Genomic DNA, 121,896 nt, shown 5'->3' with positions numbered 1-121,896 from the left:
CTTTGCCTTTTTTTTTTACTATTTTGAAAAACATTTTTGAATAGTTCAACTAGCCAATCTACATTGACACGTTGTGAGCTTGTAGACTGGCCATTTTAACTATTCAAAAATGTTTTGCAAAATAGTAAAAAAAAAAAAGGCAAAGAAGTTTAGGGATAAGGGGTTTAGCGGTGACGAAAATAGAGCCCTTAATCTTGCTTCTCAGGAATATTGGTTTCACAGACACAAAAGTTCACTCAGCATTGCAGAGCATTCAAACTTTTATCATCTTATTTTATATACCTGGGTTTGTAGAGAAAGATTACAAAATAATGTCCACAATATCCTTGGAGAGTGGACATTGTAACAAATTGGCACAGTACACCATCAATTCAAATGGTAAGATAATACATCAGAATGGCAATATGGAAACCATGAAGAATACTCATGGAAACAAAAAAACAAAAACAAATTAAATCACAAGAACACAAAATTAACTACAAAAGCATATAGTTGCTATTTTTCCCTTTTACAATCTACACAGCAAATACTGTCCCTTGTGATTTCCTTTCATATTATTCCCTTCTGGTTGGCCGATACAAATGGGATCATAAAAGAAGCAGCAAGAGTTTTTCCTCTAAAATACAACAGACAAATACAATATTAAAATAATGGGAGATTCCTTTAACTCAGCATGAATCAAGAGCTGCCCCTCAGTGACCTGTAAAGGATGAACGACATGGTAGACTCTTAAAATACAACAATAATACTCATCGCATAGTAACAAAGTGCTTCACACAAAAGAAAACATTTATATTACAGTTGGAGGCCATTGATATTGTCCTTTTCTTTTTGCTGAGGTTTGCGTGATCTGCGCAAAAGGACAGTTAACCCATTTTGGGCGGGAACCCCTTTTGGTGTTTTAAACATTGTTATAATTTAGCTATTGAAAAATAGCAGATCTACAAGCTCATAGCGCGCCACCGAGTGGCGCGCTACGAGCTTGTAGGTCTGCTATTTTTGAAAAATCGTGAAAATATTTATTTCAGAAAACTGGAGGATTTAGAAGGATTTAAAAAGAAATTGAGGTCAGGCCTAAATGGGTCAAATGATAAGGGACAATATCGGTGGCACCCAACTGTACCTGTATTGGAATGAATAAATGAAAATTGAATGTGTTTGATTGTATATTGAACAAAAAGTAGTACCTTTGGAAGACCGCTGCTAAACCATTTCATACTGGTTGTTGGTTATGTACCGCGACAAGCAGCAAGCCAAGAATATTCCAATGAGCTGTGAAATGAAATGAAATGAAATGATTACTATATTTACCCAGGGTATCTGGGCTAAGCTCAAGAACTTGTTTCCAGCCAGGCCCTGCTCATAGAACATTTCATCGTAGTGGTTCAATGCCTTGTTCAAGGGCACTTCAGCGGTGGTAATTTTAACGTGTCGGACCGCTGATTCGAACTGGCGACCTTCCGGTATCAAGACCGCTCATCAATCCGTTCGGTGCACAGTAAAAAGAATGGCCAACGATGACTTCCACAAACAATTTGATCACGAGACAAAAATGATTCTTCACCGATTAAAAAAAACACAATAAGCACTAATAAATGGAGCATATGTTTTAGGACAAATTATGCAAAGAACGACATGTAGGCAACTAAACTATAAGTATTATACCTGGAAGAACGCAATTCCAAAGGAAATCCCTGCAATGATTCCAAGGTTGGCCTCCATCACTGTTGTCACGAGTGACATGCAACCCTAAACATAATAGAAAGATAAAGATCATGCTTAGATCATTGTTGAACAAAAGTGCCATTAACTTTCACTTTCCCAATACACAAATAACTTAGAATTCATTTTCACAGGTGAGAAGAGAAGAAGTTCGCACACCGGTCTTGAGCTCCAAGCTTTTTATTTGAAGAAGAGGAAACAATGTTTCGACCCCTTCGTCAAGAATTCATTCCTCAAGACCGGTGTGCGAACTTCTTCTCTTCTCACCTGTATGTATTTTTGTTCAACACCCGTAGAATCTTTTGAGATGTGCGTGCTCTTCCTGCTGGATCCTATTTTCAATTAATTTCCACAAGCAATGTTAATCCATTGAGACCTGGAACGCATCCATGTCACGTTAGTGTTTAACCACATTAACCATTAACCCATTTTGGGGCGGGAACCCCTTTTGGTGTTTTAAACATTGTTATAATTTAGCTATTGAAAAATAGCAGATCTACAAGCTCATAGCGCGCCACCGAGTGGCGCGCTATGAACTTGTAGGTCTGCTATTTTTTAAAAATCGTTAAAATGTGCCTCAAATCTTTCCGAAAATTGTCATGATTTAGAAAACTTTTTTTTTTAAATTTCGACGTCAGGCCTGAATGGGTTAAATCCACACAAACCAAGCGTCCACCAATGACCTCACCGTATTGAAGACTTCTTGCCCAGCCTTACTCCGGTCTTTAAGGGTCTCTTCCGAGCACTTAAAGGAGTCTATGCAGCAACTAACAGGGATTCCCTTCTCTTTGAAGTATTCCGTGTGAAACCAGTCAGTGAAATTTGTCTCCCCGCAGCAATGGAGCTAAACAGTGCAGACACACAAATTAAAAACAGTCAATTTAATATAAATATATACAGAGGTTCTCAAACATATTTGGCTCAGGTCACCCCTGTAACCAACGTTTTCATCCATGGCACCCCTGAATTACATTACTTTATAGCACATTTTGCCATATTAACGGTATGTAAATCCTTCCCTCAAAGATACAGTATGTCACGAGTAAAAGTGGAGAGAATATGTTGTTTCCTTTAGGACAGACTGAAAATTACTTTTGTACTTGTCCTATTCTAGGGGGAACATTCACCAAAAATAGCCGATCTACAAGCTTACAGTCACAACGTGACGCGTTGTGAGCTTGTAGATTGACTATTTCTAGTGAAGAAACTTGGTGTACTGTAGGCTGAAAAAGAACGGCGTTTAGATCAGTCCATTTGACTAAGTATAGAGGGTCTAAATACGGTTAAACTGAAGTGACATTGATAAATTCCAACGTAAGTGACCTTGCATCAAGACACCATAGGGTTCCCAATTCCCAATTTGAGAAGCCCTGATATACAGTATTAGTATACTGTATCTTCATGCTTCTTGGGCTATTTTGGAAATTAGCTGATCAAACTATTTAATACTGCTGAATAAGTTCTATTCTAACTCAAGCCCTGCATCTGTTTACACACAGGAAGAGGAACAAACAGACTAAAATCATATAAAGAAGAGTGCTCCCACTTACAGTCCTCTGAATGGTGTCAACCGCATTACTTCGGCTGTCGGTGGCATTATATTTCTCCACAGCGTCTGTATAGGCACCCTTTAAAATGGCCTTGATCTGACCAATCCAAAAGAAATTGTGTTATATTTTGCAACACTTAATGTTTTGACATGTTGCTGTAAATTCTGTGTTCTACGTCATAATATTAATCTCACCTCATGTCTAAAGAGGAAGCCCGAGATTCCGGCCACAAGCTCAGCTAGGAACACCAAGGTCAGGAACATAGCATACTGAAGGAACAAACAAAAAGGTGAGATTATATACAAAGGGCAGGTCTGAAGGGTACTTGGGAATACAGACTTTTGCACTGACCAGTTTAAGCATCCAGGGGCTTCCTCTGCATGTCGCAAAGCAGCCGAACAATCCGAAAATAACGATGGTGGCTCCGGTCCCAATCAGAACATATGGTGCATTGGTAGTCTTGTCAGAAGAAGCCAGGGTGAAATAGGCCTCCAGGCTCACCTTCCCCCACACACCAACTGCTAGCAGGATCATTCCTGTGACCTGAAAGAGGTTTTGAGGGGTAGAGTGGTTTTTAGACGCAAGCATATTATTTAAGGCTCAAAACGCGGCCACTAAATAACATACCTACCAACCGCATCCATAATTTCCCCTGACGTCAAAAACAGCAGCAGAGAAGCTCTTAAGTCTTTGGGGTGTTGGAGCGTGTGTAAACTAGTGCCCATATGAATATATGCATGCATGTTGCTGGAAATTTTTGTACCCTGCCTTGCATTTTATTAAAATAATGCACCACTTGACAATAAAACATTTTGAAAGTATATGTTATAGTAGGCCTACATTGTGAGAAACCAGTACAAGTGAGAAAAGGGCTGGGGCAAAAATGCATCCTTGGGGATCGGCGGGCCCGGTCTCTCTCCCCTTCGCCCCTCTCGGTTTTTTCTCACTTGTACTGGTTTCCCGTGTAACCTACGCATTGTATGTTTAGTATATCTGTCTGCGGGTCTGTACAGCATGCACCAAACCTCTGTGTGATTGGGAGGTGTGTGGGCACCGGCATCCCTGAGATTGGCCAACCCGACCTGTTGGCTTAACCGATTGGCTGAGCAATTTGTTTGTTATGTTGCATTGGCTTCCCCGATTGCATATAACGTTACAACAATTACCACGAGTGCAAGGACAGAATGTGAGGGAGACAGGGAGTCATTATTTTATTTTCATAGGGATCCCTAAAAGACCACCAACCTTTCTGCATGCAAGATGAACCAAGTGTCTCGAATCCATTTCACATATACATGACAGTACAGAGAGGGACAAGTAAAGAGTCGCCCTGCTCTCTGACATGAACCAACAAACTCCCTGGACACAGGAAATACCTGGCATGACTCAAACATTACTTACTACGGTAACTACACCTTTGAAATGTAGCCCTCAAGCTGTTACTGGTCAGATTCCTGTCAGCTAGATCCAGGGTGGCTGATAAAAATGTGATAGACAGATAGCAGAATACTGAAATGGCTAGGCTAATGATTAACACCAGATAAAGCTTAGAATAACAGAAATAATATGGATATTTCCCTTTACAGTCAAGTACCATCATGTGACAAGGCAGAGGCAAATAGTAAAAAGGTGCTCCTGGGATCAATCGGGATAACACATCGATATAGAGCAAAGAGTAGATTCGAGCACACTTAATGTTAAAAGGAGGACAACTTTATTGAACCAATCATGTGACAGTTCTCATTTTTACCGGTACCGTACAATAGTACATAATACTCACACGAGTATGTGACTATAAGCACGTGATATTACTAGGCATTTGGAGATGATAAAATAGCATTTGGGACAAACTGAAATAAATATCAATCTGCAGGCTGGAATACCGTCTACTAACTATACTATACTTTAACTATACTCTGGTCTCTACCACAATGTAATGAACCGAGTTACATTAACTTGGACACTCCATCTCCTTTCTCCTACATGCTCCTCCCTCTCTGTATTGTATAATAAATGTGCTATATGTGAAATGGATTCAAAAGACTTGAAAGGGTGGCAGTCTTTAGGGCCCCTTGTTCTTTTGTACATACAGTGTTTGTATTTGTTGATGGCATGTATTATGTTAATTTTCTATGCTATGTTTAGCGGTAATGTCTTAGTGTACATGTGCGGTTTACATTTCTGACTAATAAAGTATTCAATCACTCAAAGACAGATTATGTGAAGCACCAGCGGAGGTTGATCCGTGTTAAAATCACAATTCCAGCAGTGACTGGGTCTTTTAGAACTTAGAGAAACAGGTATAAAAGTAATACAACAGTTCACACACGCCAACATTGTTTTTATTAAGCATTTTGTTGATAGAACAACAGTTTGTTCATTGAACTAAGTTACTTGATGTCATGTCACTTATGTAAACGCTGTCATGACAGTCATTCACACTGCAGTGCAATGCAGGCACTTTGACTTGTAGGCTGGCATGATATTGCCTTTACCAAATATACAGGCATTCAAAACCACAATTAAACATACCAGTAAATTACATTACATTTTCAAGCAATTCACAGGTATTATTAAGAAGTTTAAGGCCAATGAGACTGTAGTTATTTGCCAATATTCTTGATATGGGCGCAGTAGAAAAGTTGGCTCAAGATTGAAAGATTAACCAAGGAAAATGTCATGGCTCCTCCTGACCCTAGAAGACCCAAAGGGGACACAACAAATCCATACTGTAGTCTGGACTTTGACCAAGTGCATGGAATGCACAGTCCTTCTGGGAGAATGTACTTTGGACAAATGAAAGAGTTTGGGGGTAAATACCAACCAACCAACTCTATGTTCACACAAGGCAACAGCTTTCAAAGAAAATAACACCATGCCTACACTGAAACATAGCTCTGGTCCAAAGCCTTACTGCTCTTCCTGCATATAGAGCCAGAGCTAATTGAAACATAGAGGCTACGTTATGTTTTGGGATGGCTATCAAGGTAATTTGTAATGATGTATAGCCCAGAATGCTGTGTCTGAATCACAAGTCATGGCTCTTACAGCAGCAGCATGAAACATGCATCAAAATCAACCAAGAACAGATGAAAGAAAGCATCTGTACCACACTGAATATTTGTGTAAAGAGATGAAAGTTGCAGTTGGAAGGCAGCACCCAAAACTGAGAAAACTGCTTGCTGAAGAATATTGTTGTGGGCAGTTCATTTGTTTTATTATAAATGTGTCAAGTTGAAAAAGTAAAGTTCCTATTCAATGTTAAATGAAGAACACTTGTCAGTTTCAACTTCATTTTGACTGGTGTAAGGGTGTTTAAATGGTCTGACTCTAAGTCAAGGATACGTCAATATTTTCAACCACGTTATAGACCAATGATGCAATAACAGCCACATCAGCTCTACTTTGATTTGAGGCAAATTGGTGTCATGCATTCGTTTTCCATGACATGCATTGTGCAGCAGAGATTTTATTTAAACACACAACCCACCACGGTAAACAAAACAAACACGAACCCCCAGGCAGGGCTATATAGTTGCATTAACACGGCTGCTTCTTTCTCTCAACGCTCCTCCTCGCACAAGTCATTAGTCTGATAAGAGCGTTAGCTCATCCAACCGAGAGCAATAAATGGACAGATAAAAGCATCGACCTTTAAGCGAAAAAGAAAAGAAAAGAAAACCCCCCCATAAATGGCTGTTTTAGTCACTAGCCATTCGGTTCTGTAAGTCGTAGCTTACGTGTTGCATTGCGCCCCCACCACCGCTAGAAACGATGACAAAATGCAACAGCATCAGCACAGTTTAACACTCTTTTTGTTGTCAATAATGTCATGAAACCCAATTCGAATCCACAGTGATTAGTATAAATAACAGTGTTTCTCTCCCCCCGGCGTAAAAAAAACAACAACCTTCGTTTACTTTGAACGAGGGACATTTGTGCCTCTTTTTTACAGAATGTACACATGATACACTCCATCTCACAATGGGTTGACCAGTTGGCATCCATCGGCGCCCATTGTTACCTCTTTAGCTTGTTGCCTTGTGTGACTGACTGTGTCACCCCCCTCATCTCCCCTAATATGATGTGTCCCTCAGTCCCTGGCCGCAACAACTTACCCAAAATATGAGACTGTAGGAGATCAAAAAGGTCTTGAGACATGTAATCACGGGCTTCGTCTGAAGCCGCCTGGATGGCGGAGACATCCTGGCTTTTTTTATGTTGTTAAAATGAAGAGAAGAGAGAAACTTCAATCTATGCGACCTGGATGACCGTCTGTGTCGAAGAGGAAAAAACTTTGGGCAATAAATCCAAGGCAAGGAGAGAGAGAGTCTGGGGGAAGTGTCGTCACCAACCTACATCACTTTCCTGAGGGAAGGGAACCGCTTTGGGGGGGACGGTGTTGTTCGAAAATAGCCGATCTACAAGCTCACAACGCGTCGCATCGTGACGCGTTGTGAGCTTGCAGATCTGTTATTTCCGATGGACGACACCGTCGTATGGCGAAGTATACGATGGATGGTGTCGCTGATCTTTTTTTTGGCAAGGATGGTTGGATTGAATAGATTTATTTTGGACTGTCCGGCGGGGAGAGAAAAGAAAATCTTTAGTTGCAACAGATGAGATGAACACAATGTTCTGTTAATGAATGCCCTAATGCCCTCCTGGTATCTAGGAAGTATTATCCATCCAGACTTTAGACTTTATAATAAAACAATAACATTTAGATTAGGCCCACATGCGTCTTACAGTAGCCTACTACTGTCTTCTGAAAACAATCTGCACATCTGTGTCTAATACACTATCACGTTAGTATTATTTAATTTGTTGCACGACCAAAGGCGTTTGTACAAGTTCGTGCTGTTTGGAGGAGTGGAGGTCTGGAGGATGCCTAGGAGCTTGATAAATATCTAATTATAGGCTACTTATCTTCATGGAAATATGGGAGGCAGCAGAGCGGCCAACTAGTTTTCTTTAAGAAGTCCCACAGCGCCACCAAGCGGATTTGTGATTTCTTGACTTTTGCGAAGTCGAAAGAAGGATCATCATTTGGGTAGAAAACTGCGAAGACACTGGTCTGACTAGAAGAGACTTCGCAGTTCGCACAGACTATTATTAGGCTAAATAAAATACTAGTAATTTGTCAACTCAGGTCTGGATTAACATACTGTATTTCATCTCGGAGTCTGGCTTCTGCGCAGTAGAAGTAGAACACAATTTGAAATCTACCAAATTAAGCCATTATTACTCTGTCTCTGGTGTGTGCTTGAAGACTTTATACGTTTTTCAATGTCACCCAACTGGATTGCTGTATTAATTTTATATTTCACAGGTGAGTTTACTGGGTCTTGACAACGACGGTAAGAAAAGCCTGTCTCTCTTCACTTCACTCATGTTATTGCAAATTGCATTTTATTGTACAGTACAGTAGTACAAATAAAGCTGCTACTTTTGTTTAGGCTACTGTACTAGCCTGGTAGAGGGAGAGAGTCCTGAAATGGCGATGTTTTTATCTGAATTCTGATTCTGGGAATTCTGAATTCCCTGTGCGCGCAGAGGAAATACCAGCTGCAGTGTATTAGACACAGATGTGCAGATTGTTTTCAGAAGACAGTAGTACTGTAAGACACAATGGAGCAGTCATCGATTTAGGACTGAAGAGCCTACTTGTTGGATATCCACAACAACCTTTAACTTGATAATGTCACTGATTTTTGTTTTTGATTATTAGTTTTATTTGTAGGTGGGACCATATTATAGCCTATACAAAATAGCCCACATTATTCTTAAACATGGATAAAACCTAAGCCAAATCAAAATATAGACAGTAGCACTGAGGAAAAGCAAAGTTGGAGGTAGCAGTTACTACAATCTTGAGGTTCTCTCTGGGAGTAACCAGGAGAATATAGGATCAGGAATGAGTAGATCTGAGGGACAGTGCATATTTTAGATGTTTTGGAGATAAAGCCAGAGAGGGCAGACTGGGATGGTTTGGAGTCTTTGACATGTACAGAGGAGGGATAGTGAGGTTGTAACTGCCAGCTTAGAGGAAGACCAAAGAGGAGATTTATAGTGAAAGGGACATGAAGCTATAGTTGGTGTGAAAGAAGAGAACTTAGGCAGAGGACAGGGTGAGATGGTGTGTGTGTGTGTGTGTGTGTGTGTTTGTGTGTGTGTGTGTGTGTGTGTGTGTGTGTGTGTGTGTGTGTGTGTGTGTGTGTGTGTGTTTAAAAGGTGATTCTCCAAATTTGAACATGCATGTCCTTAGATCCCCTTAGATCTTTGTATAATTACAGCGCAACACACAGATCACTGCTACTTAATTGGTGACTTGCTGTGGCAGAGCCATCATTTGTGAGTGACGTGACCTTCTTAGATCCAACCAAATGCATCCGTCCAGATAAGGTGTCCGCAGGATTTAATGCTTGTTTTACTCACATTTATTGTCAGGTTGTCTTCTGCCCTTGAATGATTCACTCTCATCAGCAATGACATTTGAAACCTTCTCTAAGATAAATGAAACCAGACATGTTAGTCAGCAGTTACGGTAATTGCGGAGTTGTAAAGTACAACCGACCCCCCCACCCATCTCCCTGCATGTACGTGTCTTCCTGGTTGCATCAGTCCTGAGAGTAGTGGGATTAGTGCCCTGGTTTTACTGATACACGATGTGTCAGAGTCTAGACTAGTCTTCGGCCCCTTCAACAAGACTACGTCAGTATAGTCTACTACACCCCGAGTGTTCTTTTAACTCTGAAAGTGTAAAATGTAATAAATTAGCACTAAGGATTTTACTGTGTGTGTGTGTGTGTGTGTGTGTGTGTGTGTGTGTGTGTGTGTGTGTGTGTGTGTGTGTGTGTGTGTGTGTGTGTGTGTGTGTGTGTGTGTGTGTGTGTGTGTGTGTGTGTGTAATGGAAAAAGGGGTAGCCACTATTACTTATTCAGCATGTTTGTATTGAAGTACAAGTTCATTCTTGTCTGGGTTTTATCTGGCAAAGCACATTTTCATTCATATCACATTACATTTCTTTGAAATCAGAAAGAACGGGGCTGTTGATCTTCATGCAGTGCATAAGAAAGTCATAAGAAAAAGCTGATGAGGTGAAATACTAAAATCACTGGAACATTCCGGAACATTTTCCAAAGGGGGCACTCGCTGACTGTTGAATGTGTTCACACTGACACACTGACATAATTTCACACTGACTTTATTTGGGTGTTAAAGTTAGTGTAGCAGCCCTTTACAAAAGATCTGATTTGAAGTGGGTTACATGAAGGTTTAAGGACTGGAAAGTCTCAGGCTTCTTGGCACTCATCTCTACATGCAGTCATTGCAGATCTTCAAGGGAGACGGATCGCGTGCATGAACCACAAATGCTGAGGAGGAATGATGGTGGTCGGGGAGACTCACTGTACGGAAAGTTCGTTTCAGCTAGTGCAGATTTTATAGGGCTCTTGTTTTTTTACCATTTTTACTTGGGAACTTGTTAAGGAATACATTTAAAGTGTCAAATTAAGACATAATGGTCTGTCACATTCACCACATGCTTCCAACTATTAGGATGGGTGATGTTTGCACCAAAACGGATTAATTTAAGCCTACTTTATTACATTGGTGTGTCCTTTCTTTTAAACTGTAGCTCCTATGCTATGTCTATACGTATGCATAGTGATGAGTATGCTTTAAAACCCATAGTCCTGGGGAGCTCGCTGTGGGCTTGCAGTCTGCTTCACAGATTACATATCCAGGTGTCTGGCGTGGATTGGAAAGCTAAGGGACCTGAATTAAGTTTGTGGAAATTACCTTATATGGGGAAGGGGTAAATCATTTGCATCAATGCTAGACTATAACCGTTCCAGCAAAAAGAAAGAATGTATTTCATTTTTTAAATTCATTAACGTCTGTTTGTTTCAGGTATTTCTGGGACCATACATAGCAGCTACAATGAGTTGGAACCAGAAGAGGAGGACTACACTCCTAGACTGGACTACAATAGTAAGAGAGGACACCTTAAAAGCATATGCCTGCGGCTGCGGGGATGAGGAGCACCTTCACAGGCTCATCATCCACTGGCACAAGACTGAGCGCGACTTGGTCAGTCATTGGTGCCGGCGCACAAGTAAAAAATAAGAAAAAGGCTGCACACTCGTAGCCATGATGCTGTATATTTATTGACAAGAATCCAACGTTTCGACCTAGGAGGTCTTCTTCAGGGAATGATGCCGGTATAGCCATCAGTTTGAAATTGCCTACCTAACCTACTGAAGATGTCATTGGTAGGCAGATTTCGGAACTGTCCTCACAGCTCACCCTCAAGACGCAGAACAACTAGACAGAAAATTGTAATAGGCCTATTAGTGTGCACCAATTATATGAAGATAAGGTTAACATGGTTTAAGTGCTCTTTTAATGTAGTGAGGTTCAGCCAACATTGACTCAATTATTTAGATACGTTTGGTCATTTGTTTTAAGCATCTTTTGTCATGATCATGGCCTCTACCCCTGCTGTGTATCCTTCCCCTGTTATTTATGCCCTTTGTGTCCTGTTGTGACTTTTTTTTAACCTTCTCATTCTTATTAAAAGTTCATACAAATGCTGGGCCATGGCTCAATGGTCCAGACACCGTGGCTGGTAATCCAGTCTGGCAGTGTGCCGCGGGTTCGACTCCCGATCCCGAAGGCCTTTACTGCATGTCTTCCCCCCCATCTCTCTCCCCATTTCCTGTCAGCCTACTGTTTGTCCCTCCATAAAAAAATATAAAATAAAGGCGAAAGCCACAAAAAAACATTAAAAAAAAGTTCATACAAATACAAGCCAGCCATAACCTAGCCTCTATTCCATACTGAATTCCCACCCCTACATCATTCTGGACACAAGTTTGGTCATTTCTTAATGACAAAAATGTAAACATGCAAAATCAAAAATCAAATAAAGCCAAGCCCAAAGCTGTGAATAAACAATGACACATATTGTGCCGGGATGGTCCTTTTAAGCTACTGAACCATTTATTTTCAATGTACTGTAATATGAGGGTTCAAGCAGGTTAATATAATGACGTGTGTGTGTTGTTGTGCTCTGGTTTTACACAGACCCAAATTGGTGTCATTCTCCCAATATGCCCAATGGGGAGGTGACCTGCTTCTCCCCGCGAGGAGGAAACTACCGCAGCACGCTGGGCACCCGTTGTGAGCTGACCTGTGACCGTGGATACAGACTGCTGGGGAAGAGCTCCATCCAGTGTCTGGCCAACCGCCGCTGGTCCGGCACGGCTCACTGCCGAAGTAAGTGGAAGCCGTAGGTACACGCAATCATTTGTCCTCTATTTTCTGTTTTTTTTTTTTTTTACATTTGTGACGAAATGCTACAAAATTGTTTTAATCTCTACTCGTTAAATATTTTGTCCACGTAGTGTAAAGTAACAAGTACATTTACTCAAGTACGGTACTTGTATTTTTTTAGGTATTTATTTTTTTACTTTACTTGAGTATTTCCAATTTTCAGTACTTTCACTTCAAACCCACTACATCTCAGAGGCAAATATTGTACTTTTACTCCACTATAAGTATTTGAAAACTTTATTACTAGGTACTTTGTAGATTTTGATTATTATCACCACATTAACATTAACCATTAACCACTTCACCAGGGCTTTTCAACAGGTGGTCCGTGGACCACTGGATGTCCGTGGAAGTATTGCAAGTGGTCCCTGACCATTCATTTAGTAATGTAGGATTTGTTGATTTAAAAAAATTGCTTTCCACTAGTTGAGAAACAGTGAACTGAATGACCTGGTGACCTATGATAACCGTCCATGTAGTCATTTATATACTGACAAGTTGGAGTTCAGGAAATTCAACAGAAAAAGGGAGTTGGAATCTCAAGAGGGGGAAGTGCACCGTATTGCCTAGTAGATTCATTATTACCGGTATTAGGAAAGTATTAGTAGTCATTAGTCAATGGACCATTGGTTGAGAAACAGAGGGATGTATACATGATGCAAAAGCACTATTATACAACAGGTCGTTTCAAGGAAGCAATCTGATTTATCTTAGTTTTTTTGGGTAACTGTTGTATAATTGCAATATTACACGAGAGGGTGTTCTTTATCGTCATTAATGCACTTCTGCGATACCTTTCGGAGTTCCTACGGCACCGCAGGCGTGCATTAACGACGATAAATAACACCCTAGTCTGGTGTAATATTGCTTAAATCTTAGCCCATATCGCCGCCCAACACAACAGTGGTCCCCAGGTTCAGGGTGGTGGTCCCTCGTTCACAATCAGTTGAAAACCCCTCCTAATATACTGTACGTTTCGGCCATTTGAAAATAGCCGATCTTACAAGCTCGCAAATCGCGACGCATTGTGATACCAACATTTTGATACCAACACTTTTACTTTTACCCAAGTACATTTTGAATTCCGGACTTTTACTTGTAACAGAGTATTTCTATTTGCAGTATTGATGCTTTTACTTTTATTTTTTTATTTTTTTATTCTTTATTTACCCAGGGAAGTAGCTGAGCACAGGTGCTCATTTTCAGCAACGCCCTGCACATAGAAACACACACACAGACAGACACACACACGCAAACACACACATTAAAACCTGGGAGCTGACCAGTACAACCACAGTCTTATACTGTTGGCCACTAAGCAGCTCCAGGGGGAGCAGTTGGGGGTTCAGTGCCTTGCTCAAGGGCACTTCAGCGGTGTTGGGTGAGTGATGACAATCACTTCCCCACCCAGATTTTTCCTTACTTAAGTAAAAAATGTGAGTACTTTTTTCCACCACTGCTCTTGTCTCGTTTCTTCAGAGGTGCGTTGCCGTGTGCTGCCCCTGATCTCCCATGGCAGGTACACCTGTACTCAAGGCTTTGTGGCAGACTCCAGGTGTGACTTCTCCTGTGCCCCTGGATACCGCTTTGAAGGGGTACACTCACGCACCTGTCTGGTTGATGGCTCATGGAATGGGGTTGAACCGGTTTGTTCAGGTACACGTCAAGCTTTGGATCAGGGGTTCCCAAACTTTTCCATGACAAGGACCACATTACAGTCATTTAGCAGACGCTTTTATCCAAAGCGACTTACAATAAGTGTATTCAACATAGGTAGGGAACAAAAACTACTAATCACCAGAAGTCTTTAGTGCATTTTCTGCAAAAACAAGCAACCAAGAGTATACCTAGCGCTAAGGTAAAAGTGCAATATATCAGCTACCTATTTCCTTAAACAGATGAGACAAAATAGCTAAATCAAATGAGCATGAGCTAAAACAATTAAGTGTATCGACTAAACAAGATCCAATAAACAATACAACAATAGAAAACAAGCGTTCGTACAACTAGTTAACAACAAGTAGGTCAGGCAGAGAGGAAGGGTAGTGTTTCCTGAAGAGGTGGGTTTTCAACCTGCGGCGAAAAATGGGCAGTGACTCTGCTGTCCTAACATCAGTGGGAAGTTCATTCCACCACTGTGGGGCCAGAACAGAAAATAGTCGTGACCGTGTGGATCGGCCAGAAGGACCCTTGAGTGACGAGGCAATCAGTCGCCCCGAGGTGGCAGACCACCAAATAGCCATTCCCTTATATTGTAAAATAACAAGAAAAGAGACATAAAAAAAGAAAATCACACTCGTGTGAAGTGAGAGGCGCTCTTACATCACATTCCGTGCTCAGCCAATCAAATCATCACAAATGTCATTACGGCCAGTCACATTTGGCGTATTCACTTTTCTGCCCTCACTTTTTATCCTCAATATGTATGTATACTTTGCTCAGGCAATCAAATCATCGCTCGAGGGGCTGGCGCCACTCAAAAATAGACAATCTACATTCAAGCTCACAACGCATTACATTTTAAATTGATTAAAATGAATGTATTAATTACTACTACTAATATTTTATTTAAAAAAATATTATTGTGCAAGTTGGAAATGTACCCACCCAGTTAGTACCCGTTGTACCCGTCTGTCTGTGTCCCCTATATGCCCATACAGAGATTTCTGTATCTGTCTGTCTGTGTGCCTCTTATGTCCATATATGGAGTACTGTGTCAGGCGCAGTCAAATATGGAGTTTAGGTCAGTTTGTCAGGACAGAAAACAGCTACTCGAGCGCTGGTCATGCAGTGCTGTATTGTACAGTAGTGACAACTAAAGTCTCTGTAATGTTTATATTGTACTATTACTAAAAAACGATCTAAAATAAAGCTGGTAAGATTTTCATTTTCTTCTCTTTTTCCAATATTGACCCCGAAGCATCCCCCACTTTGAAAAGATGTGCTCAAGGCTCACGGATAACCCCCCCCCCCCCCCCCCCCCCCTAAAAACAAACAAACATCTTGTTCAAAATCTAAAGTAAAGTCTTTGAATTGATTTCCCATCAGCTATAAAATACCACTGTCAACTCGACCGTTTACGTTTATGCTCCATCGAGGAACAAGATTCAATCCCTCTGCAGCTTTCTGCGCCCCAGGCATGCTGTCTCCCGCCCACACAAATAAAACAAACATTTTCATCTTGCAGCTCTTGTCTTTCACATATTTCCTGCCCCTCTGTTCTCTGGACTGGCTCCAGCTCCACGGGGGATTATCTCCCAGACCACAAATTCCCCTCTCCATAAAAAGGAATGGATGCAATTACCCCACAGGCCAACAGTGGGTGGTAATACACAACTCATGGCATTAACAGTACTTTCTTGAATATATAAGTTTAATAGAGGGTATGCGCGTGACATCATCATCAAACCCGGAAGTTATGTAGGAATGCCTACTGAGTGGCAAAAAACTACTTTCTGGCCTTGACAACCCATGCATCCAAACAGAAAAGTCCTATCTGATTGCATTAAACAACATTAAACAATGTTAAACTCACTTTGCATGTTGCTTTGCCACTCGATTTGCCACTCGATGTGCCATTCACTTTAAGCATGCGCATACCCTCTATAGCGACCCCAGGTGGCATTTACTCTGAAATCGTACATTTTTGTCCGTCAGTCAGTCACTCAAAATCCCCATACATGGTGCCCAGGTCTCGTGACATCAGCAGGGATGGAGATCCCTGAGGTCATAGTAAATGCGAACTCTACATCTGACCTCAAAACCTTAGATCTCCATATATGGATATATGTCAGAACCTGTTCTAGAGTTCTCAACAGGCCCACCAGTCCATTCAAACTCTAGACGGGCCTGCCCCAAAGTTACTAGTGCAGCCGCGCCCGGCAGCCGGTGAAAAAAACGAGTTCTCAACAGGCCCGAAAATGCCCTAACTGGGTCCTCATCAAACCCTGTACGCTCAAGAGAATGTCCCCGCTACCACCATTAGATCTCCATATATGGAGCTGACCTGTTCTGACACTCCATATGTTGATCTGACCTCATCAAACCCTGTACACTCCCCATGCCAAAGCGCCAGCGCTCGCCCAGCAGTCTGCCGTCAACCAGGCGGATGCGTGCACGCAACCTTTTTGGGGCGAGGTCGCTTCTCGCCCCCCAGGCGTCTTACTGGTACGTATATATGGTTGCAAATGTATTTATTTACCAGTAGATTTTCTTGTCTTTCCAGACTACGATCCACCAAAGATCAGGTGTCCTCTGTCCCGAGTCAAGGTCGCTGAACCTGGGAAACTAACTGCCAGGGTGACCTGGGAACCGCCTGTTGCCACGGATACAGCTGATAAATCACTTGAGTATGTCACTTCTTTCGTTTCCCCTCGCTCTCCTCTGTACTTCACATGGGGTGAAACATCTGTCTTTTCGTTTCTTAAGTGTGATACTCGTAGACCAGCAGCCAGGCACTGACTTTAACGAGGGAGCAAACATTGTCCGCTACAAAGTATATGACCAAGCCAGGAACAGGGCTGCCTGCAAGTTCATCGTCCGCGTTGAAGGTAAGCAAGGCACAAAAAAATGCTTCATACGTTTGAAAATCTTAAAACCTATGTGATGAATACAATCTGCTATTGACAAAGTTGCACTGTTACTTCCAGTGAGAAGGTGTCATGAACTCAAAGCACCTATGCACGGCTACGTGACCTGTGACTCTGATGGGAACAACTACGGCGCGGTGTGCGAGTACCACTGCGATGGGGGATTTGAGAGGAAGGGCATGTCTAGCAGAGTGTGCCAGTCGAACCGCAACTGGAGTGGAGACCCTGCTCAATGCGTTTGTAAGTATTGTCAATTATACCACAGGTCGTTTCGAGGAAGCAATCTGATTGGTTGAAACGGCCTTCTAGCCGTGGGTTAAACCAGCACCATTCACCACCTAATCAAAACAAAGAATTCAGCTGCTCTGTTTTCCCAGAGCGCTAGCAAACTCGGTGGCTAGGCTAGCTAGTTTCTTGGGACATTTGTGGTCGTAGTGACTACATCTGTCATTAAAAATATATATTTTTTCAGCGATTTTCTTAGTTTTAAGGGTAACTGTTGTATAATTGCAATATTACACTCAAGGGTGTGGTTTAACGTGATTATTGCCACTTCAGTGATGCTTGCGGAACTCGACTTCGTCTCGTTCCTGACCGCATCACTGTCGTGGCAATAATCACGTTAACCCACACCCTTGAGTGTAATATTGCTTAATTCATTTTTTTGTGCCGGGAGACAAGTCCAGGTGTACTGTGGGAGTTTTGTGACAACCACACACACAATATCGTTGCTGTCAGGAGGAAACCACCTAACTCCTTTTTTGAGGTTTTTGATTTTTGTTTTTGCATACGTCAATGCTATTGAACACCCTTTACATCTGTGTGTTGGTTAAAACAATATTGAACCAATGAAACTGTCTGCTAAAACGGCCAACTCCACCACCTCTCATGCAAATCATTGACAATATATAAAGTCACACCACCAACTTTGATGAGGCAGTAGTGCTTTGTTTTTCAAAATATAAGGTTTATAATTTATATATATAATGTTTACATTTACAATGACAGTACTTTGTGCACACTGTATGCCTTGAGATTTCGACTTGCCCATTGGTGTGCCTTGGGGCAAAAAAAAGTTAGAAAACCACTGAATAATGTCAGTTATTAAGATGCAATGCATCAGTGATGGTGTGTTGTGTTTTCTTACACTAAGTGCAGTATAGCTGTTCTATGGAAAACCTTACTGTAGTTTCTTGTATGTGCAGCAATGCAATTTAAGACCGATGTGAAGACGGCCTCTGCGCTACTGGATCAGTTCTATGAAAAGAGGAGACTGTTGATTGTATCAGCACCCGACATAACTGACCCAGATTACAAGATGCAGAACATTATGATACAGGTGAGGAAAACACATCCAATATAATCTTGCTATGACATATTTGGCACGCTAACAAACCCCCCCCCCCCCAAAAAAAACATTGTTTAATTTTTGCATCCTGTTTAGAAATTAGACTGTGGCTTAGATCTGAGACACGTGACAGTGATTGAACTCCTCGACTCGCCGCCTCGGGAGCACGGTCGCATCAAAGACAAAAAGCTCGACTCTGAAGTCATCGATGGCCTGAGGTAACGGGTGGCTGGCAACCTGAACCACTCGAGGGTTCACTCTCAAGATACAGTAATGTAGCTCATTAAGTTTAACCAAATAAGCTGATAACTATATTTTGTGTTTGTGGTGTAGACAAATCTTCAGAATCTCGAGATCCTACTTCAGCATGGTGCTGCTGGACAAGCGCGGAATTGACCGAGAGAGATTCATGACCGTCGCGAGCTCAGATGAGCTCTTTTCATACGTTGACAACTCCCTGTTGGACGAAGAGGAGCGAGGAAGACTGGAGCTCCACAGAGACTTCTGTGGAACTCACACTGACACTGACACTGACACGGACACGGACGACTACACCGACTAGTCAGCTAACACTGACTACAAGAACACATTGATCAGCACCATTAAGTGATTGACAAGGATGGCGAGAGTACAGATAAAATACATTTAGGGCTGGCAACCGGGTGCTCACAGGAGATTAAAATGGTCTTAAAAGTGTATTGGAGGTTGCTTCTAGGATCAGCAGGAATGTAGACTTAAAGAGAGGAAGAGGAGATCTGAGCACTCCACAAAAAATGTGGAGGTGAGGAACTTGAGGAAGTAGAACTGTTATGTTAACGCCCTGATGAAGACCTTTTTTAGGTCGAGGTTGAAACATGTTGGCATTTTTATAGAATAAAATGAGCATTTACGTCCTCCACATTTTTTTTGAGTGCTCGGATATCCTCTTACTTTTGAAATCATCATGATATATTTGACCAAATACCTCTATGGATATTGTTACGATAATATCAAACTAATAAAAAAATATATATAGCAAGTGAGTGTGAGCCTGGGAGTATAAAATAGGGCTCAAGTCATTCAAACCAGGAAAAGACGACATTTATGACAAAACCCCAAGATATTGATATTCCATTGATGTTACGTGAAGTTTAGAACTAAAGAATAATGCTGTTCATGCATTGTTTGAATTATATTGATTGATTGAAATATTTATTAACAGTTTGCAGAATTACAGTACATTTCAAGCACAAACTCAATACAAAGACTGTTAACTGTGAGTGGACGACCCAATTAAGCATTACACTTGTTTACAAGAGGGTCCACCATGTTCAATTCATCAAAACATTTAGAGACGTACAAATAGACACTTCTATATAGCCAAAGAACAGAACAGGAATTCATCATAATGGAGGTAAAAAGGGAAAAGAAACAGTGAGGGAAAAGGGGGGGGGGGGGGGATTCCGATTTTACGGGGGCCAGTTTCGAATTGCAGCCGTCCGTAGGTGCCCTTTGAGAGCGGTTTTGAAGGAGTCAAGGGATTCGCATGTCTTAATGACTGTTGGTAGGGCGTTATACGTTCATATATCGTTCATTGCTGGTTACATGTACAGTACATTGATTCACCAGCAGTGGACACTCATAGTCCACATTGCTAGGGAAAATACAAGAAAAATATAGCTTTATCTTTCAATGAACAGTAAGTTTTAGGACTGGAATTGGAGGTAAAATGATGAAATGGTTGTGGAGCCAAGACCAAATGACCTTACTGCAGAGGACACACATTCTGGTAGAGAGCGAGTGTTTGGAACCAACTGATTTGTACAGTACATGGTTAAAAACAGATGCAGACATTTTCCTTTTTGTTTTTATTAGAGAATATTTAAATCCAACATTTAGATAATTTCCGATGGACACTCTAGTAATTACAAATTTAATTTGATACAAAATATAGATTTTGTGCAACTACTATAAAAGACAAGTTAACATATAAATGTATGAAGCTTGCAGTATAATGAATTACCATGGACCACGATATTACTACATGGACTGAGCTATGCTCTGTTTAACACCAGCAGTTTAACATTTTCAGTATAATGATCAGTTTTCCAAGTAGGAAATCATAATGCGACATTACACCATTTATTGTTGAATGCAGTGGGATTTCTGAATTGCAAAAATATAAATAGTTACTTGAAACCAACCCTACAGTGAGTGCATCAAGGCACTTGGAATAAAATAAAGCAAGAGCTTATGGCACATATTCAACAGTGACAAGAAAACAATGAATTCCCGCAAAACAATTGGTACTGCTTTGTGAAGAGACCCACAAATGGCACATGTCAGCCATGTTGTTCTGACATCATCTCGTGTGAATATGGCAATGTCATTTTAAGACTTTAAATATTTGTGTAATAATACATAGAGGCATATGTGTCATGGGCTTTAGTGTTCAGCTGGCAAATAAGCCATCTGTTAGCGTACAGTAAATAACATTGTTTGTTCAGACAAGCCGATTGGGCTGCTGGTCAGCTTGGCTTGGCAAATTAATTTAAGTCAATCTCACAAATTGCCCTCTTGTCAGCATGTCCCCCATCTCAGTGTCCAAACACCTCCTTTGAGTTCCAGTTTGGAGTTTATAGTTAGTGTCCTCATTTGGCCTGGGTCTTCCCCATAGAGGAGCGCAGCGGAAGAGTGCCCTCTGCCCACGAGTCGGGGTACTGCATCATCTTCTGCCAGAGACCAATTTCTTCTCCGACCGAGTCCATTTCCACTTCTTCCTTCCCAGTTGTCAGAGTGCCTGCACAGGCAAAAAAAAAATAGCACAGTGAATACATGTGTACACTCAGCAGAGTAAAAAAAAAAAGATATAATAATCCTGGAAACCTCTTTGAATGGGGCTTTACTGTGATGGAAATTCATAACCGGCTTCTCTGACAAAACATTATTATATATGGACATGGATAATACCATATTACATTTTCCTCTTAAGGGGTCTAAGAATAAAGCTTAATGTTTTCCTGTGTATGGCTAAAGGTCGTGAATAGATGTCATTTATCGATGCTGAACCTGGTATGGTCCTTTACCCCATTTTTGGCGGGAACCCCTTTTGGTGGTAGCATTATGTTATGCTTTAGCTATTGAAAAATAGCAGATCTACAAGCTCGAGCTTGTAGGTCTGCTATTTTTGAAAAATCGAAGAACGACTGACATAGAAACATAGCTTTCTCAGAAAACTGTCAGGATGTAGAAGACATTTTTTAGAATCTGATCTCGGGTCAAAATGGGTTTAAGCCCTGAACAAGCAGGACAAATGCATTCAGGTTCAAAAAGGAAATGCGTACCAGTGCCAGTGCTGAGGCGAACCCCTCCCAGAAAGTCATTAGTAGACAGTGGCTCTCTGTCCCACACGGTCAACTCCAGACACATGTCTCGAAGCTGCTCCAGGCTCAGCTCCTTGTATACAAACGTGTGGTCATAATGAGGATTCAGACTCTTCTTCACCAATGGGGTCTTCTTCTTTGTGATCTTGGCCTTCGCTGGTAATAAGTATCTGTGGCGGCAGGACAAATTAGTTGTTTAGCCATCAGAGTGAAAATTGCCTGGCCATAGTAATAATAATAATAATGAATTGCATTTTTATAGCGCTTTTCCAAGTGCTCAAAGCGCTTTACAATGGTTCATCCATTCATACATTGGGAGGTGAAGCGGCGAACAGTCAACGCCAGCGTCCTCACTTCCCACATTCACACACCAATGGTGGCAAGCTCACACCGACCAACTCATTGGAGGCAATGTAGGGTTCAGTGTCTTGCCCAAGGACACTTCGACATGTGGGCAGGCGGAGCCGGGATTCGAACCGCCGACCCAGGGATCATTGGACGACCTGCTCTACCTCCTGAGCCACAGCCGCCCACAATCCTATGAGGACTATATGATGATGCATCTTTTTAAAATATTGCTGCAAGGTTAATATTAACGGGATCATACAAAGCCGATTTGAAAACTGGAACCACTGGGTACTTGAATCTGTATTGACTTTTACTTATCGTTGCTGTCGGGCAGAAACCTATCGCATCTCCATTTTTCAGTTTATTTAATCATACAAGTGTCACACAAATTAAGTGAAAATAACAGATCTACAAGTTCAAAATGGCTCACAATGCAAGTTTGTGAGCTTGTATTGGCTATTTTCCCTATTTTAAATCTTTAAAAAAAAAGAAAAAGTTTTGAACATAACATTTCTGTCCGAAAGCAGCGTTATAAAACAAATTGATATGTTATATGGGCGCATGGTTTGGCACTAAGCACTAACCCTTTCACGAAGGAATCTGACGTGCCCCCAGTTTTCATTGCCGTCAGACTCTTTGCCTCTTTAATCCAGACGTGCAGCTCTCCTCCTCCTCCTTCAGCCTTTTCCTTTTTGCCTAGAGGAAGACACTCGCATTAAAACACAGGTTAGAGCTGACGTGCGTGTCCTGCTGCTCTTGTACAAGCAGTACCTTACCTTTGCTTTTGTCATCTGTTGGTTTTTTGGGTGTGATGTACTTCAAGGAGATTACCAGCTCGCCTCTGTACGGCGCAAAGATGGACGCCTGGGCAGGAACTCCCTGTATGTAAGAGAACCATGTTACTACAAGTAAGACGCGTGAGCGCGGGAAGCGAACGCAGCTGTTGTGGCAGTCTGACACACACACACACACACACACACACACAAACACACAGAGCTTTTTTCCCTTTTTTTTGTTAATATATATATATATATTTTTTTCTTTTACTTTTTTTAAGTTTTTTTCTAAGTTTTTTTTTTGCGTGCGTGTCTGCGTGCGATGCACGTGCGTGCATGTGTGTTTTTGTGTGTGATACAGCTGCGCCCTCTGGTGGCGGGCGGGTGGTGTTACAGCGTGACACACAGACAGACATGTTCTGCTGGGTCTCATAGTAAAGGCTCACTGGCAACTAGACTGGAACTCACCTATGCTTTTTATGGCATAGGCAGCTCCCGGCAGGATCCGCCAGGGGGAAACTAGGCACAGCTGCATGACATGAGACTAATTAATTAGAGCGACAGAGCGGGAGAGAGAGGAGTGTGCGTGTGCGTCAATTTAACAAAAGGTGCAGACGATCAGAAGTCAGCAGAGAGTGAGCGCCGTTTGCGCAATTGAAGTGGACTCGGCCCCAGACTTTTTTTTCCTCCCTGGAAATAAAAACGTCTGGGTTTCCGAGGCTATGTTACTTACTACTAGATTAGAGCAGATCTGAAAGCTCTAAATCAGCTATTTTCAGCAAAGATATTTGTTGTAGAGGGGTACAGACAGAGCCAACTCAGGTCAAGTTTACTAAGTAGAGAGAAAAGTACTGCCGTAAGCAGACAACCCGCAGCACTCCAGGTTCAAACAAAATCCTTCTAGGTGCAAGGCTCGAAGATATAAGTTGAGGTGAAAGAAAATGCCAGCACTCATTGCATGTCCTTCTACATGATTTTATTTACCTCTGAGACTGAAAACATACGCGTTTCGGCCTGTATGGCCTTCCTCAGCGTTTGACAAGTTTACTAAGAGAAATACTATAGAGAGTGATTTAGTTAAAAGCCCTCTCCGTGACATACCTTGGCCATGAGTGGAACACATTGCTCCTGAGGAGAGTCCAGGTCGTGGCAGTCCAGGGCGACCTCCACCTCACCCAGGAAGGCGTTGCGGCCGATGCGACTGTGGTGCCACACCGACAGCAAAATGGAGCGGGTCTGCAGCTGTGAACGACTGATGGCGTACTGGAAGAGGACAAGGGAGTTGTAGTGTCTCAGGTGATTATTGTCTAAATCGGTATTTCTCAAATGGGGCGTACATGTATCCCTAGGGGTACGCGAAGCCACTACAGGTGTTAACCCATTTTGACCTGAGATCAGATTCTAAAAATGATTCTATGTTTCCATGTCAGTCGTTCTTCTATTTTTCAAAAATAGCAGACCTACAAGCTCGTAGATGAGCTTGTAGATCTGCTATTTTTCAATAGCTAAAGCATAACACAATGCTAACACCAAAAGGGGTTCCCGCCCAAAATGGGTTAATGAGAAATTGAAAAATGGAGGAATGTAATTGTACGGTTCAATTTAATGATAAAACATTAGCAAACTTTGTGTCAACCTCCTGCTCTAGAAAGTGTTACAACAACACCTGATTAGCACAGCCGTTATTAAATGGAAAGCAATAGTTATTTGAATATTGACATAAAAACTGGACTTTTCACTCCATTTCTTACTTTGTAATGTTATATAAACGATATAAAGAGCTCATCAAAAACCAGGAGGCTATTAATTTCTTTTGCCTTCGGCCGCTGTATTAAAGTTGCTGGTATACATGTGTAGGACAAACAAGACGGCAATGAAATCAATATTGGTTTGCCGTCTACAATGTCAACATCAATCCTAAATGTCTGTGTAGGTGGAGTCATTATCTAGACGAGACATGGAGTGGGATCAGTAATGAAGGAGTACTGTCATTAAGTCCACAGCCTCTGGCCGGCACACTTTTCTGGGGGCGAACATTAGTCGGAAATAGCCGATCTACAAGCTAGATCGTCTGGCGATTTGTTGTAGAGGGGAGGCCCCTGTGGGACCCAAATCAATGAAGTATACACTGTAAGATGTGTGTAACCACCTTCAATGTCTCTTTGAAGATTGGGTTCACCGTGTGCCTCTTGGTACTGGTTTTCTTTTTGCTTTGCCGGGTCTTCTCTGGGAGAAGGTAGCATTTGACGTATCTGAAAAACAAAAAAAGCGGGGGGGAAAAGGGGTGTTTACCGTTAAATTGTCCCAATACATTTTCTTTGTAATTGGTGCAGAAAACCCAACCTTCATTTCTCTGCATTTCTCAAATAAAAATGGGATTGAAAAAATGTCTGTTGACTTTCAATTTCCTGTGGAACTCAAGTAATCACCTCTAGGAAGTAATTATGTAAACACAGCATCCCCCGTTATCTAAGCTGATCAAAGTCAAGTCAGGGGTGTGTATGGAGTCAACAAAGATTTCTTGGAGTCACGTTGTTTTGAGTCAACACTGCTGCAGCCTTTAGTTTGAAGGGTTGAAATGACAGACATTGGACCAGCTGTACAGAAAATAGATGTGGGAATGAAATGCCGTAACTTTGAATAACCTCATTTAACATCAGTACTGAACTAGAAAAAGTGCCCTTCTGGGCACAGGTCTCCACCAGGAGTGTGTGTGTGTGTGTGTGTGTGTGTGTGTGTGTGTGTGTGTGTGTGTGTGTGTGTGAGACACGGCTTGGCCTGTTGTAGCGCCACCATGAGGCTGATTTGAAAACTGGCATTTCCTAGTGGGAATATGCATGCACAGTTTCACCGCAATCGGACGCTGCGTTGAGTAGTTGTGGCGATTTGTACAAAACGGGTACAAAGCGGGCTACTCCTGAAAAGTTTAGAAGCCAATCGTAGGCAATGAAGGTGGATTATGAGAAATCAAACAAACCCGTCTTGATCACATGACTATGGAGAGCATGTGTACCGATTTGTGTGAAATTTGGATAACATCTGAAGGAGTAATATTAGAAAATGTGTTTTACATGTCGGCCTCCTGGTGGTGCTATAAATAGCAGATGTGAAAAATTCCAGGCAAAGGTTTTTCCTTGGCCTCTAGGGAGTTGGCATACAAAGTTATCCACAAATCCGTGCAGTTGGAGGTAAAAACACTTTTCGGCCAGTTATAGCGCCACCATGAGGCTGAGTTGAAAATGTTCACATGGCATTTCTTCCTCGGCCTAGTGGGAATGTGCGTGCGCAATTTCACGGAAATCACACGATGTGTTCATGATTTGCAGCATTTTGTTTGAAACTGAGCACTCCTGCGAACTTTGGAAGCCAATCTTAGCCAATCAGGATGGAGTCTGAGAAATCTGAAAGACCCGTTTCGTTGAATGGCTCTAGAGAGACTGTGTACCAATTTGCGTGATGTTTGGACAAAATCTGTAGGTGTACTGTCCAAAAACTTGTTTTGCACAAAGCGGCCTCCTGGTGGCGCTATAACAGGCCGTTCTGGAAATTTTGGGGCAGAGGTTCATTGTTGGCATCACAGACGGACGGACGGACACACGGACGGACGGACACACGGACGGACGGACGGACGGAGTGCAAAACATACTCTCTCCCCATGCCTTCGGCCTGGTGGAGACAACAATGTTATGGATACGAAGAGAAGGCTATTGAACACGCAGGGTTTCCACTTTCCACTATTCTGCAAATTACACTTTTCGCTGTGCTTTGGTCGATCCCCACAGTTGTAACCTGGCTCAGTGGAGTGCTAGCTAGTGTCTACTTACGGGTTGGAGAGTTTCCGAGAGGAGTCCCCGTAGGCCAGCCGGTGACACTCCTTGATGTAGACATTGAAGCTCTGGGTATGTTCATCATAGCTGAGAGAAAAGGTGAGGTCCCCAGTCACACACTCTACACTGTCATAGTCCCCGTTCTCACTGTAGATACTCGTCATACTGCTCGACGTTGTCTGGAGAAACATGAAAGACCTGGGATGAGATACTGTTGAATCATTCTTGGTTACTGTAAACTGCACATATACACATCAATTGTAAAAAAAAAAGTAAACCAAATCATGTAACCACTTAAAAACTACTTTGTAAATGGTAAATGGTAAATGGTGCATTTATATAGCACCTTTATCCAAGGCGCTTTACATAGATTGTGCATTACATTCACCCATTCACACACACATTCATACACCGATTGCGGCGGAAGCCATGCAAGGTACCAACCAGCACATCGGGAGCAATTTTGTAAACTTGACCGGTTCGGCGGTTCTGTACTTGGTCCACCTAGAGAAACAGACAATGTCACATTAACTTCACGTCACACCACATCCTGTGTGGTGATGCAATAAATGACAAGCTGTAAACACCACTGTCGTTTAAGCATAAATGATATGATTGAACACTGAACAGCAATGCTGTGATCACACAAAACGCCGCCGACAAGGCAGACAAGACATTTTCAAGGAAGACGGGGACACGAAGCTACAAGCCGATGCCCGACTGCGACACTGCGCAAAAAAAAAAAAAGAGTTGAGCTGGCTTCACCATTTTAGTTTTTGTTTCACCATTTCCACTCCCCTATTCTCCCCACTATTCAAATTCACAGTTCCTGATGCTACAGTTGGAAGCCATCGATATTGTCCTTTTCTTTTTGCTGAGGTTTGCGTGATCTGCGCAAAAGGACAGTTAAACCATTTTGGGCGGGAACCCCTTTTGGTGTTTTAAACATAGTTATAATTTAGCTATTGAAAAATAGCAGATCTACAAGCTCATAGCGCGCCACCGAGTGGCGCGCTACGAGCTTGTAGGTCTGCTATTTTTGAAAAATCGTGAAAATATTTATTTCAGAAAACTGGAGGATTTAGAAGGATTTTTTTAAATTTTGAGGTCAGGCCTAAATGGGTCAAAGGATAAGGGACAATATCGGTGGCACCCAACTGTACCAATGTTACCCCATTCATTTACGCAGTGTGGCTTGAGCAACACTTTAACCCATTTAGACCTGAGAGCAGATTCTACACAATGTCTTCTAAATCATGACAGTTTAGGCCTGACGTCGAAATTTAAAAAAGTATTTTTAAAATGTATTTTTTTCTGAAAAACCTCATGTTTCTATATCAGTGGTTCTCAAACTATTTCATGTCGACGACCCCCAAAAATGATATGTATTTGGCCACCGACCCCCATCTGAAAATATGTTGTTCCAGGGACCCCCCCCCCGTCCCCCGTCCCGTCCCAGAAGCAAAGATTTGAGTTAAAAACTGAAACTCTGAAAGAATATATATTCAAAGATTTGTGCCACATTTTCACGATTTTTCTAAAAAATAGCAGATCTACAAGCTCATAGCGCGGCACCGAGTGCCGCGCTATGAGCTTGTAGATCTGCTATTTTTCAATAGCTAAAGCATAACATAATGCTTTAAACACCAAAAGGGGTTCCCGCCCCGAGAATGGGTTAATGGCGATCTGGCAGCAATGCTTGGTTGTTTCGTTAGTGTCTGCACGCAGCATTAGGAGAAAGATCAATAACAGTTACTTTTACCTTTGAACTGGCCAGACTGGAGGTACTCGAGTTCACCGTCTTTCTATGAAACTTGTTGACCAAGTTATCAATATCCTCATCTTCCTCCTGTAGTATTACAATAGACAATTATTAAGTTATATACACACACAACAGCATCTTTCCCCGTCAACCTCCTCTCCTTGTTGGTTGGACTAATGGAGGATGTATTGATCAAATAAGACAAGATAACCACGATTAGAAATTGTGAAGGAGGAAAAAGTGAGGTTAAAGATTTACCTGCAAATCAAGGAATGGCACAGAATGGCTCCTGTTGCCCATAGATCCCTCTGTGAAACAGGGAGAAACAATTTGATAAAGTTTGGCTGCCCCTTGTCCATTACTTGAGTAGAAACAATTCATAGACAGGATACCACTGATGTGGTTGACTGTACGACATTTTATTTCAGATGTTTTCCATTTTTAAAATTACTATTTTATTCTATAGTATGCGGTGTCATGTTTAATCTACAACAATTTATAATCTGTTCTCAATAAAAACCTATTTGACAAAAAAAAAAAAAAACATAATAAAGTAGCCCAGATAACAGAGCTCAATCTGACACCAGAATTCTCCAATGGGGGGGGGAAGAGATACAGGACGCTTACCTGGAGGCTTTGGACCATGTCTGATACTCTTCTTGAAAAGTTTATGGATTTCCATGCCACTTTCCTCAAAACTCGAACTGACCTGTTTAGCCTCCGAGTCCTACAGTGAGAGTGAAATTATGTTACAGTCAGCCTGTAACTTCAGGTACAGATCGACTGTGAAGCTAATCTGTTATAGAATGAGCTACAGTATACATATATATATTATACGTGTAGTAGCCAGGTCTCTCACAGTGTTTGCTAAAGAGTCGTCGCTGTGAATACTGACTCTATCGGGTTTGATGGTGGTGGTCAGACTGGAAGCGGTGGATCCAGCTGGACTTGATCGACCCACAGCCTTCTCCTCCCTGGAAGATGATAGCAACTTAAATGATGTCAAACTGTTTAGCATGTACAGTAGCGCCATTACCTTTGTACCTCTGCATGATCATTTACCTCGGTAGGTCAGGCGTCACACGACCAGACTCCGTCTCCGCTTTAGCACTGCACAGACTGGCCTTTTCCGCCGACTCCGTGTCGCTGCGTTGTTGCGGGTCCTTCGACTCCACGTGCTCCTTCTCAGTGTAAGACTCCCTCGACGCAACGGACCCAGAAGCCTCGCTTGGTGAGTGACTGTCAAGGAGAATGTGTCAGCACTGGTTGGAGATTTCATAAATCCACAAATCAAAACATCAGTGTAGGATATATTTGAGGAATTGAATGACAAAATCCATGCGATTCATCACCTCTTGTGCATCGTCTGATCTTTCTGTCTGGGTCGAGGCACGGGGGCAGGTTGGCTGGGATTCAACTCAACTAACAGCAATTCACCCATTGTTTCCCTCTTCTTCACTATATGACAGGACAAATATTTAACTTAACCCATTTTGACCTGAGATCAGATTCTAAAAATGTCTTCTAAATCCTGACAGTTTTCTGAAAAAGCTATGTTTCTATGTCAGTCGTTCTTTGATTTTTCAAAAATAGCAGACGTACAAGCTCGTAGCGCGCCACTCGGTGGCGCGCTATGAGCTTGTAGATCTGCTATTTTTCAATAGCTAAAGCATAACAATGCTAACACCAAAAGGGGTTCCTGCCCAAAATGGGTACATCGTCATAAGATGAATAACAGAAAATAGCTGATTTAAAATGTGTTGTGAACTTGTAGACCAACTTGTAGATTGGCCACTTGTTATTTTATATTACATTGGGGGAAATTTGGAATATATTCACCTGTAATGACTAAACAACGACACCAGGTTTAAAGCAGTTAAATCACAAGCGAGCCGCCTACTCGCAGAATGTTTTTTTTTTCCTTTTCTCTCTTTGTACTATTTCCTCATTCCGTTTATTTTATAACAACATTCCAATGACCCAGACATTCCTTTCGGGCCCGGGCAGAGCTTCCTTGTTCAAAACAGTGTATTATGCCCACTTCCTCGTTCTGCACTCGGTATATACTCACATGGCGGTCTCTTTTTCAGGGAGCCGCTCGCCAGGTCGTGTCCAGGAGTAGTGACGAAACGGTTGACCCTTTGGTCATAGAACCAGTCCTGCACCAGTGTGCATTTCTTTATATTCCTATAAAAACAAAATCATTTACTTCCTTATTGCAATGAAGGTTCTTACATGGATATAGGATTTGCAAAGTGATGATGAAGGTCTCGCAGTCGACCAGAGAAAGAACCAGCCACTGGAGATCTCTGCCTACCGATGTTTTGATTGATTGATTGAAAAATGTATTAACAGTTTGCAGAATTACAGTACATTTCAAGCACAAACTCAATACAAAGGCTGTTAACTGTGAGTGGACGACCCAATTAAGCATTACACTTGTTTCCAATAGGGTCCACCATGTTCAAATCATCAAAAACATTTAGAGACGTACAAATAGACACTTCTATATACTATGGTGACATTACGAATTCAATGTAGGGGCTACGACAGCAGAGAAAACCTCTGCTAACAAACAAACCTACGCCCGCGGCCCACTACTTTTGGAAACCAATCCAGATATCATCCCAATATAACGGACTGCCCCAATGTCGTTGTATTTGTCACTCAAGGACGAGTCAGTAGTTCTCTTTACTGGTGGCTTATTAGACTTCTTCATACCAACAAACCAACGGTCGTAAACCAACGTCAAACTATAAAACAGAACGATCAGAAAAACCATGAACTTTTAAAGGACCTATAACATAAAATTCAACTTTTTCAATTTCTTTTGTGTTTTTGGGGCTCCCATATGTGTTTTCTATCCCCACAAATAACCAATTTTGAGCTTTCATAACATATAGGTGCTTTAATGGAAATTGCTCCCAGGAACAGCTCAAGGCCTAGTTCACACCTACACAACAAATGTTCGGTCCGTGTGTGATGCCTGATTGCTTTTTGATTGCTGCTCCAATTCATTTTCAATGGGAGTCACATGGTTTGACCAAACATTTTTGTTTGATGAGGGGGGAGCAATCAGCCATCAGCGATCAAACACAAATGTTTGATCAAACCATGTGACTCCCATTGGAAAAGCATTGTGGTGGCCCAAAAAAACAAAAAAACGACCAAACATTGCTTGATTGGTGTTTGGTACGTGTGAATGAGGCCCAACTGATTTTGTCCTCATCGTGATGTCATCAATGTCACCCTACTTTGTATAATTCCTCCTCTTCTTCAGTCCCAAATTTGCATTTGCACTTTGTTTACAATGTCCGCCATTGTTGATTTTCCATGCTGGCATGGAATGGAAACAAGCCTGGTTGTATCTAGCATCAGTATTATAATGACTCAAATATTAAATAATCTGCATATCAGCACCCCCACCACCTCAGGACATTGTGGTATTGCAGCTAAAACTGCTTTCAAAGTCCAGAAAGAAATGACAAGGACTGATTATATCAGAGCTCAAACCATTAGAAATAAGTTTGAGGGACATAAGACAATATGATATGAAATATTAAAAAACTGTTTTAAAATGCATGTTATTTCTGCTTTAACACATATGAAACACATGAGAAAACGGGAGGCATCCTTTGGTTAGACATAGCATTGGTTAGACATAAGGTGAGGGGTGCGTTAAGAGGACCGGATTAAGGTTGGTGGTTAGGTTTAGGTGTGCTGCCCCGTGGGAGGTTAGGTTTCTTTGTTGTAGAAGAGTCTGGGCAATTAAGGTTTAGTCTTACTAGAAGTACTAAAAGTTTCTCAATCTTATATTTATATTTAGTCTGGCTTAATCTAGTTACCTCTGAGGTAGGTTTCTGGAGGTCCATGATTAAAGTGTGATTACCTTTGAGGGGATTAAGTCCACCCATCAAGCCCATTAGTGTCAACCTCAGACCATCAGATCATGGTCTGATTTCGAATCTAAATGGCTTTGTGTTTCTGCTATTGTCCTGGCTCTGCTCTAATTAGGAGCAATTTAGAGGTTTAGCATTTAATGGTTTGTTTACTACCCTGTTTCCTGTAATGGATGGGTATTGTTTAAGCCTTGTGGAAATTAAATTAAATTACATTTTAAAATCCACTGCTTCTCTGCATATCTTCTTTCCCCCTCTGTCCAGGTTTGATTAGATTAGTTAGGGTGAGGGTTTGACATAGGTTGTAGGACTAGCGACTGGTCTAACCAATGACTAGTCTAAACTAAGTACTGCACCCGAGAAAACAAATACACAATTGTAAATGGATATTACCGTACCTCACTGGCAGCATAGTGCAGTGACGAGAATGCGTGCAGTGTATACGGTTGCCCAAAGAACACAATAAACTGTAACAAAAATAATCCATCAATTAAACTCATATTGAAAACACAACATAAACCAAACACATAACTTGTGTTGACTTGCCATTGAGGCGACATACCTACCTTGCCAGCGACACCACACCGCTTACAAACATCCCTCTCACGGAGGTGCAAACACGCTCTGGGCTAGTGAGCTTCTACCAGGACACGACCATATATGGTGATCCACCGGAAATCACCTGAACGAGCTACTTCCGTTATCAAATACATGGGGAAACCGAGTTCAAGTGAAATACATTAAAGACTACAAAATGTGACCATAAACCGACATTGTATGGCAGGCACAGGATTGGTTTCGTAAAGTATTATTTTTAAATCTCCAAATTGTTTCCACCGAATTTTTAGCCTCTACATTGAATTTAGATGGTCAATAGATGTATCGGTAGGTGAAATCTCTAGTTGTCTGGCTAAATGAGACTATGGTCAGTCAAGGCAGAAGTAATATCTCTTACGACTCTTTGGCACACACACAGCACAGCCAGGATCCACGGGGGGCTGGGGGGGGCTGGGGTGTTTGGCAGTTCCGGCACACGCAGTGTTTACATGCCCTACATTGGCGAGAGGTGAGAGTCAGGCGACTCAGAGCCTCCTGGCAGCGGCGACAGGTTCGTTGACTGTACCTTCCACTTCCGCGCTTGGCCCCCTTCCTCTTGATGTCCAGCATCTCTTCCTTCAGCTTCCTGTAGCAAGAAAGACTTAAAAACTCATTTGCAAAACACAGAATACCCTTCAATGTTTTTATTACTAGCCTGAGGAGGCAAATGTTAAGGATGACAAGGGTCTTAGTTTTAGCATGCAGACAACAGCCGTGTGATTCTAGAAAGCTCATAATGAGGTAGACGTGTAAGTACCAGACTGCTAAAGACAAGTGCTAAGTAAGTAGACTTAAAGTCAGACAATCATCTTTACTTCACACTAGCAAAACTAAAAAGTTTGCTTTGGACGAATGAATCTGTTCTTTAATGGAGGAGGCATTCTTCTTGTGTGCAGAACACCTCACAGCAGCAGTAGCCTACTGGAGCCATAGCCTACTGCTGTTAAGTGTGCATGCTTACAGCAGTAAACCTAGACCACTGGGTACTTGGTGCGTCTTGGAAAGTCTGGTGATGCGAGGTTGATTAGGTGCGTCTTCTCTTGAATCTAGGGGGACGCGTTCTAGCGTGCACGGACATGCACCGTTCCGTTCCGTCCCTGCACGTCAAGAACTTACTGGTACCACGCCGGCGTGGTACTGCGTTCTACGAGCATGACACCACTGGTGCTAAGTAGCTAGAACAAGAGCCATGACCCTTGCATACGTTTAGATGCCACCTTTGTGACTTTAAGGGCAGTCCCAGTCAAAGTAGTGCTTGTTTCAGTTTCAGTCTCTAGAGATGATAATGGTTTTAGGATGCTTCACTTCCGCTCCCAAGTTAATGTAGCCGGTTCAACGTCTCACTGGACACTGCTGGTGAGAACATGCAGTCGTGCACAATAAATAAAGCGTGTGTGCAGACAGACACGTTCTGTGTGTTACTATTATGTCAGTCATATGAAGTCATTATGTCAGGTGGATACAAAGATTGTTCTTCTTACTTTCTCACTTCTTCTACACGCTGCTCTTCAGCCTGCCTGAGCCCCTCATCCCTGCGCAGGACCTCCAGGATCACCTCACGCTCGCCGTCAGTCAGGAAGGCCAGGCCAAACATGTCTGCAGCCTGGGGCATCGTCACTTCACAGGTCCTGTGCACAGGCTAACCAGCCCAATCCAGGGGCTGTGAAAGAGGGGAAACAAATACTGACTTGACACTTGACACCACCCACACACATAGCTCCTTACGGAGCTATGTGTGTGGGTGGCTGGGTGGCTGGGTGCGTCTGAGCACGAAAACAGCACGGTTGTTTTTCACCACCTGTGCGCAACCTAACACACACACAAACACACACGCACATATTAACTGTATATATGGTGATTTCGGGTGTGCCAGTACAGTACAGTAGAGGGTACAGTAGAGGGACCTCCACACGGTGTCATTTCTCAACCGTTTCGGACGCGGGGTGGCTCGGGCCGGCACCCTGGGTGCGTTCCTGTGGGTCTGGACCTCCCCCCCCACACACACATGGAGTTGCACCACTCACTTCACACGGGTGTGATTTTTACTAGAAGTCAAAGGTGAATTATTTTTTCGTTGCAGATCTTTAGAAAGTGAATATTGACGAATGGAAGCCACAGCACCTTGATTGAACATCCTTAAGTACGTTCAATCCTGTTAGTCACAGGATTGAACGTCTTAGCTACTGCAGTACTGTCTGTGGAGTTGGGTACAGACTACAAGATGGATAGAGACAGGGTTCTGATAAAAGGACTGGTAGTGATCTCTACCTCTAAGGCAGGGGTGCCCACACTTTTTTGACTTGATATGAGAGCTACTTTCACAATGACCAGCTCAACAAGATCTACTCACCCAAAAAAAAGTATTATCCCATTGCTGAAAACAGCAGCACTGGCGTTACATACTATAAGACAAACACACTTGGAATGGGAAATAGAGAGAGGAAAATGGAAGTTATTTGTATATGACTTTGTATTTGTATTGCATTTGTATTGTGTGTTTGAGCTGACAGGCTCTTTTAATCAATCAGTCACCTTAATTCAAGTAGTTTTTTTTAATGATATATTTTGGGACATGTCATGTGGTCTACCTGCAAAGCCTTTGTGATCTACTGGTAGATTGCGATCTACCTTCTGGGCACCCCTGCTCTAAGGGATACACTGCCTGCACACACACCTGCCTTCCATAACACTCACAGGATGACCAGACACACAGGTCAACAGTCTAGGCACCTGCCTGCCCTGAGGCAACACTTTACACTGAGGGCAGATTGTTAAGTCAACTCACTTGGCATACAATGATATCGAATGCCATAGTATTGACACAATTTACAAGCATTAGTTTTTTGAGTGGAGCAACCACTCCCTTACGGAGCTGTGTGTGTGGCTGGGTGGGTGGCTGGCTGGCTGGGTGGGCCCAGTGGTGTGGGCACACAAAGTGTTAATTGCTTAACAATGAACAGCTGAGTACCAGGAATGTGTGTGTGTGTGTGTGTGTGTGTGTGTGTGTGTGTGTGTGTCTCTCCCTCTCTCTCTCCCTCTCATAGCAGAAAAAAATAAATCGTTCTCGTGAAACTATAAAGAAAAGTGTGTGTGAGGTGGGTCCTCCCTCTCTCTCTCCCCCCGAGTCTCTCTCAGACAATTGAACTCTCACATGGCAAGTGTCTGGAAGCATCATGAAGTAAAGTATTTGTGTGATGTTTTGAGCTGAGCCTTTTCTGTTGGGTTATTATTGTTGTATGAGTGAATATGTGTGAGCGCGGGTCCGCAACTGGTTCTGGCCCACATCAAGTGACCTTTTGACCAATGCGGCCCTCACCCCAAAATGGGTTCGACAGGCCTGGTATATATGGTGATTTCGGGTGTACCAGTTCAGTACAGTGACAGTACAGTACAGTAGAGGGTACAGTAGTGGGACCCTGTGTGTTCCTGTGGGTCAGTACAGTGACAGTACAGTACAGGGTACAGTAGTGGGACCCCCACACGGTAACTGTCATTTCTCAACCGTTTCGGAATCGGGCCGGCACCCTGGGTGCGTTCCTGTGGGTCTGGAACTCTCCCCCCCCCCCCCCCCCCCCCACACACGGAGTTGCACCACTCACTTCACACAGGTGTGATTTTTCCAAAATAAGTAATGTGTTCCCCAAATTTAAAATCCAAATATTTCATACCCACCACCAGTCAGTCATGCGACCATCAAAAGACCATGAGAATTAAGTCACCAGGTTGGGCTTTAGTTAGAGCGATATTTCCAGTACACCGTGTCATATGATAAGAGGAAGTATGGCATGAGAACATACATAAGTACATAACATGGGCCATTTTTTTCCCTTCTTCTTAAAATCAATACATCACAAGATTCAAGTCTCCCAGCAACCAAGCTGTCTGAGACTTAAACCCCCCACAGGGAGCCTCGGCCAGGGTGAAAGGTTAACTTGTGGAGAGAGAGTGGGAACAGGACAGGCTAAAACAACAAGGGCTCAACCTATCCTACAGTTTCTGGCTCCCACCCTTTAAGGATACAGAGGGCCGGGTGGAGCTCAGCTGCTTAATCCTGATATGGAGGTTGTCATTGGCCATGTTCCTATCTGAACGTCACGCTCCAGTTGAAGCGACAAGTTAAACAAAGTGTCTGAGAAGACGAAGTAGAGGCGAAAAGTTGAGTTTTCAGATGTGTGCCGATTGTCTTACCTACCTACAGTACACACACGTCACACACACACACAATCACAAAAATAAGGAAACTTTTTCCTCATTGTTTGAATGCCTTTAGGCCACCCAGGCTGGCTCAAGCACACAGTAAAATACCAGTAAAGCAACTTCCAGGGAATTAACCTTGCATGCATGCGTCATTAAAAGATGACAGTGAGGACATTGCACTAACTAGAATAATCTTTAGGGGGGGGGGGGGGAGGCATGACATGGGGTTAGGAGGATATCAAGCTACCTACCTACACTATAATTTAGTGTCTCAAATTGCACCAACTAATTTCCTCTTCACCAAAGTAGTAGACATACTGTGTACATAGCTCTAATGCGTCCATAGCATTAGAGCTATGGATGGACCAGAGCTAATTGTCTTTGTACACTGTATGCTAGCCCCTCTCGGCACCCCCCGGTGAGCTCTTTTGAACCCACCCTCAAAAGAGCTCACCCGGGGTCCCAAGAGGGGCTAACTGTATGCACACATACTAATTTCTAGTTTACTTCTTCTGATTCTAATTAATTTAAACAATAATTATTAATAATTAAAACAAAGCAATACATACGTCTGTTGTTGACAGATACAGTAGATAGATATATGGAATACATGAAAATGTATGGAATATCACAGCCATTCAAGGGCTAGGATTATCAGTGTAGGGCATAATAATAACTGTTAACTGATCATTCACGTGCAATTAAGTCGTGCAAATCGATTTTCAGTGAACAAACGTGCACTAAATAATGCAGTTGTGCAGACTTGTGAAACGAATGTTTTGGCGTGAGAAAATATTGAAAAATGACAGCCTACTCTACTGTGTACATCATGATCATGAACACATACACACCTGTTGTTCAAAGTTGTCGTCTCTCCCGGGGACAGGACTTTCTTCTCGCGCTGCGGATGATCAGAAGACAATTTCGCAGATGTATAGAACAACCGTGTTCAGAATGATAAAGTACTTTCAATTCATACAGACTTTAGACTTTGGTGTGGTCGTCGTAAATAGATCCATTTAATTTTAATTTACCTCCCTCTGCGGCGACAGTTGTCTCGTACAGCCCTACAGACTACACTGTACACTGCGCTCCCCTCCGTTTGGAGGAAGCTTCCAAGTACCCGGAAGATAAGGAAGGAAAGTTTGTGGTCTACCTCCTCAGCATTTTCCATGACAGGTGTATTTATTTCCTCTTGTCTTGGCTCGGTTGTTTGCCTCCCTCGCCGTCTATGTGGAAAATGCGGGCCATTATTGAAATCCTGCAACACTTGTAGATTTCTGAAGAGACTCCCCCCCTCGCCCGAGTCAAAATTATACTTGGTAAGTAAGTTAGGAAATTGGGCGTTTGTTTGGTTTGCTGCAAAAGCACGTCATCGCCTCCCATGGCTACTGGTGGTTCTGATGTGATAACATCAGCGTGGGCCGTGGCCCTAATAAAAAAAAGTGTGATGAAAGTTATGAAACCAAAAAATGGCAGACAAAATTGGAACTATTAAAAGTCTGGAAGTAGATCTGGTCCATGCCTTCATTAATGAAGGCATCTAATGAATCATGCATTTAGAGCTATGGACCAGAGCTAGCCTGAAGGAACACTATACATTTTAATTTGATAAATGGGTTCTCTGTTAGTTCTCTCTCTCCTGAGAGGACATTGTTGAGCGACCTGCATTTATTTTCAGAGACCAGTGACTGTTTACACTAGTACACAAGACACTATAACAGTACAAATTGTTGTCTAACTTTTTAACAAAAAGCGTTTTGTTGTAACCCATACCACAGATGACATAATATGGTGAATTCCTTTTCCATTCTACTACAGTATGTTCTGAAAATGAGGAGGAGGCTGATTAGATGAAAGATTTTGTTTATCTTTACAACAATATAAATATTGCTAGTTGAGTGTTGACACTTTAATTAAAATTCAGGCACCTATTCATATTTACACAGATATTTGACAGCATCTGATATATATGTATGTTTGCCCAGCACTGCTGCAAACTCTACATTAAGAATTATTCATCGGCATCATTCTTTTCTCTTTAAGCGGAAAAATGTATAAACTTGCAAAAAGGTTTAACATGACTAATTTAATTTAATTTAGAATAATAAATATATAATATAAAAGGTTTGCCATGTGTGTGGACTCCCTTTTTGTCATGTATTGCCCTAGAGTGCATGACAATGGCTTAAATGATTTGTTACAGCTGGCCATTGCTAGGTTACAGTACAACTAAGGGGGGGGGGGGGGGGGGGGGCTGCTCAGTGCTGATATCAGTAGATATGATGGAATAATGTCTCCCCTAGGGCAAGTGCTACGGTGCCGTGTCATAAGGTCAGAAGGTTCATTGTTCCGAAATTACTATCCCTATCTCTAACCCTAACCTAAACATAGCCGCAAGCACGGGAGCAGTGCATGTTCGCCAACCTTAATGCATGTTCAGACTAACGGGACTTCGGATCTTGCGGTAGCACCTGCCCTAGCCTCAACGACCTTGCAAGCGTATATGCAAAGGCTAAAATGATGTCATTTAGATAGCATATTATGTAGACAAGTATACACTTCTCTATAGAATGCTATGTCACATAGCATTCTATAGAGAAGTGTATACTTTTCATTGTAAAGATATTCTAACGAATGTTAGGTTCTTGGCTTACTTATGATCCTTGATGACTATACTTCTATGTATTTGATGTATTACACTGATTACCGTGTGCTCTTTCTTACTGTAAGGCACGATTCATACTCCTATTTTAGAGCCGAATAAAAGTCGGTTCGGCTCTGTAGAGCCTACAATGTGACGTCATTTGAGGTTCGGGGGGGGCGGGTACCGTCCTAAATTTCTGACGAGCCGAAATCATTTCGGCACTACAGCGCCGAAACAGCGGTAAAATAGGAGTATATGAATTGGCCCGTCGCTCTGGACGAGCGTCTATTAAATGCCTTAAATTGTATATAGAACATAGAGTGGCATTTTGAAGGTGAGACAGTATGTGTTGAGCACCAATCTGGGAACCCGTTGGCCAAAAACATTTAGTTTCCCTTTGAATTTGCCTCTGGGGGGCATCGCCAATTCCCCGCGTAGAGACCGGATGTCGGCCCGTTCACTCTCCCTCGGCCCTCCTATTCCGTTGGTGCTCCTGTGTTTTCATTCCTAACACAACAACGTTGTAACAGGAGTTGCCGACAGATTCAGCTGCAGAGATCTGAATCATGTCTTCGGAGAGTAGTTAAAAATGAAACAATAAAGTGCCTTAAAGGACTCTGTGAGTGCTGGTATTCTCCTTCTTCGGAGATTAGTTGAGCACACATGAGTTGTGAGTTGCCATTTCCAACATTCAGTCTAAAAGTTCACAATGAGTTGTGAGTGACTTTGTAGATCGACCATTTTTGTTACTCTTGTGCACTGCAAAGTATAAAACGGGGGATATACACAGCTTTCGTCTGACCGCAACAACATAGAACTTAAAACCATTATTGGAATGTATTACTCGTCATTGATAGAGTCAGTTCATCTTTTAGAGTGGCCTGCACTCCAGGTCCAGCACCACATGGTGAATGTGAGGTGCATAAGACTTAACATGCTCTACATGTTGGATACTTGTTGTCCACCGTCCGCGAGTCATGTCTTTGAATAGAGAGGCAATGCGATTCGCTGTGTCGTCAGCCCAGACTTGCCAAACCTCTCTGTGGGTCTTCTTCACAGAAGCTGCTTGGGTTGGTTCACTGGTAGCTGCAATGACTGCTGGGCTGTGTGCTGGTGTGGTAACATTCTGGTGAATGTGTAAAACACCCCCAGTCTTCCTCTTCAGCAGTCGACAGGCAACGGGCCAGCCCTCCTCGGAGCTTGGTATTAGTCCAAGGTTTACTCTGTCTGCAACATCACATAGCTGGAGCTGAGAAACGTCAATCAGATCGGTGGTTATTATGGTTTCGAGTTGCCCCAAGACATTTTAGTAATATATACTGTAGTTTGCCCGAGGTACATAAATGTAACCACTTTCAACTTCTAAGTCTTCTAAGTCTGTTAATGTTCACTGTATTATTGATTTATTTTAGATTTGTGTGTGTGTGTGTGTGTGTGTGTGTGTGTGTGTGTGTGTGTGTGTGTGTGTGTGTGTGTGTGTGTGTGTGTGTGTGTGTGTGTGTGTGTGTGTGTGTGTGTGTGTGTGTGTGTGTGTGTGTGTGTGTGTGTGTGTTTTTTTCTTCAGTATTATTTTAGATTTAGATTGTTTTAGATTATGGATTCCCCTCCCCAGTCAACTGAGTCTCTACAAAGGAATACTCCACAGTTCTTCTAATGTATGTCTTTATTGTTTATTGGTAGAATGAATGATCACTGCATGGTGCTAACTAAGTCTGTTAATGTTCACTGTATTATTGAAGCAGGAAGTGGAAAGGTTGTCGGCGTGGGTGGCACAATCATGCAGACATCAAACCTACAGCCACGTTCCACTCTCTGCAATGTCTGTCTGTGAGAACCAAGATTTCACAGTGAATTCTGGTTATTGTTGTAGGACCAGACAACAAAGCGCCATGTTCCAAAACATTCTGTTTACTAATCAGGTATTCATGTATTCAAAACGTCACAAACACAGTGGAGCATTCCTGTAACTACATACTGTCAACCAGGCATCCCTATTATTGGGCTGCATGTCATTGTAGGAAAACATTTTTTCAAATGTCAGATCTACAAGATCACAACACAACGATCCAACATGCGACACCAGCATAGAATCATAGTATAAAATAGGCAATGATTAATGATTTGATTAAGTGAGGGAGGTTGTAGTCATTGTAATGATGAGTAGGGCTCCGCACGCGCACACTCGTACACTGCCAGTGCCAATACAATTTATGAGTGGCGCAACCACTCCAAGGAACAGCAATGTTTAGAGTACCAGTAGGGGCAAAAGTGGCGCTGTTGTGCCAGAAACAGAGAGAGAGAGATAGTGTTGCACTGTTGCCTGCTAAATACAGAGAGAGAGAGAGAGAGAGAGGCAGGGGGAGAGAGGAGTTGCACCACTCAGTTCACACGGGTGTGAACTGAGGTGTGAAGACCAACGTTTCGGACAGACTAAGCTGCCTTCTTCAGCTTGAGGAAGAGTGAAGTAGTCCCACACAGGAAACCTGCATGCACAGCTTATACACTTTCAAAGTTTAATGCAATCTTTTGGTCATAGACATTCATCACAAGCTGCAGCAATGTGCGGGACTCTTTGTTTTACACACCTGCTGTAAACTAATTTCTTCAGGTGTGAAGTTTCTTTATTCATTATTCATCATTAATTATAGTTAATGATTAATGCTATGAAATGTAAAAATCCTTACTTGTCGGTTGTCTCCATAGTGAACGGTACAGCGATTTGATACCCTGTTTCCCTCAAGGTTTTTCTTCAGTGCTATCACTGCATCAAGATTCCATTCACAAGCATGAATGTGGCTAGCTCCTGCATGCACCAAATATGGGAGAGTAAAGTATCCAATACCTAAGACAAAACAAAGTTAGTATTAGATTTAAAGGGATTTTAAAGTAAAATATGTGATTCCTCTTGGGATATATGTAGTGTACAGTATGTATAAGTGGATGAAAGCATAGAAACTAGTTTCAGTTAGGAATGTACGATATTCAACTTTTGTCCGATTTCTTTTGGTACCTTTTGAGTGGTGTAAACCACTCCTACAACTGGCTTTGTTAGTTTGTCTGTCTGTCTGTTCGTACCAAAAAATGAGCATGGTTGCTATGGTCACCCAGTTCACACGGGTGTGATTTCATTACGTCAGACATTACATCAGACCACAGCTGATCATTCTATATAAGACCTTACACCACTCAGTTCACACGGCTGTGATTTTTTAAATACAATCCAGATAATTTAAGATGGAATCACAGTTTCCGGGTTGTAAAATATATTGTATTTATTTATGGATGATGGTTCTGCATGTACGTTTTTCCTACCTGCATATAGATCCACCACGGTCTCCCCCCTGCAGTCAAAAGCAGCTACCCGGAGCTTCTCTGTGATATTTCCCGCAGAGAACATGGATTTGGTAACGTCAAACTCATACCTGAAGTAATAATAGGACTTGTAATAGATGCAACATGGCGGGACAAGGTATGACATAAAAATACATCTGCTGATTGCTTAGGCCTGCATGTTTCACCTTATTCCATTGTCTATATGTGTCGCCCAGCTGTGTTTTCCTAAGAGCATGGTCACTATAGGCGTTCGAAACCCATCCCTGGAGATTTGGCTCATCTGTGCCAGGCGCTTTGCACCCAGCCCCTCGGCGACGGCTGGCCACAGCTCCTGACCTAGTGCAGTATAAGTATAATATATTGTAACTGTGATTACTTGGCACTGCCTCTTGATGAAAAGCAAAAGTGTTTGATTGATTGAAATATTTATTAACAGTTTGCAGAATTACAGTACATTTCAAGCACAAACTCAATACAAAGGCTGTTAACTGTGAGTGGACGACCCAATTAAGCATTACACTTGTTTACAAGAGGGTCCACCATGTTCAATTCATCAAAACATTTAGAGACGTACAAATAGACACTTCTATATAGACAAAGAACAGAACAGGAATTCATCATAATGGAGGTAAAAAGGGAAAAGAAACATATACAGTGAGGGAAAAAGGGGGGGAAACCGAATTTAAGGCTGTTACCCATTTTCTTCCACACTGGCCGCGAGAAAAGGTTGTCTGCCATTATTACCAAGTCTCCATGACGTTGGTAGCTGTGAGGAATGTCCCCTTTCAGATCGTCTGACCAGCTCTCTCCATACGATTCCAACAGATCTTGCAGGACGTTTATTAGTTTGCCTGTTGTCCTTCCCCTCTCCCTCTTTGATCTGGGCATTGCCTGTTTCAGAAGCGAGACAAAATGGAGTGAAATGCACTGCATTCTTAAAAAAACAAACAAACAAACAAACAAACAAACAATTCACCCATTGATGATAGTGGAATGTACTATGTTCTAGCCCCCATTACCTGACTCCAAACTATTTCACAGATGCCATTGGAAGCCACTTGGTTTTTGCTTTGCAGATCCAGTTTTGATAGACAGGAAAGTAAGATGGGCAAGGCCACTCTGCCATCATAGTTTTTCTGTAGACAGAATCGCAGGTCTAGAACTCCTTGGGACTGCAAATCTTTCCTATAAAATAGTAGTAATAATAAACATTAAAAATAAAATTATTTGATCAAAGGTTTACCAATCAATATGTGCACATAAACTGTCTTAAACAAACCAGCGCTTTGGAGCCCTATATATTGCTGTGATTTTATTATACATTTTCATGTATTCCATATACACGCATTACAATTTAACAAACAAACACAAATTTAAACAAAATTATTTGATCAAAGGTTTACCAATCAACTGTCTGAATGCATAATATATCACATAAAACTCTTAAACAAAGCGCTTTCGTAGTCATATAGAGAATGGCTGTGCCTGTGATATTACATTTTGTGTCTTTCCTATGAATTGAATATGAAGGACCCAAATCGAAACAAGCCAGAGCTTGAACTGTACTTTTCCTGTCCTTTTTACTGCAAACCGTTAATAAACAAAGTATTTTCAATGAATCAAAATTCCATATACATGCACACGTTACATTGATTGATCAGTGCAAAAAAAATCACACCCGTGTGAACTGAGTGGTGCGAATCCACCCCCCCCCCCCCCCCCTCTCTGTCTCTCTGTCTCTCTCTCTCATTAGCAGGCAACATACAGCACTATCTCTCTCTCTCCGTTTCTGGCACAACAGCGCCACTTTTGGTACTCATTGGTACTGGTCACAAACACACAAACATAGTTGAACACGGACATTGCTGTTGATGATGATGACAGGTGTCATCATCATCATTAATTACACCACACCAACCCCCCCCCCCCCCCCCCCCAAAAAAAAAATACTATAGCCTCATACAAAAAGAAACAAGTGACAACCAGGTCGCAGTAATTAATGAATGGGTGTAGAAAACTGAGCGCTACAACTTTTAATGCCGCCGCGATGAGTCGCCGACGCAGGAGGGCATATATGAGTGATGTTATGGCTGTGAGCCTGATGTGTATAGAAATGTATGTATGTAGGCCTAATATCACAGCTTTCGTAGCCTTGGATGATCATGCAGGACGGCCATCTGTCATATGATATTATGTCAGTATCAGGGCTAGCGCTTTCGTTGCTATTACAGTATAGCAAATGTAGTTAATTTAGAAAACGGTGGACCCCTCTTGTAAACAAGTGCAATGCTTTATGGTGTCGTCCACTCACGGTTAACAGTTTTTGTATTGAGTTGTGCTTGAAATGTACTGTAATTCTGCAAAACTCTTCTATAAATACTTCAATCAATCAATCAATCAATTAATCAAACGGCTTACCTCATTTTCTGTGCATGGCATTGCGGTACACGAACGCACGGGACGTGTTCCATTTCAACGGCGCCCGAATACAACATTGACAAAAACAAAAGTAATCGTGAAAAAATGATATCAGGAAGAAGAAGAAGAATACATGTAACATAATAACATGTTGCCTGTCGGACTATTATTAAGACGGGACCATTTGAATTGGAAAACTTTATTGTAACAAAACAGACCATAGAAACAGACAAGTAATGATTGACTGTAGTGGGTCGGTGATAGCAAATAAGAATATCAAATAAAGATGCACTTTAAGTGCAAAACATGTGAATATCATAATATGACATCACTCTTAAATGATGATACTATTTATATCGCAAGCTCACGGTCAGTCAGCCACTCTGTTGATGAAGGCATCAACACGTACCAATAGGTGGAGACAAAGAGCCAAAAGCTTACATTTCTTCCAGTCACCACAAACTTGTTATAACCATGGTTATTACAACATATTATAATATTATAACTAAAGCTTAATAATGGCATGTTGCATAATAAAAAACAGCTAAACCATGTTTTGTTTCTATGATGGGAGCAATTCCTTCTTCAAAGCACTGATCTCTGAATTAAAAAGATTAGATATTGAAGAAATTACATTCTCATTCCTATGGCTGGTATGTTACTAATAATCTTTATGAGTGACCTTTGTGTATGCTAATTGCATCTTTGATAAATGTATACATGCAATACATCAGAACATACGATATTTGCATATACTAATGGAGTAAAAACAATGATTCTAATACTCAAAGGGCATGATGAAGGCACGCTGCCCCCACTGTCCAACATTGTGATAACCACGAGATTCGGAGCCAGGACAGCATTTTAAGATTCTAGTACTTTGAAATATTACTCATCAAGCTTCTCCTCACAGCTTTTATTATTTGATGTATTTATATTTCAGGTTGTCCGGAGATAAAACTATATTTCAACCACCTATTCCCATCCACTCCACATGAACGTGCACATTATCAAATATTACTTTCACCTGCAAGTTCGTGGTTCAGCTGAGGATATGCCTGACAACAAGCCCTTAATCACTCATCTGCAGCTGATGGTGAGTGATGTGTGTTATCTTGTATCTATAATACGTTACACAGCCTCCAGTACATTAGTGAAAAAGGACATCTATTATCCTCTCTGGGTCATTTATGTAATGTTACTGTAGTGTACACATCATCAATTTAGTCCACACTTAAAGCGGCACAATTTAGTCCACACTTAAAGCTGCACAATTTAGTCCACACTTAAAGCTGCACAATTTAGTCCACACTTACAGCGGCACAATTTAGTCCACACTTAAAGCGGCACAATTTAGTCCACACTTAAAGCGGCACAATTTAGTCCACACTTAAAGCGGCACAATTTAGTCCACACTTAAAGCGGCACAATTTAGTCCACACTTAAAGCGGCACAATTTAGTCCACACTTAAAGCGGCACAATTTAGTCCACACTTAAAGCGGCACAATTTAGTCCACACTTAAAGCGGCACAATTTAGTCCACACTTAAAAACTATATGTAACCCTTTGAACCAGTGTTGTTTTTGGCAGCAAACTTCTATTTTAGTTTTAGTCAGTCTCTTGAACAGTTTTCACTTCGTTTTATAGTCACATTTTAGTCTAGTCTAGTTTTAGTCGACTAAATGTCATAAGATTTTAGTCGACTAAATCTACAGGCGATTTAGTCGACTAAAATGTGTTTTGGCGGGCCTTGATGCCGTCGTAATGGCTGATTTTGCGACGCGTTGTGAGCTTGTAGATCTGCTATTTTCAGCATGCAACCAAGTGTAAAATGACTTGTCTTTTACTTCTACTGGATCTCTTGTCCTAGTTTTCATTAATAGTTTCCATGTAGTTTTCGTCAGTGAAAAAAGGTAGTCGACGGACATTTTTCGTCTTGGTTTTAGTCGACGAAAACAACACTCCTTAGAACGGTGCTAACCGCTCCAACGTGTGGCTTTGTGTCTTATTATCTTATCACACGGGCAGATTGCAAAAAATACAAAGATGCAAAGCTACACAGCTACACAACTTATTTGTAGCTTTGTATATTTGTGTCTGAACTCTGAAGTTGAAACCAGCTCAACATTTTTGTAGCCTTTGCAGCAGCTACAAACATTGGATGCATCTTTGTATCTTCATGTCGCTGGCGTCCATTGACATTTGACAATGAATGGTATAGACTATCTTTGTATGTGGCTTACATTATCATTAGAGGTTAGCCTCATGATAAATGGCACCACTCACTTCACATTGATCTTTTTAAATTGGTATCCTGAAAAGTATCATTTGTATTTAATTTCAAACGTATTTTAGTTATACTCATGCATGTTTTAAATGTTTCGCGCAGACGAAATGAAAGCCTGGGTATCGAGGCTATACTCATGTTAACTTTATGAACTTAAATACAAATACATTGGACATAAAAAGACAATACAATTGTAATACTAGTCATTAAACTACTAATATAGACTGGAGTAATTAAAGCGGGTAATGTTTGCATGTTTGGAATTGGAACAGCTGAAATCACTAAAATATCATTATTCCGATATTAACCTGCTGGCCGCATTAAGTGGGGGCCGCATGTGGCCCCCGGGCTGCCAATTGCCCATGTATGGTCTAATATATTGGAACTCCTACACACAAATACAGTATAGGCTAATATGGCCTACAAATATTTCTGCTTCATTGAAGTGTACAGTTGAGCTGTCCCTGGACATGGTTTACACAAAACACACACACACACACACACTCACACACACACACACACACACACGCACACACACACACACACACACACACACACACACAGTCACACACACACACACACACACACACACACACACACACACACACACACACACACACTATTAAACTATTATTGATGTGGTGTCCGTGAGGTCAGATCTAGGTGATGATGATCCTGTCTTCTCCGTCTCTCTTGAGTGTGCAGGGTTTGATGAGGTCAGATCAACATATGGAATGAATTCTGTATTGGCCATATATGGAGCGTGTCACGAGGCGTGACGGACGCGAGATGCAGGTTTTCATAGTAAACTGCGACCTATGGTCGCAATCAAACAGTATATACATTATATATGCAACCGGTGTCCATACTCTGGGACAATGCATGTCGGGAACGATGCAAGTTGGGAATGCATGCCCCACCTGGATATGCAATACCAGTTGTACACTGTTGTCAGAGTAGGTCCTACTTACTGTATACCCGTTGTCGGAGTACCCTACTCTGGAATGAGTATATGCAGTAATACGCTAGCCTGGAATCCAGACTGATTCGCTACGTTCGTCCTTTTCTCACTTTGCTATACTCTTTTGCTATAATCTTTTCTGCATCTCGGTTAGGAAAAGACCCGCCCTCGCCTGTCTCTGATTGGTCTATTCTTCTACATTCTCTAATTGTGTAGACTTCTTGTAAATGAGGTATGCAGATGTTTAACAATAATTTAACTCTTGGGAGCGTAACATGAAACGTGAAACGTGAGGATCCATTTGGTTACCAACTCCATCATGTACAGTTGGGTGCCACCGATATTGTCCCTTATCATTTGACCCATTTAGGCCTGACCTCAAAATTTTAAAAAATCTTCTAAATCCTCCAGTTTTCTGAAATAAATATTTTCACGATTTTTCAAAAATAGCAGACCTACAAGCTTGTAGCGCGCCACTCGGTGGCGCGCTATGAGCTTGTAGATCTGCTATTTTTCAATAGCTAAATTATAACATAATGTTTAAAACACCAAAAGGGGTTCCCGCCCAAAATGGGTTAACTGTCCTTTTGCGCAGATCACGCAAACCTCAGCAAAAAGAAAAGGACAATATCGATGGCCTCCAACTGTAGCTGGGGGCGACCTGGATCCTCCTGACCACTGGTGGTCACTGGTCAGTCCCCGGACCACTGGTTGAAAACCACTGTAGTCGGTAGCAGCACGGTTGTCATACATTATCATCATGATAAAAGGCCCCGCTCACTTCAAATGGGTGTGATTTTTGAGCGTTGCTAGCCACTCCAACGCGTGTGTGGGCCCCATGACGTCATGTGGCGGCCAAGTCTATGGACTTTTTTCCAAACGTTTTATTATTCTGTATAAACTTTTCAGGCCAAGTCGATGGCAAAATTACTATGACTTGAATTTTGTGGCTTTGTGTGTGCCCTGACCCCCCCCACCCCCCCACCCCTGTGATGTCATGTGGCATGCCATGAAGTCAATGGCAAACATTTTATTCCGTATATAATGTTTTAAAGTGGTGCAACCACTTCATTACGGAGCTTTGTGTGTCTCTGGCTGGCTGCCTGCATGGCTGGGTCTGTCCCTGGCTGCCTGTGTGTGTCCGTCCGAGCACGAAAATAGCATTTGGTTGGTTTTCAAAACCAAGTGTCACTTGGTTAACACACACATACATATTAACTGTATATATGATGATTTCAGGTGTGACAGTACAGTACAGTACAGTACAGTACAGTACAGTACAGTACAGTACAGTACAGTACAGTACAGTACAGTACAGTACAGTACAGTACAGTACAGTACAGTACAGTACAGTACAGTAGAGGGGACCCCCACACGGTGTCATTTCTCAACCGTTTCAGACGCAGGGCGGCTTGCCGGACGCGGCCGGGCCCCCTGGACGCGTTTCTGGGGGTCTGGATGTTCCGGGGACCCCCACATGGAGTTGCACCACTTACTTCACACAGGTGTGATTTTAGACCCCTGTGCTGGTTTGTCCGAACACACATTTGGTTTTGTGAATTGAAAAAGATGACTAGCTAAATCTGTGAAGGTCCACCCGGAGATGTTAAAGCATGTGGCTTTAATTTGTGATAATATTTTTTGAATATTTGGTCCCAGCATTTGGTGGAATGAAAATAATGATGCAGATAATTCAATACATCAGAATTTACAATCATGTATGTGCATTATATTACGAATGTGTTACACATTATGCGTTATGCACTTTAAAAACAATAATAATATATATATTTTAAGAAAAGTTGTTATTCTATGAATGTGGTTTACATTTGTTTTCCTTTGTTCTTTTTTATTTTACCTGTTCTGCCCCTTTAAGATTAGACAGTTCAATCTAGGCGTGTTTCCTGCTACCATTGACTAAACCAGGCAAGCTTGCGTCCTGCGGGAAAGCACAGCAAAATACACCTTATCATACGGCCAACGACTATTTTGATTTGCTTGTTCCGTCGGATCGAGGAATTATTTTCGTTATTTTCATAAAGAATTAGGCTTATTCGCCGTCTTCCAGTATATCGCATTCCCTTGTAATTTATTGGAACATGAAACATTGCGTCTGTTTTGATCATTTATGATTTATTATCGAGATGATATGAATGTCAAACTGGCCAAGGTCCAGCCTTCAAATGCAGGAACCACGAATGGATATTTTCTTTCTCTCGTCGTCAAAAACATCTGCCGCAAGCATTTGGATAAATTCCAATCAACAATTTACAATATTCAATGGACAGCATGGAATCAAGGTTGTCAGCTTTAACAGGCATGGGAGCTGGATGTCGGAATGAGCTGGTGCATTAAGAAGATAATCACAATATGGATGAAATGTGAAGCTATGACTGCGACGCTATACGTTGATAAAGACGCTTTACATTCGTGCGCCGAGGCACACTTATATTCAGGCTATTATTGAACCTGTCATGTGTGTTTGGATTGTGTGACATTCTTATTCAGCGCAGTGTTTCTTAGTCTATCCCAGGCTGTGCGACCACAACATCTTCATCGATTTATTGGCTGAATCATAATTATTTTAGATCATCCATGCCACGGACTGATTAATAACCCCACCATGCACCGGAATGGACAAGGCTGACACTTGATCATTTTGTTATATAGGCTATAAAAGCAAATGAATCCTGTCTTTTAGCAAAAGGACACCTATACTGGCCCAAACTCCGAACGAAAGAATATCACCATGTCGGCGGTGATGATAATAAAGCGCAAGGTGCGAAAATGGGAAAAGCTCCCGGGGAAAAACACTTTCTGCTGCGATGGACGAGTGATGATGGCCCGGCAGAAGGGCGTCTTCTATCTGACCATGTTTCTCATCGTCGGCACTTGCTCGCTCTTCTTTGCATTTGAGTAAGTGGCAGTCAAGACTCATACATTCATTGCCTTACATCTCTGGTCGTTGATGGCAATATATTGGCCATAATATAGCTGTCAAAATAGTAGGCTATAGCCAGTATGACCCGCACACGCTCTGCTATATACTACGGGGCCTGTAGCGCGTCTTCGTTCAGTATAGACTACTATATATTGTTGTTTATTATGATACTTTAATACATTCATACAGGCACATTTTCTCAGACACTCAAACTGGAGCCCAATATAATGTCCCTGCTCAGTATTAGTAATAGGCCCATGGACAGTCTCAGATTGCGGTCTGTGTCTCTACTCTTAGCTCCTATAGGGACAGCAGGGATTTACTATTGACTACTGTAGTGTTTAATATTTAATGGGCTCTGAGTGAAAGGGCCTCTTGTTGTCTCAGCATTTCTCCTAACTCTCAGCCCACTAGCACAACCCAATGGATCCATTAGCAGCTGCTCCTCATTTGCAGCATGTGTTCCCGTCCCGACTCCTCTTTATAGAGCTTTGTCTTAAGAGAACGCTTGTTTTTATTTATTTATCAAGCACACTTAATCCTGCTTCATAAATATAATCCTCAAAAACATCAATATCTACAGTTGATGTCAATATATACAGTTGTCTTATCAATTTCTATGCAAACGGTACTACCCCATGACTCCACCCACCCCATCCCTCTTCCTCTCTCTGTCCTCCTCCTCTTCCTTTCTCACAATCTACAATCCCAGAAATCAGACACAACAGTCATGTTGAATTGAACACGATGAATTGAACATGGTGGACCCTCTTGTAAACAAGTGTAATGCTTAATTGGGTCGTCCACTCACAGTTAACAGTCTTTGTATTGAGTTTGTGCTTGCAATGTACTGTCAGTCAGTCTGCAAACTGTTAATAAATATTTCAATCAATCAATCAATCAATCAATGTCGCTGTAACCGTATTTTGAGTGTAGGTGGGCCACAGGACCGCTATATACCAGCCCCGAAATTGAACGAACAAGCTAGTCGCTGCACCTGCATTAGCCAAGCCCATGCTGCATGTCATCCCTGTCACTCTGTCTGTAGTGTACTCTATAGTCTATGCTGGCACTGTGCTCTCCTCTTTAGCCTGTACAGAAGGAGCTGTTGTCCAGCTTGGGCGAGACCCGATAGCAAGCGCCGGCCAGAGCTCTGGGGGAGGCCTTGCGGTGGCTTTCGGCTGGTGGCTTGATAGCACAATATACGTTTATATTACAGCCCAGAATGATCTCCCCAGGGGGAATAGATGTTAACATGGAGATTGAGCCAGAGAGAGGGAGGAAGGGATCAGGGTGGAGGGGTGGGGTGGGGTAATCCTAAACTCAACCATTACAGGGCAATTTGAGACATTATCTGATTTGAAACCCCCTGCGTGACAGAGTGTGGCCAACATATACTCTACGAAAAGGCTCCCGAGTTTTGGATGCATCTGCCATCTGGATGCGTTTAATGCTGACATCTGATATAATAAAAGCTGTATACCAGCTGTACCAGATCAATAAGATTATACTGTAAATGTATTGTGTTAAATAGGCATAGGCCTTTTGGCAAATGAGCAGGAGAATATTACATATTCATTTACATTATTATTATTTTTCACGCTCTTAGAACTGGCACATTATTTTTGTATTATAGTTGTATTAAAGGAGCATTCAGTGATTTGGGTGATTTGGAAAAAAACCCGGTCCACCCGGTAACAAGATGTGCACATGCACACGCTCTACAGTGAGGAAGTACAACAGACCGACAGCACGTGCACCAATGCCCGCCCCACTCGATCATGATTGGAGGAAGGCCCCTCTCATCCTGATTGGATGAAGGCTTTGCCACCCAAAGCCCAAACCGAAACTAGGGTTTTTTGACCCCAGGGGCTCACTGGGGACAGGGAGAAACTCCTTATATGGTCAGCACACTTTATAGTAGGGAGGATTATCCAAAAAATAAGAAAAAATAAGTGATATTTGAATTAAGTGAAATCACTGAATATGCCTTTAAACAAACCCCTAAGTTTTGATGTGTGACTGTCATCATCATCATTTGGGCATATGTAATCATGATGGGCATATGTAACCATTATTATTTGAATGTGTGGTCCAAACAATCATTGTTTTTGAAGATAAATACTGAAGATACCATAATAAGCATGTTTTCAAACATTTTCTAAATTTCTCAGCATTTTTCAAAAAAAAGTCCCTTTATTAAAAGAGTACCACTATTGTGACTGTTACAGCCATGATCCCTGGATGAGAACCAACCTCTTGCCTTTATTTGAGCCGCTATAGTCTTTCCAAAGTGATTCCGAGTCAATTTGTTTGAGACTGTGCAAAGCACTGATGATGCGTTCTTATCTCATCATCATCTGAGCTCCACCACACGCACCCTGTAGCACCACTAGCTCTCTGTGAATGTGAGGATTCATTGCTTTGGTGTTGGGCTTCGGGGTGAGCCCGTAACGCGCTGGGGCACAGATGGAAGAACAGTGAGACCAGTGTCCGTCAGCGTAGTCTGGAGCACTTCCAACAACAGCCAAGCAGACGTCTCATTCTTTATCGCCGGGCATCAGCAGCCCATGTCGAGAGGCGGCACTATGCAAGAACTAGCGCTAAAATTGCGGAAATGAGCAACAAATACACAATCGGACGGAAAGCCAAACAAATGGGCGTGTGGGCTGGTGTACCCACCAGCCTGTCTTCTTACTTGCTCAGCAGATTTAACCCATTTTGACCTGAGATCAGATTCTAAAAATGTCTTCTACATCCTGACAGTTTTCTGAAAAAGCTATGTTTATATGTCAGTGGTTCTTCGATTTTTCAAAAATAGCAGACCTACAAGCTCATAGCGCGGCGCTTTTTTTTCTTCATTGGATTTCACATATTTTCATTACACTGCCTGTCACTGTATTGTTATGTGCTGTAAACACAAGCTTTCCTCTGATGGAAAGAATTGGCTTGATTATCCCATGGCTCATGTAATGTTCTGCAATTCATGTCCCCCTTTAGCTTATTAGACACATACTAGTATACAACACATACATGGTGTGTCTCTCTATGTTTGTGTGTGGACATTTATATCGATCATAGATATCGTCTGGGATTTTACATAATCTTATAGGGTAATATCGTGGATTCGTGCCTTATCGCCACATCATTATCATCACACAATATCGATATCAAGGTATTTGGTTAAAAAAATACACTGAGTGTGGTAAATGGTAAATGGTGCATTTATATAGCGCCTTTATCCAAGGCGCTTTACAGATTGTGCATTACATTCACCCATTCACACACACATTCATACACTGATGGCGGCAGAAACCATGCAAGGCACCAACCAGCACATCAGGAGCAATTAGGGGTTCAGTGTCTTGCTCAAGGACACTTCGACACTAACTCTGGGGGAGCCCGGGATCGAACTGGCAACCTTGCGGTTACCATCCAGTCACTCTACCCCTGAGACACCGCCGCGTGTGCATGCGTGCGTGCAGTAGTTAGCGTTCATGAAACTTAGCATATACAGGCGTGTCACCTCAGACCTGGGATGAGGAGCCATGCCGGCAATGAAGGCGTACGCATGTAGTGAGGAGGACTGCGCGTTTTGTCTGTGCGTTGTCGTATGCATGTGTTCACGAGGGACACACGTGTGTGTGTGCTTTATTATATTATCGTGTCATAAGGTGGAGGACATTGTGGGCTCCATTTTCGTCACCGCTAAACCCCTTATCCCTAAACTTCTTTGCCTTTTTTTTACTATTTTGCAAAACATTTTTGAATAGTTAAAATGGCCAGTCTACAAGCTCACAACGTGTCAATGTAGAGGCTAGCTGAACTATTCAAAAATGTTTTTCAAAATAGTATTATTACTATTTACTATTATTACTATTTTGAAAAACATTTTTGAATAGTTCAGCTAGCCTCTACATTGACACGTTGTGAGCTTGTAGACTGGCCATTTTAGCTATTCAAAAATGTTTTGCAAAATAGTAAAAAAAGGCAAAGAAGTTTAGGGATAAGGGGTTTAGCGGTGACCAAAATGGAGCCCTGTGTCCTGCGTTGCTGATGGAGTGCCCCAGTGGTGTGGGGGTGTAAGGAGGGGAGGTTGCAGTGCTGACCAATGCAGAGCGTCTGTGGCCTGCAGGGGAAATCTGGTAACAGAGATCCGAGTTCCCACAGCCACCTCCACGCCACCGGACCCTGCCTCCCAGTCAGCCCAGTCAAAGAGAGACTCCTGGGCTGACTGCAGCTTATACCAGCCAGCCAGGGACCTGTGATTTATGCCCAGACAGTACATGCTCCATTTACAATAACCATGATATATACTGTCTTTGTTCTCCGAGATCTGCCCTGGTTCGAGGGTGTTGTTTTTTTTATTGTTGCTGAGCCGGTGAGGAAGAGATGCTCTTATACCCATATCCTGTGCCCTGCAGGACGGTATACGGGGAGCGATTTCTACACGGTCAATTCTGGGGTGTTCACAACCCATTTTGACCTGAGATCAGATTCTAAAAATGTCTTCTACATCCTGACAGTTTCTATGTCAAAAATAGCAGACCTACAAGCTCGTAGCGCGCCACTCGGTGGCGCGCTATGAGCTTGTAGATCTGCTATTTTTCAATAGCTAAAGCATAACATAATGCTAACACCAAAAGGGGTTCCCGCCCAAAATGGGTTAAACCAGTTGATGAACCCGTGCATATTACATACCCTACCTACCTATTCTGGGGCATTCATACTAGGCGAGTATTCGGCGAAAATAAGCAGACGGTTCTGTGAAAATAGCGATGTGACACAATGACCTTGTAGATCTGCTATTTTCTGAAAGAAGGAGGTGGCCAAGTATAGACGAGGGACTGCAGTCAACATAGTATACGATGGACTCACAACGATGGTGTTGCACTCACTGCATATCTAGTTTATATCTTTCTTTTTTTTTTAGGACGGGGCATAAGGTTTCGCACTCTGCTCAGTTTGTAGATAATTGTGGTACTGGGGTGTGTTATGCATATATTGATTTTTCCATAAGCGCATTGATGTGGCCTCTGTGGCCGCATTGATGTTCCCTCTAGCCTGCCAGGCCACATGGTGTTGTGTTTCATGCGCCTGAAATCAAATCATTCTCATCAGATTCACTATTATTTCTCATTCTGCCCTTGTATTTATAGCAGTTCAGCTGCTGTTTCAGGCTCATGATGTAACCACCAGACCTTTAATCCCAGCTGCTTGATGATTCCAGTATTTCATGGCACAGACAAGTGTTGCATAATCAAGATGTAGGATTTAAAGGTAACAGATTGTAGCCATGGAGTTTATATACTAGTGTACATCCATTCAGAAATGCACTCACGATCCGGATTAGGGTATTGTAGAGGTAAAATGTTGTATATCTCTGACCAGATTTGTAGCTAAACTGTGCTCATACTCTAGCTCAGGGCTGGGCAACTTTGACGATGGAGAGGGCCACTATATTTCCACACTCACTCCCTAGGGCCATATATTACTGTCGTAGCAAAAATATCTACAAGCTCGACGCGTTTTGAGCTTGTAGATCGGCTTTTTTTGCTATATTCGAATTTAAATCTTAGCTTTTTGCTATTTTTGAATTGGAATCCTGAAAATGAACATTTTTATGTCATTTCAAATGCTTTTAATTATACTTGTGTTGAAGCATTGAGCTACTAATTTAGACTGAAGTAATTAAAGCGGGTCATGTTTGCATGTCGTAGAATTGTAACAGCTGAAATCAATATTATATCAGTTTTCTGACATTAACCTGAGGGCCACATTAACCCGGTCGATGCCAAATTTTGCACACACACTCCCTGGATGCCAACGATGAACCTCTGCCCCAATTTCCAGAACGGCCTGTTATAGCGCCACCAGGAGGCCGCTTTGTGCAAAACACGTTTTTGGACAGTACACCTACAGATTTTGTCCAAACATCACGCAAATTGGTACACAGTCTCTCTAGAGCCATTCAACGAAACGGGTCTTTCAGATTTCTCAGACTCCATCCTGATTGGCTAAGATTGGCTTCCAAAGTTTGCAGGAGTGCTCAGTTTCAAACAAAATGCTGCAAATCATGAACACATCGTGTGATTTCCGTGAAATTGTGCACGCACATTCCCACTAGGCAGAGGAAGAAATGCCACATGAACATTTTCAACTCAGCCTCATGGTGGCGCTATAACTGGCCGAAAAGTGTTTTTACCTCTAACTGCACGGATCTGTGGATAACTTTGTATGCCAACTCCCTAGAGGCCAAGGAAAAACCTTTGCCTGGAATTTTTCACATCTGCTCTTTATAGCGCCACCAGGAGGCCGACATATGTAAAACACATTTTCTAATATTACTCCTTCAGATTTTATCCAAATTTCACGCAAATTGGTACACATGCTCTTCATAGTCATGTGATGAAGACGGGTTTGTTTGATTTCTCATAATCCACCTTCATTGGCTACGATTGGCTTCTAAACTTTTCAGGAGTAGCCCGCTTTGTACCCGTTTTGTACAAATCGCCACAACTACTCAACTCAGCGTCCGATTGTGGTGAAACTGTGCATGCATATTCCCACTAGGCTTTGGAAGAAATGCCACTTGACAGTTTTCAAATCAGCCTCATGGTGGCGCTACAACAGGCCAAGCCGCGTCACACACACACACACACACACACACACACACACGTTTATATTGCTCCTAAACATTTTGCCAAACATCACACACACACTCCTATCCTCCTGGTGGAGACCTCTGCCCAGAAGGGCACTTTTTCTAGTTAATTTATATTTTGATTCCAAAATCTCCAATGGCTTGAATTTAAAAAGGTTGGTTGAGCATGACATGCTCAACACGTGTCAGAGTCAGGATTTGCTCAGGAATTAGCCTACATCCTACTTTGACCCGATCTTGGACTTATAGTCACACTACCATTGTTGAGATCATTTGAATTCAGCAAGAGTCTTTCAGAAGCATCCTATATCCATCCAAGCTTGTACCATGCTGTGTTGAAAGGGAAATCCCACTGATCAAAGTGTAGATTAGAAGTTCCCTAGTGGCCGTCTTGGAACAGTAAGCTTCCCGGGTTCAAACCCTGGATATTCCTGGATTTGCATCAAAGTGTCCTAGAAAGACCCTGAACCCTTAACTGCTCCAGATGAGGGTGGTAGTACCTTGCATGGTTGCTTGCCTTAACCCATTTTGACCTGAGATCAGATTCTAAAAATGTCTTCTACATCCTGACAGTTTTCTGAAAAGGCTATGTCGTTCTTCGATTTTTCAAAAAATAGCAGACGCTACGAGCTTGTAGATCTGCTATTTTTCAATAGCTAAAGCATAACATAATGCTAACACCAAAAGGGGTTCCCGCCCAAAATGGGTTTTAATGTCGGTGTGTGAATGTGAAGCTTAGCTAATGCAAGCGCTTTGGATAAGGTGCTATGGAAATGCAGAGCTTTTACTGAGAATCCCCACCTCTACCCCAGAGGCTAGACGGTTTGCGGTGAACTTTACACCCCCACATAATTTACCTAAATGTGCCATGGCAGAGACGGCGACGGTGACTTTGCATAATAGCAACAGTGGCGGTCATCTTATCTCTTCTGTTTATTCAAAGAATACATAAGGTTGCATTTTAGTTAGGACTTGGCCTCATGTTGGCATTGGCATATGACGGAAGTCCACTGTCTATTGTATAATGATTTTACAGCGGTTGCTGTGGCAGTCCATTTATAGTCTCAGCTAAATATAGCTCACAGCCTTCTTTATTTGCATGGCAAGGTCAGAGAAAAGAGGGGAAGAATGAAGTAAAGAATGCCGTAGAAATGTACGCATGGCCTGGGCTGGCTTAGCGGTCCAGGCACCTTGGCTGGTAATCCAGCATGTGTCGCGCGTTCGAGTCCCGATCCCGACGAACTTTGCTGTGTGTCTTTAAATTCTCCCCCATCTCTCTCCCCGTTTCCTGTCTACCTACTGTACTGTACATCTATCAATAATAAGGCAAAAAAAAATTACACCATAGTTTCACACAGGTGACACAAGATAAATCATTTCCTTGAGGGTTGATTGATAGCCAGATCAATCAACAAAAACTCAAAATAAATTGCAAGTTCCCCACACAGCTAACTGTGTGGGGGAGCTTGCAATATATTTTGAGTTTTCGGTACGGCTGTGGTGACACCCACAGTGTCACTACCACCCTGCTCTCAGTCACTGGCGTGGAGGGAAACGGCCATGTCCAGGAAGGATGTGGGAGTCCTCCTGATGGGAAGCGATGATGGAGTGTGCTCTGAATGCTTACCAGTCATCAGGACTGCAATTACACATCGCAAAACGACCAGACTGAGGGCCAAGCCCAAGTCCCATCCGCCCCGCCCCCTCTCTCTGTCTGAATTGACTGGCTGTCCGACCTCTGCTGTCTCTATGCTAACAAATGGAACAAGCATTCTTTGATCTGAAGCAGGTGGAGGTTTCTATCGATTTAATCTGTGCTGACATTTTCCCCCCCCGTCGGTGTGAAAAAGTATCCATTGGAAAAAAAACTAATCGGACCCGTCCGGCAGGTGTAGTGAGCCATTGTGCGCTGCTTAGGTATGCTGACTTATCTGGCTCGTCTAGATACTGTACTAGGAATAGCTGGACTTCATTTCCTCCTGTATTGTACAGGCAGGCGGCCTTTTTGTCTCCATTAAGGTCCCCGCAAACACTGGACGTGTTTTCGGATTTTTAGCTGCGTTTTTCCGTCGGTTTTCCGAAAAACTCGTCCAGTGTGCAACCTCCTTCAGGCCTTCGGCTGACAATGGTGGTCTGTACCAAGCTGTGCACACACTCCTGACGACGAACCTCTGCCCCAAATTCTCCACAACGCCCTGTTATAGCGCCACCATGAGTCCGGGTTTTGCAAAACGCATTTCTTTATATTACTCGTGCACATTTTATCCATACATCACGCAAATCTCCATACTCCAATGTGATCAACACAAATCTGTCAGTTTTTCCCATATTCCATCCCGATTAGCTAAGATTGCCTTCCAAAGTTTGCAGAATTGGTCCATTTTGAACATAGCGTGCGATTTCCGTGAAATCATGCACGCACATTCCCACTAGGCAGAGGAAGAAATGACACTTGGTGTCGCTATAACAGTCCAATTCATGTTTTCACCTATAACTGCACCGATCTGTGTACAACTTTGTATGCACACTACTAAACATTATGAATAACACGTGTTCTATATTTACTTTTTATTGCCCTGTTATACAACCACCAGACGACAGATTATTGCAAAAAAAAAAAAAAATGTTTATATTACTCCTACACATTTTGTCCAAACATCACAAACGCTATATCCTGGTGGAGAGCAAGGTTAATTAAATAAGGTTAGGAAGCGAAGACCGTACGGTGGACTCCATGTTGCTCCCTGGAAGGAAAGAACCTCCACGCAATGGGCTATATGCAGCCAACACTTCCGCGTTCAGCTCTAGACCGCGGCCATGTTTCCATCAGAGTTTGGAAGCACTTGTTTTCAGTAAAGCAATGTCCTGCTGCCTCTTGCATTATGTGCTAATTCAAAACAGGTGGTACACAGGGCAGTTGAGTGATATCTAACGAGCACTTTCAAACTCCAGCACTTAGAAAAAGAATCACCTGCAAGGACACAAAGTAGCTCATAACATGTATACAGTGGATCTTTTATGAAACTAACACTTTGAGGATAGAAAGAGAATAATTCAAGCTTTCCGTACAGCTGCAATGTTGGTGAGTTTGACGTTGTTTAATACAATCAGATAGGACTTTTCTGTTTGGATGAATGGGCTGCCAATGGAAGTCGCACCTAGGTAGCACCTTGCCATTAACTTGTATGGTAAGATGGCTGCACTCTGCATATGGAGAATTGCGCATGTTTCTTTCCTTCCAGGGAGCAACATGGAGTCCACCGTATGGTCTTCGCTTCCTGTCCTCTTTTAATAGTCCTTGGTTGGAGAGAGGAGACCTGTGCCCGGCCCTCGAGGGGCACTTTTTTCTAGTTTTCCCCTCTGTCTCTACTCTCCCAGTCCTTTCCACATTTCCTCTGAGCTGTATGTAACTATGTCTATGTATTGTAAGCAGGAAACGCCATCCAAACAAGAGAGAGAACAGAGAGAACATTGCAAAACCAAACTAGACAGTTAAATTCTTTCTTTCTTTCTTTCTTTCTTTCTTTCTTTCTTTCTTTCTTTCTTTCCCTCTTTCTTTCTTTCTTTCTTTCTTGCTGAATGTTATGTACATTTATCTTCCAATCTGCATTTCGACAACATTTTGACTTCACATAACGTTATTTATTTATATGGTCAGACACAATAGATATCACACAGCTTAGTGTATTCTGATGCTGATATCATCTGTGCATGTATGACATGTGATACCCAGTTACGTACTGTACAACAGGACATAGTACGATCAATACCTGTAGCACTATTTAGCATTGCATGAACCCATTTTGACCTGAGGACGATTTGACAAATGTCTTCTAAAAATCCTGACAGTTTTCTGAAAAACCCTATGTTTCTATGTCAGTCATTCTCAAACATTTTCATGTCAAGGACCCGCAAAAATATCTGTAATTGGCCGCCGACCCCCATCTGAAAATATGTTGTTCCAGGGACCCCCCAGAAGCTGTGTGTGTGTGTGTGTGTGTGTGTGTGTGTGTGTGTGTGTGTGTGTGTGTGTGTGTGTGTGTGTGTGTGTGTGTGTGTGTGTGTGTGTGTGTGTGTGTGTGTGTGTGTGTGTGTGTGTGTGTGTGTGTGTGTGTGTGCGCGTGTGTGGCTGTGCAGTTTATCTATTAATAACTGCATGCACAAGGCTCCAGTCTGTTGCCGTTCTTTGTGCTGCTGCAGCATGCATCTGCCGCCATTGACGAAAACTAGGCCTTTTGTGATGTTGGCTGTAGGACCTATTGCCTAATCGCAATTATTTTAGATAATCGCAATTATTTTTTCCATCATCATCATAAATCATTTCCATGTTGAAAAATGTTCACATATTTTCAAACATTTAAAAAAAATGTGGGAATAGTCGATCTACAAGCTGAAAACGCATGAGAATGTGGCGCGTTTTGAGCTTGTAGATCGGCTATTTCCACTATTCATGTTTTTAGTGGTATTAGTAGTATAGAGTTATTCAATTTTCAATTCAGCTTTATTAGCAGACTCAGGTCCATAGGGATACATACACGGGGTTAACATACAAGAGATACAACAGGCAATAAAAAAATCATAAAAGAATGTAAAACAAATACATAACTTACATAACTTAACCCACAGGCAGAACATACAGGCATTTTAGCCAGTGTACCCTTAATCCTTAATCTGGATGTATAACGTGAACAGCTCACTGAGGGGTTTGAAAGCGCTACAATAGATAGATACTTTATTTGTCCTTTCGGAAATTTGTTTTGTGCACAGCAGTCATCAGGATATACATAAAACATATGTAAACTAGAAAAAGTGCCCTTCCGGGCACAGGTCTCCACCAGGAGGATAGGAGTGTGTGTGATGTTTGGCAAAATGTTTAGGAGATTTTTTTTTTCCTTCATTTTGTTGAGGAAATGCAGAGCCAGATCACTCATAGCATCTCTGAGGATAGAATTCTGGATGAGCAGGACATATGCAGCATTTTGTACAAAACGGGCCACTCCTGAAAACTTTGGAAGGCAATCTTAGCCAATCAGAGTACAATCTGAGAAATCCAACAGACTCGTCTTGATCACATGACTACAGAGATCATGTGTACCGATTTGAGGCATTTTGTTCCAAAAATGTGTTTTGCAAAAATCAACCTGTTGGTGGCGCTATAACAGGCCAATGTGAAAAGGGTGGGATATATTCCTCAGCCTAGTAAGAAAATGTGTGAAAGATTTCACGTAAATTGCATGCTGCGTTCATGATTTGAGGCTATTGTTCAAAACGGGGCAATCTTGCAAACTGTGAAAGCCAATTATAGGCAATTAGGATGGAATATGAAATATCAGACAGATCCGACTTGAGCACATGACCATAGAGATACTGTGTAACGATTTGTGAGATTTTTGGACAGAATCTGGAGGAGTAATATCAAAAAATGTGTTTTACAAAAGTCGGCCTCCTGGTGGCGCTATAAAAGGCAGATGCGGAAAAGGCAGGTAAAAGGTTTGTCCTTGGCCTCTAGGGAGTGTGCATGCAACGTTTCTGCTGCCGCAGTTTCTCTGAGAAGCGATGTTTCGCCTCCTTCACCGCTTTGGCAAAGCTGTACTTGGCTTGCCTGAACAGAGCCACGTCTCCGTTGCGCCTGGCCACCTCCTTCTCCGTCCTTAGCCTCCTGAGTTGGGCTGAGAACCAGGGCTTGTCATTGTTGTAAACCATCCTGGAGCGGAGTGGGACACACACCTCCTCACCGAAGCTGATGAATGATGTCACAGTGTCTGTGTATTCATCCAGGTTGTTTCCAGCCTCAGGCCCCGCCCACTTGACAAAGTCCTGGTCACAGCCAGCGCTCTCCAGCCAGGCACGGAGTCGCTCACATGCGTCACTGGACCAAACTCTGTAACTCCGCACTACAGGTTTGGAGATTTTTAATCTCTGCCTGTAGTGAGGGATAAGATGGATGAGATGGTGGTCACCTTTGCCCAGCGCAGCACGGGGGACAGAGTGGTAAGCCTGCTTGATGGTACAGTAGCAGTGATCCAGAATGTTCACTCCCCGAGTTGGGCACGTGACCTGCTGCCTGTATTTGGGGAGAGCCCGACTCAAATGAGCCTGGTTGAAGTCCCCCAAAACTACAGCAAAACTGTCCGGGTAATTACGCTCCGCCCCCGACAGCTGTTCTGCTAGTGTGTCTACTGCTGCTGTGACGTCAGCATCCGGAGGAATGTAAACACACACGAGGATGAACGCATTAAACTCACGTGGGGAATAGAATGGACGACAGAGGATGAAGAGAGATTCGAGTGCAGTAGAACAGTGTTGATGAATCACTGTCACATCAGAACACCAGCGATTGTTCACAAAAAACATTAATCCGCCTCCACGCGACTTGCCAACCGCCTCGAAGTCTCTGTCAGCTCGAAACGCGGAAAAGCCCTCCAGCTGAACAGCCTCGTCTGGGACTGCCGGCGTTAGATGGGTCTCTACTAACGCGAAGACAGCCGTGGAGTGAAAGTCATTATTCCTTGAGACCAACAACCGGAGTTCATCCATTTTATTGGGTAGAGAGTTCACGTTTCCAAGGAATATACCTGGGAGTGGTGGACGCGATCCTCTCCGGCGTAGACGAGCCAGGCAACCTCCTCTTCTTCCCCGTTGCCTTCTAGTCCAACGCACGGCACTAGCGAAGAACGCCGTCCCTCGCACCAGGATATCCAATATATCCGTGGATCGGGTGAGTAATGTCGGTAAAATGCCCGGTGGGGTTGAACACCCAATGTGCAGAAGTACTTCTTTTGTGTAAGAAGTTAAACAAGACACGTAAACAGCACAGGACAGACAAAACACAGCACACGCCAACACCACAGCAGCCCTAGACGGCGCCATCTTGACAGCTGTCAGAGTCGGTGTAGTTTTAGGTAGAAAATGTGAAAAGCTGCCTCATGGTGGCGCTACAACAGGCCGTTCTGGAAAATGTGGGGCAGAGGTTCATCGTTGGCATCCAGGGAGTGTGTGTGCAAAGTTTGGCATCGACCGGGTTAACGGTGCCGGAGATTAGCTGTTCACAGACGGACGGAAGGACGGAAGGACGGACGGAAGGACGGACACACGGACGGAGTGCCAAACATACTCTCTCCCCATGCCTTCGGCCTGGTGGAGACAACAAACAGATCACACATAGACAATGAAGAAACAATGATACTGTTTGTTGACACATCCAGCCTTTTCATAAACTTTTTTGTCATATCTGCCCTGTGCACCCTGCCACCCTTTGTTTACGAAGCCTAAAAAGGCCAAAAAGATTTTATTTGAGCGACAATTAGCATTGAGCTAACGTGTTAGGTTTCTGGTCTAGAGGGGCGGGTCGCGGCAGAGATTTGCGCACGCCCTGATTGGATCTCACCGATCTGTCAGGCCCCTCCCCTCCCCCCCCTAGTGCAGCGCTGCTACGTCACATCATTTGGAGCGACGCCCACCCGGAAGGGTTTGACTCCCACTTTCAGAGCAGAGCGGCCAATGCAAGGGGCCAGTGATGCTATTCAACGTTGAAGCTCTCCTCCCTAGTGGTAGGAGGAGGGACTACAGGCGGACCCGTGGATTCATGACCGGGAAACCCCGTGCATCTGGGCTTTAACATTGAGCGCTCGGTTGCACTTCCGCATTTGACCACCAAAATTTGGTGGTCAAATGCGGAAGTAGACGTTCTGAGACGGTACTTCCGGCAGTCTTCCGGGTGCTTCAAAACGCCACTGAGCAACTTCCACTGACATGAATAGCTGGGGGGGCGGAGCTTCGCGCCAGTTCAGTCTCTATCCTTTTATATACTCTATGGGCCAATGCCGTTCGTTCCTCCAGGCTTTACTTTTTTTGCGCCGACGAAAATGAAAGCCTGGTGCCGAGGCTAAGCGACAATTAACCGCCAAGTAAAAAACTCAACAGCCCTAGGCTGTAGCTGGACTGATAGTGATTGTATAGTGTTGATAATAATACTGTGTCTGGGCGCTCGCCCACCAAGAATGTTGTGTATTCACCACCATGACTCCAGCGTAAACCCAGAACAGGTCAGATCACGGAGCATAATGTGTGACAAGAGGTTGGTTCATGACCTCATGCAGAGTACAGTACACCACTACGGCTTGTGTATCATATTGTTTCTCCTGTCCACCAGCTGCACAACATGCTGCCCTGCAGTGGCGTGCACAGACATTTAGAGGGGCAGGGTGCTCAAGGAAAAAAAAGGGCACCTTGTGCAGCGCGTGGAACCGGCCGGTTGCCTAAATAGTGTGAGGTTTATAGATTCTGGGGAATAAATAATATATTAGAAGCTTTTTTATTAAGAATTGATCAATGTCACCATGGTCCACATACTGTACAGTGTTTTTTTCAAAAGGGCACATTGCCAAAGGGGCAGGGGGTGCTCTAGCACCCCCTAGTGTCTATCTGTGCACGCCACTGCTGCCCTGTTTTGTTTTGACAATAACTAGAAAGCATAAAGTCCAGTCTTTCATTGATTGTTTAACAACCCATTTAGGCCTGGAGAAAAAAAAAAGTCTTCTGAAAGAATATATATTCAAAGATTTGTGGCGCATTTTCACAATTTTTCAAAAATAGCAGACCTACAAGCTCGTAGCGCGCCACTCGGTGGCGCGCTATGAGCTTGTAGATCTGCTATTTTTCAATAGCTTAAGTATTACATAATGCTTAGTTAAAAAGTTCCCGCCCAGAATGGGTTAAAAGGGAGGGCTTTTTGTTGTGGCCGTTATCTCTTCAGTGGAGTTTCTGTGGCGCGGAAAATAATATAGTCATTTATAAATAAATGTGTTTAAATCCAGATGATCAGCCGAGTATTTGTTTCAGAGTGGAATTAGTCCAGGTCACAAGACATGATTGCTTGTTTCCCATAATTTACAGCTCAAAGCAGAGGTAATTGTTTTACTAATCGCGCCTAGATATTGGATATGGCCTTGTTTATTGCTTACTGAAAGGTAGAGCAATTTTCCTCGAATGAATTTGTCACAGTGAGATAAACGTCCAGCCTTTATTACTGGATTTATTAAACCATGCAGACCTGAGATCAGATTCTAAAAATTCCTTCTAAATCAGTAGCTTTTTTATAATTCAAAATTCAACACTTTTTCAATTTAAAAAAAATCTTCTAAATCCTCCAGTTTTCTGAAATAAATATTTTCACGATTTTTCAAAAATAGCAGACCTACAAGCTCGTAGCGCGCCACTCGGTGGCGCGCTATGAGCTTGTAGATTTGCTATTTTTCAATAGCTAAAGCATAACATAATGCTAACACCAAAAGGGGTTCCCGCCCAAAATGGGTTAAAGTGAGCCTGTGAGCTTTTATATTACACTATTACACTAAAAAAATCTAAAATGACACGGGTGCTTTCCTGGTTTTAATGGGTGTTAAGCTATAATGTGGTTTTTTTCTTTCCCTCCTCCCCTCTACAGATGCCCGTACCTGGCTATCCATCTGTCCCCCACCATCCCATTCTTCGCAGCTGTGCTCTTCCTCTTCGTCATGGCCATGCTGCTGAGAACCAGCTTCAGTGACCCCGGGGTGCTTCCACGGGCCCTGCCAGAGGAAGCCACCTTCATCGAGATGGAGATTGGTAAGCTAAAGTGATTTGTTTTTTGTTTTTTATCCCACGATTTTGTAACCCATTTTTCACCCCTGTGTCAATTATCTAATGTGATCCTGGGCTCTACACACCCTCCGCCAACCTGGGGAGAGCAACGGACTTGAACTCATGCTTCCTTCATGCCTGAGTGTCCAAGTTGCTCCTTTTCACCTGATAGGGGGGAGTTTCCCTGGTTGGACGTAGCGTGTGGAAGGAACACGTTATTCCAACCAGTTCCTTTCCCCTCCATCAGGCGCCCCGGCTGGCCAGGGGGAGGCAAGAGATTTGTTTTTAATTATACTACTTACAAAATTATATTTAACCCATTTCGGGTGGGAACCCCTTTTGGTGTTTAAATAAATAGGGGCATTCCACTCATTTTCAACATTTTACTATGTCATTAATATACCTTAGAGCTGTTGTGTTGAAATAATAAAAAAGTCCCCCCATTCTGTGTTTCCTAGAACTAGAGGTCTGAAAAAAATGATTATAATTATTACAGTTCTGGGAAACACAGAATGGACTTTTTTATTATTTCCACACAACAGCTCTAAGGTATATTAATGACATAGTAAAATGTTGAAAATGGGTGGTTTTCCCCTTAAGCATTATGTTATACTTTAGCTATTGAAAAATAGCAGATCTACAAGCTCATAGCGCGCCACCGAGTGGCGCGCTACGAGCTTGTAGGTCTGCTATTTTTGAAAAATCATAAAAGAATGCGGCACAAATCTTTGAATATATATTCTTTCAGAGCGAACGTTTTTTTTATTTATTTTGATGTTATTGATGTTATTGATTTTTGGTGGCTAGAACAGTGGGGAGAGAGACGGGAAGAGCTACAGTTGGAGGCCATCGATATTGTCCTTTTCTTTTTGCTGAGGTTTGCGTGATCTGCGCAAAACCCCTTTTGGTGTTTTAAACATTATGTTATAATTTAGCTATTGAAAAATAGCAGATCTACAAGCTCATAGCGCGGCACCGAGTGGCGCGCTACGAGCTTGTAGGTTTGCTATTTTTGAAAAATCGTGAAAATATTTATTTCAGAAAACTGGAGGATTTAGAAGGATTTATTTTAAAATGTTGAGGTCAGGCCTAAATGGGTCAAATGATAAGGGACAATATCGGTGGCACCCAACTGTAGCAGGTTCTTTGTTGACTCTGGGGCTTTGCGACAAGAATCAAATCAAACTGGTTTCAATGGAAAACAGGTAAGCCTTCACCCAAGTATTTCCAGTCATTCTAATTCTACTCGCATTTATTATTTTATATTTGACTGATTTGAAAGGTAACACTGTAATGCCAACAACCACCAATCCTTCAGCTTCATCTCTAAATCAAACATCACTTGACGGAGATAAATGGTTATTGCGGTTTGTGTGCCTGTTTGTATCTTATCTGTATCTTCCAGTCTTCCAGCGAGCTGAAACATTTTGGTCTACCTCTAAGGCTGAGCAAAGCAACGGGGAAGTAGCAGTCCTTTTGGTTTATTCATGTTTGTGTTGCTTAAGCTTGGGGCTGTTCATCCTAGATGCTCTGATGAGACTAGTCCCCGTTTGCTTTTAAAGTCTTACCCATCTCTCTCTCACGCGCACACACGCACATGCAAACACACACACACGCACATACACACACACACACACACACACACACACACACACACACACACACACACACACACACACACACACACACACACACACACACACACACACACACACACACACACACACACACACACACACACACACACACACACACACACACAGAGAGGATATTGTGTTTTCCTAATAAATGCTCTTGTTGTGTCATTGGCAACAGGCCATAGGTTGTAGTAATGACGATAAACCTGGATACTAACAGGATCAACAAAGAACAACATGTTTTGTTATATGCTCGTATTTAATGGATTTGTTTTAAGACCACTTCCTGGGCTGTCCAGACTCTGCGTAGTAGCACTCTGAAGGGATGAGCCGGTCTGCAGTGTCTCTGCCACATCCTCGCCCGCCTCTCCCCTCCTCCCCCTCCCCCCCCCCCTGCCTTATCCCATTTTGGGCGGGAACCCCTTTTGGTGTTAGCATTATGTTATGCTTTAGCTATTGAAAAATAGCAGATCTACAAGCTCATAGCGCGCCACCGAGTGGCGCGCTACGAGCTTGTAGGTCTGCTATTTTTGAAAAATGGAAGAACGACTGACATAGAAACATAGCTTTTTCAGAAAACTGTCAGGATGTAGAAGACATTTTTTAGAATCTGATCTCGGGTCAAAATGGGTTATCCCAGCCTTCTCGCTGTGAGCGACTGCTCGTCTTTGTGTAGCACTGTGTCCTTCAAGCCGTCGCATGCCCTCTCTCTCTCGTCCCAGGCAACGGGGCCAGTTGCGGGCAACAGCTGGTCACAGGTTTTTCCAGAGGCATCCAGGCAGAGGATGGCTGTAAAAAAATAAGGCAATCACATGATTCCTAGAACCCAGTGTCCCTATTATACTCTGGGGCAAACATTCACAGAAAATAGCATTGTAAGTGTTGTGAACTTGTACAGTAGATCAGGCTATTGTCGGCGAAGACATTTGGTGTAGAGGGGAAGAAAAAGAAGGAGTGGACCAAGCCCTGTGGGACCCTGGGTAACTAAGGTATAAGGTTTAAAATGGTTAACTAATAACTCACTGGATATGGCTTTTCGAGGGGGGGGGGGGGGGAGGGGGGGTTGTTGCTATTGCACCGTTTTTAGTGGGCACGTGCAATTTTAGTGGGTGAGTGCAATTGCTTTATTGCACTATAGCATATAGGAATTGAATGCCACAGACGAAAAACAGTCTAAGTCCACACTATTGATCCATAATGTATAATCCATTATCTTATCTATCATTACATGTATAATGTAATGATAGATAAGGGTTCAGGACAACGAGGCCTTTTGGTGGAGGGGTCAGAATGAAATTTGGACTTAGACTGTTTTTCGTCTGTGGTACTCAATTGTGTAGCCTTTTATGTAGTGTTTAGGTGTCATTTATTTATTATGCCATGACCAGGACCTCAGTTATAAAGCAAATTATGCAATGCCTCTCAATCAGTGGAAACCACACGCACCTGCTGCACACGCGTGGCGCACAGATTGAGTTTTGTTTATGTTGCGCAGTACCCCGTGTCCCTTATCCTTCGTTAACATAATGGTGAACCACAGACTAGACGGTATAGCCTTCAAATATCCCTCAGTTGGTAACCTACTTCCGGTCTCATGCCATTCTTGGCATCCATTTCACACACCTGCCAGTAAGCCTTGGGCTTGGTCAGGTTCAGGCAAAGGTTCAGGTTACTTTATGATTTGGTTTGTGGCGGACAAAGCATCCAACTTGAGAGACATCGTACAGTACAACACAGAAAATAGTCTTAAAATGAAAAATAAATGAATCGAGTACATAATAAATAAGGTAATGCAGGAAATACAACAGATAAAACAAGCGTTTATTTCTGGTACATCTGAGTGATTGCTGCCGGAACAAAGCTATTTTTATATACTGCTTTGTTCCACACCTTGGGACTCTCTGTCTTCCGAGACGCGAAGCATTCATCACACTAATCACAAACAGCTGTGTGAAGCAAATGCTCTGCAGCAGCTAAAAAGACAATGAATTTATTTCAATGCCTCCCATCCCTCACTGAGATCTGTTACACGTCGCGTAAATATGCTTGGTAATAGCTAAGTGCCCCGTTGCTAAAACAGTATTGTGTGTAGGTGTGCTCACAGAAAGAAACCGGGCGGTCTCTTTGTGGCAGGCATGGTTGTTGTTGAGACTAGCACAGGCATGTGTTTATAAAGCCTCGCCCGCCATGGTGCTCTGTCACTTCAGCCAGTTAAGAGGCTATACCTCCAGGGGAAGGGATGCTAATATGAGGAGAGGCATGATCCTCTTGGAATACATAATGGCATCGGCAGAGCAGACCGTCCTCGTTAACCAAGGGAGTGGCCTCATTCCCTGTGCGAGTGGTGACTTATTCATTTATTCTCCAAGTCTTTTGTCCCGAAAGCCACTTATTTTGATATTCCGCGCAATTATATTACCCAATATCTCTCCTGTCCTGGATTCCGTACAATCTGATAGCCGTTTTCACTGTTTTGCAGATATAGTGATCTGCCCATTTCAAGCAGTCTTGTGTTGATTTGACTGTTTTTACACCCATACTGACGGAGAGAAAAGATCTTTGCGCAAATAGTACAGAAATCATATCGTTTTGTGTGATTTGATATACACCGACATAAGGGGATACCTTCTTGCATCAGGGGTCTAGCTCAATCTTATCGTCCGCCGAGCGTTGACAGACCATCATGAATAACAGGTCGTCTTGTATGGGACTTTTTTGACTGAGTGAATGTTGTCATTCACTGACATTCTCAAGGTTCAACTCGCCTGATTTATGTGTTGGTGCTTTTAAAGTCCTTCATCTTCCTTCCTCCTCCAGTCGCCTCAATTGTACCTTTTCACACTGCAGGTAGTTATTATAGGTAGGTGTTATGCTAGGCGAGACCTAGCCTGTAGCATGCACTGATGGTAACTGGAATTTGGCAGAAGGAGGAAGTCATGTTGAGGCTTTACACATCTGCTTACATTATCTGTGCATGAAACGTGTGCTGCGATTGGGTGATTGAGGGTCGCGCTCTATGCGCAACGGCCAATCAGCTGCCCAATAATGGTTCTCAGGTCTGGTCTGGTGTTTGTCCTCTCTTTTTGAGTGGTGCAACCACTCCAAGGAACAGCAATGTCCGTCCGTCCTCACCTATGTGACTATGAGTACCAGTAGGGGCAAAAGTGGCGCTGTTGTGCCAGAAACAGAGAGAGAGAGATAGTGTTGCACTGTTGCCTGCTAATTACCCAGAGAGAGAGAGAGAGAGAGAGAGAGAGAGAGAGAGAGAGAGAGAGAGAGAGAGAGAGAGAGAGAGAGAGAGAGAGAGAGAGAGAGAGAGAGAGAGAGAGAGAGAGAGAGAGAGAGAGAGAGAGAGAGAGAGAGAGAGAGAGAGAGAGAGAGAGGGGAGTTGCACCACTCAGTTCACACGGGTGTGATTTCTTTCTCAGTGTATGGATTTTGGCCAGGCAGAAATGGATTTGGACAGGCCTGTCCTCGCCTTATTGTAGATACGCCACTGCCTCTAAATGAGGTTGTGACCAGGCTTTTCTCCTCTTGAGACGAGAACAGGCTGGGAACAAGGCTACTGTATATCAGTGTGCAATTTGTGCATACCGTAGACCTGATCAATACTGTTGTGTCTGACTGTAGACTGATTTATACTATGGTTTTCGTAGCCGAATATGGCTGACCTATAGAGCGTCACAGTCCCATGGCCCAGGAAATGAATCCCAATGCATTTTTCCCATAGACATTTCAAAAAGTATTTATTTAAAGACTGACGGTTACGCCGCGGACAAAGCCAACTCGAGTCGTGACAACTCATGACAACACAAACAATATTTTGGACCAAACAAACAATTACAAAGAAGAAAAACAACAAAAAAGGTGTTGTAACCTGCCGTTTTTTTCTTCTTTCTAATTATTTGTTCGGTCCAAAAAATTGTGTTTGTTGTCATGATTTGTCACGACTCGAGTTGGCTTTGTCCGCGGTGTAAACGTCTTTAAATAAATACTTTCTGAAATGTCTATGAGGAAAATGAACGGAGAATCATTTCCTGGGCCATGGTAGGGGGCGGGACTGCGACGCTCTATACAAGCTCACAATGTTACAGTTGTAACGCACCGTGAGCTTGTAGATTGTATAAATATAGGGCGTATATATGCGTGGCAAGACATCCTACACCTACATGAACTGAAGTAGGGCATTAAGCAACTAGTCGACTAGTTTACTAGTCAACAAGGTCGACTAGTTTACTAGTCGACTAGTAAATCCACTAGTCGACCTTGTTGGTACTAGTTGACTAGTTGATAAGAAAAAATAATCACACCCGTGTGAACTGAGTGGTGCAACTACACATTTATTGTTATAGTTAGTGATATCTGTGATGTCAGTGACGTCACATACTAACCATAGCAACCATGCTCGTTTTTTTGGTTGCTAACCATAGCAACCATGCTCGTTTTTTTGGTACGAACAAACACGGGTACATTTAAAAACTGTGTACATTGGTGACTATAACTAATCTACCTGATCTTGAAGCCTACAAAATCGGGAAAAAATAAAAATAAACTTTTTTTTTCTTTTTTTTGAGTGGTACAAACCACTCCAACAACTGGCTTTGTACCCGTGTACCCGTGTTTGTTCGTACCAAAAAAACGAGCATGGTTGCTATGGTTAGCAACCAAAAAAACGAGCATGGTTGCTATGGTTAGTATGTGACGTCACTGACATCACAGATATCAGTAACTATAAATGTGTAGTTGCACCACTTTTTATTTTTCCCCGATTTTGTAGGCCTCAAGATCAGGTAGATTATAGTTATAGTCACCCATTGGTGACTATACAGTTTTTAAATGTACAAATATTTATATTTATTTTTGAGTGGTGTAAACCACTCCTACAACTGGTTGAGTGGTGTAAACCACTCCTACAACTGGCTTTTGTGTGCATAAAAAAATGACCATGGTTGCTATGTTCAAAATAATTTCTGACGTAATTAAATCACACCCGGGTGAACTGGATGACCGTAGCAACCGTGGTCATTTTCTCTGCGCAAAAAAAGCCAGTTGTGAAATCACATCCAGGTGTGATACATACATTTATCAAAATATGTTAAGTAAAAAAAGCTATCATTTTTGATAAATGTATGTATCACACCTGGATGTGATTTCACAACTGGCTTTTTTTGCGCAGAGAAAATGACCACGGTTGCTACGGTCATCCAGTTCACCCGGGTGTGATTTAATTACGTCAGAAATTATTTTGAACATAGCAACCATGGTCATTTTTTTATGCACACAAAAGCCAGTTGTAGGAGTGGTTTACACCACTCAAAAATGATAGCTTTTTTTACTTAACATATTTTGTGTGATTTCATTACGTCAGACATTACGTCAGACCACAGCTGATCATGCTATATAAAACCTTACACCACTCAGTTCACACGGGTGTGATTTTTTACATAATAGGTAGTTAAACAACTAGTCGACTAGTAAACTAGGCAACTAGTCAACTAGTAAAAATGACTAGAAGTGAATGCCCTGGACTGAAGCATTGTGTTGTGTTGTGTTTTCCACAGAGGCTGCCAACGGGAACGTCCCGGCGGGGCAGCGACCCCCTCCTCGAATCCGCAACGTCCAGATCAACAACCAGATAGTCAAGCTCAAGTACTGCTACACCTGCAAGATCTTCAGGCCTCCCCGCGCGTCTCACTGCAGCATCTGTGACAACTGCGTCGGTGAGAAACGCTCACTTGTCACTATTGCCTTCTCAGCTGACAGATAAAAAGGTTTATTATATAACTCTGTGAATTGGTTTCATTTCATGTTTTTTTGGAAACGGATAGGGGCATCATTAACCCATTCTGGGCGGGAACCCCTGTTGGTGTTAGCATTATGCTTTAGCTATTGGAAAATAGCAGATCTACAAGCTCATAGCGCGCCACCGAGTGGCGCGCTACGAGCTTGTAGGTCTGCTATTTTTGAAAAATCGTTTAAATGTGGCGCAAATCATTGAATATATATTTCAGAGCGAACACTTTTAACTAAAATATTTGCTTCTTGGGGGGGTCCCTGGAACTACATATTTTGAGATGGGGGTCCGTGGCCCAATGGAGATAATTCTGGGGGTCCTTGACATGAAAAAGGTTGAGCACCACTGACATAGAAACATGGGTTTTTCAGAAAAATGGATTTAGAAGCCTTTTTTTTTAATCGACCTCAGTCCAAAATGGGTTAATGAAAAGGGTAAGGCCCGAGTTATACTCCTTGCACAGCTGGGGAAGTTTATTTTGTGCGAAATATGTTATTTCGAACTGTTGTTTGTGTCTGTATGAATGAGGCATCAACTACTACATGAATAGTTTTGATGCCCTGCGGCGTGTATAGACCTTTTGTTGTGTGTGTGGGTGTCACACCTTTATACATGGTGCGTGACACTGGTGTGCAACTATAAATCGGTCCTAACTTTTTCCGAGAGCCGGGGGGAATGGTAAAGAGCGGGCATATCGACGCAATGATGACTGCTTCTTTGCTGGAGTCTGACCTCATTCTGGTCTCTGTAATGATTTGTCACTGTATGTGCGACTGTGCGTGTGCGCGCGTGCATGGTGGAGCCTGGTCATCTTAGTCTTGGAGAACTGGTCATTTGGCTGCTGGTGATTGAGGAATGCCTTTGAAGGCAGCGTAGCGTCAGAGCTGATATGAGAAGAACAGGCGAAGCACAGTGAGGGAATGTATATGCACCGTCACTGTGAACACTGGGCTATCTGTGTGAAGTCCACCTGCACACACACGCACACACGCACTCACACACGTGTGCGGGTGCGTGCATGCACACAGAGAGAGCACGATCCAGCGGCCTGTTGTAGCTCCCCCCGCTTACTGTAAATATTTGCCTTGTTGACATTCCAATCGTTTGAAACGCATTAATCCTGCCTTGCCTATTTTTTGGCATGTCGTCGGTTATAGTCAAAGATTTTCGTCCGTGGCCAAATACAAAAAGTAAGTCCAAATACATATAATTTTGGGGGTCCTGGACATGATAAAGTTTGAGAACCACTGATATAAGCAAACAAAGAAGGTAGGAGCGCACACCAATAGTGGGGAGGTGCTGACCACGGGAGACAAATATCCACTGATATAGCAACATTTTTAGAATCGGCCTCCGGTCTTAACCCATTTTGGGCGGGAACCCCTTTTGGTGTTAGCATTATGTTATGCTTTAGCTATTGAAAAATAGCAGATCTACAAGCTCATAGCACGCCACTGAGTGGCGTGCTATGAGCTTGTAGGTCTGCTATTTTTCAATAGCACAAAATAAACTTCCCCAGCAGTGCAAGGACCTCAAGTATAACTCGGGCCTTACCCTTTTCATTAACCCATTTTGGACTGAGGTCGATTAAAAAAAAAGGCTTCTAAATCCTAACATTTTTCTGTTTCTATGTCAGTGGTGCTCAACCTTTTTCATGTCAAGGACCCCCAGAATTATCTCCATTGGGCCACGGACCCCCATCTCAAAATATGTAGTTCCAGGGACCCCCCAAGAAGCAAATATTTTAGTTAAAAATGTTCGCTCTGAGCCACCGAGTGGCGCGCTACGAGCTTGTAGGTCTGCTATTTTTGTAAAAATCGTGAAAATATTTATTTCAGAAAACTGGAGGATTTAGAAGATTCTTTTAAATTTCGAGGTCAGGCCTAAATGGGATGAAGAGGGATGTAGAGGAGGGAGTAATAAACTGAGCGGAACTGTAATGTTATTATTTTATTTGTATTATTTTTTTAATCTATTCTTAAATTGCAGGACATTGTTCTGTACATGTGGGACGTTGGAACAAAACATTTCGGGACTGTGCTGCGAAATGTGGCCACGTTTTGTCACCTTTGTGCCTCCCAATTTGTTTGTGTCCCGTGATGTTTATGTTGTCGTGAAACCTCATCCCGGATGTCCAGTGTTGTCGGCCGCACACACACACACACACACACACACACACACACACAGGGAAAAACGTGTAAAGCAAGATGTTTCACCTCTGCCGGGCCGCCTGACCCTGGTCCGCTATCGTCTGGCACTGCTCCAAATGGAGGTTCCAGGCATGGAGAGACGTCTCTTCCTATATTTAGACTTCAGGAATAGGAAAATGGCTCTGATTACAGTTGGAGGCCATCGATATTGTCCTTTTCTTTTTGCTGAGGTTTGCGTGATCTGCGCAAAAGGACAGTTAACCCATTTTGGGCGGGAACCCCTTTTGGTGTTTTAAACATTATGTTATAATTTAGCTATTGAAAAATAGCAGATCTACAAGCTCATAGCGCGCCACCGAGTGGCGCGCTACGAGCTTGTAGGTCTGCTATTTTTGAAAAATCGTGAAAATATTTATTTCAGAAAACTGGAGGATTTAGAAGGATTCTTTTAAATTTTGAGGTCAGGCCTAAATGGGTCAAATGATAAGGGACAATATCGGTGGCACCCAACTGTACCTGCACTGTGTCTTTGAGAAAGAGGGGGGAGAAAAAAATGACCAAAGTTCAAGACAGCGTATTTTCTATTTCCTTGGTCGAAGCTGCAGTATGTGGTGTAGTGCTGCAGTCTTGGGTGGGGTTTTTGGACGGATTATTTCCAGGTTTCAGCAGCTTGCTTGTTGAGACTGCTTTTAAAAGCTCTAATGTGTTGCTGTAGGATGGGCTGTGTGACCGCTGGGTAGGCAATGTCCACTCACTGACTCCACTTGTGTTTGTATTGACCATTCTGAACGGGAACCCCTTTTGGTGTTTTTAAGCATTATGTTATACTTTAGCTATTGAAAAATAGCAGATCTACAAGCTCATAGGACTGCTATTTTAGAAAAATTGTGAAAATGTGGCACAAATCTTTGAATGTGTATATATGAATGTGTATATATATTCTTTCAGAGCGAACGTTTTAACTCAAATCTTTGCTTCTGGGGGGTCCCTGGAACAAATATTTTCAGATGGGGGTCGGTGGCCAATTTCATATATTTTCTGGGGTCCATGACATGAAATATTGAGCACCACTGATAAAGAAACATAGGTATTTCAGAAAACTGTCAGCATTTAGAAGACATTTCTTTTTTCCCGACGTCAGGCCTAAATGGGTAGGAACATTATGCCTATTTTCAACATCATCTCATAATGGGACCTCACAAAATGCTCACTGTGGCACCGGGTTATGCTGTATCTGTAGTGACCACTACACACTCAGTCTGTGTCTCAGAGGTGGACTGTGGATGGTTTGAAAATGTGCCTACCGATGACCTATTCGGTGGTCATTTGAATTTCAAATTAAAAATTGTATTAACGCAGGAACAATGGCTTCCATTTCAGCATGCTTAACCCATTTAGGCCTGACCTCAACATTTAAAAAAAATCTTCTAAATCCTCCAGTTTTCTGAAATAAATATTTTCACGATTTTTCAAAAATAGCAGACCTACAAGCTCGTAGCGCGCCACTCGGTGGCGCGCTATGAGCTTGTAGATCTGCTATTTTTCAATAGCTAAATTATAACATAATGTTTAAAAAAACCAAAAGGGGTTCCCGCCCAAACTGGGTTAAGCTTCCAGGAATAGAATAGTAGTTTCTACTAGCTTGGAATCCAAGCCAACCTCTGAAATGCAGAGTGAACGGTGCCATCTTGTAATGAGCATCAGTGAGGACAATATTATTTGAAGGTACATTCATTTTAAAATGAAACACTGATATACTATACTAGAAAAGGAACACTTCCTTTTCTATATTTTATGATGACAAAAATAGCCTAATCCGCAAGCTCACATTGCATCGTGATTGTCTATTTGAGCTATTTTTGAACATTAGGCTACTGGTCTTATAATTACTTTTTTGTATCCTTTATTTACCCAGGGTAGTAGCTGAGCACAAGTGCTCATTTTCAGCAACGCCCTGCACATAGAAACACACACACACATTAAAACCTGGGAGCTGACCAGTACAACCACAGTCTTATACTGTTGGCCACTAAGCAGCCACTAAGGAGCAGTTGGGGGTTCAGTGCCTTGCTCAAGGGCACTTCAGCGGTGTTGGGTGAGTGATGACAATCACTTCCCCACCCAGATTTTTCCTGCCCGTCCGGGGAATCGAACCGGCAACCTTTCGGCAACAAGGGCGCTCCTCTAACCCTTAGGCCACCGCTGCCCAAAATACTGTAGGTACAGTTGGGTGCCACCGATATTGTCCCTTATCATTTGACCCATTTAGGCCTGACCTCAAATTTTAAAAAAATCCTTCTAAATCCTCCAGTTTTCTGAAATAAATATTTTCACGATTTTTCAAAAAATAGCAGACCTACAAGCTCGTAGCGTGCCACTTGGTGGCGCGCTATGAGCTTGTAGATCTGCTATTTTTCAATAGCTAAATTATAACATAATGTTTAAAACACCAAAAGGGGTTCCCGCCCAAAATGGGTTAACTGTCCTTTTGCGCAGATCACGCAAACCTCAGCAAAAAGAAAAGGACAATATCGATGGCCTCCAACTGTATGCCAGGTTGAAAGTAGCTAAAACACCTGCTCTCATTTGTCATCCTCCAGACCGTTTTGATCACCACTGTCCCTGGGTGGGCAACTGTGTGGGGAAGAGGAACTACCGGTACTTCTACCTGTTCACCCTGTCGCTCTCCCTGCTCACTATCTACATCTTCACCTTCAACATAGTCCACGTAGTCATGCGTAAGTATCCAGGGGTGTGTGTGTGTGTGTGTGTGTGTGTGTGTGTTGTTGCAAAACCCTGAGTTGAAAATGGTCAAGCTGGTCCAATCACATATACGGCCACGATCCTTAATGTTTCATTCTAGTTGGTCTGTTTCAGCAAACCGACATTCACTCTTTTACAGTTCATGCTAAAACGCCTCTCGCTGCTACCTGGCGTCAGTGATCAAACTCTCCCTAACCTCTACCAGCGTACTCCTCCAGTGTCATTTAGGCTTTTGCTACCTTTTTCCCGTGTTCATGTCTTCATCTTCAATCTGAAAAAGAACTAGGCATTCGTTTCGGTGTGCTGCGCAATGTCTAGGAGAGGAGTGTGACACGCTGATTGCTTGATTGCTAACAGAATGTGACAAAACGGGAAGGGGCAGTTTGTGTGACACACACAGAGACAAACTAATTCTACCCCCCCAACCACGTACCGCCTCCCACACACACACACACACACACACACACACACACACACACACACACACACACACACACACACACACACACACACACACACACACACACACACAGCTTGGCCCAAGGCGTTTCCTAGAAAACGCGTAACTCGCCATCTGACATCGCATTCCTCTCCCTCTCATCATCGCACGACTTTGCTTCGGTATTCTCTTGCATGTTAGACGGCGGGATCACAGAGCGATGGGGCACCAGGGGAATACGTTACATTTTACAGTCAGGATTATCATCATCGCCTCCTGAGCGTACGATCTTCATATGAGGGCCGCACCGCTCTTTGAACGTCATGCTAAAGAGAATAACAAGGAGAATATCCATGTGTGTGTGTGTGTGTGTGTGTGTGTGCGTGTGCATGCGGTGAGATTGCAGAGCTTCTATCTTTTGAACTCCATCTTTTGAACTCCTCTGTGTGTGTACTTCTTCACAGGTTCAGTGGATTCTGGCTTCTTGAACACTTTGAAGGATACACCTGGAACATATCCTTTTCCAACACGCTGACCTCTGCACGTTACAAAAAACGCCAGCTGCCATGCATGCATGCGTGCGTGTATGCATGCGTGCGTGTATGCATGCGTGTGTGCATGCTATTTTTACCCTGCTCTTGGGGACAAAAATAATGTAAAAAGTAAATCCCAAAGACATTAACAAAGACCTTCACACCACTACTTATACTACTATGACACCACAAGTGAAACGATATCGTCCCCCGTTTCATGCTTTGGTTCATTCTCCTTTTAGCTTTCTCTCAAAATGTCAGCTCAAGGGTACGTTTAGGAGGGCTTTGACTGCCCGCATCTAGGCCACCCCCTGTTCTCAAATGATTAGACCTTTCCTTCTTAGATTTTGTGGTCCCACCTGGCTTATGATTATATGAAATCGGTGTGTGTGAGTGTGCTATATAGCTGTTAAAACCCATTTTGGGCGGGAACCCCTTTTGAGGTTTTAAACATTGTTATAATTTAGCTATTGAAAAATAGCAGATCTACAAGCTCATAGCGCGCCACCGAGTGGCGCGCTACGAGCTTGTAGGTCTGCTATTTTTGAAAAATCGTGAAAATATTTATTTCAGAAAACTGGAGGATTTAGAAGATTTTTTTTTAAATTTCGAGGTCGGGCCTAAATGAGTTAAGCCCTATTATATACTTTGTTGTTTGAAGGAATACAGAAAATAGACAAAACTCACATCACAACACATTTCACTGTGAGGTGTCGTGAACTTGTAGGTTGAGTTTTCACTATTTAAAAAAAATAAAATTAAAACAAAAAACGGTAAAACAAAAAAATATGTTTGGGATGGGGGAAAAAAAAACTCTGCCTATAATGACGCGGCCGAAATAGGGACGCCAGGTTGAAAGTGGTTAATCAGTAATTACGGAGTCGGGCAGAACGCAACATGTTGCTGCAGGTTTTCTTAACTCTTTAGCTCACTGTGCTGGAGGTGCTGGTGTGCTTCTTCACGCTGTGGTCTGTGGTGGGTCTGACCGGCTTCCACACGTACCTGATCTCTCTCAACCAGACCACCAATGAAGATGTGAGTATACACGGTCCCAAACCTTTGCCCCCTCAAATACAAGTGCATTCCAACGTCACCATGTCCATATAGTCGCAATCGTGCAATGATGATGATAATGCAGTGTGATTATGTATAGTGCGGGTTATGTAACGACACACACACACACACACACACACACACACACACACACACACATACACAACCCTACACACAGCTTTTACAGCAAGTGTGTGCGCGTGTGTGCGCGCGATCAGCCAGTGTGGACTTCACGTGGTTGGAAAGATAAACACACACCCTGGCCCTGTTGCAAACACTCCAAAGTTCTAAGTTCCACTCAACTGTTTCCTTGACAACTGCCCTGGCTTGGTCAGAATAGAAATGCTCCCGGACTCCTGGTGAATGCTTATAAAATTAAAAGCAAAGGCTGTTCTCAAGGGATTTGATTGATGCGTCTTTACGCATTTTCTCTAGACTTGCCGTTACGTAAACACAGTATTTCCGTTAGTTCTGTCGAACATAACGCGGCTCAATTTATCAGGGAGATCTTTTTTTGCAGATGTTTTTGTCTCATTCCTAAGCCACCAATGTGATCTCCGGTAGGAGACTCGATGCAGATTCTTTGAGTCTCCTACCACCGGTCATCAAGTTATTGGCTTAGGAATGCGACAAAATAAAAGAAAACAATCTCCATGATTTCAAGGCTCCATGGGGCGTGTAATCGATAGGAAAAAAAACCCCGGTGGGTGGTTGGAATTAATTGTAGTAGAAGTTAGAAATGTGGGCTTTAGAACAAATTGGGCTGGCAGAAGATGCTTGTCAACTCAGTGAATCCACCGAGTTCTCAGTTGGATATAATAGGCCTATCTCACAGCCCGCTTTCCACGCCCACTTCTGGTAAATAGTGGTGTCTTTAACATTAGCATTTACACGTTTTTTTCTCTGGAGAATCTAAGTACATTTTCTAATGTAAAAATGTGACAGACCAATATTATTATGAAGCAAACAAGATGGTAAATCAGCTCGAACAGATAGAACAAACCTTACCTTGAGAAAACAAAAGTTGTAGACTTCTTAAATTACCTCTGTTAACATGTAGAGTCTATGGAGTGACGTCACGCTATCACCACTAGCCCCGAAAGGGGGCGTATTAAGGGGGGGCGGGGAAATTCTGTGAGATAGGCTTATTAAGCTTTCCCAGGGTGGCTCTGTGGGAGAAGATAAGGTCTACACGGTGAGGGATTGGACATGCATGCTGGACAAGAAATGAAAAAGAAAAGAACAACAATGTTCTATCAAACAACAATGCCATGCACGCACGCACGCACGCACGCGCACACACACACACGGCTTGATGGAAAGCAGATGACAGTTGGATAAACTGACTGCGGGAGTAATTCTTGTTATCTTTGTATATATACCGATGTAATGGCATACATAGATCTTCTGAGTCTGTTGCTAGCTCACATTTTGACTGCAGAGGCAAGAAGAACAGCACAAGCACAGCAGTGGTCGTGGGAGGCTCTCTAGACGCTCCGTTGAAAGCTTCGGAGCGCTCCCTCATACTTTTACTGTAATGATTAATTTAACATTCCTTTTTCTCCCCATACTCCTCGGGGCCGGCAGCATGCTGCTTGGTTTTTTTTGAATATTTTCACGATTTTTCAAAAATAGCAGACCTACAAGCTCGTAGCGCGCCACTCGGTGGCGCGCTATGAGCTTGTAGATCTGCTATTTTTCAATAGCTAAATTATAACAATGTTTAAAACACCATACTCCTCGGGGCCGGCATGCTGCTTGTTTTTTTTTAACCTGTAATAAGACGAACGCGAATGCAGCAACAACAACAACAACAACGCCTCTGTTGGTTAGTTAGTTAGAAACAATAGCTGTCAGCCTGGCTCTGTCTAGATCTGTGATTGGGGGCCTAATAATAAGCATGTCCATTCCTGCAGGGGGGCAGTGGGCAAGCTGCCAGGCATTGCTGGTCTGGCAGTAAAAAAGGAGAGCAGAGCAGTAATGCTGGCGCGAGAGAGAGAGAGAAGAGAGAGAGAGAGAGAGAGAGAGAGAGAGAGGGAAAGTGGAGAGCAGAGAGAGAGAGAGAGGGAGAGAGGGAGAGAGAGAGAGAGAGAGAGAGAGAGGGAAAGTGGAGAGCAGCAAAGAGAATGTAGTCACGGTGATGAGGGACAGAGAGAGAGAGAGAGAGAGGGAAAGAGAGAGAGAGGGAAAGAGAGAGAGAGAGAGAGAGAGAGAGAGAGAGAGGGAGGGAGAGAGAGAGAGGGAGGGAAAGTGGAGAGCAGCAAAGAGAATGTAGTCACGGTGATGAGGGACAGAGAGAGAGAGAGAGAGAAGGAAAGAGAGAGAGAGAGAGGGAAGGAAAGAGAGAGAGAGAAGGAAAGAGAGAGAGAGAGAGAGAGAGAGAGAGAGGGAAAGAGAGAGAGAGAGAGAGAGAGAGAGAGGGAAAGAGAGAGAGAGAGAGAGAGAGAGAGAGGGAAAGAGAGAGAGAGAGAGAGGGAAAGAGAGAGAGAGAGAGAGAGAGAAAGAGAGGGAAAGAGAGAGAGAGAGAGAGAGAGAGAAAGAGAGGGAAAGAGAGAGAGAGAGGGAAAGAGCGAGAAAGAGAGGGAAAGTGGAGAGCAGCAAAGAGAATGTAGTCGCGGTGATTAGGGACAGAGAGAGAGAGAAAGAGAGAGAGAGGGCACCTTGAACTATGGCTGGTACAGTATCTAGGTCTGGGGGCCATAACCACATCACCGCCATACTGTGGGGTCTATAGTTCGCCATTCGTCATTGTTTAGTGTAGTGATTATGACATAATAATAATAACTAGTAAGACACCCTGATGGCGAGAAGCAACCTCGCCTTAACCCATTTTGGCCTGACATCGAAAACAAAAAAAAGTCTTCTAAATCCTGACAGTTTTCTGAAATACCTATGTTTTTATATCAGTGGTGCTCAATATTTCAAGTGTCTTGAGTGTACAGGGTTTGATAAGGTCTGGCCATATATGGAGCGTGTTTGAGTGTACAGTGTTTGATGAGGTCAGATCAACATATGGAATGTCAGAAACAGGTCAGCTCCATATATGGAGATCTAAGGGTGGCAGCGGGGGCAGTGTTTTCTTTTAATTCTATTTTTTTGTAACCCATTTTTCGGGGGCAGTGTTTTGAGTGTACAGGGTTTGATGAGGGCCCGGGTAGGGCCGGGCCTTAATGTTCGGGCCTGTTGTGAACTCTAGTTTTCGCCGGCACGGCTGCACTAATAACTTTGGGGCGGGCCCGTCTAGAGTTTGAATGGACAGGTATCAGTCAAAAGGGAGACATCGAAGTGGAAGGACGGGTGGGGTTAGATCAACATATGGAATGTCAGAACAGGTCAGCTCCAGGGTTCAGGGTTTGAGATCAGATGTAAAGTTGCTGGCCGGCTCCATATATGCAGATCTAGGTGATGATCCAGTCTTCTCCATGTTTTCATATATGGTGACGGCCATATACAGTATGTCACGAGGCGTGACGGACTGACAACCATATATGGAGGCGGCCATGATGCATGATGTTCTGACCTAACTGACGGCCGGGTTTTGCAAGTTTTCATAGTAAAATAATAAATAATAATAAAAATAATAATACATTTTATTTCTAAAGCACATTAAAAATGCATTTTTTTGCGAATCCCAGAGTGGTACAGGGTTTAACAGCATTGCATAAAATCTTCATATAGGCAACAAACAATTACATGATGGGACCCAACTAGGCTAAACTAAAAGGGTCAAGTTAAAAACATGGCAAAGACTGGGCAAAGACAAAAAAGAAAAAGGCCCAAGACATCTATTCTAGACTGCTTGTGTGCCATGTGCCATGTGACTTTAACTTGTAACAGGGGAGGGGTTCGGGCAGCTCTTTAAAATCAACGATGATCGCTTAGCATCCCGGACATCTGATAGTGCTGCACAGTCCAAAGCTAGTACCGGATGTTATTGTTCCTTAAACCGGAAGTGACATCGCCAGATTCGCTCTATTTGGTCAAAATCGGCATAATGGTGACGTTACCGCCACCATCAGGACTGGGTATAATACTATAGGATTGCCGTGTGAGAATGAGATGTAGTGTGTATATCACAGATTTTTCTATTGGCATTAAAATGACGAATTAAACATATGAATAGTGCAGGCAGAAGGCACTGTTAATTAGGTTGGCCATAAGCCAGTTAAGAGTACATCTACAAGCTCCTTTTCGATCTTGTAGACCGGCAGTCATCGAAAAAATACGATGGCTTGTATTTCAAAACAAACGGTCACGCAACTCCCGCCGGTCCTTCTCGACACATGCTGAACAAATCCGCATTTGTATAGCGTGCGTGTGCGCACACTTACCAAAACCATGCGTCCACGTCCATAATAGACTAAATAACTAACCAAAAACTATTTTGTTAAAGGACCACTTCACCAAATGGCCTTGATCACGCCTCCAGGTCTTAAGTTAAGTAATAAGACCTGGTACTTAAGACACGCATAATACTGCCCTCACTGCGGTACCTAAAAGTCCATACCACCCGAGGCCTATACTGGTACAGTACAGTACAGTACAGTACAGTACAGTACAGTACAGTACAGTACAGTACAGTACAGTACAGTACAGTATGTGCTCTCCGAGGGCTGAGCTGTGCCTGTTCCCAATATACAGTACATACACATGAACTGATCATATTTACTATATGGAGAGATGTTGACCTACTACTGTAGGGGTTTCATTATTATTATTAGATTTTCCTTTGTGTGGTCCAGTTCTGAAATCCCCCAACCCTGTATCGGCTACCGTGACTTGGCGACACGTACACATTTTCGAAAGGGTTATTCATGTAGGAATGTGTAGGAATCTTTTACACGGTTTCTTTGAATTGTTATTCACTGAATTAATAAAGTGACTCCCTGGTTGTCATGCGTTCTCACCCACATACTATTAACCCATTTTGGGCGGTAACCCTTTTTGGTGTTTCAAGCATTCTGTTATACTTTAGCTATTGAAACATAGCAGATCTACAAGCTCATAGCGCGCCACCGAGTGGCGCGCTATGAACTTGTAGGTCTGCTATTTTTGAAAAATCGTAAAAAATGCGGCACAAATCTTTGAATAGGTATATATTCTTTCAGAGCGAACGTTTTTTTTTATTTCGACGTCAGGCCTAAACGGGTTAATCCTAAACCAGGAATCATCACAGCCTTTTTTTGTAGGTCAAGCACGTGCCTGTGAGGCATAACATCTCAAATTGGTGCTTTGCTTTTGAATAACGTATAAGCATATATACTGTAGCCGCGTGTAAGGGAATTCTCCCAGAAGACGTGGCAGGCAATCTGCTGTGTTCAGCAAGATTGTACTCCGGTGCTTGAGGGTGTTCAATATCTTTTTTAATGGGTTGGCTTTGAAAAAACGGGTGGTAGTTTGGAATGGTTAGACTCTGTGTGGATGGTTAGTTTTAATTTGTATTTCATTTGTACTTTATGTTAATCATTTTCAGTTATTTTTGTATTTGGTTTTAAAGCGTGATTGCTGGTTTAGTCTTTTATTTTGTGAAAAGCCTATGTTTTAGTTTATTTTGTATTAGTTTTATTGTTGTAATAGGCTAATATTCAAAACTGATACTGATAAAGTGACAAGGTGGAAACTAAGTAAAAAAAAAATTCTATGATTTAAATTTTGTGAGCAGTTTTGGTTAGTTATCTTTTTGTTTTTGTTTTTTTAAGCCTCATTTCTATTTTTATTTCAGATAACAAAAATGATTACATTTTTGTTTTCCATAATAATTTGAGTTATTGGGTCATAGTTAACTAACAGTAACCCTGGTATGGATCAATAATATAATGGACCTCTGTTTTGTGTTCTGTGTTGGTTAGATCAAAGGCTCATGGTCGGGTAAGAACAGAGTTCAGAACCCTTACAGCCACAAGAACTTCATGAAAAACTGCTGTGAGGTGCTGTGTGGGCCTGCATACCCCAGGTAAGTGTCACTCTAGTGTCTAGACGAGTGAGTCTCTAGAGTCTCTCAGTGCAGTGACATTCTGTGATTATTTGCAATAATCATATTAAAAATGTATAATTTTCGGCCAAATACAAGGAGACTTGGCGGTAACAGGGGGTGCACGGCCAATACAATTTGGGGACTGCTGCTCTAGACCAGTGGTTCTAAAACTTTCATTTTAAAGACACCCATAACTCTATGTCTGTCGGTATGTCTGTCCCATTACAGTGAATAACTAGAAAAAGTGCCCTTCTGGGCACAGGTCTCCACCAGGAGGATAGGACTGTGTGTGATGTTTGGCAAAATGTTTAGGAGTGTGTGTGTGTGTGTGTGTGTGTGTGTGTGTGTGTGTGTGTGTGTGTGTGTGTGTGTGTGTGTGTGTGTGTGTGTGTGTGTGTGTGTGTGTGTGTGTGTGTGTGTGTGTGTGTGTGTGTGTGTGTGTGTGTGTGTGTGTGTGTGTGTGAGACGCGGCCTGTTGTAGCGCCACCATGAGGCTGATTTGAAAACTGTCAAGTGGCATTTCTTCCTCAACCTAGTAGTGTCTAGTAGTGGGAATAGGCATGCACAGTTTCACCGCAATCGGACGCTGCGTTGAGGAGTTGTGGCGATTTGTACCAAACGGGCTACTCCTGAAAACTTTAGAAGCCAATCGTAGCCAATCAGGATGGATAATTATGAGAAATCAAACAAATCACATGATCACATAACTATGGAGAGCATGTGTACCGATTTGCGTGAAATTTGGATAAAATCTGAAGGAGTAATATTAGAAAATGTGTTTTACATATGTCGGCCTCCTGGTGGCGCTATAAAGAGCAGAAGTGAAAAATTCCAGGCAAAGGTTTTTCCTTGGCCTCTAGGGAGTGTGCATACATGGTTTTACACAGATCGGTGCAGTTATAGGTAAAACACAAATCGACCAGTTATAGCGCCACCATGAGGCTGAGTTGAAAATATTCAAGTGGCATTTCTTCCTCGACCTAGTGGGAATGTGCGTGCAAAATTTCACGGAAATCACACCATGTGTTCATGATTTGCAGCATTTTGTTTGAAACGGAGTACTCCTGCGAACTTTGGAAGCCAATTTTAGCCAATCAGGATGGAGTGTGAAAAATCTGAAAGACCGGTTTCGTTGAATGGCTCTAGAGAGACTGTGTACCAATTTGCGTAATGTTTGGGCAAAATCTGTAGGTGTACTGTCAAAACATTTGTTTTGCACAAAGCGGCCTCCTGGTGGCGCTATAACAGGCCAATGTGAAAACTTTGGGGCAGAGGTTCAGCTCTGGCATTCAGGGAGTGTGTGTGTGCAGAGTATGGCTGCGATCAAGCCAACGGTGCCAGAGATTAGCTGTTCACAGACGGACACACGGACGGACACACGGACGGACGGACGGACGGACGGACGGACGGACGGACGGACACACGGACGGACGGACGGAGTGCAAAACATACTCTCTCCCCATGCCTTCGGCCTGGTGGAGACAATAATGACAATAATATATTTAAAGTTAGTTGTGTTAATTATTAGTGATGGGAGATTAATCGGCAAACACATCGGTATCGGACGATTTTAGTTGTTTTTAGATTAATCGGCATCGGTTCGATTAATCAATCAGACCCATTAATTAATCGGTCCGATTAATCGGTCTGTCTTTACTGATCTACAAGCTCACAATATTAAATATAAAGGTATTAAAGTTAAATCTGACTTGCCTAAGCCTGCAGTGCAGACACCCTGTTACATGTATTTTTCAAAATGGACAAAATTATTCTAATTTTTCAATACAGAATGAGATCATATCGATATCGGCCAAAATGTCTCATCGGCACATCCCTATTTCTGTGTATTACAAATGATACAACGTAACGGGTGATTCAGTATTTGAATTCAAACAATTTAAGGCAGTTATCTGAACACCTGAACGGCTGTATCTACTGCCATGGCCACAGTATGTCTCAGTGTGTTTTGACTGCTGCTAGCGTCCCTCAATCCTCTGCCACTCCCCCCGAGGCTCCATCTTTCTCCTCCGTCCTTCTATGGTGAACAATAGAGAACAGAGTGTGTTCTGTGACTGAGAGCCTTGTCTTACTCACCAGTGTCTTGGACAGAAGAGGACTGATGAACGAGGAGTCGCCTGTTCCCGCAGCCGACACCGCTCCCTCCTCCTCCTCCGACAGTAGTAACGCAGTGCCACAGACCACCACGGTGAGCCAACTGGAACACAGAACACACACACACACACACACACACACACACACACACACACACACACACACAGTCACACGCACATAGGGCTGTCACCATTACACATTTTAGTCGACGATGAATTGTTTGCGCAAATAATTGCGACTAACGATTTAGTTGTGTTTTTTGGCATTGAACATTGTGAACACATGAATGCAAATTATATTATTTCTGTTTGGCCGTTGGGCTTCGTAATCACAAATTGCACAGGACAGATATATGACAAATATCTTAAATATACAAATAAATTACTGATTACTGATTTAATAATTTTATACTTGAAAACATGAAAATAGTAGAAATAGAAGCATGTTGTAAGCGTGCAGATCTCCTATTTCTGCTGTTTTTGGAAAATGTAACATTTCAACATGTAAACGATCATGACAATTATGCGATTATCTCATAATTGTGATTAGGCGATTATGTAATGCTTTTGACAGGCCTACACACACACACACACACACACACACACACACACACACACACACACACACACACACACACACACACACACACACACACACACACACACACACACACACACACACACACACACACACACACACACACACACACACACACACACACCACACTGTCATATTTGTGTGTCTGGCACTAAAATTGTTCCAGCCTGCCAGGCAGGCACTGACTATTGTGCAGTGAGCAGCAGGCCTGAAGCAGAGTCTAATCCAATTATAGAGAGCAGCAGGGAGAAGGAGCATAGGAGGTGTGTGAGAACTTTCCATATTCCATTTCTTTTAATAATCCACCTTGTGATGCACTGACATGGAGCCACTCGGTGCATCTCATTGGACCGGCAGACGGCAGCGATTAGATCTATCTTTTGGGTCCAATACCTGTGAATTGGTCATGAATCATAACCACGCTATGCCCACATTTTCGTGCTTCAAGATGGTAAATGGTGCATTTATATAGCGCCTTTATCCAAGGCACTTTACATAGATTGAGCATTACATTTACAATTTTACAATTTAGGCATTTAGCAGACGCTCTTAATCCAGAGCGATTTACATTAAGCAATAACAAAAAAGCATGGCATACATCACATATATAAAAAGTAGTTATCATGAAACATGCGTAAGCTAAGAACGTAACAGTGGGGTATCTATGTAAACTATACATACTATACTATATTATATATAATACATTTGTACTATAAAGTGCAATTCTAGTGCTGTCTACGTAACATGCTATAAGTCTGTTTAAAATACTATCTAAGTCTACATAATGTGCTATCTAAGGGGCTACGCTAGGGCAAGTGCTACGGGCCATGGTGGAGTCTGAAGCGGTGGGTTTTCAGACTACGGCGGAAGATTGGGAGTGAGGCTGCAGTTCTGATTGTGATGGGAAGTGCATTCACCCATTCATACACCAATGGCGGCGGAAACCATGCAAGGCACCAACCAGCCCATCAGGAGCAATTTGGGGTTCAGAGTCTTGCTCAAGGACACTTCGACACTAACTCTGGGGGAGCCCGGGTTCGAACTGGCAACCTTGCGGTTACCGTCCGGCCACTCTACCCCTGAGCCACCGCCGCCCGATGAATTTTATAGTTTGTATAGATGAATTGTATAGTTTTTCTATCCCCAACGAACAGACACCGGAACATTATTTGGACCTTTCAAAAAAACAATGGGTTCAGAAAGATTGCATGGGTATATAGAAGGATACACTATATTCACCAGCTACAGTTAGAATGGTCTTGTTGGTCAGGGGAAGATTCGATCATTAAAAAGGTGGAGAAAAAGAAAGAAACATTGAATTATGCTAAACTGCTCCAGATTTTCCCTTTTTAACCCATTTTGGGGCGGGAACCCCTTTTGGTGTTAGCATTATGTTATGCTTTAGCTATCGGAAAATAGCAGATCTACAAGCTCATAGCGCGCCACCGAGTGGCGCGCTATGAGCTTGTAGGTCTGCTATTTTTGAAGAAATCGGGTCAAAATGGGTTAAAGTAAATAAACACTCCATAGCATACACACACCTCCTGTAGAGTCCCCCCCCTCCCCCCACACACACTCACAATGGAGGAAGTCTGGAGCTGGGGCAAAACAAACAAACAAACTGTTTAGCCATTTTATTAGTCTTCCCGCCATTGATTGATTGATTGAAGAATTTATTAACAGTTTGCAGAATTACAGTACATTTCAAGCACAAACTCAATACAAAGGCTGTTAACTGTGAGTGGACGACCCAATTAAGCATTACACTTGTTTCCAACAGGGTCCACCATGTTCAAATCATCAAAACATTTAGAGACGTACAAATAGACACTTCTATAGACAGAACAGGAATTCATCAAAAAGGAGGTAAAAAGGGGAAAGAAATATATACAGTGAGGGGAAAAAAGGGGGGGGCGGGGGGGGGATTCAGATTTTACGGGGGCCAGTTTCGAATTGCAGCCATCCGTAGGTGCCCTTTGAGAGCGGTTTTGAAGGAGTCAAGGGATTCGCATGTCTTAATGACAGTTGGTAGGGCGTTCCACATTTTGGTGGCATAGGAGCGAAAAGAATTTAGTCCCTTGTTTGTGCCGAATCTGGGTTGTACATGGTTCGTTGCACTCCCTCTGGTGTTGTGGGTGTGGACTTCGTTAACATTAAGGAAGTATCTAGACAGGTACATGGGTATCTTGGTGGTGTATCGAATCTTGTGGACCAGACCCATTGCAAGTTGCTGTACTCTGTCGTCGACCCTAAGCCATTCCAGCCTGTCGAAGTGGGCAGGGGTGAGGTGGGTTCGGGGGGTTAGATCAAGTAGGAGCCTGACCAGTTTGTTTTGGGAAGTCTGGAGCCTGGTTTTAAGGGCCTTTGAGGTGCTGTGGTACCAGGAGGTGCATGCATAGTCAAAGAAACCCTGTACAAGGGCTCCTGTTAAGGTCTTCAAGGTGTTTTTGTTGACCAGTGAGGAGATCCTGTAGATCTCCTCTTGTTTTGATTGAGAAAGCCTCTCATCTCACCACTGATTCAGAGCCTATATGACAAACTATGCACCTGCTGGTTATGTCAGTCCTCACCTCGTAGGCCTTGAGTGACTACTGGCTTAACGACATGATATGGTACAGGTGCGCAACAGCACCGACGGTTTTGTTTTGTAGAAAAACTCTACTCTCTCTACACAAAGTGAAAACGGTGTTTATTAGAGCAGGGGTTCTCAACCCGTGGGTCGCGACCCCTCGGGGGGTCGCCAAATTATTTTGGGGGGTCCCCAAATTATTTAAAAAAAAAAAAAGATTTTTTTTTAAATTTTATTTTCACGATTTTTCAAAAATAGCAGACCTACAAGCTCATAGCGCGCCACTCGGTGGCGCGCTATGAGCTTGTAGATCTGCTATTTTTCAATAGCTAAATTATAACAATGCTTAAAACACCAAAAGGGGTTCCCGCCCAAAATGGTTTAAGGTTATTGTAGCAGTCAATTTATATTGGGGGTCGGGCGGGGCGGGGGTCCCGAGACATTGCCAAAGCATTTCCGGGGGTCCCCGGCCAAAAACGTTGAGAACCCCTGTATTAGAGGAAGATCATAGCATAAAAGCAACCAAGTGGTAACGGAGCTGTAGCCCCGCCCGGCCTAAGCCTCACGCCTCGCCCTGTGTCTTCTCTGCGTCTGTTCTCCTACCTATAACTTCTACGTCTCCCCCAGATAAGAGTCCCTTTTTAACCAGGGTTGGTCATGCCTCTTTTGCTGTGATAAAATAGCATTATGTGGGGGCACAGTTGGTAGTGCTGTCGCCTCACAGCTAGAAGGTCCTGGGTTCAATTCCCGCTCGGGATGCTGTGGGTGCTGGCGGCGTGTTTCCTCCTCCATCAGTGCCCATACCCGAGTTGGCGAAAGGGCCTTTCTGTGTGGAGTTTGCATGTTCTCCCCGTGTCCCCTAGGGTAGGTAGTAGGTACCCTCACAAAAAACATGCAGTAATCCTGGTCTCTAAACTGCCTCCCCCTGGCCAGCCGGGGCGCCTGATGGAGGGGAAAGGAACTGGTTGGAATAACGTGTTCCTTCCACGCGCTATGTCCAACCAGGGAAACTCCCCCCTGTCGGGTGTAAAGGAGCAACTTGGACACTCAGGCATGAAGGAAGCATGAGTTCAAGTCCGTTGCTCTCCCCATGTCCCCCATATATGGGGACTAGGTTGGCGGAGGGTGTGTAGAGCCCAGGATCACATTAGATAATTGACACAGGGGTGAAAAATGTGTTACAAAATCGTGGGATAAAGAATTATATAAAAAATAAATAGCATTATGTGATTGTCAGGCGTTTTAATTCAGGGACCTAGTAGGTATACACCATTAGTTGGTCTACAACATTCTCTAATCAGCTGTGCAAATCAAAGGAGAGACGTATTGGAACAAGCATCTGTTTGACCCACAGGACAGGATGAGATAACATCCATAATTGCCCCTCAATATCCTTTCCCTATAGGTTAGACGATCATTATGTTTCACATAGATTCACAGATAGTAGAGTCCAATTCTCTTATATGTGTTCGTATTCTACGTGTAGTCACACAGTCTAAATAATGACACTTTTTTGTTCAAATAAGTGTTAAATAGCTCTGTATTCTGATAGTACTCATTGCTATGAAGTGTTTGTTCAGTACCGGGGGGGGGGGGGGGGGGTGTCACTGTCTCTCCGGCTCTTTAGTAAACAGAAAATGTATTTTCAGGCCGGGATACCAATTGTATCCAATCAGGAGAGAGAACTCACGCAGGATACAGGATAAATAAGTGAGTTTGGAACTGACGACAAAAGAAATGAGCAGACACATTTTTAAACTGGAACACGATAAAATTGAAACTCATAGACTGTATGGGTGCTGATTGGCTGAAATTTGTCCACCCACCTGAACATGTATTCTGTTGATTAATCCATTTTGGACTGATGTCGATTTAAAAACAAGGCTTCTAAATCCTAATAGTTTTCTGAAAAACTATGTCAGTTGTGCTCAACCTTTTTCATGTCAAGGACTCCCAGAATTATCTCTATTGGGCCACGGACCCCCATCTCAAAATATATTGTTGTTCCAGGGACCCCCCAGAAGCAAATAGTTTAGTTAAAAATGTTCACTCTGAAATATATATTAAAAGATTTGCACCACATTTGCACGACTTTTCAAAAATAGCAGACCTACAAGTTCATAGCGCGGCACTGGGTGCAGCGCTATGAGCTTGTAGATCTGCTATTTTTCAATAGCTAAATTATAACATAATGTTTAAAACACCAAAAGGGGTTTCCGCCTAAAATGGGTTAAAGAGCTGGAGAGACAGGAATACCCCTGTTACTGAACGAACAAACAAAACAAAATGTAATTCTTGTTAAAAAACAAGTGCTGGTGCTTTCAGTGATGTCGGCCCATTGCAAAGCAGACATTATATCCCTTGCCATACAACAAAGACAGTTGTAAAAGCCATGTCACTTTAGTGTGCGTTCAGAATATAACCTAAACGTTTCTTTCTGTGTTTGCCTCTCTTTTCAGCGTTCACGAGTCCTCTGCCTACAGAAATCCACAGCCCCGCTCATCCCCAACGAGCACCCCCCCGACGATGCCAAGCCTAGCATCGCGTCCTCGACAGAGAAGATCCCCTCCCCCGAGGAGGAGGAGGAGGAGAAGAGGCCACCCACGTCTAAAGTCCCGCCCCTGGCCTCACCCGAGACTGACGCAGAAACGTCCATTGCCAAGGCGTAGCCGCATGCCTGCGTGAGTCCCTCGTGGGCTCGTCTGGCTCCCCAGCACCCCCACCACCCCCCTGCCTGCATTGTCAGGAAGTGGAACATGAATCATCAATGTCCAGTTATTGCGTGAGGAGACTCGGTTATTTGTCGAAACTCTTGCCCTACATTCCACTGTACCATTGTGGAGATACCGCATCCTCCTTTCTCTTCCCCTTTTTCTTCCAAACCCGTGGATGCGGGCGGCATCGTGTAATTGACACTAAACCCCTCTGTGGGGGATGGGGGGGTGTAATCTAATAGAAACTCGGATGCTTCCTCTGTCCGTTGAACATTGCATGGAAAAATATGGGGCGTGGGAGACGAAACGAAACGAAAAAACCCTCCCCGAGTATAGTGGACATCCCTACAGGCTGCCCATGCAGGGCCCGTTCTGTTGATGCTACTCTGTCTTTATTTAATATAGCTGTAAAGACCTTTATTGTGGGGGGAAAAAAAAGAATCATCCAAATCCTCCTCCAAATATACTCCCAGGATTGGACGTGACAAACGGAAGACGGAATTTCTTCCGGACATCTGTAAATCTCCTATCATTCATTCGATCAGTTTTGGGTTTTCTCCAGCACACGCCCCTATGCAATTCATACGCGGCTGGTTAAGGATCATATGTGTATCGGTAATAGCTACATAAGAAGATAACATGCAAACCATCTTCTGATGACGAGTGCGATCTCAGCGGATCTCTACCTGGTAATCTGATATTTGCTGCGTTATGCTGTGGTACATTTGCATCCGTTGGTTAATTCGAATCAAGCTACCGTCCTTCCTTTTTTTTAATACTGTCAATTATGCAGAGCGGCATCAGTTTTCTGAGTCGGTGGAAATTATTTCAGACACTGTTCGCAGGGTACCTCCAAGGGTACCTCCAGGGTACCTCCAAGGGTACCTCCAAGGGTACCTCCAATACAGTTCTGTGTCTATAGTCCTGGAGACCCAATTGGAGTTTGAAACGGTCTTGACGCGTAACATAACGTGGGTCCTGGAGGAGGCCTATATTCTTCCACTATAGCGGATTTCCCCAGGAAGTGCTGTTGTGCTGAATTTCGCTGTTTTACAATGAAATACTGAATGGATGGTCATATACATATTATCCATGTTGTTGAGAATTTTCATTACTTTAAAATTGCTGTTGGCCAACTTTCTGAGAATACTGAGGAAAAAAAGTCCTTTTTCTATAAGTGCAGTTGATCAACAGCCCCTAGCATAATTGGTGAAATTATTATTAGTGAAAATAATAATGCTTTTAATACGGGCAGTCCATTGGGCAGCACCTTCCCAAACTAGGTGTCCTCAAAATGTAAATGCCATCATTGATGATCTTGAGCAGTTGATCAGAAACAGAATTTGTATATTCTCTGTGTGGAGGTTGACACTTTAAAAGTAAGATTTAATGTGGACATTAGGCAACTGCACACAAAACAACAATGTATAATATATTCAGAATTTCATTTTAACCCATTTTGGGCGGGAACCCCTTTTGGTGTTTTAAACATTATGTTATAATTTAGCTATTGAAAAATAGCAGATCTACAAGCTCATAGCGCGCCACTCGGTGGCGCGCTACGAGCTTGTAGGTCTGCTATTTTTGAAAAATCGTGAAAATATTTATTTCAGAAAACTGGAGGATTTAGAAGATTTTTTTAAAATTTTGAGGTCAGGCCTAAATGGGATAAAACGGTGGAATTCAGGACCCAAATATTGTCTCCAGGGCTATTCTGTGTCTAGAGGAAGATGCTTTCGCCAGTGTCCAAGAGTGCGTGCGAGGGAAGGCCTGATTGCTCTTGATAGCAGACACCTGGAACAGTGCCTTATCGTTAACAGTTGCGCTATCAAATGCAGCAAAGGTCAACCACAGAATACGCCCCGTTCTAAACACACCATCTTCTGAACACAATTACATTACCCATGTAATGTCACTTTTTATACACTACGGGAAGCGGAAAAGAAGAAGAAGGAAAGAAAAAAAAGAGAACGAAGCCATTGCTCAATTGTACATACTGTAGTTTATGTTTGGGGTAGATAGTTAAAACCTCCCATTGGACTGATAAAGGATGTTGACAAACCGGTTGTGAGACGGTGTGTGTGGCCAGTGTTAATTCTGCCTGTAAGCTCAAACACAATACTATAATGTAAGTCAAACCACTGCTCTAGCTACAGTAGGGTCTGAGCTATTTGTTCCTATAATCCTTCCTCTTACAGTTGCCCTTTAACCCATCCAGACGTCACCAACCCACTGATTTCTAAGTGGAATTGTATTTATCTGTTCTCCCTTTCTTTTCTATATGTGCCTGTTATTTTTTGCAATGACAGGTATTTCAAATCCATGGCATAGGTAGTTGTTAGTACCTAAGGCAGTGGTTCTCAAACGTTTTCCAGGGAGCCCCATATAAGATTTGTGTTAAGTGGGCGGGAACCCCTTTTGGTGTTAGCATTATGTTATGCTTTAGCTATTGAAAAATAGCAGATCTACAAGCTCGTAGCGCGCCACCGAGTGCCGCGCTACGAGCTTGTAGGTCTGCTATTTTTGAAAAATCGAAAAACCACTGACATAGAAACATAGCTTTTTCAGAAAACTGTCAGGATGTAGAAGACATTTTTAGAATCTGATCTCAGGTCAAAATGGGTTAATGTTTCTAAAATATTACAAACTTTTTTTGGGGGGGGGAATCAGTGATTCTGATGCTGGGAACCCCCTCAAGGACACCCGGGGGGGGGGGTCCCCTCCCCTGACCCCACTTTGAGAACCACTGATCTAAGAGGTGTCTGTGGGTGGACTCATTATCACGCAGAAGAGTTTAGACGCATCAGAAAAGTATCTCTCCTTCTTTTCACACAGCTGTGCTTCCAGATCAAACGGAGTGCAGGATTCATTCAAGCTTGTGCTGCTTTCAGGTCACATCCAACTCAAAGGGACAGGATTCGCAAAGGAAAAGAGAGACGGCCAAGACATTTGTTGTTGATTCGATGCTAGCCATTAGAGAGTTTGTGTTTTTTGTCATTGTGTTGTATGCAAGAGAGTATATGTTTGTGCATTAAACGTAGAAATAGATTCTAGTATAACAACCGCTTCACTATTGATTAGACTCTGATACTTGCCCAAGACGTGTCTTGCTTTCATTGTAATGTTGGTCGTTAAAATTATCTCCATAACTACTGTATAATAGGAAATTATATGATCTAGCGACCTAATTCTAAAACGGAATGATACAAATGCAAAGTTCAGTTGCTGGGTGACACAGTAGCTTTATAATTATTTTTATAATTTGAGTGAATCACTCAAAAACATGTCCGACTGATACACATTTCCTTTGTTTATTTTCACACAGTGGAAAGAAGAATATCATCTTTCCTATGAAAGAGACTTTAATTTGGCTGACAGTGTTGTGTCTGGGAAGTGTAACTGTTCAACATTTGCATGAATAGGAATGTTTTATTTTCCGCTTTTGCCCTGCACCGTTTCATGATCTAAAGTCCCAAGCCAAGGTCCATAAAGTTGGATTTGTTGAGTTTGCCTTCTGCAAAGTAAAGTATATGACGACAGCCTACTTCAGTCTACTTCCTCACTCATATGTTGCTGTCGCAGATGAACTGGAATGCACGCACAAAGTGTTTGTAAAAGATGGGGTGTTCATTTTGGAATCCTGTGTATGGTGATTCTAACAGTAAAATGTTTGTGGGACTATTGGACGGTAGATATTACCTGTCAATTCAGTTTACAGTTCAGTAAGATGACTGTATTGTTGTCATGTTGAGCTCAAGGAAACTCCACATTTGCGTAAAGGGATAGTTCACAATTTCTTAACTTAAGTTGTATGAATTAATTTACTTTTAACCCTAACCCTATGCCCCACCCCCACAAAATGACCGGAACTACATAATATTTCACCAAAACCAGAGCAGAACTCCCACCACGGGACTCGGGCAATCAATTAATACAGTTGCAACCACTATATTAATGGCAAGTATTTCATACAACTTAAGTTAAAGAATTCTGAACTATCCCTTTAACATTTGTATGTTGATTTCTATGTTAAAACATGTTTGGGGCAGATCTGAATGCCCTGTTCAGTCTATTATGTTGCATCATTCAGTATACAGTTACAGTACTATTACCATTGATGGAATTCAACTTATTTATGTTAACTTTGTTTAGTAATAACACTGTGAATTACATGTATTTCATTCAGATTCCCTCACTTCTTTTTACATGATCGATGTGTCTGTTAAATAAATAATGTCTTATTATTATTGCCTCCACCAGTGTGGTGTGTGTGTGTGTGTGTGTGTGTGTGTGTGTGTGTGTGTGTGTGTGTGTGTGTGTGTGCGTGCGCGCACGTGCTCTGTCTGGCACTGTTGGCCCGATCGACATTGGCTTCCAACGTTTGCAGGAGTGCTCCATTTTGAACGAAATGCCTCAAGTCATGAACACAGTGTGATTTCCGTGACATTTGGTATGCACATTCCCACGAATACCAAACGACTCCCCCCTTTACCAACTCGCCACGGGCGTACAGCCGGCCTGGTATTCCTGAAGTAACCTATGAATTATCCTAGGTTTGAATCCCGGTCCTGGAAATGTGTCAAGGCCCTAACTGCTCTTCTGTGTGAAGCGAAGTGAAGCGGACAAACTGAGTTTTCCCTGCGCAGCACTACTTTTCGGGGTGTCAATAGTCAATGGCAGATTTGGGCTGAAAATGAATCTTATATGTTTCAATGTTTTAGAAATATAGTGCTTTTAAATTTGAGAAATTCAGACTAGGGGTCAATGGCAGAAGTCACTTTCACCTAGAAGCTCCATTCACACTTTTTATAATTCAGCTTACTGTGGGCACACATGCTGGAACTTTTTACTTTGAAATGTTTTGTAGTTTCTGAGTTATTTAACTTAAACGCCCAATGCATTCTCAATGGCAATAGCACAAACTTTGGCATGCTACTAGTCCTACATACTTACACCTAGAAACCCCATTCAAACCTAGGTTCATCTTACGTGGACAATGAGCCCCATTATAAATTTCTCAAATTTGAAAGCACTATATTTCTAAAACTATGAAACATTTCAAAGATTCCTTTTCAGGCAAACATGTCCACCGTAAGATGAACCTAAATAGGTTGGAATGGGGTTTCTAAGTGTAAGTATGTAGGACTAATAGCATGCCAAAGTTTGTGCTATTGCCATTGAGAATGCATTGGGCGTTTAAGTTAAATAACTCAGAAACTACAAAACATTTCAAAGTAAAAAGTTCCAGCATGTGTGCCCACAGTAAGCTGAATTATAAAAAGTGTGAATGGAGCTTCTAGGTGAAAGTGATTTTTGACGTGCCATAGAGCTGCCATTGAGCCCCATTATAGATTTCTCAAATTTGAAAGCACGATATTTCTAAAACTATGAAACATTTCAAAGATTCCTTTTCAGGCAAACATGTCCACCGTAAGATGAACCTAAATAGGTTGGAATGGGGTTTCTAGGTGTAAGTATGTAGGACTAATAGCATGCCAAAGTTTGTGCTATTGCCATTGAGAATGCATTGGGCGTTTAAGTTAAATAACTCAGAAACTACAAAACATTTCAAAGTAAAAAGTTCCAGCATGTGTGCCCACAGTAAGCTGAATTATAAAAAGTGTGAATGGAGCTTCTAGGTGAAAGTGATTTTTGACGTGCCATAGAGCTGCCATTGAGCCCCATTATAGATTTCTCAAATTTGAAAGCACTATATTTCTAAAACTATGAAACATTTCAAAGATTCCTTTTCAGGCAAACATGTCCACCGTAAGATGAACCTAAATAGGTTGGAATGGGGTTTCTAGGTGTAAGTATGTAGGACTAATAGCATGCCAAAGTTTGTGCTATTGCCATTGAGAATGCATTGGGCGTTTAAGTTAAATAACTCAGAAACTACAAAACATTTCAAAGTAAAACGTTCCAGCATGTGTGCCCACAGTAAGCTGAATTATAAAAAGTGTGAATGGAGCTTCTAGGTGAAAGTGATTTTTGACGTGCCATAGAGCTGCCATTGATCCCCATTATAGATTTCTCAAATTTGAAAGCACTATATTTCTAAAACTATGAAACATTTCAAAGATTCCTTTTCAGGCAAACATGTCCACCGTAAGATGAACCTAAATAGGTTTGAATGGGGTTACTATGTGTAAGTATGTAGGACTAATAACATGCCAAAGTTTGTGCTATTGCCATTGAGAATGCATTGGGCGTTTAAGTTAAATAACTCAGAAACTACAAAACATTTAAAAGTAAAAAGTTCCAGCATGTGTGCCCACAGTAAGCTGAATTATAAAAAGTGTGAATGGAGCTTCTAGGTGAAAGTGATTTTTGACGTGCCATAGAGCTGCCATTGAGCCCCATTATAGATTTCTCAAATTTGAAAGCACGATATTTCTAAAACTATGAAACATTTCAAAGATTCCTTTTCAGGCAAACATGTCCACCGTAAGATGAACCTAAATAGGTTGGAATGGGGTTTCTAGGTGTAAGTATGTAGGACTAATAGCATGCCAAAGTTTGTGCTATTGCCATTGAGAATGCATTGGGCGTTTAAGTTAAATAACTCAGAAACTACAAAACATTTCAAAGTAAAAAGTTCCAGCATGTGTGCCCACAGTAAGCTGAATTATAAAAAGTGTGAATGGAGCTTCTAGATGAAAGTGATTTTTGACATGCCATAGAGCTGCCATTGAGCCCCATTATAGATTTCTCAAATTTGAAAGCACTATATTTCTAAAACTATGAAACATTTCAAAGATTCCTTTTCAGGCAAACATGTCCACCGTAAGATGAACCTAAATAGGTTGGAATGGGGTTTCTAGGTGTAAGTATGTAGGACTAATAGCATGCCAAAGTTTGTGCTATTGCCATTGAGAATGCATTGGGCGTTTAAGTTAAATAACTCAGAAACTACAAAACATTTCAAAGTAAAAAGTTCCAGCATGTGTGCCCACAGTAAGCTGAATTATAAAAAGTGTGAATGGAGCTTCTAGGTGAAAGTGATTTTTGACATGCCATAGAGCTGCCATTGAGCCCCATTATAGATTTCTCAAATTTGAAAGCACTATATTTCTAAAACTATGAAACATTTCAAAGATTCCTTTTCAGGCAAACATGTCCACCGTAAGATGAACCTAAATAGGTTGGAATGGGGTTTCTAGGTGTAAGTATGTAGGACTAATAGCATGCCAAAGTTTGTGCTATTGCCATTGAGAATGCATTGGGAGTTTAAGTTAAATAACTCAGAAACTACAAAACATTTCAAAGTAAAAAGTTCCAGCATGTGTGCCCACAGTAAGCTGAATTATAAAAAGTGTGAATGGAGCTTCTAGGTGAAAGTGATTTTTGACGTGCCATAGAGCTGCCATTGAGCCCCATTATAGATTTCTCAAATTTGAAAGCTCTATATTTCTAAAACTATGAAACATTTCAAAGATTCCTTTTCAGGCAAACATGTCCACCGTAAGATGAACCTAAATAGGTTGGAATGGGGTTTCTAGGTGTAAGTATGTAGGACTAATAGCATGCCAAAGTTTGTGCTATTGCCATTGAGAATGCATTGGGCGTTTAAGTTAAATAACTCAGAAACTACAAAACATTTCAAAGTAAAAAGTTCCAGCATGTGTGCCCACAGTAAGCTGAATTATAAAAAGTGTGAATGGAGCTTCTAGGTGAAAGTGATTTTTGACGTGCCATAGAGCTGCCATTGAGCCCCATTATAGATTTCTCAAATTTGAAAGCACTATATTTCTAAAACTATGAAACATTTCAAAGATTCCTTTTCAGGCAAACATGTCCACCGTAAGATGAACCTAAATAGGTTGGAATGGGGTTTCTAGGTGTAAGTATGTAGGACTAATAGCATGCCAAAGTTTGTGCTATTGCCATTGAGAATGCATTGGGCGTTTAAGTTAAATAACTCAGAAACTACAAAACATTTCAAAGTAAAAAGTTCCAGCATGTGTGCCCACAGTAAGCTGAATTATAAAAAGTGTGAATGGAGCTTCTAGGTGAAAGTGATTTTTGACGTGCCATAGAGCTGCCATTGAGCCCCATTATAGATTTCTCAAATTTGAAAGCTCTATATTTCTAAAACTATGAAACATTTCAAAGATTCCTTTTCAGGCAAACATGTCCACCGTAAGATGAACCTAAATAGGTTGGAATGGGGTTTCTAGGTGTAAGTATGTAGGACTAATAGCATGCCAAAGTTTGTGCTATTGCCATTGAGAATGCATTGGGCGTTTAAGTTAAATAACTCAGAAACTACAAAACATTTCAAAGTAAAAAGTTCCAGCATGTGTGCCCACAGTAAGCTGAATTATAAAAAGTGTGAATGGAGCTTCTAGGTGAAAGTGATTTTTGACGTGCCATAGAGCTGCCATTGAGCCCCATTATAGATTTCTCAAATTTGAAAGCTCTATATTTCTAAAACTATGAAACATTTCAAAGATTCCTTTTCAGGCAAACATGTCCACCGTAAGATGAACCTAAATAGGTTGGAATGGGGTTTCTAGGTGTAAGTATGTAGGACTAATAGCATGCCAAAGTTTGTGCTATTGCCATTGAGAATGCATTGGGCGTTTAAGTTAAATAACTCAGAAACTACAAAACATTTCAAAGTAAAAAGTTCCAGCATGTGTGCCCACAGTAAGCTGAATTATAAAAAGTGTGAATGGAGCTTCTAGGTGAAAGTGATTTTTGACGTGCCATAGAGCTGCCATTGAGCCCCATTATAGATTTCTCAAATTTGAAAGCACTATATTTCTAAAACTATGAAACATTTCAAAGATTCCTTTTCAGGCAAACATGTCCACCGTAAGATGAACCTAAATAGGTTGGAATGGGGTTTCTAGGTGTAAGTATGTAGGACTAATAGCATGCCAAAGTTTGTGCTATTGCCATTGAGAATGCATTGGGCGTTTAAGTTAAATAACTCAGAAACTACAAAACATTTCAAAGTAAAAAGTTCCAGCATGTGTGCCCACAGTAAGCTGAATTATAAAAAGTGTGAATGGAGCTTCTAGGTGAAAGTGATTTTTGACGTGCCATAGAGCTGCCATTGAGCCCCATTATAGATTTCTCAAATTTGAAAGCTCTATATTTCTAAAACTATGAAACATTTCAAAGATTCCTTTTCAGGCAAACATGTCCACCGTAAGATGAACCTAAATAGGTTGGAATGGGGTTTCTAGGTGTAAGTATGTAGGACTAATAGCATGCCAAAGTTTGTGCTATTGCCATTGAGAATGCATTGGGCGTTTAAGTTAAATAACTCAGAAACTACAAAACATTTCAAAGTAAAAAGTTCCAGCATGTGTGCCCACAGTAAGCTGAATTATAAAAAGTGTGAATGGAGCTTCTAGGTGAAAGTGATTTTTGACGTGCCATAGAGCTGCCATTGAGCCCCATTATAGATTTCTCAAATTTGAAAGCTCTATATTTCTAAAACTATGAAACATTTCAAAGATTCCTTTTCAGGCAAACATGTCCACCGTAAGATGAACCTAAATAGGTTGGAATGGGGTTTCTAGGTGTAAGTATGTAGGACTAATAGCATGCCAAAGTTTGTGCTATTGCCATTGAGAATGCATTGGGCGTTTAAGTTAAATAACTCAGAAACTACAAAACATTTCAAAGTAAAACGTTCCAGCATGTGTGCCCACAGTAAGCTGAATTATAAAAAGTGTGAATGGAGCTTCTAGGTGAAAGTGATTTTTGACGTGCCATAGAGCTGCCATTGATCCCCATTATAGATTTCTCAAATTTGAAAGCACTATATTTCTAAAACTATGAAACATTTCAAAGATTCCTTTTCAGGCAAACATGTCCACCGTAAGATGAACCTAAATAGGTTTGAATGGGGTTACTATGTGTAAGTATGTAGGACTAATAACATGCCAAAGTTTGTGCTATTGCCATTGAGAATGCATTGGGCGTTTAAGTTAAATAACTCAGAAACTACAAAACATTTCAAAGTAAAAAGTTCCAGCATGTGTGCCCACAGTAAGCTGAATTATAAAAAGTGTGAATGGAGCTTCTAGGTGAAAGTGATTTTTGACGTGCCATAGAGCTGCCATTGAGCCCCATTATAGATTTCTCAAATTTGAAAGCTCTATATTTCTAAAACTATGAAACATTTCAAAGATTCCTTTTCAGGCAAACATGTCCACCGTAAGATGAACCTAAATAGGTTGGAATGGGGTTTCTAGGTGTAAGTATGTAGGACTAATAGCATGCCAAAGTTTGTGCTATTGCCATTGAGAATGCATTGGGCGTTTAAGTTAAATAACTCAGAAACTACAAAACATTTCAAAGTAAAAAGTTCCAGCATGTGTGCCCACAGTAAGCTGAATTATAAAAAGTGTGAATGGAGCTTCTAGGTGAAAGTGATTTTTGACGTGCCATAGAGCTGCCATTGAGCCCCATTATAGATTTCTCAAATTTGAAAGCACTATATTTCTAAAACTATGAAACATTTCAAAGATTCCTTTTCAGGCAAACATGTCCACCGTAAGATGAACCTAAATAGGTTGGAATGGGGTTTCTAGGTGTAAGTATGTAGGACTAATAGCATGCCAAAGTTTGTGCTATTGCCATTGAGAATGCATTGGGCGTTTAAGTTAAATAACTCAGAAACTACAAAACATTTCAAAGTAAAAAGTTCCAGCATGTGTGCCCACAGTAAGCTGAATTATAAAAAGTGTGAATGGAGCTTCTAGGTGAAAGTGATTTTTGACGTGCCATAGAGCTGCCATTGAGCCCCATTATAGATTTCTCAAATTTGAAAGCTCTATATTTCTAAAACTATGAAACATTTCAAAGATTCCTTTTCAGGCAAACATGTCCACCGTAAGATGAACCTAAATAGGTTGGAATGGGGTTTCTAGGTGTAAGTATGTAGGACTAATAGCATGCCAAAGTTTGTGCTATTGCCATTGAGAATGCATTGGGCGTTTAAGTTAAATAACTCAGAAACTACAAAACATTTCAAAGTAAAAAGTTCCAGCATGTGTGCCCACAGTAAGCTGAATTATAAAAAGTGTGAATGGAGCTTCTAGGTGAAAGTGATTTTTGACGTGCCATAGAGCTGCCATTGAGCCCCATTATAGATTTCTCAAATTTGAAAGCTCTATATTTCTAAAACTATGAAACATTTCAAAGATTCCTTTTCAGGCAAACATGTCCACCGTAAGATGAACCTAAATAGGTTGGAATGGGGTTTCTAGGTGTAAGTATGTAGGACTAATAGCATGCCAAAGTTTGTGCTATTGCCATTGAGAATGCATTGGGCGTTTAAGTTAAATAACTCAGAAACTACAAAACATTTCAAAGTAAAACGTTCCAGCATGTGTGCCCACAGTAAGCTGAATTATAAAAAGTGTGAATGGAGCTTCTAGGTGAAAGTGATTTTTGACGTGCCATAGAGCTGCCATTGATCCCCATTATAGATTTCTCAAATTTGAAAGCACTATATTTCTAAAACTATGAAACATTTCAAAGATTCCTTTTCAGGCAAACATGTCCACCGTAAGATGAACCTAAATAGGTTTGAATGGGGTTACTATGTGTAAGTATGTAGGACTAATAACATGCCAAAGTTTGTGCTATTGCCATTGAGAATGCATTGGGCGTTTAAGTTAAATAACTCAGAAACTACAAAACATTTCAAAGTAAAAAGTTCCAGCATGTGTGCCCACAGTAAGCTGAATTATAAAAAGTGTGAATGGAGCTTCTAGGTGAAAGTGATTTTTGACGTGCCATAGAGCTGCCATTGAGCCCCATTATAGATTTCTCAAATTTGAAAGCTCTATATTTCTAAAACTATGAAACATTTCAAAGATTCCTTTTCAGGCAAATATGTCCACCGTAAGATGAACCTAAATAGGTTGGAATGGGGTTTCTAGGTGTAAGTATGTAGGACTAATAGCATGCCAAAGTTTGTGCTATTGCCATTGAGAATGCATTGGGCGTTTAAGTTAAATAACTCAGAAACTACAAAACATTTCAAAGTAAAAAGTTCCAGCATGTGTGCCCACAGTAAGCTGAATTATAAAAAGTGTGAATGGAGCTTCTAGGTGAAAGTGATTTTTGACATGCCATAGAGCTGCCATTGAGCCCCATTATAGATTTCTCAAATTTGAAAGCACTATATTTCTAAAACTATGAAACATTTCAAAGATTCCTTTTCAGGCAAACATGTCCACCGTAAGATGAACCTAAATAGGTTGGAATGGGGTTTCTAGGTGTAAGTATGTAGGACTAATAGCATGCCAAAGTTTGTGCTATTGCCATTGAGAATGCATTGGGAGTTTAAGTTAAATAACTCAGAAACTACAAAACATTTCAAAGTAAAAAGTTCCAGCATGTGTGCCCACAGTAAGCTGAATTATAAAAAGTGTGAATGGAGCTTCTAGGTGAAAGTGATTTTTGACGTGCCATAGAGCTGCCATTGAGCCCCATTATAGATTTCTCAAATTTGAAAGCTCTATATTTCTAAAACTATGAAACATTTCAAAGATTCCTTTTCAGGCAAACATGTCCACCGTAAGATGAACCTAAATAGGTTGGAATGGGGTTTCTAGGTGTAAGTATGTAGGACTAATAGCATGCCAAAGTTTGTGCTATTGCCATTGAGAATGCATTGGGCGTTTAAGTTAAATAACTCAGAAACTACAAAACATTTCAAAGTAAAAAGTTCCAGCATGTGTGCCCACAGTAAGCTGAATTATAAAAAGTGTGAATGGAGCTTCTAGGTGAAAGTGATTTTTGACGTGCCATAGAGCTGCCATTGAGCCCCATTATAGATTTCTCAAATTTGAAAGCACTATATTTCTAAAACTATGAAACATTTCAAAGATTCCTTTTCAGGCAAACATGTCCACCGTAAGATGAACCTAAATAGGTTGGAATGGGGTTTCTAGGTGTAAGTATGTAGGACTAATAGCATGCCAAAGTTTGTGCTATTGCCATTGAGAATGCATTGGGCGTTTAAGTTAAATAACTCAGAAACTACAAAACATTTCAAAGTAAAAAGTTCCAGCATGTGTGCCCACAGTAAGCTGAATTATAAAAAGTGTGAATGGAGCTTCTAGGTGAAAGTGATTTTTGACGTGCCATAGAGCTGCCATTGAGCCCCATTATAGATTTCTCAAATTTGAAAGCTCTATATTTCTAAAACTATGAAACATTTCAAAGATTCCTTTTCAGGCAAACATGTCCACCGTAAGATGAACCTAAATAGGTTGGAATGGGGTTTCTAGGTGTAAGTATGTAGGACTAATAGCATGCCAAAGTTTGTGCTATTGCCATTGAGAATGCATTGGGCGTTTAAGTTAAATAACTCAGAAACTACAAAACATTTCAAAGTAAAAAGTTCCAGCATGTGTGCCCACAGTAAGCTGAATTATAAAAAGTGTGAATGGAGCTTCTAGGTGAAAGTGATTTTTGACGTGCCATAGAGCTGCCATTGAGCCCCATTATAGATTTCTCAAATTTGAAAGCTCTATATTTCTAAAACTATGAAACATTTCAAAGATTCCTTTTCAGGCAAACATGTCCACCGTAAGATGAACCTAAATAGGTTGGAATGGGGTTTCTAGGTGTAAGTATGTAGGACTAATAGCATGCCAAAGTTTGTGCTATTGCCATTGAGAATGCATTGGGCGTTTAAGTTAAATAACTCAGAAACTACAAAACATTTCAAAGTAAAACGTTCCAGCATGTGTGCCCACAGTAAGCTGAATTATAAAAAGTGTGAATGGAGCTTCTAGGTGAAAGTGATTTTTGACGTGCCATAGAGCTGCCATTGATCCCCATTATAGATTTCTCAAATTTGAAAGCACTATATTTCTAAAACTATGAAACATTTCAAAGATTCCTTTTCAGGCAAACATGTCCACCGTAAGATGAACCTAAATAGGTTTGAATGGGGTTACTATGTGTAAGTATGTAGGACTAATAACATGCCAAAGTTTGTGCTATTGCCATTGAGAATGCATTGGGCGTTTAAGTTAAATAACTCAGAAACTACAAAACATTTCAAAGTAAAAAGTTCCAGCATGTGTGCCCACAGTAAGCTGAATTATAAAAAGTGTGAATGGAGCTTCTAGGTGAAAGTGATTTTTGACGTGCCATAGAGCTGCCATTGAGCCCCATTATAGATTTCTCAAATTTGAAAGCTCTATATTTCTAAAACTATGAAACATTTCAAAGATTCCTTTTCAGGCAAACATGTCCACCGTAAGATGAACCTAAATAGGTTGGAATGGGGTTTCTAGGTGTAAGTATGTAGGACTAATAGCATGCCAAAGTTTGTGCTATTGCCATTGAGAATGCATTGGGCGTTTAAGTTAAATAACTCAGAAACTACAAAACATTTCAAAGTAAAAAGTTCCAGCATGTGTGCCCACAGTAAGCTGAATTATAAAAAGTGTGAATGGAGCTTCTAGGTGAAAGTGATTTTTGACATGCCATAGAGCTGCCATTGAGCCCCATTATAGATTTCTCAAATTTGAAAGCACTATATTTCTAAAACTATGAAACATTTCAAAGATTCCTTTTCAGGCAAACATGTCCACCGTAAGATGAACCTAAATAGGTTGGAATGGGGTTTCTAGGTGTAAGTATGTAGGACTAATAGCATGCCAAAGTTTGTGCTATTGCCATTGAGAATGCATTGGGAGTTTAAGTTAAATAACTCAGAAACTACAAAACATTTCAAAGTAAAAAGTTCCAGCATGTGTGCCCACAGTAAGCTGAATTATAAAAAGTGTGAATGGAGCTTCTAGGTGAAAGTGATTTTTGACGTGCCATAGAGCTGCCATTGAGCCCCATTATAGATTTCTCAAATTTGAAAGCTCTATATTTCTAAAACTATGAAACATTTCAAAGATTCCTTTTCAGGCAAACATGTCCACCGTAAGATGAACCTAAATAGGTTGGAATGGGGTTTCTAGGTGTAAGTATGTAGGACTAATAGCATGCCAAAGTTTGTGCTATTGCCATTGAGAATGCATTGGGCGTTTAAGTTAAATAACTCAGAAACTACAAAACATTTCAAAGTAAAAAGTTCCAGCATGTGTGCCCACAGTAAGCTGAATTATAAAAAGTGTGAATGGAGCTTCTAGGTGAAAGTGATTTTTGACGTGCCATAGAGCTGCCATTGAGCCCCATTATAGATTTCTCAAATTTGAAAGCACTATATTTCTAAAACTATGAAACATTTCAAAGATTCCTTTTCAGGCAAACATGTCCACCGTAAGATGAACCTAAATAGGTTGGAATGGGGTTTCTAGGTGTAAGTATGTAGGACTAATAGCATGCCAAAGTTTGTGCTATTGCCATTGAGAATGCATTGGGCGTTTAAGTTAAATAACTCAGAAACTACAAAACATTTCAAAGTAAAAAGTTCCAGCATGTGTGCCCACAGTAAGCTGAATTATAAAAAGTGTGAATGGAGCTTCTAGGTGAAAGTGATTTTTGACGTGCCATAGAGCTGCCATTGAGCCCCATTATAGATTTCTCAAATTTGAAAGCTCTATATTTCTAAAACTATGAAACATTTCAAAGATTCCTTTTCAGGCAAACATGTCCACCGTAAGATGAACCTAAATAGGTTGGAATGGGGTTTCTAGGTGTAAGTATGTAGGACTAATAGCATGCCAAAGTTTGTGCTATTGCCATTGAGAATGCATTGGGCGTTTAAGTTAAATAACTCAGAAACTACAAAACATTTCAAAGTAAAAAGTTCCAGCATGTGTGCCCACAGTAAGCTGAATTATAAAAAGTGTGAATGGAGCTTCTAGGTGAAAGTGATTTTTGACGTGCCATAGAGCTGCCATTGAGCCCCATTATAGATTTCTCAAATTTGAAAGCTCTATATTTCTAAAACTATGAAACATTTCAAAGATTCCTTTTCAGGCAAACATGTCCACCGTAAGATGAACCTAAATAGGTTGGAATGGGGTTTCTAGGTGTAAGTATGTAGGACTAATAGCATGCCAAAGTTTGTGCTATTGCCATTGAGAATGCATTGGGCGTTTAAGTTAAATAACTCAGAAACTACAAAACATTTCAAAGTAAAAAGTTCCAGCATGTGTGCCCACAGTAAGCTGAATTATAAAAAGTGTGAATGGAGCTTCTAGGTGAAAGTGATTTTTGACGTGCCATAGAGCTGCCATTGAGCCCCATTATAGATTTCTCAAATTTGAAAGCACTATATTTCTAAAACTATGAAACATTTCAAAGATTCCTTTTCAGGCAAACATGTCCACCGTAAGATGAACCTAAATAGGTTGGAATGGGGTTTCTAGGTGTAAGTATGTAGGACTAATAGCATGCCAAAGTTTGTGCTATTGCCATTGAGAATGCATTGGGCGTTTAAGTTAAATAACTCAGAAACTACAAAACATTTCAAAGTAAAAAGTTCCAGCATGTGTGCCCACAGTAAGCTGAATTATAAAAAGTGTGAATGGAGCTTCTAGGTGAAAGTGATTTTTGACGTGCCATAGAGCTGCCATTGAGCCCCATTATAGATTTCTCAAATTTGAAAGCTCTATATTTCTAAAACTATGAAACATTTCAAAGATTCCTTTTCAGGCAAACATGTCCACCGTAAGATGAACCTAAATAGGTTGGAATGGGGTTTCTAGGTGTAAGTATGTAGGACTAATAGCATGCCAAAGTTTGTGCTATTGCCATTGAGAATGCATTGGGCGTTTAAGTTAAATAACTCAGAAACTACAAAACATTTCAAAGTAAAAAGTTCCAGCATGTGTGCCCACAGTAAGCTGAATTATAAAAAGTGTGAATGGAGCTTCTAGGTGAAAGTGATTTTTGACGTGCCATAGAGCTGCCATTGAGCCCCATTATAGATTTCTCAAATTTGAAAGCTCTATATTTCTAAAACTATGAAACATTTCAAAGATTCCTTTTCAGGCAAACATGTCCACCGTAAGATGAACCTAAATAGGTTGGAATGGGGTTTCTAGGTGTAAGTATGTAGGACTAATAGCATGCCAAAGTTTGTGCTATTGCCATTGAGAATGCATTGGGCGTTTAAGTTAAATAACTCAGAAACTACAAAACATTTCAAAGTAAAACGTTCCAGCATGTGTGCCCACAGTAAGCTGAATTATAAAAAGTGTGAATGGAGCTTCTAGGTGAAAGTGATTTTTGACGTGCCATAGAGCTGCCATTGATCCCCATTATAGATTTCTCAAATTTGAAAGCACTATATTTCTAAAACTATGAAACATTTCAAAGATTCCTTTTCAGGCAAACATGTCCACCGTAAGATGAACCTAAATAGGTTTGAATGGGGTTACTATGTGTAAGTATGTAGGACTAATAACATGCCAAAGTTTGTGCTATTGCCATTGAGAATGCATTGGGCGTTTAAGTTAAATAACTCAGAAACTACAAAACATTTCAAAGTAAAAAGTTCCAGCATGTGTGCCCACAGTAAGCTGAATTATAAAAAGTGTGAATGGAGCTTCTAGGTGAAAGTGATTTTTGACGTGCCATAGAGCTGCCATTGAGCCCCATTATAGATTTCTCAAATTTGAAAGCTCTATATTTCTAAAACTATGAAACATTTCAAAGATTCCTTTTCAGGCAAACATGTCCACCGTAAGATGAACCTAAATAGGTTGGAATGGGGTTTCTAGGTGTAAGTATGTAGGACTAATAGCATGCCAAAGTTTGTGCTATTGCCATTGAGAATGCATTGGGCGTTTAAGTTAAATAACTCAGAAACTACAAAACATTTCAAAGTAAAAAGTTCCAGCATGTGTGCCCACAGTAAGCTGAATTATAAAAAGTGTGAATGGAGCTTCTAGGTGAAAGTGATTTTTGACGTGCCATAGAGCTGCCATTGAGCCCCATTATAGATTTCTCAAATTTGAAAGCACTATATTTCTAAAACTATGAAACATTTCAAAGATTCCTTTTCAGGCAAACATGTCCACCGTAAGATGAACCTAAATAGGTTGGAATGGGGTTTCTAGGTGTAAGTATGTAGGACTAATAGCATGCCAAAGTTTGTGCTATTGCCATTGAGAATGCATTGGGCGTTTAAGTTAAATAACTCAGAAACTACAAAACATTTCAAAGTAAAAAGTTCCAGCATGTGTGCCCACAGTAAGCTGAATTATAAAAAGTGTGAATGGAGCTTCTAGGTGAAAGTGATTTTTGACGTGCCATAGAGCTGCCATTGAGCCCCATTATAGATTTCTCAAATTTGAAAGCTCTATATTTCTAAAACTATGAAACATTTCAAAGATTCCTTTTCAGGCAAACATGTCCACCGTAAGATGAACCTAAATAGGTTGGAATGGGGTTTCTAGGTGTAAGTATGTAGGACTAATAGCATGCCAAAGTTTGTGCTATTGCCATTGAGAATGCATTGGGCGTTTAAGTTAAATAACTCAGAAACTACAAAACATTTCAAAGTAAAAAGTTCCAGCATGTGTGCCCACAGTAAGCTGAATTATAAAAAGTGTGAATGGAGCTTCTAGGTGAAAGTGATTTTTGACGTGCCATAGAGCTGCCATTGAGCCCCATTATAGATTTCTCAAATTTGAAAGCTCTATATTTCTAAAACTATGAAACATTTCAAAGATTCCTTTTCAGGCAAACATGTCCACCGTAAGATGAACCTAAATAGGTTGGAATGGGGTTTCTAGGTGTAAGTATGTAGGACTAATAGCATGCCAAAGTTTGTGCTATTGCCATTGAGAATGCATTGGGCGTTTAAGTTAAATAACTCAGAAACTACAAAACATTTCAAAGTAAAACGTTCCAGCATGTGTGCCCACAGTAAGCTGAATTATAAAAAGTGTGAATGGAGCTTCTAGGTGAAAGTGATTTTTGACGTGCCATAGAGCTGCCATTGATCCCCATTATAGATTTCTCAAATTTGTAAGCACTATATTTCTAAAACTATGAAACATTTCAAAGATTCCTTTTCAGGCAAACATGTCCACCGTAAGATGAACCTAAATAGGTTTGAATGGGGTTACTATGTGTAAGTATGTAGGACTAATAACATGCCAAAGTTTGTGCTATTGCCATTGAGAATGCATTGGGCGTTTAAGTTAAATAACTCAGAAACTACAAAACATTTCAAAGTAAAAAGTTCCAGCATGTGTGCCCACAGTAAGCTGAATTATAAAAAGTGTGAATGGAGCTTCTAGGTGAAAGTGATTTTTGACGTGCCATAGAGCTGCCATTGAGCCCCATTATAGATTTCTCAAATTTGAAAGCACGATATTTCTAAAACTATGAAACATTTCAAAGATTCCTTTTCAGGCAAACATGTCCACCGTAAGATGAACCTAAATAGGTTGGAATGGGGTTTCTAGGTGTAAGTATGTAGGACTAATAGCATGCCAAAGTTTGTGCTATTGCCATTGAGAATGCATTGGGCGTTTAAGTTAAATAACTCAGAAACTACAAAACATTTCAAAGTAAAAAGTTCCAGCATGTGTGCCCACAGTAAGCTGAATTATAAAAAGTGTGAATGGAGCTTCTAGGTGAAAGTGATTTTTGATGTGCCATAGAGCTGCCATTGAGCCCCATTATAGATTTCTCAAATTTGAAAGCTCTATATTTCTAAAACTATGAAACATTTCAAAGATTCCTTTTCAGGCAAACATGTCCACCGTAAGATGAACCTAAATAGGTTGGAATGGGGTTTCTAGGTGTAAGTATGTAGGACTAATAGCATGCCAAAGTTTGTGCTATTGCCATTGAGAATGCATTGGGCGTTTAAGTTAAATAACTCAGAAACTACAAAACATTTCAAAGTAAAAAGTTCCAGCATGTGTGCCCACAGTAAGCTGAATTATAAAAAGTGTGAATGGAGCTTCTAGGTGAAAGTGATTTTTGACGTGCCATAGAGCTGCCATTGAGCCCCATTATAGATTTCTCAAATTTGAAAGCACTATATTTCTAAAACTATGAAACATTTCAAAGATTCCTTTTCAGGCAAACATGTCCACCGTAAGATGAACCTAAATAGGTTGGAATGGGGTTTCTAGGTGTAAGTATGTAGGACTAATAGCATGCCAAAGTTTGTGCTATTGCCATTGAGAATGCATTGGGCGTTTAAGTTAAATAACTCAGAAACTACAAAACATTTCAAAGTAAAAAGTTCCAGCATGTGTGCCCACAGTAAGCTGAATTATAAAAAGTGTGAATGGAGCTTCTAGGTGAAAGTGATTTTTGACGTGCCATAGAGCTGCCATTGAGCCCCATTATAGATTTCTCAAATTTGAAAGCTCTATATTTCTAAAACTATGAAACATTTCAAAGATTCCTTTTCAGGCAAACATGTCCACCGTAAGATGAACCTAAATAGGTTGGAATGGGGTTTCTAGGTGTAAGTATGTAGGACTAATAGCATGCCAAAGTTTGTGCTATTGCCATTGAGAATGCATTGGGCGTTTAAGTTAAATAACTCAGAAACTACAAAACATTTCAAAGTAAAAAGTTCCAGCATGTGTGCCCACAGTAAGCTGAATTATAAAAAGTGTGAATGGAGCTTCTAGGTGAAAGTGATTTTTGACGTGCCATAGAGCTGCCATTGAGCCCCATTATAGATTTCTCAAATTTGAAAGCTCTATATTTCTAAAACTATGAAACATTTCAAAGATTCCTTTTCAGGCAAACATGTCCACCGTAAGATGAACCTAAATAGGTTGGAATGGGGTTTCTAGGTGTAAGTATGTAGGACTAATAGCATGCCAAAGTTTGTGCTATTGCCATTGAGAATGCATTGGGCGTTTAAGTTAAATAACTCAGAAACTACAAAACATTTCAAAGTAAAACGTTCCAGCATGTGTGCCCACAGTAAGCTGAATTATAAAAAGTGTGAATGGAGCTTCTAGGTGAAAGTGATTTTTGACGTGCCATAGAGCTGCCATTGATCCCCATTATAGATTTCTCAAATTTGAAAGCACTATATTTCTAAAACTATGAAACATTTCAAAGATTCCTTTTCAGGCAAACATGTCCACCGTAAGATGAACCTAAATAGGTTTGAATGGGGTTACTATGTGTAAGTATGTAGGACTAATAACATGCCAAAGTTTGTGCTATTGCCATTGAGAATGCATTGGGCGTTTAAGTTAAATAACTCAGAAACTACAAAACATTTCAAAGTAAAAAGTTCCAGCATGTGTGCCCACAGTAAGCTGAATTATAAAAAGTGTGAATGGAGCTTCTAGGTGAAAGTGATTTTTGACGTGCCATAGAGCTGCCATTGAGCCCCATTATAGATTTCTCAAATTTGAAAGCACGATATTTCTAAAACTATGAAACATTTCAAAGATTCCTTTTCAGGCAAACATGTCCACCGTAAGATGAACCTAAATAGGTTGGAATGGGGTTTCTAGGTGTAAGTATGTAGGACTAATAGCATGCCAAAGTTTGTGCTATTGCCATTGAGAATGCATTGGGCGTTTAAGTTAAATAACTCAGAAACTACAAAACATTTCAAAGTAAAAAGTTCCAGCATGTGTGCCCACAGTAAGCTGAATTATAAAAAGTGTGAATGGAGCTTCTAGGTGAAAGTGATTTTTGATGTGCCATAGAGCTGCCATTGAGCCCCATTATAGATTTCTCAAATTTGAAAGCACGATATTTCTAAAACTATGAAACATTTCAAAGATTCCTTTTCAGGCAAACATGTCCACCGTAAGATGAACCTAAATAGGTTTGAATGGGGTTACTATGTGTAAGTATGTAGGACTAATAACATGCCAAAGTTTGTGCTATTGCCATTGAGAATGCATTGGGCGTTTAAGTTAAATAACTCAGAAACTACAAAACATTTCAAAGTAAAAAGTTCCAGCATGTGTGCCCACAGTAAGCTGAATTATAAAAAGTGTGAATGGAGCTTCTAGGTGAAAGTGATTTTTGACGTGCCATAGAGCTGCCATTGAGCCCCATTATAGATTTCTCAAATTTGAAAGCACGATATTTCTAAAACTATGAAACATTTCAAAGATTCCTTTTCAGGCAAACATGTCCACCGTAAGATGAACCTAAATAGGTTGGAATGGGGTTTCTAGGTGTAAGTATGTAGGACTAATAGCATGCCAAAGTTTGTGCTATTGCCATTGAGAATGCATTGGGCGTTTAAGTTAAATAACTCAGAAACTACAAAACATTTCAAAATAAAAAGTTCCAGCATGTGTGCCCACAGTAAGCTGAATTATAAAAAGTGTGAATGGAGCTTCTAGGTGAAAGTGATTTTTGATGTGCCATAGAGCTGCCATTGAGCCCCATTATAGATTTCTCAAATTTGAAAGCACGATATTTCTAAAACTATGAAACATTTCAAAGATTCCTTTTCAGGCAAACATGTCCACCGTAAGATGAACCTAAATAGGTTGGAATGGGGTTTCTAGGTGTAAGTATGTAGGACTAATACCATGCCAAAGTTTGTGCTATTGCCATTGAGAATGCATTGGGCGTTTAAGTTAAATAACTCAGAAACTACAAAACATTTCAAAGTAAAAAGTTCCAGCATGTGTGCCCACAGTAAGCTGAATTATAAAAAGTGTGAATGGAGCTTCTAGGTGAAAGTGATTTTTGATGTGCCATAGAGCTGCCATTGAGCCCCATTATAGATTTCTCAAATTTGAAAGCACGATATTTCTAAAACTATGAAACATTTCAAAGATTCCTTTTCAGGCAAACATGTCCACCGTAAGATGAACCTAAATAGGTTGGAATGGGGTTTCTAGGTGTAAGTATGTAGGACTAATAGCATGCCAAAGTTTGTGCTATTGCCATTGAGAATGCATTGGGCGTTTAAGTTAAATAACTCAGAAACTACAAAACATTTCAAAGTAAAAAGTTCCAGCATGTGTGCCCACAGTAAGCTGAATTATAAAAAGTGTGAATGGAGCTTCTAGGTGAAAGTGATTTTTGACGTGCCATAGAGCTGCCATTGAGCCCCATTATAGATTTCTCAAATTTGAAAGCTCTATATTTCTAAAACTATGAAACATTTCAAAGATTCCTTTTCAGGCAAACATGTCCACCGTAAGATGAACCTAAATAGGTTGGAATGGGGTTTCTAGGTGTAAGTATGTAGGACTAATAGCATGCCAAAGTTTGTGCTATTGCCATTGAGAATGCATTGGGCGTTTAAGTTAAATAACTCAGAAACTACAAAACATTTCAAAGTAAAAAGTTCCAGCATGTGTGCCCACAGTAAGCTGAATTATAAAAAGTGTGAATGGAGCTTCTAGGTGAAAGTGATTTTTGACGTGCCATAGAGCTGCCATTGAGCCCCATTATAGATTTCTCAAATTTGAAAGCTCTATATTTCTAAAACTATGAAACATTTCAAAGATTCCTTTTCAGGCAAACATGTCCACCGTAAGATGAACCTAAATAGGTTGGAATGGGGTTTCTAGGTGTAAGTATGTAGGACTAATAGCATGCCAAAGTTTGTGCTATTGCCATTGAGAATGCATTGGGCGTTTAAGTTAAATAACTCAGAAACTACAAAACATTTCAAAGTAAAACGTTCCAGCATGTGTGCCCACAGTAAGCTGAATTATAAAAAGTGTGAATGGAGCTTCTAGGTGAAAGTGATTTTTGACGTGCCATAGAGCTGCCATTGATCCCCATTATAGATTTCTCAAATTTGAAAGCACTATATTTCTAAAACTATGAAACATTTCAAAGATTCCTTTTCAGGCAAACATGTCCACCGTAAGATGAACCTAAATAGGTTTGAATGGGGTTACTATGTGTAAGTATGTAGGACTAATAACATGCCAAAGTTTGTGCTATTGCCATTGAGAATGCATTGGGCGTTTAAGTTAAATAACTCAGAAACTACAAAACATTTCAAAGTAAAAAGTTCCAGCATGTGTGCCCACAGTAAGCTGAATTATAAAAAGTGTGAATGGAGCTTCTAGGTGAAAGTGATTTTTGACGTGCCATAGAGCTGCCATTGAGCCCCATTATAGATTTCTCAAATTTGAAAGCACGATATTTCTAAAACTATGAAACATTTCAAAGATTCCTTTTCAGGCAAACATGTCCACCGTAAGATGAACCTAAATAGGTTGGAATGGGGTTTCTAGGTGTAAGTATGTAGGACTAATAGCATGCCAAAGTTTGTGCTATTGCCATTGAGAATGCATTGGGCGTTTAAGTTAAATAACTCAGAAACTACAAAACATTTCAAAGTAAAAAGTTCCAGCATGTGTGCCCACAGTAAGCTGAATTATAAAAAGTGTGAATGGAGCTTCTAGGTGAAAGTGATTTTTGATGTGCCATAGAGCTGCCATTGAGCCCCATTATAGATTTCTCAAATTTGAAAGCACGATATTTCTAAAACTATGAAACATTTCAAAGATTCCTTTTCAGGCAAACATGTCCACCGTAAGATGAACCTAAATAGGTTTGAATGGGGTTACTATGTGTAAGTATGTAGGACTAATAACATGCCAAAGTTTGTGCTATTGCCATTGAGAATGCATTGGGCGTTTAAGTTAAATAACTCAGAAACTACAAAACATTTCAAAGTAAAAAGTTCCAGCATGTGTGCCCACAGTAAGCTGAATTATAAAAAGTGTGAATGGAGCTTCTAGGTGAAAGTGATTTTTGACGTGCCATAGAGCTGCCATTGAGCCCCATTATAGATTTCTCAAATTTGAAAGCACGATATTTCTAAAACTATGAAACATTTCAAAGATTCCTTTTCAGGCAAACATGTCCACCGTAAGATGAACCTAAATAGGTTGGAATGGGGTTTCTAGGTGTAAGTATGTAGGACTAATAGCATGCCAAAGTTTGTGCTATTGCCATTGAGAATGCATTGGGCGTTTAAGTTAAATAACTCAGAAACTACAAAACATTTCAAAGTAAAAAGTTCCAGCATGTGTGCCCACAGTAAGCTGAATTATAAAAAGTGTGAATGGAGCTTCTAGGTGAAAGTGATTTTTGATGTGCCATAGAGCTGCCATTGAGCCCCATTATAGATTTCTCAAATTTGAAAGCACGATATTTCTAAAACTATGAAACATTTCAAAGATTCCTTTTCAGGCAAACATGTCCACCGTAAGATGAACCTAAATAGGTTGGAATGGGGTTTCTAGGTGTAAGTATGTAGGACTAATACCATGCCAAAGTTTGTGCTATTGCCATTGAGAATGCATTGGGCGTTTAAGTTAAATAACTCAGAAACTACAAAACATTTCAAAGTAAAAAGTTCCAGCATGTGTGCCCACAGTAAGCTGAATTATAAAAAGTGTGAATGGAGCTTCTAGGTGAAAGTGATTTTTGATGTGCCATAGAGCTGCCATTGAGCCCCATTATAGATTTCTCAAATTTGAAAGC

At 41.7% G+C, this 121,896-nt stretch overlaps 5 protein-coding genes across 17 annotated transcripts; 2 read left to right on the top strand and 3 right to left on the bottom strand.

Moving 5' to 3' along the window:
* Nucleotides 1–242: 242 nt before the first annotated feature.
* Nucleotides 243–7,634, bottom strand: tspan6 (tetraspanin 6). Its single transcript, XM_079523433.1, has 8 exons — nucleotides 7,391–7,634; nucleotides 3,624–3,815; nucleotides 3,467–3,541; nucleotides 3,273–3,368; nucleotides 2,411–2,566; nucleotides 1,666–1,749; nucleotides 1,188–1,272; nucleotides 243–700 (listed from the first exon to the last, which is right to left on the bottom strand). The coding sequence occupies exons 1-7, from the start codon at nucleotides 7,475–7,477 to the stop codon at nucleotides 1,204–1,206; spliced, it is 759 nt and encodes a 252-aa protein (XP_079379559.1). The 5' UTR covers nucleotides 7,478–7,634; the 3' UTR covers nucleotides 243–700; nucleotides 1,188–1,203.
* Nucleotides 3,506–19,590, top strand: srpx2 (sushi-repeat containing protein X-linked 2). Of its 3 annotated transcripts, none has more exons than XM_079522064.1 (10): nucleotides 3,506–3,561; nucleotides 11,188–11,268; nucleotides 12,364–12,555; nucleotides 14,092–14,268; nucleotides 16,838–16,961; nucleotides 17,041–17,162; nucleotides 17,262–17,441; nucleotides 18,407–18,540; nucleotides 18,646–18,767; nucleotides 18,883–19,590. In XM_079522064.1, the coding sequence occupies exons 3-10, from the start codon at nucleotides 12,390–12,392 to the stop codon at nucleotides 19,109–19,111; spliced, it is 1,254 nt and encodes a 417-aa protein (XP_079378190.1). In that variant the 5' UTR covers nucleotides 3,506–3,561; nucleotides 11,188–11,268; nucleotides 12,364–12,389; the 3' UTR covers nucleotides 19,112–19,590. The 3 variants fall into 3 exon arrangements, with proteins under 3 accessions (XP_079378190.1, XP_079378188.1, XP_079378189.1); XM_079522062.1 differs by lacking the exon at nucleotides 3,506–3,561 and adding an exon at nucleotides 8,298–8,604; XM_079522063.1 differs by lacking the exon at nucleotides 3,506–3,561 and adding an exon at nucleotides 8,550–8,632.
* Nucleotides 19,591–20,211: 621 nt separating this feature from the next.
* On the bottom strand, nucleotides 20,212–38,592 carry sytl4 (synaptotagmin-like 4). Of its 9 annotated transcripts, none has more exons than XM_079520519.1 (19): nucleotides 38,352–38,591; nucleotides 38,176–38,218; nucleotides 34,602–34,784; nucleotides 33,479–33,721; nucleotides 30,696–30,811; nucleotides 29,977–30,082; nucleotides 29,687–29,863; nucleotides 29,484–29,598; nucleotides 29,252–29,351; nucleotides 28,883–28,932; nucleotides 28,625–28,711; nucleotides 27,307–27,366; nucleotides 26,860–27,041; nucleotides 25,185–25,287; nucleotides 24,137–24,298; nucleotides 23,036–23,138; nucleotides 22,844–22,955; nucleotides 21,873–22,081; nucleotides 20,213–21,328 (listed from the first exon to the last, which is right to left on the bottom strand). In XM_079520519.1, the coding sequence occupies exons 3-19, from the start codon at nucleotides 34,730–34,732 to the stop codon at nucleotides 21,180–21,182; spliced, it is 2,205 nt and encodes a 734-aa protein (XP_079376645.1). In that variant the 5' UTR covers nucleotides 34,733–34,784; nucleotides 38,176–38,218; nucleotides 38,352–38,591; the 3' UTR covers nucleotides 20,213–21,179. The 9 variants fall into 9 exon arrangements, with proteins under 9 accessions (XP_079376649.1, XP_079376647.1, XP_079376645.1 ...); XM_079520518.1 differs by having other exon boundaries at nucleotides 20,214–21,328; nucleotides 34,602–34,780; nucleotides 38,169–38,218; nucleotides 38,352–38,590; XM_079520523.1 differs by having other exon boundaries at nucleotides 20,212–21,328; nucleotides 33,647–33,721; nucleotides 34,602–34,780; nucleotides 38,169–38,592.
* On the top strand, nucleotides 38,503–98,041 carry zdhhc9 (zDHHC palmitoyltransferase 9; the record flags this gene model as incomplete). Of its 3 annotated transcripts, XM_079522608.1 has the most annotated exons (11): nucleotides 41,541–41,619; nucleotides 43,287–43,368; nucleotides 46,659–46,811; nucleotides 68,015–68,175; nucleotides 75,389–75,547; nucleotides 80,372–80,509; nucleotides 81,438–81,486; nucleotides 82,439–82,541; nucleotides 88,409–88,512; nucleotides 90,631–90,739; nucleotides 96,271–98,041. In XM_079522608.1, the coding sequence occupies 8 exons, from the start codon at nucleotides 68,085–68,087 to the stop codon at nucleotides 96,478–96,480; spliced, it is 963 nt and encodes a 320-aa protein (XP_079378734.1). In that variant the 3' UTR covers nucleotides 96,481–98,041. The 3 variants fall into 3 exon arrangements, with proteins under 3 accessions (XP_079378735.1, XP_079378734.1, XP_079378733.1); XM_079522609.1 differs by lacking the exons at nucleotides 41,541–41,619; nucleotides 43,287–43,368; nucleotides 46,659–46,811 and adding an exon at nucleotides 38,503–38,639; XM_079522607.1 differs by lacking the exons at nucleotides 41,541–41,619; nucleotides 43,287–43,368; nucleotides 46,659–46,811 and adding an exon at nucleotides 51,714–51,880.
* trmt12 (tRNA methyltransferase 12 homolog) lies at nucleotides 40,710–45,831 on the bottom strand. The gene is made up of 7 exons (XM_079522992.1): nucleotides 45,716–45,831; nucleotides 44,317–44,433; nucleotides 43,993–44,188; nucleotides 43,483–43,633; nucleotides 43,277–43,386; nucleotides 42,649–42,806; nucleotides 40,710–41,213 (listed from the first exon to the last, which is right to left on the bottom strand). The coding sequence occupies exons 1-7, from the start codon at nucleotides 45,734–45,736 to the stop codon at nucleotides 40,836–40,838; spliced, it is 1,131 nt and encodes a 376-aa protein (XP_079379118.1). The 5' UTR covers nucleotides 45,737–45,831; the 3' UTR covers nucleotides 40,710–40,835.
* Nucleotides 98,042–121,896: the final 23,855 nt, after the last annotated feature.

This window comes from Electrona antarctica (genome assembly GCF_951216825.1).
Source record: "Electrona antarctica genome assembly, chromosome: 1".
In the NCBI taxonomy this organism is placed as follows: Eukaryota; Metazoa; Chordata; class Actinopteri; order Myctophiformes; family Myctophidae; genus Electrona; species Electrona antarctica.
The sequence above is the reverse complement of the archived record's forward strand: the minus strand, read 5'-3'. Positions and strand labels throughout refer to the sequence as shown.

Excerpts from the sequence above, each read along its gene's own strand:
- tspan6 (XM_079523433.1), bottom strand. The coding sequence starts at position 7,477 with ATGTCTCCGCCATCCAGGCGGCTTCAGACGAAGCCCGTGATTACATGT. Across the intron at positions 3,816-7,390 it reads CCTACAGTCTCATATTTTGG|GTCACAGGAATGATCCTGCT; the intron begins GTAAGTTGTTGC and ends AACCTCTTTCAG. Across the intron at positions 1,273-1,665 it reads TTGGAATTGCGTTCTTCCAG|CTCATTGGAATATTCTTGGC; the intron begins GTATAATACTTA and ends TTCATTTCACAG.
- srpx2 (XM_079522062.1), top strand. The coding sequence starts at position 8,562 with ATGTCACCCAACTGGATTGCTGTATTAATTTTATATTTCACAG. Across the intron at positions 14,269-16,837 it reads GGTTGAACCGGTTTGTTCAG|ACTACGATCCACCAAAGATC; the intron begins GTACACGTCAAG and ends TTGTCTTTCCAG. Across the intron at positions 16,962-17,040 it reads ACAGCTGATAAATCACTTGA|TGTGATACTCGTAGACCAGC; the intron begins GTATGTCACTTC and ends TCGTTTCTTAAG.
- sytl4 (XM_079520517.1), bottom strand. The coding sequence starts at position 34,732 with ATGCCCCAGGCTGCAGACATGTTTGGCCTGGCCTTCCTGACTGACGGC. Across the intron at positions 30,083-30,695 it reads CCTGAAAAAGAGACCGCCAT|TGAAGAAGAGGGAAACAATG; the intron begins GTGAGTATATAC and ends CCTGTCATATAG. Across the intron at positions 22,082-22,843 it reads TCAGATTCCTTCGTGAAAGG|ATACTTATTACCAGCGAAGG; the intron begins GTTAGTGCTTAG and ends CTGCCGCCACAG.
- trmt12 (XM_079522992.1), bottom strand. The coding sequence starts at position 45,736 with ATGCCATGCACAGAAAATGAG. Across the intron at positions 44,189-44,316 it reads GTGAAATAGTTTGGAGTCAG|GCAATGCCCAGATCAAAGAG; the intron begins GTAATGGGGGCT and ends CTTCTGAAACAG. Across the intron at positions 42,807-43,276 it reads CGTGGTGGATCTATATGCAG|GTATTGGATACTTTACTCTC; the intron begins GTAGGAAAAACG and ends GTTTTGTCTTAG.